Genomic DNA, 144,179 nt, shown 5'->3' on the forward strand with positions numbered 1-144,179 from the left:
CTTGTTGAGGTAATGGGGGGTCGCCACTGGGATGGTGCCAGTGCGCAGGGCCCTCGCTCCAGGATAGGTTCAACTAATTGCATTGGGGGCAAGATGATGTGCATACATGGGAGTGGTGGTACTAGACCCCACCCCCCCTGCGGGAGGGGTGGAGATGTTATGCAATGTCACAAAGTAATTCCAACAACTTATGTATATTTGTAAATTGGTGTATAGTATTGAGTGGTGTGTGTGTTTATTAAATGTACTCTTACTTTTATAAAGCAAAGTACAGACTGGACAATCAATTATTGAGTGTTATTTTTGCGCACCTGCAAATGGCGATTACTAGCCCACACCACCTCCCTTGAGTAAGCCTCAGACTGCTCTGCAACGCTACCCTCTGAGAGTCAGGCGCTGCCCTAGGGTGTTTGGTTCCCAGTGAAGGACAAATGTGTCATGTTATTTGTGCAGGCCTCACAGATACTGCCTCGTTTTCCAACAAGGATTTATTGTGGGTTCCGAAGTCGAGGATGCTGTCCAGACACGCCTCACTTTCAGGTCTTCCCTTTTCTCTCAAACTTCTCTTGAACCTGATCCTGCAGTAAGACAAAAAGTGAAACACTATCCTATGCGAGAAGTTCCTCCAATATGGAGAGATGCGGTACCAGCGCAGGGTGCTAATCTAGCTGTCCCTGCTCATTTCCAGCGTATATGGGTACATGTCCCTTGGAAAAGATCTGAAGTCTTAGCACTTAAACAGTCTTTACCGGACCCTCGTAAGAATCCTGCAGGGTATTATAAAGAGCTGTCCCAGACTGTTGATGCGTGTATTATGAATTTAGCAGATATTGATTTGCTGATGGGAAATGTAGTCCCTCAAGCATTATGGGCTCGGATTCGTAGGGAAGACCACGATCAAGCTTTAGGTGGTACTTGGGCTGCCATAACTGCTGCAGATACAGCACAAGTAGGTGGTGCCAAACCCGATGATTTGATTACAGACTTACCTGGTAGAATAGTAGCTTTAATGAAAACGATGATGCCAGCCCTACGAGTTAATTGGGATAAGTTAGCTGCATGTAAACAGAAGAAAGATGAGAGTGTCTCCGATTTCTTTATTCGTTTTGAGGAGACGTTCATCGATCACAGTGGTCAAGATATGAGTACTGAGGGTGGACAGCGATTATTTGTGGATACATTTGTATTTAAATGACTTCCCGAATTATCGCATAAATGAAAAGATTCCGAGAGTTCGTGGGCTGTTTCTTCGTCTGCCCAGATATTATCTACTGCTCAGTACTACGAGAATAGGGATAAGGAGGAAAAGGATAAGGTGGAGAAAAAGACTAAAGAATTAAAAACGAAGGTACTCTTGCAACAAGCCTATCCCCCTCGTTCTGCTCAGCGTCAATTGCAACAGCCTCCACAGTTTCAGAGATTGTTACAGAAGCCTACGCCTTTTGTTCCACGACCTTTGTTGGGTCCTAATCAATGTGCCTATTGTAAAGAGGAAGGTCATTTCAAAAGTAGTTGTCCGGTTTTGTTGCAGCGTAATGGTGGACTGCCAGGGCCACGAGGCCGTGGTGGTTTTAAGTCAACGCCTAGAGGTAGAGGGCGAGGTGCGTTGTCTCAGGGACAGCGTTCCTTTCCTCCTCAGAATACTATGAATTATTTTGATCAACAAGATTCTCAGTCTGCACAATATTACAATGACGATTATTATACAGAAAGCGAAAATTCTGATTTTCACGCTAGCTAGGACAGCCATGGACAAAGCAAGGGAGTGGTATCAGTTCCAGTGGATCAGAATGGGCCTTATGTTAACGTTGTTGCATTGGGTGTTTCAGAGCCATTTCTTTTGGATACTGGTGCAATGAGAAGTTATATCATTCACTCCAAACTCCCTGGGGCACCTTTGTCTGGCTTAACGAATGTTGCTGTAGGATTCTCTGGCGCCCCAGTTCACAACCCGGTTTCTTGTCCTTTGCCCATCTCTATTGGTCCTTAGGTGGAGTGGTGTGGTTCACTGGTTAGAGGCGGCAGACCCGTAAGCAGAGGACGGCCCGGGACCAGGGTTCGATTCCCGACGCGGCAGGGTCGTGGACCAGGGTCAGCGGGCTCGATAATTCTCGCCTTGGTGCCTACTCCAGTCAGGGACCACACTCGGCAACTCTGGGCATTAGCTTGCCTCATCTTCACAACGGCCCCCCAGACCGCCGGGGATGCTTGGTCGCACCTTAGAGATACCCATTAGGGACCATCTCTCAGGGTGAGCCAGGACGGGTTCCCCAGCGGTCGAAGCGCGGAGATACTCCTCCGGGAGTTGATTCTAGCGCTATATAAACCCACAATTAAATTAAATTAAATTATGATTTGGAAGCCCCGCTCATTTTAACAACTGGTTGTGGTGAGAATTTGTTGGGTTTGGATTTATTGAAACGTCTACATGCAACATTGTATTGTTCCTCCTCTGGTGTACATCTTACTTTGGGTGATAAATTGGTCTCCCCTATGTATTTGTCTAAAGATCAACTACCACTTGAATTGCGTTCACTTCCTGCCACGCTTTGGGCCACGGGTCCGAATGATGTTGGTTTGCTTAAGATTCCACCTTACGTGATTACTGTCAAGCCTGATGTCAAATTGCCACGTATTCCTCAGTATAAGATTTCTAACGATGGCGAAAGAGCTCTGTTGGCTATTGTTTATGATTTGGTTCAGAAGGGTGTCGTTGAAGAAATGCGAGGAAATGTTTGCAACAGTCCTGTTCTGCCTGTTCTTAAACAAACTGATCCTTCTAAGCCTCCTGTATACCGTTTTGTGATTGGTCTTCGGGAGGTCAACAAAATTGTTGTCCCTCAGTTTCCTGTTGTCACGGATATTACTGCTTTGCTTACAATGATTCCTGCTTAGGCTGTTTGGTTCTCAGTTATTGATCTCAAAAATGCTTTCTTTAGCATTCCTATTGCTGAGGAAAGTAGGGATCTCTTTGGTTTCTCTCTCGGAGGCCGAAGTTTTCGATTTAAACGCGCACCTCAAGGCTATTGTGAAAGTCCTTCCATTTATAGCCAAGCTTTGAAGTCCCAGCTTGACGCTTTTTCTTTGCCTCCAGGGGCCACTCTTATTCAGTATGTAGATGATTTGTTAGTGGCTGCTGACTTAGAGGATGTTTGTAAAAACGCGACTATTTTGCTTTTGCGTCATTTGTCTGATTTACATCATAAGGTGTCACCTTCTAAGCTACAATATTGCCACCAAGAGGTTACCTATTTAGGTCATCTCTTGTCGAAGGAGGGAAGGCGATTGACCCCAGAACGTATTCATGCAATTTCACGAATGTCTGTACCATCCACACAAAAGGAGGTGGTGCCTTTTTGGGCATCACCTCTTATTGCAGACAGTGGATTCCGAATTTTTCTTTGTTGGCTAAACCTCTGTTGGCACTTACTCTGCAAGATACACCCCAACCTCTTCCTTGGACTGACGAATGTCAGAAAAGTTTTTCTGATTTACGTACTGCTTTGTGTTCTGCTCCTGTATTAGGCACTCCAGATTATAGTAAACCTTTCACACTCTATGTCCATGAAAGAGAAGGTTGTGCATTGTCAGTTTTAACGCAACAATTTGGAGACAAACAAAGGCCATGTGCCTATTTTTCGGCTACATTAGATCCAGTAGCCAAGGCATTATCTAGTTGTCTCAGAGCAACAGCAGCAGCGGCGATCTCCATTCGTCAATCTGCTAGACTGGTTTTGGATCACACTCTTGTTGTTATGGTACCACATGCAGTGGATACTCTCTTGAATAGAACGAAAACGCAACATCTCACGAGTGCTCGCTTGTCTGGGTATGAGTTGACGCTTTTGGCTAGTCACATACATATCAAGCGATGTAATGTTTTAAATCCAGCAAGATTGTTACCCATTCCAGATGAGAAAGATACACAAGAACAGCATGATTGTTTTCTTCGTACAGAGGAGGAAACTAAAGGCAGAATAGACTTAAAAGATACACCACTCGTGGACCCGGATGGGATCCTATGGGTAGACGGGTCATGTTTTAAGCTTCCTAATGGCGATACGACTGCAGCCTATGCTGTTACCACTGTGCATACAATAGTAGAAACTGCACGCATTACACAGAATTCAGCACAAGCAGCTGAGTTGATTGCACTGACAAGAGCGTGTGTGTTAGCAAAAGGAAAGAGATTGACTGTTTACACTGATAGCCAATACGCTTTTGGCGTGGCTCATAGTTTCGGTCGTTTGTGGAAGGAAAGAGAATTCTTTACTTCCCACGGCACTAAAATACAGCATGGTCAGTTGGTAACTGACCTTCTTGAATCCCTTGTCTTGCCTATCCAGATAGCGATTGTGAAGTGTAGTGCGCATAAATGAATCACTGATGATGTGGGTCGTGGGAATGCTTTTGCAGACGAGGTAGCGAAAGAAACAGCGAAAGATGTTAAGAATCGTATGTACGTTGCAGGCCCTGCAAGATGGGTCAGAGAAGTAGGTATGTGTGAGGACACAGTGGAAAGTGTGAAAATGATTCAAGAAGAAGCAACTGAGAAAGAATTGAGTAAGTGGAGAGAAAGTGCGGGAATGTTGGACTCGACCGGGTGTTGGACGGAATTGTCAGAACACCAACGTTGGCTGTTACCAGATGCCTATGTACTGCCTGTAGTTACTATGGCGCATGGTCCAGCTCATATCAGTGCGAAAGGAATATGTAAGCTTCTGGCTCCAGTATGGCAGAATGAAGGTATTCCTAAATGTGCGGAAAATGTGGTAAAGCATTGTATGGTTTGTTTGATGCACAATCACCACCCCCCTTTTCCAAAATCGGTTTATCCACACTATGTGTGGGAGGGTATGCTCAGACGTGAGTCCCTTGCTCATTGCACCATCAGGATTCAAGCAAGCCGGGCCGAAGAAGGCTGTGATGCCAGAAACCGGTCCCCGGAAGCTTGTTTCCCTGGTAAATAAATAATTAATTACCGGTTCTATTTTTGACTGGATACAATATAAACAGATAGCTCAATAAATAAGAGTCAAGATTCGAGGTAGCTGGAGTTTTGCAGGTTTTAATATAGCATAAAGGACAGGAACAGGACAACCTGCACGGGAATAGGATGGCAGCTGCCGGGGGCAGGATCGGGACAACAGCTAACTTTAATAACAGTGCATAACATATATATACTAAAACAATTGCATTACATTCAGTACAGTAGGCGTAGCAGTGGGCGGGGTTCGTAGCAGTCGCGAAAGATAAGGCATAAGTGGGTGTAACAAGAGGCGTATACATAGACATGTGATGTAAACGTAACAGAAGTGTCATAAAAGGGGCGGAAACATGGAGGGGGCTACCTGAGCAGCTGGGACCTCTAACCAAGTGGTGCGCGCAAGCTGGCAATGACGTGTTACCAGGAGGACTGGGGGCTATGACTTCTGCGCTAGAAGAGGAGACTAAAGTCTGCGGAGTCAGAATGACATGTACCTAAAGCCTATCTAGTATCTGGTGTTTAGAGAACATGTTGATAGAATCCAAAAGTTATCAGGGTAAAGGCTAACAGACATTAAGACTGGTGCATGCATAATTCTACATGTAGTGCTTGTGTGAGGAATATTCTATGAATATTAATACAGTATTTCTCTTACATGGAGACATAAAGGCTAGACCATGACGGAAACTATTGATGCGATTCAGTAGCTTAGGAATGCAGAGAAGGAGGGCTGGACTGATAACTAGAATCATAACATACTCTTGGCAGACTGGGAGGCAGAGCCAGGCTGAGCCGGGCACTGCGTGGCATGAAGTAAGTGAAGGGTCAGGGATACAGGTGGGGGCTGTATCGCTCCTCGGAGAGGGTTCAGAAGACAGGAGCTGAATCTGAGTCCGGGCCCTTTTGAGGCCTAGAAACGGGGATAATTCAATGAATTAACGTGCACACTGTGAAACGTGGCAACGTAGGTTTACATAGGCCTAATATTCGTTGTTTTCACGAAGACTGTAAACTGGCATACTAGAGATGGACACAACTGTAATTGCGTCTTTAATCGATAAGGGGGGAATATATGCATATCGATCATGCACATATAACATAAGATGGGGAACACGTAGGGACACAGAACATGGCAAAATTTACTTTTCCACAAGTATAAGAATTGGCTTGGTAGTTTGGTTTGCCCTGTTCCCATCATGCACTGGGACAGGAACAGACTAATTTGCATATAGCCAGGTTCTGAGCTGGGATGGTGCACTGAGCTAAAAACCGGTGATGGATTAAAACCATGATCTCTTGACTTGGTAAGAGTATTCTGCATCATTCAGAAACTCTGTCCATCACCACCCCCCTTTTCCAAAATCGGTTTATCCACACTATGTGTGGGAGGGTATGCTCAGATGTGAGTCCCTTGCTCATTGCACCATCAGGATTCAAGCAAGCCGGGCCGAAGAAGGCTGTGATGCCAGAAACCGGTCCCCGGAAGCTTGTTTCCTTCCCAGTATAAGAATTGGCTTGGTAGTTTGGTTTGCCCTGTTCCCATCATGCACTGGGACAGGAACAGACTAATTTGCATATAGCCAGGTTCTGAGCTGGGATGGTGCATTGAGCTAAAAAACGGTGATGGATTAAAACCATGATCTCTTGACTTGGTAAGAGTATTCTGCATCATTCAGAAACTCTGTCCATCACCACCCCCCTTTTCCAAAATTGTTTGATGCACAATCCAGGAAAGGGAACCCCAACTCCGGCAGGTCATTTTGCTCCCCCCACGTATCCTTTTGAGGTTTTGCAAATAGATTACATTCATATGGAACGTACCAATAACCTCAAGTATGTTCTGGTGGTGGTCTGTGCCTTTTCCAGATGGATAGAGGCCTACCCCTAAAGGATAATACTGCTTTGTCCACTGCTAAAATCCTCTTGAAGGAATTCTTCCCGAGGTTTGGTTTGCCACGCATTGTCTGAAGTGACAATGGAAGTGAATTTGTGGGTCAAATTATGCAGAAGGTGTGTGCGGGTCTTGGTATTAAGCAGAAATTCCATGCGGCAAACCACCCTCAGTCAGCGGGTTTGGTAGAATGCTATAATGGCACTCTCAAGCTCAAATTAGCGAAGATTCAGGTCAGCACGGGCCTCGCTTGGCCTGACGCCTTGCCTTTGGCACTTCTCTCTACGAGAACAACAGTACATTCTCGTTTAGGACTTAGTCCTTATGAGGTCGTTTTTGGACGCCCAGCTAATGTTTGGGGAGTCCCCCGACCTAAAAAGTATTCCGATATTCTACACCCATTGTTGGTTGATTACTTGCATGACCTCACCACTAAATTACATGTTATTCATCAACAAGTCGAAAACGCTTTGCCGGAGGCTTCCTCAGATCCAGGCCATTCCATTCAACCTGGTGATTCCGTCTGCCTAAAAAACTTCCAGAGGAAAAAGAATTTGGAACCTCGTTGGGGGCCGCCACGACAAGTGCTTTTGACGACACGTACAGCTGTAAAGGTCGTCGGGAAGAAAAACTGGGTTCACGGCGTGCACTGTAAGTGGGTACCATTACCTTTACCTTACGACCAGTGGGTCCGAGAAGGTGTTGGTGATAGTGAATGCGAGAAAGTACCCAGATTTGTACCTTTCAGTAGTGCACGCCTCTACTGGACAAGTTCTGAGAAAAAAGACGACGACGTGTTGCAAGAAGCTGTACCAACACCTTTGCGATTAAACACGACGAACCCAGAGACTTTGTTTCGAGACCAAACAATACCTGGCAAGACACGGTACAACCTAAGACCTAGGTTGCCGAAAAACAATTGAACTTTGTTTTCTTTTTCTTTGATTATTCTTTTTGAAAGACATTTCCTTTCACTATCCATCAAGTTGCAGGGTCACGGTATGAGTCTTAGGCTGTGACCTGAATAGTGACTAGGTCAACAGGACTTGCAGTGTCATAGGACGGCTAATAATCACAGCTAAGTGATCCAGGAAGATTACCATGAGCAACGCCTTTACAGAAATGGATACTAAAGTGGAAGGGAATGATGTTAAGATTGTAAAAAGAAATAAGTATAAGAAACTATTGTTTAGTCGATGTGGCGTAGAATTATGTATTCTAGCATGTTTATGTAGTTTATTAGCTTGTGTGGGATGGGTTATCCACACTATACAGCAAGCACCTGTTCCTACTTCTGTTTCTTTGCCTTCTCTTACTACTGTTTCTCCGCATAAATTCTATACACTCCCAGATCAAGAGCGAATTAGGAGAACAGAATACTTCAGCAATTCGTCCATCCAGTTGTTACATCAACATCAACTGGTAGTCAACACTACTGACTGTTGGGTTTGTGGGCTTATGCCCCATAACGCTGAAAAAGGGATGCCATATTTAGTCCTCCCGTTTTCATATGAAGGTTCCGCTTGGGCTTATTTAGCTATGTTTTCCACTGCATATCAGAATCAACTTCGACATCCTCCTGGTGATATATATACTGGTGGATCAGATTATAGTCATAGTCCTTTGAGAAAGGGAATAGTGACTATGGCTAAAATTGCCGACATTGGTAAGATTCCCGTTGATGAGAAACGAGCATACGATGGTTGGAATGTAACTCGTTACATCACTAGCCTCACTGATAAGGCTAGACAAAGAAGATCTCTACCAAATTGGACCATACCTCATAAAGGTAACTTATGTTTGCAAATAAATGTTCGGAACAATAAAAATAAACAGGAAAAGAGTGTTTGTGCCCATACATCAATCAATCAATCAATAATTTTTGTATAGTGCGCTACTCACCCAGTAGGGTCTCAAAGCGCTGGGGGGAGGGGTCCGTTACTGCTCGAAAAGCCATGTCTTGAGTTGTTTCCTGAAGGAGTGGTGGTCCTGGGTCAGCCGTATGTGGATGGGGAGGGAGTTCCATGTCTTGGCCGCCAGGTAGGAGAAGGATCTTCCTCCAGCGGTGGCTCTGCGGATGCGTGGTACGGCGGCGAGGGCGAGGCTGGCCGATCATAGCTGGCGGGTGGGTGTGTAGAAAGTGAGGCGCTGTTGAGGTACTTCGGGCCCATGTCGTGGAGAGCCTTGTGTGCGTGGGTGAGGAGTCTGAACGTGATCCTCTTGTTGACGGGGAGCCAGTGCAGGTCTCTCAGGTGGGTCGAGATGTGGCTGTGGCGAGGGACGTCTATTCACCCTTGATTTCTTCACCACTGGTACCATCTCAAGGTACATATTTTGTCTGTCATGACAGAGCCTATACATGGCTTCCCGCCTATTTTTCAGGAACATGCTATGTGGCTTTCCTTCTTCCCCCTACATACACTGCTCCTTCAGGTCATCACAGAAAAAGATACGGCAGAGGGGTTAATGATTCTGGAGACACAGCTGGACAAGAGGGAGGAGACTTTATCAAAGGGTTTCTTCCTTTTTGGGGTCCAATGGTCAATAGCAGAAACATCAGACAGCTAGTCCGTGTTGTTGAGGCTACGATAAATGTGACTTCCGGAGCCTTGAGTAACTTGACGGCTGAACTTCAGGCGGACCGTCTTATGACTTTGCAAAACCGAATGGTTTTAGACAGTGTTCTTGCAGATAGAGGAGGAGTCTGTAAATTGATTGGGTCTAGTTGCTGCATTTACATTCCTGATAATTCCCCTACAGTATACCAAGCCATTTCTAACTTACACATGATTTCCGAGTCTATTCATCAGGACACAGGAGATTGGTCTTGATGGGATGGTTTTGGGGACTACTGTCCACATGTGGATGGAAAGTGTTAACTTTCCTTGGAATGATTCTAGCCATAATTTTTTCTTGCTGTCTCTGTTGACAGTGTGGCCCCGCCATCTGTGGTCTTTGTGCCACCTTGTGTGTCTCAAGCCCTGTGTCACAGAAAACAGAGAACATTAAAATGATGTTGCAGCAACAGCTAAATGACCTCATGACCATTGACTTGACTCAGACTAATTTGAGTTCTTTGTGTTTTGCCTGAGAAATGGCAAAAGGAGGGCTGAGGTTCTGTGATTTTCGACTTCGCTTCGTAGTTAGCCGCCATTTTGTGACAGCCGCCATTTTGTGTTGCCTTTACTCAGACAGCACGGCGAACATAGTGTTTTTGCCTTTCCAGCTGCTATGCGTTTCTCCTGTTAAAAAGTAACCCTTTGTTTTTGTTTATGAAACCGATGTCAGGGTCTGGCCGAGTTGGTTAATCCATGTCTAGACTGATTGATCCTTGTCTTAGTCGACTGTTTGGGTCCCACCATTCTTCCTTTACTTTATCTTATTTAACTGGCCTTCACTATTCTCTCCTTGTATTCTCCTGTTACACAACTATCCTTTGAAGCACGCAAATACGTCTTGCCACCTGCAAATTGAATTACATGCACTAGCATTGATTAACTTGAGGGGAGGGGAGAGCACGGGTCTGAAAGAAGGGCGTATTCAACATACTCGATAGCTTGTTTTCAAACTTTTCCTATTTGTCAGTTTCGTATGTTTTGGGAGTAGACATTGTAAATATGTGTCCTATATAAGATTGTGCGCCACGGAATGAAGTGGCAGTCTCCTAAGAATCTACATCTGTACTTCTTGGATAACTGTGATTAGCTGCAGCTAATAAACCCGATTTTCAACGCCTAACAGAGTGTCTCGTGTCTCTGTCTGACAAGGCAGGTGAACCCAGAGATTATAGGCGTGCCCTGCGCCGCTCGGCCCATAAGGCCCGGTTCTCCAATAGTCTATTTGTACGAGTTGTCTAAAGATCTCCGTTCTCTTCACCAACAGATACATGCCACGTTGCAGCCTGTTCCAGAGGGGCCCCGGCATTGCAAACAGCCCGGCGATTATGTTTTAATTAAGAACTTTCAATGAAAAAGCTGCTTGGAGCCGAGGTGGAAGGTGCCTGTCATCGTTCTTCTCGTCACTCGCACGACTGTCAAGGTAGATGGCAGAAAGCACTGGATCCATACATCTCATGTGAAGCGGGTGCCTCTTCCGCTCCCGTATGACCACTGGGTCAACAAAGGCATACCTGACCAGTAATGTGAGACGGTGCCATGCTTCATTCCCTTCTCTGACGCCCGGTTGAGATGGGCCAAGATGGACGAGGAGAGTGGCGCAGCCCTGTTTGAGGCGATTCCCCTGGAGATAAGGGCTGCCTCGGATACCTCTGTTTCCAATACAACCGACAATGAGTGTCTATGTCCATCAGATCCGGAGTTTCTGCCCCTTTTTGTTGATAAAACAGTGCCTGGAGTGACCAAATATAACTTGAGGCCCCAGAAAAAAGACGGTGCACCAGCTGATTAGCCCAGGAGTTAGGGAAGACTTGAGTTTAGGGTGCAGGTGCTGTGACTAAGGTGTCTGTATTAACCTAGGGTGAACTACACTGGTGCACTGCCCTAGGCACTGGACAGGATAGTTGAGGGTATTTGCCCAGGAGGGAGGTTGCCATATCCTGAAAGAAGAAGGATTTGTTTTTTCTGCAAGGGTTGCGATCGTGCAGCTCCTCAATGGGAGTGTTTCATAGCATTGTCGTTGATGAACGATAGGAGCCTGACAGTGAGGCTCTAAAAGGACGCTGGGGGAATTGCGCCCCCTGGTACTGTTGTTGCAATAGTGGCTCTAGCCCATGAATTTTTCTCTCCCTTGTGACACCTATAAGTTGCCCTTGAAGCTTTCTAAAATGGATCCCGATGGTCATCCTATCCCAGATGAGGAGCAGCCCTTTGCGGCTCCGCGCCCCACTCCACATGGCCATGTTTGGTCCTCTTGATCCCCCAAAACTAAAATAGTGTTTGTGGTAATAATTTAGCTTTGTCTCAAATTTGTATTTGGGGTGCTGTCTTTCCGAGAGGAGAAGTGAGAAATATCCTGTGCATGCTTGGATAAGTGCTACGCCAGCCCCTCCCGAGCATATTGCTGGTACCTTAGCGCCTCACAAAGAAGAACACCGGAAGTCTTATAGGGACAATGTTTTTATTCAGGCATTTCATCAAACGCATGATGTTTATAATGCCATGAAATGTTGGGTGTGTGGTTTGTTACCTTCTGTCACACATCAACGTGAGAACTTGCTGCCTATGCCCGTGTCATATGTTAATAGCTGTGAGGGATGGTTTACCTTACTTAGTTTGATCCGCTCATTCTCTCAACCTGACCCCTTGGAACACAGGGCATCTGTTCCCGTTCTCGGACAATAAATGTATATTCTCAACATAGGTCCCCGCCTGGTGTTTCCCCTGGAGATGGGCAGTTTGACCGAGTGTTCTTGAGTTCTTGCCTCAGAGCAGCAGATAGAGGTAGAAAGGCAAACAGAACTAGGATGGATAGAGATAGGTTTTCGCAGTTCAATTATTACCAATAATTCCAAGCCTGCAATGCCACTGAAGATAAGCCCATACCCCTGGCAGTGGTAGACGTACCAGCTGTTTTTTGTGTTCAAGGGGGGGGAGACATAGAGGTGGGGAACAGTGAATGCAACACCACTTCTATATTGAGAATGCCCAAAAGTCTGCCATTGATCCCACTGTAGGAGTGTAGGATCTGCTTACTATGGTTACCCCCACTTTTTGCTGATGTTTCACTGTTTTTCGACTTTAGTCTGGCTGGGGCCCTGCTAACCAAGACCCCAGCCAAGCTGCTTCCTCTCTAAATTGATTGCATGTACTTTAGGTACATACCAGATTGGTTACTGGGTTACCCTTGTGCGTCCCTAGTATATGGTACCTTAGGTACTAAGGGCAGAGGTACCCCAGAGGCCTACCAGGGGCTGAACCATGTATAATGCCACGCCTGGGAAGCCTTCTAAAATGTCACCACAGGTCTGCTACTGCAGCCTGGGTAAGGTGGTGCATGCACCCCTTACTGAGATATAGGTTACCTATATCTACCTTATATCACTGACACATATAAACCTATAAGTCACTCCTATGGCAGGTCTTATCAATCCTGAAGGCAGAGTGCTTGGGTTTGTGTGAGAGGGTGCATGCATGCATGAGCAGGACCCCTCTGCAGCTTTCAGAATCTATTCTCTGTAGTTGTTATGTGATGCAGCCTGACCATATACTCTTAAGTGCTTTATAACCCAGCGGTTAATGCTAGTTTTGGAATGGCTGCATGGAAACAGGTTGTGTTTTGCGTCAAACACTTTGGAATCCTCCCCCCCTTGCCAGTTCTGGCAGCGGGGGTAGAATTCCACCCTTCTAGAGGGAGAAGGCATGTACACACTTACCTAACCGGTTATAGTTTAAAAGAGCCTCAGCATCACTAAATGGATGATGCAGCCACAGACACGGGTCTGACCTCCTGCTGCTGGATGAAACTCTGGCAGGGGAGGCCTGGGCAATAGGTTTCCTGTCACAGAGAGGTGTGACCACCTTCCAAACATGCTTTATTGTATTGGGGCTGGGTGGGTGCATTCATAGAATGCTTTTCAGACACTGCTGGGGGCACACTTGGTGTCCCTGTGCATATCCCAGTTCAAACCGGTTGCAGGGGCACTCAGCCTCTGCTCTGGCGTAAAACTGGACAAAGGGAAAGGGGTGTAGCCACCCCCTCCCTGGATCCACCCATAGGTGGGTCCCTAGAGTAAGTCCAACCCCCTATCTTAGTATAAGTATAGGAACCCAGTCCTTAGGACTTCAGATTACACCTGAATTAAACTCTGCAACATATATCCTGGAACTTCGACATTCTACATCGACTAGAAGATGGAAGAATATCCCTTGGGGTCAAGGAGTGACTCCCCTGTTCAAACAGGCACCAAAGAAGCATCTTGCTGGTCTGCATTTCCAAGGTTACCACCAGATCCCAACAGATTTGCAACTCCAGACATGGACTTCCAGAATTCTCAAAGGTCGAGAGAAGATCCCAGCAAAGCTGAGACCTGCTGCCCTCACAAGTGACTTAGGACCGGAACTCCTGGACACCGTGAAAATTTGTAAATGCATCAACTTCCCGAGCTTTCCCGAAGTTGTGCATTGAGCTACTTGTAGACCAAGCTCCAAGCACTATCTGCACTGAAGATTCTGGGCCTACACTCCACGAGTGTTCCGTGGGCCTGCTTCTAGCATATCCACTCGAGGCTCCTTCACGATCCATGGTCCGTCAACTGGTGGGTCCCCACGAAGGTAACTCTTCTATTTATTGGGCTGTTCTGGTTGCTCCAGACATGCCCTGACTTTCCTCCAAAGGGTGAGTCCCTCAGACCTTGCTCGTCTGCACCGAAGCCAATATTTGTTTCCTGCATGGGTTGCTGTTGCCAAGGCTTGTTGGATCCAGTCCAGAAACCAACACCGCAGCAGTCGACATCCTTTGTGGGACAGCTTGAATCCAGCTCCTGGTTGTCCTTGATGTCTCCTAGTCCTCGTGGCTGTAGAGTCAAGCTTCACCTTCTTCACCTGAAATCACCCGACATCTGTTGGCATCTTCTCATCGCCTTCCTGGTCACTGGAAAGTGACCCGGACCCTGTACCCTCTGATTTCAGGTTCTTCAGATCTCCGATCCACCCGGACACTTTCCACTTGGTCGCCTGCAGCACTTTTCAGCAGCTCGCCTTTGAAATCGATGACAAAACCAGACACGAAAAGACACCTATGCACCTGGCTTCCCTGGGTGAGGTAAGTCGAGTACTCTGGTTCTCCCGTGGGTGTTGACTCTAGAACTTCCGAGTTCTAAAGGGATTTGCTCCAAGTCCTCTTCTAAGTGTCCTTAATCTGTAATTTTCCAACCATGACTTTCCCCATTGAAGTTAATGGTGATTTGCGGCTGTGTTTAGACACTGCACGCGTCCCCCGTGGGTCCCCTCTGCACTACCTTGGGTGGTTCCTGGTGGACCCAGCAGTTCTAAAGGCTCTAGGCCTTGTATCTATGTCAGTCGTGGTTCTTATACCACTTTCTTAGTATATGGTTTGGTACGCCCCTAAGGCGCAACATACATTGTGCTAATTTACTGTGTGCTAAATAAGTTTACTGAATGTACTTTTGCCTCTAGTCTCATAAAGAGACTAGAGGGATGTGTTTAGAATAAATACATATATGTTATATATATATACCTGGTGTGGTTCTCCTTTTATTTGGTCATTCATGAGATTATAGACTGGCAAAACAAGCTGTTTTACATTTCTTCAAGACGTAGCCTGAAGGCTGCTCTCCACAGTTACCACTAGGATAGCTTTCTATATAGGTTGTCTTTAAACCTACCATCAATAAAGGTCGTTTGGACTGGTGCAATGTGTCCACTAGAATAGTGGACAGCATATGTCAGGCCAACTTCTCACACCCACCAACTTATGTTTATTTCATTTGTGGTGCACATAGTTATGCGTGGCTCCCTGAGGGATGGTCCGGGCGATGCTACCTTTCTTACCTCCATCCCCCAGTTTATATAGCTCCTCTCAACTACCACAAAACTCACAGCTTGTAGCGTAGGGGTGTCCCAGCCCCCCGAGTTAAGAGGTGTGTCCATCTAGATGATATTGATCAGACAGATACCTCCCTGAAGCAGTTTACTGACATAATGAAGGGCATTCTACCATTCTGGGGTCCCATGTTCAATAGTCGTAATATTTGGCATCTAGCCAGAGTAGCTGAGGGAGTCACCAATACTACTGCGGGTATACTGACCAATATCAAAGTCGAGCCCCAGGCTACGAGACTCATTACTCTTCAGAATCGTATGGTTTTAGACGTCATTCTGGTCAATTGGGGGTTAAGCCTGCCACGTTATCAGCAGCAGCTGCTGCGTTTACATCCCTGATAGCACCCCCACTGTCTACTCCGCAATACAGAAATTACACAGACGTGCCTCAGACATTCACCAACATAATGGTTCCTGGTCCATCACAGGATGGCTCTGGGGTCTATTGAGATCATGGGGTTGGAAGATGTTACTTGTCTTAATAGCTAGTGCAGGTGTCATCTTTACCTGTTGTTTATGTAGTCATTGCCTTCCAGTGTGCTGTACTTACTGTGTGACTAAGCTTACCCCTACTCCTAGATCCTCAGGATGATAATAAAGTCTCCACTATGATGATGCAGGGTATCCAGGATCTAATGCTCATAGATGAGGGCATCTCTGAGTATTAGATGGGTTTACACAATAGTGTGTGTTGCTTCGTTCCATCGTTACATGTTTGTCATATCTGTACCTGTGCATTTCCTCTTCCCTTAGAATTGCAAGGACCATACAGGATAGCCAAATAAAGCATTTAGCCACTTCTGCTAAAAGAAGGGTCTGTTAGGTTTGAAATCCCCATTCCTGCAATGCACTTCTTTCATACTATGTTAAGTTAGGAGAGCGTGGCTAAATAGAAGACATTTGTGTTCCCGTTGAGTTATCCCCGTAATGTGCAGGCTTCATTTAGCAAGTGTGACTCCATTTTGCATTTTGTAATTCCTATTAGGCTGCTTAGACTGCTTAGACTGGGCCCGAGTTAGCCCTCCCTCCTTTCTCATATTGCTTGCCTCTGCAGAACACTGCATTTCGTGATAATTTTTCTCTGCTGCTCAAGGCTGTTTTCTAACCTGCTAATGAAGAGGTCATTTTGCCCTGGCAATGCTTATCTGAATGTGTAGTTTCTGTTCCCACGTTAGGAGATGCTGAGACCCAGCGCCGTGGCCTGGAGGCCTTGATAACGCGTACCCAACTGGCAGGTGTTAGTCCATCCTACTGTGCCTCTTTGTTCATGTTCAGCTTAGGCAGTAGTTGTCCATTAGGGGCGTGGTTTAGTGCTTCACAAGAGGAATGATTATCCACTGTAGACTGTTGGGGGGTCAGTCCCTCAGCAGACATCTTAGTGTGCAGCTCTGATTGTACTCCTCTGAAGAGTATTGTCAACAAACATGTAAGTTTGCATTCTCTACTGTCTGACCGACTCTTCATTCTTGGAAGGTGTTGTAGGTGGTTGTGAGTAGCCCTAGTGGCCCCCCACCACATCAGTTTGACGCTACTAGAACTAGGGATCCCTCGGGAGTGCTCACATTCGAGAAACAGCAGAGCAACTGGTAGGTCGCACTCTGTCCACAGCGATCTGGAACCGTGAGTACTTCCATAATTCCATGTCCTTCCTCTCTAACTATTTTAAGAGTACCTCATGTTCTGTGTAGTTATTTCTTGCCCTTTTCCCTCCAGGCGGGACAACGCTTTGCGCAACTCTGCTTTTGCTCATTGGAGCATTGCCCCTTGTATCTAGCGGTAAGATACCATGGAGTACTCTTTTCTGTTGAAACACCCTGCATAGGGCATGAGAGTTTCAGCTACTTGCCAATATTTCCCATACTCATCACACCGGTGTGAATGTATGTCTGACTTTACGGCTAGTATCACACCTTGCCATGGTCGCCACCCTCACAGTGGCATATATGTGTGAATGAGCCTCATAGCAGCAAGCATGCTTGATATCAATGTGCCTCATAGAGCTTTTGGATCTTACCTTGTCCCACATGAGATCTACACTCCATATTATGTAGCCTTTGTATTTCATAACCTATAAGTGCCCGACCACCAACAGCGATCACTCAGGGCCTGAGTCACAGAATGAACTTAAGACTAAATCCTAAACTTACTACTATTTGGTATTCACAGAATGCACTTACTACTTTCGGGATTCACAGAATGAACTTACTACTTTTGGTATTCACAGAATAGATTTAAGACTACTAACTTTACGTCCGCACTCGGGGTGGAAATTCCGGCCCGGAGGCGGTGTTTCCGACCCGGAGGCAACGCTTCCGGCTTGGGGCGGAGCTTCCGGCCCAGAGGCGGGGCTTGTGGCCCAGAGGTGGAGACTTCAGCCATGGCTAAATCCTCACCTCTGAGCTGGAAGCTCCGCCTCCAAGCAGCAAGCTCCACCTTCGGGCCGGAAGCTCTGCCCCCAAGCCGGAAGCTCCGCCTCTGGGCCAGAATTCCCGGCCCGAGTGCGGACGTAAAGTTAGTAGTCTTAAATCTATTCTGTGAATACCGTAAGTAGTAAGTTCATTCTGTGAATCCCGAAAGTAGTAAGTTCACTCTGTGAATCCCGAAAGTAGTAAGTTCATTCTGTGAATACCAAATAGGAGTAAGTTTAGGATTTAGTCTTAAGTTCCTTCTGTGAATCGGGCCCTCACTCTTTCCGTTTAACCTCTGAATGTGACCCTGACGCACTGTTAGACCAGTGAGGCACTGGACTCAAGCATGCGAACACTTGGCATGCGCACCACATCAGGCACAGATACTGTGATTACCTAATGTATGTGTCGCTGTTGTGCCTCTCATTCCTTTTCCTGCCCACCCCTCTTTTTTTCCCCTCTAGGTCGGTACATTTGTTGATCGCAAGAACGTATAATCTATATCATTTTGTGTGGGACAGCACGGCACTAGATAAGACATGTGCTTTTTGACTGTCTCCCTAGGAGCAGTTAAGTTAATTTTTTTCATGGTCTTGATGAATTGCCTTGCTCTTTCTCGACTTTATTGGTAAGAAACATGTTGACCACTATCTATATCTTGAGCTAACGTGGATCATTACACCCACCTTAGGCTACACTTGTTTTTAACATAACCCAGGGTTTAACAAATTAAACTTAATGTTCAATTCCCTAGGAGTTATTTTTATCCTTAGCACTCTACTCACACAATGCTCCCTCCCCATCACACTCACACTTCACAAACGACAGCTCAAAAGTGCTCCGGCAAAGAGCCCCGTGCGAGGCCCGCTGGGCATTGCAGCACCTGCCCGGCAAGGAGCTGCCCGATGATGAAGCATGACACCCCTCGGGGGTGTGAGGGCCCATTGGGCATTGCAGCGCCGGCCCAACGTGGAGATGCCCCATGATGAAGCATGACACCCCCTGAGGCGTGTGAGGGCTCTCGCTTCTGAAGGGTCACATCCCTTGGACTCGATCCCTCTGGAATTTACTGACCTACCTTCAATAGGAGCTGCACACCTTCTTGTTTCCTAGTCCTTTTTGGGGGCGTGTGTGCTGGAACTTTAGTCAGCCCTCTGTCCCTTCTTGTGGTTTTGACAACTTTGGTACTACCCATGCCTTTTACTGCCAGTGGTGACATGGGTGAACAGGGAGATGCATATTTTAGCCAAGATAATGCTGCCCTCCAATGGCGCACGCTGCCAGCTACTGTCAGTGACACTGGCAGGTGAACAAAGAACTGCATATCTGAGCCAGGGCCAATTCTGCCCTCTTCTGGCAGTTTTGGTGGATTACACAACCATCTACTGCCAATGACACAGGAAGAGAAAGAGGGCTGTATCTCATAGCCAAGGCAGTGCTGCCTTGCAGTGCTGGCAGTCTTGGTGCTGGATGCTATCAACCACTAGCAGTGACACTGGGACATCAACAGAGAGATGCAGGTCAAAGCCAGAGCTATGCTGCCCTCGAGTGACACAGCTCTGGTACTGCATGCTGCCAGCTACTGCCAGCGACCGAAGGGCATCAAGAGAGATCTGCAAATCAAAGCCAGTGGCACGGCTAGGTTTTTATTTATTGATTTTATTTTATGTGTTTTTATATAGTGCGGACTTTACCTGAAGGTGTCAGAGCGCTTCACAATAGGAACAGTAGTGATACATGAGGAGAAAATTACAAGTGAGCATGTTACAAAAGCAAACATTACATTACTGAGGCAATAGTGACAATTGTACATGTATCAAGAGCAAAGAAAATACAATAGGTAGCAAACGATACATTTCAAGAGGAAAAAAGTGACATGTGTGCATGTTACAAAAGCGTACAAAGTACAAGTAGAGGTATAAAACTGCAATAAATGGCAGATACTCAAAACAAAAGAACAAACGTTGTGTTACATGAGGCAATGGTGGCAATTGTGCATGTATCAGAAGCAAACAAAATACAAGAGGTAGCAAATGATATATTGCATGAGGAAAAGTTGCGTGTGCATGTTACAAAAGAGTACACAATACAAGTAAAAGTATAATACTGCAATAAATGGCAGACACTCAAAGCACAAGAACACACTGAGAAGGCACTTCTATAGTCATGGAGAACAAAATTTCCTATAATGGAAGGACTTCCTTCAGATAATAGAGAGGTTGCTGCATGCTGCTAGCTACTGCCAGTGACACTGGGACACCAACAGAGAGCTGCAGGTCATAGCTAGTGCAACGCCGCTCTGCACTGGTATATCTCCAGTACTGGATGGTGCCAGCCACTGCCCATGACAGAAGGGCATCGACAGAGCTGTATCTCATAGCCAGGGCAATACTGCCAGACATACTGGGACATCAACTGAGCTGCATGTTACAACCAGAGCAATGCTGCCCTCCACTGGTACAGCTCTGGTACTGCATGCTGCAAATGACTGCCTGAGAAACTGGTACATTAATAATAGAAAGGGGCTTTCCATGGGTAAGTCAATGCTGCCCTCCTCCGGCAGAGCATCGGTGCTGCTCACCGACAGCCACTGCCTCTAACATTAGGATAACAACAGAGAGGATCACCTCACAGCTCAGGCAAGGCTGCTTCCCCCTGGCATAGCTCTGGCCCTGCATGCTGCCAGCTGCTGCCGGGGACAGTGTGTATCAACAGAGCTGCATCGCATAGCCATGGCAATGTTGCCCTCCACTGCACAGCTTTTGTCCTGAACACTGGCAGCAACAATGTGACTTCAACAGACTCCTATCCATCATAACCAGGACAATGCCGCCCTCCAGAGGCACAGCTCTGGTACTGCCTGCTACTACTGCCAGTGACATTGGGACATCAATCAACAGAGCTCCATCCAATAGACAAGGTTCCACACCACATACACCACTTCCTGCATGCCAGTTCACTTGATGTCACATCCTGTGATGTCACTGGGGATTAAAGCAAGCATGATGTCACTTCTGCTACCCCTGACATTTTGGTGATGCAACATCCATGTTGCCCTGAAAGCAAAAGTTTTGTCAGGTGGACAGCATGTCTTTTTGCTTCTCTTCTACACATTTGCTTCTTTATTTGGTTTTCCAAAACCAAACTCCAAAAGCAGGAGTCAAAAACAAACAACATATATTTTATGTACAAGGAGATTGCTCCCTATGCTCCTGTGTCATTGTTTAATTTTCCTACATGGGGTTACTATGACTCACATGAGGGTACCTGGCAAGGAAATCTAGTACTGATCGCACTGCTCCATATAGGGTGTAGTGACCTTAGCTCTTGCCTGATGGCTCTGTGGGGGGCACTGGATAGGCAGCCAGGTCAAGGGTTTCTATCAACAGTTCAGCTGAGGGTTCACTACAGTAATCTGATGCTTCAAGCTCTATGAACATGAGGTTGATGTGGCAACTTACTAGACAATTTATAGTGTTTCAACTGCTCCGCCTGAATCTAAATGACCCTCAAGTGTCTTTTCTAACTTAGCACTGAGTTAATTCTGTGATGTTCACTGTGTCTTGGTGTGTCTGAGCCTCTAACCTTGCCTCTTCCTACTGTAATCCGAGATGTCCCAGCTCCTTCAAGGATTAACTTGTTTATCTTATCGGATGAAAGTCCTGCTGAGACCTGGTGATTTCTCCACACCTTCTAGTAACTACTGACTGCACCAGGACACTGGAAATGGGCTTCACATAACAGCAGCACCCCATTGGTTGAAACTAGCTGTCCCGGACACAGAATCATTTGAAGAATCTTTCTAGCTATTGTTCTTTGGATCCTGTCACAGCTCAAAGGTGAAACTAACCATAACATTAAATCCCAGTTTCTCAATTGTTACTAGGCAGTTGTGTGGGGCTATTCACAAAGGTAACTTATCCATATGAGTAAGTTACACATGTACGTTTACGCTTTGTGAATCGGGCCTTTAGTCCAGAGCAGGTGTCTTCAACTCGTCGATCGCAAGCTGCCAGCAGCCCCCAGACACCTTCAGAGTAACTTAAAGCCTTAAGTTCATTTTTTTTATAAGCAGTGTCACATTTTTCTTTTAAAGTTAAGGGAAGGCTATGTTTATTTTACAATATTATCTTCAGGCTGCAGATAGCTGGGCCTGACAATGAACAGGGCTGGAGTGAGATTTATGACTCAGGACAGAAGTGAACAACTGAACCATTGAGGTATTTAACCCTTAAACAAATCCTTGTCAACTCAATATTGGAGTGTGAGATCAAAATAATGTTTCTGAATGCTTTCAAATGGTAGAAAAATAAAATGAAAAATTACCTTTATGATTAAGTCAACTTTTCATTTACATTTTTTCCCATTTCAAAGTGTCCCATTTACAAACAGCCGGCATCTTGCTCCCAGGAGCCAGCAGATACTACCATATTTATAACTGAAAAATGCAGTCTTATTTTTATAAATGGGAGACATTTAAAATGAAGAAAAATATTTCATTATAAATCAATGTTTTCTCCACTTTTAATTAAGCCAATTACATCTTAATGTTTTATAAAGCATGCTTCCCTACTTTGAACTTTCACCAGCTCTGCTCTTGTGGATCCTGGGAACTGAGACTAGAGCGCGTTGGGCAGAACGGAGTGGTCTGTCGTGTGCGTGGAATGTGAGGAGGTGGTTCAGGTATGCTGGTCCTTTGTCGGGCAGAGCTTTGTAGGCATGCATGAGGAGCTTGTAGGTGAATCTTGTTGACTGGGAGCCAGTGGAGTTGTCGGAGGTGTTACGTGATGTGGCAGTGGCGGCGGATGATGAGAAACAGTCTGGTTTTGGCATTTTGGAGGTTCTGTAGTTTCTTGAGCTGTTTCTGGGTGATGCCGGCATAGAGTGCGTTGCCGTAGTCGAGTCTGCTGGTGATGAGTGTGTGAGTAACCGTCTTTCTGGATTCTTTGGGGATCCATCTGAATGTCTTTCAAAGCAGGTGGAGTGTGATGAAGCAGGCTGAGGAAACTGTATTGATTTTGCAGTTCATAGTGAGTAAAGAGTCCAGTATGATGCTGAGGTTGTGAGCATGGTCCATCGGGGTGGGCGGGGTGCCAGAGCAGCTAGCCGCCAAGAGTTGTCCGAGGCTGAAGGGAAGGGTCCCAGGATGAATACTTCAGTCTTATTCAAGTTGAGCTTGAAGCAGCTGTAATTCGTCTAGGTGGCAACGGCTTCTTATAGCACCGAATCTGCCCTGGTGGAAATCTCGGAGGCCATCCGGGAGTGTCTGGATGCTGGCAGGAGGGCAGCATTGATTCTGCTTGACCTGTCGGCGGCGTTCAACATGGTTCCACACTCACTGTTGCTCACCCGACTTGCCGAGATTGGCATCTCTGGCACTGCTTGGGGATGACTTAAGTCCTTTCTGGAGGGGCGGATACAACAGGTCTGGCTCCCACCGATCTCTTCATCCTCTCAGATAGTGGCCACAGTGTCCCACAGGGGTCTTCCCTCAGCCTCCTTCTTTTTAACATCAACGTTACCCCATTGGTCCAATTAGTTGAGGACTTGGGGGCAAAAATTATTGCTTACGCTGACGACACCCAGCTCCTATTTACGTGGGGCAAAAACGAGGATTCCATCTCCTCCACAAAAAATTCTTTGACCTCGGTATTTAATTGGCTAGCCGCTGCTCAACTTAAGTGAAACGAAGAGATGTCTGAAATACTCCTCTATGGCGAATCCTCCCTAACTTCAGAGAAATGCTCTGGCCATCTGAGTTTGCCATGCCATCCTCAACAGGGAATCCCGCTACGAACCTGGGGGTTTTGTTTGAGGAGAACCTTTTGTTTTCCACTCAGATCAAGAATCCTGCCAGTAATTGCTTTGGGCTACTTAAAACACCCAGAAAATGTCTTCCTCTTCTTCTGAGAGCTGCTAAAGAAACGGTCACCTGTGCCATTATCTTATCCCGGTTAGACTATGCTAACGCCCTGTATGTTGGCATCCCTGGCTATCTGCTTAATAAGTCACAGCTGGTCCAAAATGCTGCAGCCAGGCTTCTTATCAACATCCCTACTAGAAGCAGCGTGAGACAACATTTGCGCTCACTACACTGGCTTCCTGTGGCAGAACGGGTCAAATGTAAATCCCTAGTCATTGCTCATCGCACCCTTCATGGCTTAGGCCAAACCTACCTACAAAAGCGGTTCTCCTTTTATGCTCCTACAAGGCAACTGCGCTCCACATCTCAACTCCTAGCCCAGGTTCCCCGCTTCAAACTACAAAGGTTGGGTGGCTGCTCCCTTACCCTGAAAGCTGCTCTGGCCTGGAATGCATTGCTATTTGCTTTAGGCAACACTCAGTACCCCACTGCTTTCAAGAAAAATCTGAAAACATTCCTCTTTGTTTAGCTCAACTCATCCTACCCCTCACGGCTCATGCCAGGACACTCCTCGTAGTATCTGTGCGTGTTTTAAAATAAAATAACATAACATTCTGCTGTGAAAGTTGGTTCTGGTGGTTGTGGGTTCATTGGTGAGGGAGAGGATCAGCTGGGTGACATCAACCTAGAAGCCAATGTTGAGTCCGAGGCTCCTGACAATGGCTGTGTGAGGGGCTATGAAAACATTGAAGAGGGTAAGTGTAATAATCCAGGAAACAGGTAGAAATTCAAGTAGGTTTATTCAGCAGCACAGCATCATGTAGTCAGCTACAGGTCCAAGAACAACTGACATTGAGATGCAGAATGCATCATTAGGAAAGTTCTGAGAACCAGAACACTATGCAGAAAGCCTCATGCACTTAAAGGGGAAGTAATGAAAGATTAGGTAACAGTGTAGGATGTAACACATCTCCCCTTTAAAAGAAAACAAGATATAAAACATATGTACAAAATCATAAAATTAAAACATATGTACAAATTATGAAAACAAGCAAGACAATATTTTATACATAGTCCTGTAAAGATATAGGTATTTTACGAATGCGGGAATTCTCCTTGATTCTAGAGGCAATGGTGTCAGGAGGAAGCTTATGACATAAACTTGGTGTGGAATCATAACAATTTTGAGAATTGAGATGAGTATTCACATCATGGGTATTTACATTAAATTGGACAGGGCACTTTGCAACTTTGCTTACATTCCAGACTTTTCCATCTTGTGTGATAACAGAGTTATTAAAAACATTTTTGATCTGGATAGGTCTGCCATATTTGCTCATGCCTTTATTGACAAAAGAAGGTTTCATAATCTTGACCCAATCACCAACAGCCAAACCATGCTCTCTTACTTTCCACTTTTTGTTATACCATTCAGCTGTTTTCTTTTGTTTACAAGAAACTCTGTCCGCCAGACTCTTAACATCCACTGTATTTTCACTAAAATCCTTACATTTCTCTTTGAACCACCAAGGACAGATGACAGATGCTGGATCCCTTCCCTTTAATAGTTTGAAAGGACTAACCTCAGTAGTAGTGTGGGGAGTTATTCGGTAGTTCCAAAGTTTCTCTCTAAGAGCATTCAACCAGTTACCTTTTTCTTTGATGGAATCAACAATAAAGTTTTTTTAACACCCGATTAAAACGCTCAACCTGACCATTTTCGTGCGGTTCATAAAGAGAAGTTCTGACATGTTTGATATTACAGGATTGTAAAAATGATTGCATCTCTGATGAGACTAATTGAACTCCGTTGTCTGACACTAAAATAGAAGGACAACCCTCTCTGGAAAACACTTCCTGGAAAAACATAATAATGACCTCAGAAGTAATCTTGGATACAAATTTCACCTCTGGCCATTTGGAATGGTAATCTATAATTACCAGAGCAAAACGAGAAGACTCAGGTAAAATATTGAAAGGACCAGAGATGTCAAAAGCAATTTTTTTCCACGGAAATTCAGGCCACGTTACTGATTTAAGAGGAGGAACAAAGACTTTCAACATTTTATCTTTGTCACAACACTCACTGCATTCTCTAACCACTCGATCCACAAATCTGTCCAAACCCGGCCACCAAAAGTTCAATCTAATAAGTCGCTTCATTGCAGAAATACCTGGATGGGTCTTATGTGCTAATCTGAGTATCAGATCCTGAACTCCAACAGGTGGGACACACTTGTCACCTTTAAAAATTAAATTCCCTTCACAAAACAATTCATCAGCAACATTAAAAAATGGTATAATATCTTCTCTGATATTAGCTTTGTTGGGCCAACCTTCTAATAAATATTTCCTTAAGGTGTTTAGTCTATCATCTTTCTCCTGACACTTGAGCCAAAATTGTTCAGTAATATCTTGATACTGAGTATCAATAAAATCTTGCAAACCAGACAGAAAATCAACATCCTTACACTCAGAGATACCATCAACTACACTAAGACATGGAAGGCGTGATAGACAATCAGCTGTGACATTTTTCTTTCCTGGTATATATTCTACTGTGAAACTATACTCCTGTAGTCTTGATGTTAACCGTGCAATTCTCGCTGTAGAGTTCCATCCTCCTCCTACTGAAAGAATATGAATAAGGGGCTTGTGGTCAGTTCTTAATATGAACTTGCTTCCCCAAATATATATCCTATAGTGTTCAATTGCCCACACACATGACAGTAGCTCTCGTTCGATAACTGCATACCTGCGTTCTGTTTCACTCAAGGTCCTGGAAGAGAAAGCAACATTCCACTCTGACACACCATCAGTCTGAGACAATACACACCCTAAACCATATAAACTCGCATCTGTAGTGATAATACACTCTTTGCCCATCCTAAAAGGTCCCAAAGTTGGTGAATTTACAATATCTTTTTTTATCTCAATAAAGGCTTTTTCTTGTTCTGAGGTCCAAACAAACTCATTTTTCTGTCTTAACAATTTCCTTAAAGGCTCCATTTTAGTAGCAAAGTTAGCAACAAACTTGCTGTAGTATTCGCACATTCCCGAAAAAGATAGAAGTTGTTCCTTAGTACCAGGAGCCGGGGCATTGAGAATGGCCTCAACATTAGATTTCTTTGGAATCAAACCTTTTCCTGAAAGAGTATGCCCCAGATACTCTATTGATTTTTTAAATAGATTGCATTTATGTGCTTTAAGGGTAAGACCATGGCTTTGTAATCTGGAACAAACTTCGTCAAGATGTGCAGAATGTTCAACAGTATTTTTCGAAAAAATTAAAATGTCATCTTGAAAGCACTTGACGAAAGAATCAAGATCCCTGAATATTTGAAACATTACACGTTGGAAAACAGAAGCAGCCGAAGCCAATCCAAATGGCATTCTCCTGTATTGAAATAGACCCATGGGTGTAATAAAGGCAGTGAATTTTTTGGATTCTTCTGTCAACTCTATTTGATGGTACGCTGACCTAAGATCTAAGGTAGAGAAAATCTGCGCACCATCAAATAGAGACACCAGTTCATTTATATTTGGGAGTGAATGGCAGTCTATAACAATATTGGAATTGAGAGCTCTCAAATCAATACAGACTCTCAACTTTTGATCCGATTTGCGTACAAGAACTATGGGTGAAACCCATTCTGAAGATTCTATGGGTTCTATGATGTTATCTTTTAATAGGTCATCTAACATATCTTTCAACTCAGACCTGATATTTAAAGGTACGCCTCTTAATTTCTGCTTAACTGGAATAGCTCCATCTTTTAGCACTATTTTGTGTGCAAACCCTTTCAACTTCCCCAGTTGATCACAAAACACTTTATTAAATTTACTGCTCCACAATGAAGTGACATCCTCTCCTCCATCACTAATAGTGTTAATCATCTCTTGGTCGCTACAAAGCTCAATAGGATCTTTAGCTCGTGGATTCAACTTGATGCCAAGCTCCCATTGATCTTGCCAGGCTAAAACATTTACACCCTTGATAGCAATGTATAGTTTGATGTGAGCTAACCTACCCCTGAAGGCTAGAGGGACATATACAAATCCTTCAATAGAAATATTGCCTCCATTAAAACTTTCTGCTAAAATATCAGATGGTTGTAGCTTGGAAAAATCACATACATTCTGTAACATTTCATCAAAATACTGCTTAGTAATGATGGTCCATGGGGATCCAGAATCCACCATTAATTCAACTTCAATTCCACAAATGTTAAACATACATTTAGGTGATTTCTTACTAATTGAAACTACAATACCACTTTGGATGATAGATACAACATATCCTTTATCGAGTTCTTGTGTTGTGGTTTCAGGAGTATTAACAGAAGAAATTTTGGCAGAAGTAGGAAAATTAGAAAAAGGACGTGGAAACCCCGCTCGCCTTTGTGTATTGAAATGTTTTTCTCTACAGACATTTGCAAAGTGTCCCATTTTCCCACATATACTACAGGTTCTATTAAGGGCAGGACAACCTTGGAAAGAGGCAATGTGAGATCTGTTTCCACATCTGAAACAAGAAACTGAATTGCTATTAAAATCAGGTTTTCTGAAATTACTATTTGGTGTATTCTTAGTACCCATATGTGTAGCAGAATAATTTCTTCTTTCATTTTTGGACTTAACAAGGCATACTTCTTCCTCAACATTGGTTTTACTAGAACTGGTACTCTGTTTCTCTACAATGTTCATCCATTTTTCAGACATCTCTGTGGACTTAGCAATGGCAATACTCTCCTCCAGGGTAGGATCACCTAAACACCATAACTTATCTTGGACTTTTTTGTTTTTGACATGAACTATAATTTGGTCCCTTATCATTTCATCGGCCATTGTACCGAAATTGCAGCGTAAAGTTAACGCTCTCAAGGCAGTGAGAAAATCATCAAACGATTCATTTTGTTCCTGTGCTCTGGTATAAAATTTGAAACGATTAAGGGCAATATTAGCAGTAGGTTTAAATCTTTTCTCTAGTCTGGCAAGTGCTTCATAGTAAACTTTAAGATTATCACCACTTCCAGCAGGTTGTATAATAAGAGGCAAAGTTCTAAAAATTTCTTGCCCTTCTGAGCCCAGACAGTGTAGTAAAATACTCTTTTTCCTCTCTGCCCCCATTCGTTCTCCATCAATAGCCTTCATATAATTGAAAAACTCTTCTTTCCATCTTGCCCAAGGTAAAGGAGGATCACCTTTGACTTGTAAAAACTTAGCTGGGGGGTCAAATTGCATATTAAATAACTCAATTACAATAAAATATGCTAAATTAAAGCTGTGAAATGTACTAAATATTATATGTGAAGTAGTATTATGAGCGCCTTATATTATATCATGGGTAACAATCTGTGAATAGAAACAATTATAATAATGTAATAACAATTGTCATTGTACTACTGGAAGATGAAATTCCTGGATGTAATGTCAAGAAATTGTACCTTTGTGAATAGAGCGAACAAAACGGTTCCACAAGTCAGAAATTGAATGTTTAAGAAGCGCTGAGCTTTAAATATATCAAGCGCTGTGTATAAATGAAGAAACGCTGAAGTAAACAGCTTCTCCGCAGTGAAGAAAACGGAGAAATCGGCTTCCGTGTGAATTTAGCGTTGCTAGGAAACGAAGAATAAACAAAATGGCTGCACGTTGTACGCAGCGTCCGTGCGTATGACGTTGCATGCGCTGCGTGTGACGGTGATTGAGTCTCCAGATGGAGCGCAGCACGTCAGTGACGATCTGGTTACTGGGCGATGCAGAATTTGTCACAACAAGGCACAGACGTCACGAAGCTCCGTTTGCTTGGTAACGGTATCCGAGCAATGAGTTGGAACTTCAGCGTGAAGTATGTTCCGCGGCTGGGCAGCAGGCTGGAATCTTCAGCGAGGTTTGTGCGTTGGTCAGAGTTGAAAGATGCACAAGTTCAATTAGGTGCAGTTCATGTAAAACACAACGTAGATTCTCCCAGAAGGTGGGAAAATGAAGGTATATATCCAATAAAATGTATAAAACGAATGTGAAGAATATTAAATGAATATTTCTTCAGGAAAGGCAAAAATTCCCCCAAAAAATTATGAAGAGGTCAAAATTGAAATGAAATAGGGTTCACTCCGCTCCTGTGCTGTAGATGGCTGGAGTCCTCGTCGCCAAATTTTGTAATAATCCAGGAAACAGGTAGAAATTCAAATAGGTTTATTCAGCAGCACAGCATCATGTAGTCAGCTACAGGTCCAAGAACAACTGACATTGAGATGCAGAATGCATCATTAGGAAAGTTCTGAGAACCAGAACACTATGCAGAAAGGCTCATGCACTTAAAGGGGAAGTAATGAAAGATTAGGTAACAGTGTAGGATGTAACAGTAAGGCTAAGGGAGTAGCCCTGGGGCATATGCAGCTGATCTCTGTAGGTTCTCAGAGGAATGGGGTTAGTCGAACTCGCTGAATCCAGCCGGTGAAGAAGGAGTGGAACCAGTGCAGTGCCTTGTCGAGGATGCCAGCATCGTGGAGTCTCGTGATTAGGGTGTAGTGGCAGACAGTGTCGAAGGCAGCTGATAGGCTAAGAAGGATGAGGGCTGCGGTCTCACCCCAGGCTAGGAGGGAGCAGATGTTCTTGGTGGCAGCGATGAGTGTGGTCTCCGTGCTGTGGTTCCCTTCTTTGACTGCATTTGAACAGTTTTGCAGAACATTTTCGGCACTTTTAATTTTTCTCATTAAAAAAAGGGTTCTAAGTTTGTATTATACATGTAATGGTGCCACATATGATGAAAGGTATTTCAATGCCACAAGTGCATACAACATAGGCGCTCAGTCACCCATACACATTTATCCCATTCATACGCACACATGTTGAATTAAATTGAATTGAATGTCATATTTGTAGAGCGCGACTTTCACTCCCTTAGGAGCATCTTGGTGTTTTGCGGGTAAGAGCAGGATTTCTGGACACCGGGGAGTTGAAAGGATGCTGACCTTATCGAATGTGCATGGCACATTGAGTCAGTGGGTGAAACTATCAACGTTATGAGATTTTTCTTGAACAGGGATTCAGAGTTGATAAATCTCATCACTTTAGGGAGTTGATTCCAAGCCTTTGTTCCTAAAACTGCAAAGGATTTCCCGCCTTTAGTCTTGCACCTAAAAGTAGAAGGTTTAAGAAGGTGAGCTGAGGAGGATCTCAGGGTGCGGGAGGAGGTATTGGGAGTAAATCTAGAAGGCAGATATTTGGGACCTATTAATCTGTATGTTCTGAAGGTGAGCAGGAGGATTTTAAATCTTATGAATGGGGATCCAATGGAGTGTTCTGAGGGCAGCTGAGGTGGAGGAGTGACGTGGTAGTTTCAGCTCAAGCCTAGTGGCTGCATGTTGTTCTACCTGCAGTTTTTGAAGAGTTTGTTTGGCTGTGTCTGCACACAGACTGTTACAATAGTCCAGTCTAAGTAATTAGTGCAAATGTCGTTTTAGTTGCAAATGGGAGATAATCAAAAACATCTTTTTGTGATGCTATCAAGTTGAAGCTTGTGCTTGCCACTGCAAGAGCTTGTGTCTTAAAGGATGGAGCAGCAGCAAATTTTACCCCTAGATTTTTCACTACCGTAACACTGTTTGTCCGAGGGGGGTCCAGAATCGAAGGCATTAGTCTTACCTAAGAGCATGATCTCAGTTTTTTCTGTGTTGCATTTGAAGGGTTGGATTGCATCCATTGAATTACCTCAGTTAGACTGTGATTGAAGTTTAACTCTAGATGCATTGTCCACTTCCAGGATAAGCTGTGTGTCATCTGCATATGATGGAGTTTTGACACCAAAAGAAGAAATCAGCTCAATGAGGGGGGCCATATATATGTTGAACAATGCTGGGCTAAGAGAGGAGCTCGGTGGGACCCCTGATGTGATGTTTTTTTGTGATGATAGGAAGAGTCCTGAACCTCCCACGGTCTGAGAGAAAAGATTTTAGCCAGGATTAGGGTGAAATGAGTAATGCCACACTTTTGATGTGTTGTAGAAGAAGATCATGTAAAATAGTGTACAATGTGGCTAAGATATTTAATAAAATCAATGCCACATTTTTACCTGTGTTTTGTGTTAATTTGTTAATTTAAGAGTATCCGCCACTTCCAGTCGGAATGACTCTGTAGAATGTTTGGGACAGAAACCTGACTGTCTAGGGTGGAGAATGTTGGTTTCTTCGAGAAATGCCATCATCTGGCTTTTTACCAGTTTTTCAGTGATTTTGACTAGTGATGGTAGTAGACAGATAGAGTGTAAATTTGAAAGGGTTGCTGAATCTAGGAGAAGTCTTTTTTGTAGTGGTTTAACCACCACGGCTTTCCAGTTGGTTGGAACTACTGCGGTGGTCAGAGAGGTATCTATAATTTAATTGATAAATGGATTCACTATATCCACAATTTTATGAAGGAGGGCAAGAATCAAATGGAGAGCCTGATTTACAGGAAAGAATTGCCTGTTGTAATTGTTCTAAGGTGAAACAACCATAACAACGCGGTATTATATCGTGTTACCTTTCCAACGAGGTCATTACAATGACCGCTTTGTTACATCGCAGTACCATTACAATGCAAGTCGTTACAATGACTTGCTGTAGATGGTGCTTTAAACTAAGGAATAGAATATTTTACTATTCCAACACCTTCCCTACTGTTGCACACACTGGAGTTGGAATTGTAAATTATACTATTCCTAAATCCAGCTCGCCATCTAGAGCAAGTCGTTGTAACAACCGTGTTGTAATCACATGCATTGTAAATGTATGCGATGTAATGGTATATATTCTGTTCTAGGCTAATTCTCTGAAAGACTTGCAATAAGAGTTCCGTCTGTGGGGGTCTACCTCTGGTTCCTGGACTAAACTCTCATTGAATGTTATGAATATTTTCTTCAATGAACTCAGAGATTTGATTACAGAGGATTTGTGAAGTGTAAATCTCTGTGGCTTATGCTGTTGGTTGTAAGAATGATTTAGCGATTGAGAATATGAAGTTTTGGTTGCTTTGGGCTTCCCTAATCTGCAATGTGAAATACACTTTCTTAGCTATCTTAATTTGTGCATGATAGATGTTTTGAGCGTGTTTAAACTGAACTAAGTCTTCTTTCTTATAAGCTCTTCTCCACCTACGCTCATGCTGTTTGCAGCAAAAGTGCTGGTCTGTTAAGGTCTGGGTGTACCATGGAACCTTTAACAGATTGGTCCATTTACGTATAGATTGATAGGGCGGAGATCACGGGGTGGAGCGACCTGATTATCTGAGTGGGGAAGGGGAGTGGGGTGAACATGTAATCAGACCACCTCTGCTGGATGGGGGGTCCAACTGTGAAATTTAAAAGGTTGGAGATGATACCATCCAGAGTGTGTCACCGATTGGTGGATACGGATGCTGTTTAAAGTCTCTGTGAAGTTGATTACTTCTGGGTTGTTACTACAATCAAGGTGGAGGTTGAATTCTCCTAGAATGGAGAAATTCATGTAGCAAAGGGCTGGGGGGAAACTACTTCTCATAAAGTTGTTAGAAACTTGGAACAAGGGCCTAGGGCAAGATAAATCAGTATTCCTGCCATAGATATTGAGAGACTAAGCTTGAAACAAAAGCAGAGACTTTCTGCGCCTTTCAGGATCAGATTCAAAGGTGTGGCATTGGTAGGAGTCCCGAAAAATGATTGCCAATCCACAACCACATCCTTCAGTAGCTCACAATGATTTTCACTGATCAGAAGTAGCTCTCACTGCAGAAAGGGATGGACACCTCTGGTCTGGTAGGTGACCAGGTCTTGCTCAGGCACTTACAACACTTCCGTACTTACCTCTATATAGAGATTAGTGTTAGAAAAAGCTTTTTTTATCACAGCTGCATTTTCTACAGTCGTGAAACTTCGTCCTTGGTGAAGTTGGGTGAAGTTTCCTGATTTCTTGTGTTTTGCTGAGTTGCAGGTAAAGACTTCATAGGTTGCCTCTTTGATGACCTCTGCCCTGGGATTACCCATTAACAGAGCATCCCCCAGCAGGATAGTATCGTTAGCGGCAGGCTGCAGTCCTCCCGCAGAGTCTAGGTTAGATGTGCAATAGGGGGGGCTGGCTGAGGTCTGCATGGTTGGGGCGCACATGGCAACTGTGTACCTGGGACTTTGCTTAGAGGAGGAGGGCGCTCAGAGTACAGGATGCAACGCCGCAGGGGCATTTAACTGTTTGGCAAAATATCACTAGAGCACTTCTCTTCTTTCTTTTAAGTGTGCCAAGTTTTGTAAAGTAGAAAAGATTGCTGAGATCCTAATAATAGTCTAAGGAACTGATTAACTAAGACTTTGTGCTGCGGCAAAGTCCCGCAAAGCACCACAAAGTCTTGGAAGGATCTTTAGTTTCCAGTGGAAAAGGTATTTTTGTGCTGGAAAGGTTCCATGTTATCCTTACTGTGAGAAGTTGGCCTGGTATATGCTGACCACTAGTTATAGTGGAAGTTGTAAAGGGGTTACCCTAAAAACTCCTAGACCTTGGGCCTTGTGTAAGTACAAAAAGAAGTGGTCTGAGTTATCAATCAATTGTGCACAGAAGTATTACTTCATACCAATGGACACCACATATAATTTAAGTACAGTAAATTTTAGTTTTAGATGCAATATTCTTAATCAAAATGCATTTATTCGCAGCTAAAGTTGACTCTTAGTAGCTTACAAACAAGGAATTCATCATATTATGATCGGAGTTCATTCATTGTAATTGCAAATTCTTTACATTAAAAAGTGCTCTCGGAGTGAAAGAGGGAAGGGAAGTGTAAAGGTATGTGAGGGACTGGGTAAAGGTGGTGTGACATTGTTAACATCACAGTAAAATCAGATACGCCTTTACAATCAAGGTAGTATTAATGTTCCCCAAAACACATCACACATAGGTAAGGGCCATTCTTTGCATTGAATCCTATGGTGTGTCAGGTTGGCGTAGTCTACGTTTCGACCCCTTGTGTGCCGAAGGGTTAGGACAGCCTCATGTTGGGGTCTTCATCAGGACAATGGTAGAGAGCCTATGAATCAATGTAGAAACTAATATTAGTCTGCGTGGTGGGGTGGCTATAATTGTATTGGAAAATGTAGGAGTTACCTACATGAAACTAACGGTCAATGGATGTCCCGTCTTGGTGTGGGCTCGAGGGCGCTCCTATCGATTCTGAAATAGACAAAATTGGACAAAATCCTCAAAGGGCAGTTCTGGCTAGTTAGCCATCAACCTATGGTTTATAGGGGAGGGACACTTACTTGGGCATGAGTCCTCATGCGGCAGACTAATATTATGATAGATGTGCAATCTGTCTGTGGCAGGGACAGAGAGTCCAACGCTCATTTTGCTAATAATCACCACGACGTGGGGGGTGAAAGGGAGGTCTATGCGGTGAAGGGACCCGCGATTTTTAAATAAAACTGTTACTTTGATTTTATAATACTGTGTTATCATAACGTTTGGAGAGCACTTTTAATTGATTTCCACTGTGTACTTTGGTTCCACTGACCTTCTTCCTCAATCTTTCTCCTGCCCCGGTCCGCCGCGTCCATTGTGGGCGTTTGTGCGGAGGGCGAGGAATCTACACTTCCTGACGACGCTGCGCTCGGGTTAGCGCTCTAGGTTATTCTCCCCTGTCCCCTATAACATGACGTCTGGGTCGCGACCACGCAGCGGATAATAGTTTGTAGTTTCTGTTCTCAGCACTGGCAATTGTGTTGTTTGATTATTGATGTTTGGCTCAGCCTTGCTGAGTAAAGAGTCAAGACCCTTAGTGTTGTCTTACTTGTCTCTGCTGAGGCAGCGCAGCTTTTCATGATGTGGGGAAAGCCTAAGTGATATGTGAGCACACAACGCCCTTGTCTCTGCTGAGGCAGCGCAGCTGTTCATGATGTGGGGAAAGCCTAAGTGATATGTGAGCACACAACGCCCTTGTCTCTGCTGAGGCAGCGCAGCTGTTCATGATGTGGGGAAAGCCTAAGTGATATGTGAGCACACAACGCCCTTGTCTCTGCTGAGGCAGCGCAGCTGTTCATGATGTGGGGAAAGCCTAAGTGATATGTGAGCACACAACGCCCTTGTCTCTGCTGAGGCAGCGCAGCTGTTCATGATGTGGGGAAAGCCTAAGTGATATGTGAGCACACAGCGCCCTTGTCTCTGCTGAGGCAGCGCAGCTGTTCATGATGTGGGGAAAGCCTAAGTGATATGTGAGCACACAGCGCCCTTGTCTCTGCTGAGGCAGCGCAGCTGTTCATGATGTGGGGAAAGCCTAAGTGATATGTGAGCACACAGCGCCCTTGTCTCTGCTGAGGCAGCGCAGCTGTTCATGATGTGGGGAAAGCCTAAGTGATATGTGAGCACACAACGCCCTTGTCTTTGCTGAGGCAGCGCAGCTGTTCATGATGTGGGGAAAGCCTAAGTGATATGTGAGCACACAACGCCCTTGTCTCTGCTGAGGCAGCGCAGCTGTTCATGATGTGGGGAAAGCCTAAGTGATATGTGAGCACACAACGCCCTTGTCTCTGCTGAGGCAGCGCAGCTGTTCATGATGTGGGGAAAGCCTAAGTGATATGTGAGCACACAACGCCCTTGTCTCTGCTGAGGCAGCGCAGCTGTTCATGATGTGGGGAAAGCCTAAGTGATATGTGAGCACACAACGCCCTTGTCTCTGCTGAGGCAGCGCAGCTGTTCATGATGTGGGGAAAGCCTACGTGATATGTGAGCACACAACGCCCTTGTCTCTGCTGAGGCAGCGCAGCTGTTCGTGATGTGGGGAAAGCCTAAGTGATATGTGAGCACACAACGCCCTTGTCTCTGCTGAGGCAGCGCAGCTGTTCATGATGTGGGGAAAGCCTAAGTGATATGTGAGCACACAACGCCCTTGTCTCTGCTGAGGCAGCGCAGCTGTTCATGATGTGGGGACAGCCTAAGTGATATGTGAGCACACAACGCCCTTGTCTCTGCTGAGGCAGCGCAGCTGTTCATGATGTGGGGAAAGCCTAAGTGATATGTGAGCACACAACGCCCTTGTCTCTGCTGAGGCAGCGCAGCTGTTCATGATGTGGGGAAAGCCTACGTGATATGTGAGCACACAACGCCCTTGTCTCTGCTGAGGCAGCGCAGCTGTTCATGATGTGGGGAAAGCCTAAGTGATATGTGAGCACACAACGCCCTTGTCTCTGCTGAGGCAGCGCAGCTGTTCATGATGTGGGGAAAGCCTAAGTGATATGTGAGCACACAACGCCCTTGTCTCTGCTGAGGCAGCACAGCTGTTCATGATGTGGGGACAGCCTAAGTGATATGTGAGCACACAACGCCCTTGTCTCTGCTGAGGCAGCGCAGCTGTTCATGATGTGGGGAAAGCCTAAGTGATATGTGAGCACACAACGCCCTTGTCTCTGCTGAGGCAGCGCAGCTGTTCATGATGTGGGGAAAGCCTAAGTGATATGTGAGCACACAACGCCCTTGTCTCTGCTGAGGCAGCGCAGCTGTTCATGATGTGGGGAAAGCCTAAGTGATATGTGAGCACACAACGCCCTTGTCTCTGCTGAGGCAGCGCAGCTGTTCATGATGTGGGGAAAGCCTAAGTGATATGTGAGCACACAACGCCCTTGTCTCTGCTGAGGCAGCGCAGCTGTTCATGATGTGGGGAAAGCCTAAGTGATATGTGAGCACACAACGCCCTTGTCTCTGCTGAGGCAGCGCAGCTGTTCATGATGTGGGGAAAGCCTAAGTGATATGTGAGCACACAACGCCCTTGTCTCTGCTGAGGCAGCGCAGCTGTTCATGATGTGGGGACAGCCTAAGTGATATGTGAGCACACAACGCCCTTGTCGCTGCTGAGGCAGCGCAGCTGTTCATGATGTGGGGAAAGCCTAAGTGATATGTGAGCACACAATGCTCTATTTAGTCAGACCAATCATAAATAAAACGAGACGGCACCGACAACGGGAGTGCGGGTGGGGGTGAGAGGGCGAGAAGGCATGAACAAAGGGAGTGCAAGCGCGGTAGGGGAGGAGAAGGCACAGAGGGGGCATTAAAGAAGGCAGTAGGAAAACCTCCTTAAAGAAAATAGTGTTCAAAGTCTAAATATAATGTACTGTGTAACACTTAAAGTAAAGGGGCCAATCACCTTGGGAGGTTACAAATGAAGAGGAGGCAGTGCTAAGGAGGGACTAATGAGCGGATTGACGAATCAGAAGCCAGTGTTTAGGACAAATAATGACACAAGTCAATGGCAAACATGGGCGGAGAGTGGCAAGGCTTCTATTTGCTACTCGTCCACAATAAGTCTCGCAGAGTTGTGCATGCCTGCTGGCTCAGGCTCGACCTTACAATGGCAATCAATACAATGTCAAAATATTGTATTAATTACATTTATTATTTTGAATGATTTGGCATCTTTTTTATGTTTTAAATAACCTATACATATTTTAGTTATTTTTTTTTAAATAATGCTACTGTGTTTATTATTAAATCTTTAAATAATACACCACACTTAACTTTAAATATACAATATTTTAACAAATGTGTTTTTCACTAATATGTTTCAAATGATTATTATGCATGATATATTTTTTTATATATTGACTCATTATTTTATTAGACATAACCAAAGAATAGTAATACCTTTATCCACAGCTACAACTAGAGATGTGATGTCAATGACTTATATCCGAAGGCTCAGAGGGTCCCAGGTCGTGGAGTCCCCAATGGTCCTAGACCAAATAAGTATGGATCTAAAGCTGGTTTTATGAACACGATAGCCCTGCAGATGTGTTTTTCAAGTAAATATTACCTTAATTCCTGGTTCCTTGCACCAATCATGAAAATAAATCTCTTAAAGAGCATAAGTGGTTCAACAGAGAATGTAGACGTTGTCGTAGAGCTCTCGGACGGGCACTAAGAGCGAAGGATGTGGGAGAAATTCTCCTGACCAGGAAGAGATGCAAAAGGGCTCAGTTTGAGACTAAGAAGGCTTCGGGAGAAGCTAGATGGCAGGACCTTAAACAGGCCCACTCTTAAGGACTCCACTTGGTTTTGGACACTTGTTATAGGAGGGAGGGACATATCTGTGGATCCCATGTACATTATTATAGTCCCACAATCATGGCTAAATCATTTTCTCTAGTCTTTATTCTGGTTCTGTCTCATTGAATGAATTGATTTTGCTCAGGGAGACAGAGGTAATTGGAGATCATACCAATATATAACAAGGGGGATAGATCCGTCGCTGCGAAGCGCAAGCCGATCAGTTTGATCGAGGTATGGACTGAGGAAAAGGCCATGATTTTCCCCTTTCAGGCTGGTTTCTGGAAGAAGCTGTCTACAATTGATCAAATCTTCTGTTTGCTTTTACTTTATTGGAGGATTGTGACAGTCAGCGGAGGAACACTATATGTTGCTTTTGTCGATCTTGATTCTGCCTTCGATCTGGTCCTGCGTAATCGGTTACAGCAGGTCCTGAGCAGCTTAGGTCTTCCTGACAAACTTTTGCTATTCCTGATTTCTCTCCCTGAGAAAGACACAGCTCCTCCTCTTCGCAGATGACACCTTATTGATTTTGAAAACTCTGAGTGGCTTGCAACAAGCACTAGATCGTTTTTTGAAATTTTGCTCATACAGAGGTTTGGAAATCAATTGGTAAAGAAAAGGATAATGTTCTTCAATAAGCATAAATAAACATAAATCTTCAGAGGAAACATGAGTTAGGGGGCAAGTCACAGGCTAGTGTAGAGATTTTTAGTTATTTGGGAGAAACTATCTCCTCAAACCTTTCATGGAAACCTCAGATTGATTTACTTACTCTTAAGCACAGGAAAATAACAGGAGCTATAGAGTATAATAGTTCTCTAACGAAACCCATTGTCACACTTTGAGAATCTATGATGCCAAAGCCATCAGTGCCTGCTTTTATGGCTCAGAGGTGCGAGAGTATCTCAGATCTTTCTGCCCTGAGTAGAACAGATAATTATGACGTTACAAAGCACACTTTTACAACGCATACCATTACAACGCATTTTTTACACCGCAACATCCATTAAAACGCACACCATTACAACGCATGCCATTACAACGAATACTTTAAAACTACTTTAAAACTACCTTTACAACGCATTCCACTACAACGCATAGTACATTTACAACGCATACCATTACAACGCATTACACTACTTTGCATATAAGGTAAGTGTTGGATAGTGTAGGGGTTAAAATTACTATTCTAACTCCACGGGGTGCAACAGTAGGGTAAGTGTTGGATAGTGTAGGGGTTAAAATTACTATTCTAACTCCAGGGGGTTCAACAGTAGGGTAAGTGTTGGATGGTAAGTTATGCGTTGTAATGGTATGCGTTGTAATGACTGCGTTGTAATGGTATGCGTTGTAGTGGTGTGCGTTGTAGTGTCATGCGCTGTAATGACTGCGTTGTAAATGCATGCGTTGTAATTGATTTTGCGTTGTAAAAGTTTCATTGTAATGGTAGTGCGTTGTAAAAATTGCGTTGTAAACATTACATACCAATTACTTTCTGTGGAATTTATCCATTTACCACAAAGTACCCCCTTAAACCTTTGATGATGGACCTGGGACAATGAACATTGGCAGATGAAGTCAAATTGTGGCCCTTGTTATTTTGGAGGAGGCTGTGGATTCAGCCTGAGTTGGTACAATATGGTGAAGCACTAAGGGACGCGAGGTCTGCGGACACATTCTGTAAAATCCCATAGATGAGACAGGTCCACACGTTGCTTGCAGCCATTGGTCTTGGCGACTACTGGCTTAATCCACTTCGAAGCCCGTCCTCAACAGCTAGGCTGCTGAAGAACCTTATTGTCAATGGGTAGATAAAAAAGTAGTTAGATCGAGTAATTTTCGCTCGCTGATTGGAAGCCCTCAGGATTATAAATCCACATTTCATCTGGAATCGTACTCTACCTTTAGACAGGAAAATATAGTTCCAGTTCAGGACAGGTACATTGCCTCTAAAGACTTTTACTGCTAGATGGGCCCCTGACACAGATGATGTGTGTTCAGTGTGTAATGCTGCTTCTGAATCTGTTGCCATGTTTTCTTTGCCTGCTATGGATACAACAACATTCACCATACATGGATTAAAGCCATATGCAGGCTGAGGAGCACTCCCAGGAGTCAATGTGCCCTCAGGATGCTCAGGTTGGACCCAAATCAGGTATTTTTATGTCCTGTTGCCAAGTTTCCGGGTAGAATGTGGGTTATCCATACATAGGCAATATCAAGCATTGTGTGATCCTATTGTGTCGTAAATGTCGTATACTTGTAAAGCGCACAGCTGCCCCAGCAAAGGGGCGTCCCGGCGCTGTATACCGCTGGGGAACCCGTCCTGGCTTTCCCTGTGGGATGGTCCCTACTGGGAATCCGCAAGGTGGAGCCAGGCATCACCCGGCGTTGATGGGGCCGTTGTGGAGATGAGGCAAGCTAATGCCCAGAGTTGCCGAGTGGGTCCCCAGGTTAGAGTAGGCACCGAGACGAGAATTGTCGAGTCCGCTGACCCTGGTCCAGGACCCTGCCGCGTCAGGAATTGAACCCTGGTCCTGGGCCGACTTCTGCTCCCGGGTCTGCCACCTCTAACCAGTGAGCCACACCACTCCACTTGACCCCTTTGAAGTGTTTAAGCGGTTATTAAAACAATTGTCCATATCAATTTCCTGTGAACATTTGTGTGATGATTCTTTCTGTACCTGTATATATATCTTTTGGATTTTATAAGAATGTGTTCCTATTCACTCCATTGCCCTGTTCTTTGCACGTAAATAGGGGATGCACCTGCCTGAACAATTTTTTAACAAACCCTTTCATTTGGTTTTAACGATGGCACTCTGTAATGTATTGGTTGTCTTTTTTTTATTGTTTTATCATGTTTTATATAGGTTGCATTTTATGAATAATTCTGTATTCGCCTTACACTTTTATGACATGTATTGCTGAATAAAGCAGTAATTAATTGATTGATTGGAGTAATACCTGTGTATTATTAAACACCCCTCTTTTTTAACTTATGCTTGAAAATTAAAAGGCATCTAAAAGCAACTTGCTCATTAACTTGTAGGGGTTATCCACCAAACCGCCTATATATTATGTTTAAAATGAATCTTTATTACAGATGTTTTGAGGGGTAAACCCTCTAACCCAGATTACTTTAAAAAAAAACATTCCTCAATGTCTTACATTTTTTTCAACAAATTAAAACTTTTTTCTTTTGTTTTTGAAAAGTAAACTCCCCAAGGCCCCTAATTTTTCAAAAAATATGAATATAATATTTTGGGGTTGAATTCCTAATGCCCCATTCTTTATTAAATAAAAATGTGCTTTCAAACCCCTAATCAGAATTGAGCCCATGCTTGGCAATACTTACCATGCTTGGTGAAGGCATGCTTGAAAACACATGTATTGTAATGACATGCTTGGTAAGGGCATGCTTGTAAACGCATGTATTGTAATGACATGCTTGGTAAGAGCATGCTTGTAAACGCATGTATTGTTATGACATGCTTGGTAAGAGCATGCTTGTAAACGCATGTATTGTAATGACATGTTTGGTAAGGGCATGCTTGTAAACGCATGTATTGTAATGACATGCTTGGTAAGGGCATGCTTGTAAACGCATGTATTGTAATGACATGCTTGGTAAGAGCATGCTTGTAAACGCATGTATTGTAATGACATGCTTGGTAAGAGCATGCTTGTAAACGCATGTATTGTAATGACATGCTTGGTAAAGGCATGTTTGGTTAACGCATGTATTGTAATGACATGCTTGGTAAGAGCATGCTTGTAAACGCATGTATTGTAATGACATGCTTGGTAAGAGCATGCTTGTAAACGCATGTATTGTAATGACATGCTTGGTAAGAGCATGCTTGTAAATGCATGTATTGTAATGACATGCTTTGTAAAGACATGCTTGGTAAACGCATGTATTGTAATGACATGTTTGGTAAGGGCATGCTTGTAAACGCATGTATTGTAATGACATGTTTGGTAAGGGCATGCTTGTAAACGCATGTATTGTAATGACATGCTTGGTAAGAGCATGCTTGTAAACGCATGTATTGTAATGACATGCTTGGTAAGAGCATGCTTGTAAATGCATGTATTGTAATGACATGCTTTGTAAAGACATGCTTGGTAAACGCATGTATTGTAATGACATGTTTGGTAAGGGCATGCTTGTAAACGCATGTATTGTAATGACATGCTTGGTAAGGGCATGCTTGTAAACGCATGTATTGTAATGACATACTTGGTAAGAGCATGCTTGTAAACGCATGTATTGTAATGACATGCTTGGTAAGAGCATGCTTGTAAACGCATGTATTGTAATGACATACTTGGTAAGAGCATGCTTGTAAACGCATGTATTGTAATGACATGCTTGGTAAGAGCATGCTTGTAGGCGGAAAGCCGGGACTTATTGTGTGGAAGCTTCATTTTTAAAACTGTGCATTTTTTTCTGTCACTTTGTGAAATATTGTCATTTTAGCGCCGATTTGGTTTTAATTATTTTTTAAACCTACTAGCTGTTGGTCGCTTGACACAGCGTGTCTCCCCCTCTGCTGCAGACTCCGACCCGCCCACTTTATCGTGAGTCCTGCCTTGACTTTGCCTTTTCCAGCCGAGTAAACGCTGGTTAAGGTCCCGCCATCTTGGGTGAGGAGGAAGGTGAGGGGAAGCAGATTAGTGCTAAGCCCCTCCCCACCTCACGACCGGACCTGTACAAAAGCCCCACAGCGCATGCCCCCCCCAATGAGTAATATTGTGAGAGGTGCGTGTTTGCTGATGTCCTGAGGCGGAAAGCCGGGACTTATTGTGTAGAAGCTTCATTTTTAAAACTGTGCATTTTTTTTTGTCACTTTGTGAAATATTGTAATTTTAGCGCCGATTTGGTTTTAATTATTTTTTAAACCTACTAGCTGTTGGTCGCTTGACACAGCGTGTCTCCCCCTCTGCTGCAGACTCCGGCCCGCCCACTCTATCGTGAGTCCTGCCTTGACTTTGCCTTTTCCAGCCGAGTAAACGCTGGTTAAGGCCCCGCCATCTTGGGTGAGGAGGAAGGTGAGGGGAAGCAGATTAGTGCTAAGCCCCTCCCCATCTCACGACCGGACCTGTACAAAATGGAGCACTCATACCGGAGGCGCAACTCCATGACCTATGTCCCGATTATGCCAAAGCCTGCCTCCATAGTCTGAATGTGGAAGACTCCATGAGCTGTAAGGTATGTCACTATAACTGGCGGAGCAGACCTCCTACCAGGGCTGAACACACTAAACTTAGGTGTGGCCTACTTAACACCAGGTCCATGAGGAAACACTCTCTGGACATATATGATCTGCTATCTGACATGAAACTCGACCTACTGTTTCTTACGGAAACGTGGCTCGACTCTAACTCTGAGCCGGATATAGTCGCCTCTCTTCCTGCCGACTACACTCTGGCTCATTTGGACAGACCCATAGGTAGAGGCGGGGGGATAGGGATAATATCCAAACTGTCATTCAGTTGTCATATCGAACCTCTTGCTGTTGCCGACGGTGAGGCAGGAGCATTCTCAATTAAGGTTAATACGGGGAATACGATGAATGGCCTCCTGATTTACCGTCCCCCTGGCCCCTCTACCCATTTTATCACCAGCCTGACTGAAGTTATTACCGAGACGGCCCTGCGTAGGGACAAGTTTTTACTGTTGGGAGACCTTAATATACACTTGGATAATCTAGCAGATAAAAATATCACTGATTTCTATCAGCAACTTCACTCCCTTCAACTATCCATTGGATCTAAAGCCCCTACCCATCTTAAGGGTCATTTGTTGGATCCTATTTTTTCCAACTGGGCAGGGGTAGAAGTCCAGTCCCCAGTCCCGGTCCCCTGGTCCGACCACTTTTTAGTACCTTTTACAATAACAATTCCTGCCGGTAATGCCCAAAAGTTCTCCAACATGAAGTATCTGAGTCGCAAATGGACGGCGTTCTCTAAGGCAGGGTTTGATTCCGCCCTCACTAGTGGTGGCAGACCTGGAGGGAAGGATGCTGTTATAGCATCCGATAGACTGGATGAGCGCATTATTAATGCCTTGGACAGCATAGCCCCCCTCTGCCATAAGAAACCCTGGAGTAGACCTCACAAATCCGCCCCCTGGTTTAATGCGGAACTTCGCCTATTGAAAACTGATTGCAAGCAATTAGAAAGGCAATGGAGGATAGCTTATCTTGATCAAGCCAAACTGAGTTATATAAGCAAACGCAGGGAATATCATAATCTGATCATGCGGGCCAAAACCAACTATTTCTCAGACAGGATTGGAGATGCCTACAACTCCACTAAGGAATTATTTAAAATTTATAAAGAAATTTCCCTATGTAGCTCATCCGTTGATCCCTCCCTGGTTTCGGTGGAATCCTGTAACCGAATTGCCACCTACTTTTCGGATAAAGTGGCCACGATCTATTCTGCCTTCACAGGGGGAAAGGAGAAGGCAATAGAGTTCTGTGAAAATCCATCTTTAGCTAAGGGCGCAAACAGTCTTGGCAACTTTATCACTCCTCCATCTAATGAGCTTCAGCAGATCTGTCGCTCGATCAAGTCAGGCTCCCCCCGTGATCCGGCCTCTCCTAAACTTCTTGGAGGAAGTTTGGAAATTCTTGAGCCCTACATTAGAGATGTTCTGGATCTTTCTTTTTCGACTGGCACAGTACCCAAAAAGTGGAAACAAGCGATTGTGCTCCCACTCCAAAAGAAACCTAACCTTAGCTGGGAGCGGTTAGACAATCACCGGCCCATCTCCCTTCTTCCATACTTGGCCAAGGTGGCAGAAAAGGTGGCCAATCGCCAACCTATGACTTTTGTGGAGGAAGCCAACCTTCTTCATCCCACCCAGTTTGGTTTTCGTGCACGTCACTCTACGGAGTCTGCGATGCTCCTGGCCACCGAAACCATTAGGCAAGGGGTAGATGAGGGACATACTATGGCTCTTGTCTTACTCGACCTAAGTGCCGCATTCGACACTGTAGCACATTCCACCTTGCTACAGTGTCTCAACAGTGGTGGAGTGAAGGGGATGGCACTCAGCTGGATGCAGTCCTTTCTGACTGAGAGGGGTTTTCAGGTTAGACAGGGAGAACACTACTCTCATGTGTTCAATCTCGATCAAGGGGTCCCTCAGGGCTCAGCCCTCAGCCCCACCCTGTTTAACCTTTACGCCTCCCCTGTAGCCACCATTGTTGAAAGATACGGCATCCAACTGGTATCTTACGCCGACGACACACAACTGGTCATCTCTCTATCGCGGGCACCCGAAATTGCGGCACTCAACTTCAGTGCTTGCATGCAGGAGCTCGCCTCCTGGATGTCTAACAACTGCCTGAAGTTGAACGGCTCCAAAACGGAAGTGCTTGTGATGGGGGGGGGGCCCTTCTGTGTGGACCTCGGCATGGTGGCCGGACTGCCTCGGTCCTATTCCCGTACCAGGTCAACAGGCTAAAAACCTTGAGGTTCTAATTGATTCTGACCTGTCTTTTACCCCTCAAGTAAACAGGGTGGTTGGAATGTGTTTCGGGATACTTAAAAGCCTACGCAAAGTTCTTGATATGCTTCCAGTTGGTGCCAGACAAACGCTTGTGCATGCCTTGGTCACATCGAGACTTGATTATGCCAACCTACTTTACCTGGGTATCACGGCCAAAAATCTCAATCGTCTCCAGGTATTGCAAAATGCCACAGCCCGCCTGGTGCTGAGGCTTCCCAGGAGAGCACCCTCCAAAGCTGCGCTAAGGTCCCTTCACTGGCTTCCAATCCGTGAAAGGATTACTTTTAAAGCTCTATGCATGTGCCACCGCATCTTTGGAGGTAGAGCACCCAGCCCTTTGAACAGCCTCATCACCCCTTACAGACCAGAGCGGATGCTCAGATCCTCTGGCACGGGTCTGGCTGTTGTCCCCAAAATACATAAAGCTCGAATGGGGGGCAGATCATTCAGGCTCCTTGCAGCCAAGAATTGGAATATGCTACCCTCCGAATTACGGCTTGAACCCTCTGACACCAAATTCCGTAGAGCCCTCAAAACCCATCTCTTCCACCTAGCATTGCTGTAAACTCATTTCTTCTCACTTGTTTACTCTCAGCGCGGGGACACGCCGGTGCGCGTAACCATGCGCTTTATAAATCTCCTAAATAAATAAATTGTAAACACATGTATTGTATTGACATGCTTGGTAAAGACATGCTTGGTAAACGCATGTATTGTAATGACATGCCTGGTAAAGGCATGCTTGTAAACACATGTATTGTAATGACATGCTTGGTAAAGGCATGTTTGGTTAACGCATGTATTGTAATGACATGCATGGTAAAGACATGCTTGGTAAACGCATGTATTGTAATGACATGCTTGGTAAGGGCATGCTTGTAAACGCATGTATTGTAATGACATGCTTGGTAAGAGCATGCTTGTAAACGCATGTATTGTAATGACATGCTTGGTAAAGGCATGTTTGGTTAACGCATGTATTGTAATGACATGCTTGGTAAATGCATGTATTGTAATGACATGCTTGTAAACACATGTATTGTATTGACATGCTTGGTAAAGGCATGTTTGGTTAACGCATGTATTGTAATGACATGCATGGTAAAGGCATGTATTGTAGTGACATGCTTGGTAAAGGCATGCTTGTAAACGCATGTATTGTAATGACTTGCTTGGTAAAGGCATGTATTGTAATGATATGCTTGTAAACGCATGTATTGTAATGACATGCTTGGTAAATGCATGTATTGTAGTGACTTGCTTGGTAAAGGCATGCTTGTAAACACATGTATTGTAATGACATGCTTGGTAAATGCATGTATTGTAATGACATGCTTGTAAACGCATGTATTGTAATGACATGCTTGGTAAAGACATGCTTGGTAAACGCATGTATTGTAATGACATGCCTGGTAAAGACATGCTTGTAAACACATGTATTGTAATGACATGCTTGGTAAAGGCATGTTTGGTTAACGCATGTATTGTAATGACATGCATGGTAAAGACATGCTTGGTAAACGCATGTATTGTTATGACATGCTTGGTAAGGGCATGCTTGTAAACGCATGTATTGTAATGACATGCTTGGTAAGAGCATGCTTGTAAACGCATGTATTGTAATGACATGCTTGGTAAGGGCATGCTTGTAAACGCATGTATTATAATGACATGCTTGGTAAAGGCATATTTGGTTAACGCATGTATTGTAATGACAGGGATGGTAAAGGCATGTATTGTAATGACATGCTTGGTAAAGGCATGTATTGTAGTGACATGCTTGGTAAAGGCATGCTTGTAAACGCATGTATTGTAATGACATGCTTGGTAAGAGCATGCTTGTAAACGCATGTATTGTAATGACATGCTTGTTAAAGGCATGTATTGTAATGACATGCTTGGTAAGGGCATGCTTGTAAACGCATGTATTGTAATGAAATGCTTGTTAAAGGCATGTATTGTAATGACATGCTTGGTAAGGGCATGCTTGTAAACGCATGTATTGTAATGACATGCTTGGTAAGAGCATGCTTGTAAACGCATGTATTGTAATGACATGCTTGGTAAGAGCATGCTTGTAAACGCATGTATTGTAATGACATGCTTGGTAAAGGCATGTTTGGTTAACGCATGTATTGTAATGACATGCATGGTAAAGGCATGTATTGTAATGACATGCTTGGTAAAGGCATGTATTGTAGTGACATGCTTGGTAAAGTCATGCTAGTAAACGCATGTATTGTAATGACATGCTTGGTAAACGCATGTATTGTAATGACATGCTTGGTAAAGGCATGTATTGTAATGACATGCTTGGTAAGGGCATGCTTGTAAACGCATGTATTGTAATGACATGCTTGGTAAGAGCATGCTTGTAAACGCATGTATTGTAATGACATGCTTGGTAAGAGCATGCTTGTAAACGCATGTATTGTAATGACATGCTTGGTAAAGGCATGTTTGGTTAACGCATGTATTGTAATGACATGCATGGTAAAGGCATGTATTGTAATGACATGCTTGGTAAAGGCATGTATTGTAGTGACATGCTTGGTAAAGGCATGCTAGTAAACGCATGTATTGTAATGACATGCTTGGTAAAGGCATGTATTGTAATGACATGCTTGGTAAAGGCATGTATTGTAATGACATGCTTGGTAAGGGCATGCTTGTAAATGCATGTATTGTAATGACATGCTTGGTAAGAGCATGCTTGTAAACGCATGTATTGTAATGACATGCTTGGTAAGAGCATGCTTGTAAACGCATGTATTGTAATGACATGCTTGGTAAAGGCATGTTTGGTTAACGCATGTATTGTAATGACATGCATGGTAAAGGCATGTATTGTAATGACATGCTTGGTAAAGGCATGTATTGTAGTGACATGCTTGGTAAAGGCATGCTTGTAAACGCATGTATTGTAATGACATGCTTGGTAAAGGCATGTATTGTAATGACATGCTTGGTAAAGGCATGTATTGTAATGACATGCTTGGTAAAGGCATGTATTGTAATGACATGCTTGGTAAACGCATGTATTGTAATGACATGCTTGGTAAAGGCATGTATTGTAATGACATGCTTGGTAAACGCATGTATTGTAATGACATGCTTGGTAAACGCATGTATTGTAATGACATGCTTGGTAAAGGCATGTATTGTAATGACATGCTTGGTAAAGACATGCTTGGTAAACGCATGTATTGTAATGACATGCCTGGTAAGGGCATGCTTGTAAACACATGTATTGTATTGACATGCATGGTAAAGGCATGCTTGTAAACGCATGTATTGTAATGACATGCTTGGTAAATGCATGTATTGTAATGACATGCTTGTAAACACATGTATTGTATTGACACGCTTGGTAAAGGCATGTTTGGTTAACGCATGTATTGTAATGACATGCATGGTAAAGGCATGTATTGTAGTGACATGCTTGGTAAAGGCATGCTTGTAAAGGCATGTATTGTAATGACATGCTTGGTAAATGCATGTATTGTAATGACATGCTTGTAAACGCATGTATTGTAATGACATGCTTGGTAAAGGCATGCAGAAAATAAGTTTATGAGAGACATAGTTTCGCTTCCCCCCCTCGACCCCTTTGAACCCACTATTCTCTAACATGGGTAAAAGATCGATTTCTGAAATAGTCCAACTTCGCCCCTTGCTATTTTGGGTGCGCCTCAGAAGGACCCCTGAACTAGCAAATTATGCTCTAGTGTTGGATGAGTTAATTAGTTCAAACGTATCCAACAAAATAAAGTGGCTTAACAATGTAAAGAAGTTGGTGGAGTCTATAGGCTTGGCTGAGTCTTGGGCCTCACAATCCCCCCCACCCAAACAAATGGTTAAAAAATTATATTGGGATTGGGTAGAGGCCAAGGACCTAAAGAATTCTAACTGGGGTCCCCTGACAAATAACTTTCTTGACCATAAGCCTTTTAGAAAGTTAGAACCATTTTTGGACTTCATTCAGACTCCCCGTGACAGAACCTTGTTCCTGAAATTAAGATACAGCACCCTCCCCCTTAAAAAATTTAAGGAAGAGTGGAAGGTCAGGAGGGAGCACGACTCAAAATGCCCAGGTTGTTCGTGCCCAGAAGAATCTCTTGCCCATTTTCTGTTTGCATGTAACGCTTATAAGCAGGCCAGAGCAAAATGGTTGAAACCTGTGTGCAGGGAGCTTGGGGTCAGGGACCATAGATCAGCTTTGCGCATTATTCTGACCAACACTTCCTGCATGTACATTGTTTGTGGGGTCGCTAAATATTTGGCAAGCGCTTGGATTGTTCGGTCAAAGCTCTTATCTAATGCCTGTTTAGACCCACCATAAGAAGGATTTTTTCTTCTTTTTAATAACTTCCCTCTTCTATCTCTTAAACTGTTTTTAGTGGAGACATCTTAAATGAAATTGTAATACCTGATAAATTGTTTTATGTATTTTTTTATGTCTGTACTTTTATGAAATATTTTTCGAATAAAGTATTACAACAATAAGCACCAGTTACATTACACAAGGACACGTTCATGTTTTTTAGGCAGAGGGAGATTAAGTGATTACCCCAGAATCAAAGGATGTTGAGACAGTGCTGAGGCTCAAACCTGATTCTCCAGTTCCAAAGTCAGTAGCTCTGAACATTATGCTACATCCTCTCCCAACAAGAGCTGTGAGGCTGAAGTGGAGAAGGGTTCCATGTGAACAGTGGCTGGACATGGGTCTGAGGGTCCTTAGAGATGGGCAAGTGCTGTTTGTAAGGAACGGGTGATAACCTCAGTTGCTGTCAGCCAATCAAACGTGAGCTGGGTTCAGATCCCCGGAGTGGCTAAGATGGGTGCTCTTGCTGCATCTAGTGCAGTAATGCAAACGATCCTGGAGAAGCCTGCGGGAGCCTCTGTAGAGTTTTCTTTTCTTTGTTGAAATGCAGGGCACCCTGGAGTGGGTACACCCCGAGATATGGGACATACACATATCCGCAACCGCTCTCCAAGGCGAACAGCCTCTCCCAGCTTGGAACAATGTAGGTAAGGGAAGTCAGCTAGTCAGATCCATACCTTTGCGATAAGAAGTGGCTCTGAGACCTGGGTAGTTCAGGCTGGAGCACGAAGCGTGGCTGGGCGTGGCCTGGAAAAGGCATTGCCCTATGGGGCTGCGACAACTCTGCACGGAAGCCAGACCCTTCCTGTGGATCACCCCAGCTACATTGTCACCTCTCCACATGCCCCTTGCTGGGGCGATGGGCCAAAGATCTGCTTCACCCAGCGTCTAGCAGTTGACTTTGAACTGATGCCTGGTGCCCAGCAGCCGACTTGGAACTAGTGCAAAGGCACAAAGCGGGTATTGACGCATTGTGATTTCTGCCCAGTGCTCTGAAAGTTAAAGTGAAGAAATTCAATGAAGTGCGGGTAAACGGCACGATTAACTATGACTCTCTTAACCTCTGGTGAGTCTATGTGATCTTTTTCTCCCGATGGTCATGCTGGTAGCTATCTCTACAGCCTTATCTCTTTGAGAAGTCTATAGGGATCCGCCAAAAAAGTATCTATCATGGTCATGACATTCATAATGAGAAATGGTGAATATAATGATCCCAAATCCAGAATAAGCCCTGTGTAGGAAAGTAGGATCTGCTTCTATAGTTACCCCCACTTTTTGCTGATGTGATGCTGTTTTCTGACTAGTCTGACTGGGATCCTGCTAATCAGGACCTCAGTCTCTTTGATTTCTCCCCATAATTAATATGGTAAGTACTTAGGTACATCCCAAATTGGATACTGGGGTACCCTTATCAGTCCATAGTGTATGATACTAAGGTACCCAGGGCATAGGTACCTCAGAGGTCCCCCATAGGCTGAAGCATGTACTTTGCCACCTATGGAAGATCATTCAAACTGTGACTACAGGCCTGCCATTGCAGCATGTGCAAGCTGGTGCTAGCAGAACTTACAACAGAAATAGGTTTCCCTATATCTGAGGCCACTGCACTTAAAACCTGTGTCACCCTTACAGCAGGCCTTTTCAATCCTGAAGGCAGGGTGCTCAGTTCTTAGTGTGAGGTTGCCCCTGCATGAGCAGGACACCCCTACAGCCTACTGAGTCCCTTCTCCAGGGTTGTAAGTGAGACAGCCATAAAACATATAGAGGGGCACTGCGCCATTACACGATGACCATCTCAAAACTTGCTGCAATGAACCCTATCATGTTTGGTATCAAACATGTTGGAATCATACCCCCACACAGTTACATACCTCCACGCCATAAACGGTGTGTAAGGTATGATTCCAAGCACGTAAAGGCCCACCGTTGGGTCCTTCGTGCTCCCAGTACCAGTCTTCTAGACCCGGACAGCACAACATGGCTGCTGCTGACCAGAGACACGATTCTACCCTCCTGTTGATGAGCCAAGCTCGAGCAGGGGAAGTCAGAACAATAGGCATCCTGTCAGAGGGAGGTGTGACCACCTTCCAGACAGGGGTTAGTGTACTAGGGCTGGGTGGGAGCGCTTGCCAGCACCACATAGTCTGCGTGCAGGGCACATTTGATGCCCTCCATGCATAGCCGTTGGCTCCCGCTCTGGCATGAAACTGGACAAAGGACAGAGGAGTATCGGGACGTGGTACCATTACAACGCGGTTGTTACAACGACCATGTTGTTACCACGCGTTCAATTACATTGCAAGTTGTATCAACGACTTGCTGTAGGGGGCGCGCTGGTGTTGGATTTACAATCCAACACTTTCCCTGCTGTTGCGCAAACTGGAGCAGGAATAGTAAATAATACTATTCCTAAGTCCAGCGCACCCTCTACAGCAAGTCGTTGTAACGACTTGGGATGTACTGGTTCGTGTTGTTACAATGAGGTTGTTGTAACGACCGCGCTGTAATGGCAATGGCATGAGATGTGGTCACATGCAATGTGAAGATATGTATTCAAGTGTATCCTAGCCTGGTCCAGCAACTCCTTAGGAAGGGACCCCTGAATCATCCCAACCCTTTCCTTAGGGTATTTAAGGGCTTACCTGAGGGTGGGTCCCTAGATTAGTCGTGGAATATGATTCAATTCAGACACCACATCAACTTCGACTGTCCGGGCACTCTGGACCTCGCCTAACTTCTTTCTCTCTGGGCATCAAGACTGCAAGTGGGAAGACTCCTGCTGCTCCTGATCTCTTCGTTCTGTTTGTCTGCTGCAACATCCGTGACTTTGCTCCATACAGGAAACCTTCAAAGGCTTGTGGGCATCCAAGACACCTGAAGGAATCTCCCTTGAAGTGAAGAAGTCACTTCCCTGCATCTGCAGGCACCGCAACTAAACTGACCAGTCTGCTGATCCTGGGCTCCCACGGACTCCAAAAGGCTCAGCAATAGAGTTGGTGGTTCTTCACATCCCTCAAGGCCTGCCCTGCCCTCTCATCAAGTTTGAGGTCAGTATCCCTCGTTGGTGCCGCAGGAATTGAACGCCTGTGTACTGCGTTCCTTCCATCAAGATCGCCGGGCTCTAAGTAGCTCCAACCTCAAGCATCTCCAGTGACCAAGATCTTTGTCCTCACCACATCCGTGGCACTGTGGGCCTGCATCTTTGGTAAGCTGCTTGCGATCCTCTGTGACTCCAGTGCCTGTGGCCCTTTGGTCCTGTCGAGGGTCACTTTTTAATTCTTTTGAGCTTCACTGAATGTACGGGGCTTGCCCTGACCCTCTGCTTGTGGCACTTGCCAGGGCTTGTTTGTGTTCAGTCGGACACCGACCCATCAACTCTCGACATCCAATGTGGGACAGATCATGTGTGACTCCTGGTCTTCCACAGCATCACCTGGTCCACCCAACTGCAGTTCCAAGGTCACCATCAACTCTTTTACAGCACCCGATATCGATGGGCATTCATCTTCCGTGCCTCCTGGTCACTCACGAGTGGCATAGACTCTGTCCCCTCTGCTTGCAGGTTCTTCATATCTTGAATCCACCTTTGGGTTCCACCGGACACTTTCACCTTCCCCAGCAGCGGCATGTTCCTGGAGTCCTCTATTGTGGTCTACGGCGGTTTACTACGCCTCTTCACACCTATGCACCAGGCTTCCCTGGAGCGGTATACTGGTTCCTAAGGTATCCACGGGTGGGGTGGCTCATGAACCTTCTGTCTTCCAAGGGGTTTCTTCAGTGTCCACTGAGAAGGGTCCTTCTTTAAAATTGCAACCGCGACTTACCCATTGACTTGCATTGATCCCGCAGTAGTGTTCCTACTCTGCACACGGCCTCCGTGGGGCTCCTGTTTACTTACCTTGGGTGGGTCCTTGGGTCCCCGGCACATCTACGTCTTCTGGGTATAGTCTTGACTCGAGTTGTGATTCACATACCACTATTTAAGTATATGGTTTGGTCTCCCCCCGGGTGACCACTATGTATTTTGTGCTACCTACCTGTTTCTATCGTAAAGTATTGTGTGCATTGTGTGTATCTACAGCCAGGAGATACCTGTATGTGCTACTGAGTGCCTTATATTAAATACATATTTTTATAAATACACTGTGTGGGACTTTTTCACTTAATCATCACCTATAAGATTATGGTATGGTAAAACAAGCTGCTCTACACTCCTCCTGGACTAAGCCTGAAGGCTGCTCTCCCCAGCTACCACTTAGAGAGCTTTCTAAGGTTGTCTGAGACATCTTAAATCACCATAAGGATTGTTTGGATTGGTGCATGGTGCCCACTTACATAAGTGTGCACCATATACCAAGCCAGCTTCTCATATCCTGCATTACAAAAACCCTATAAGATGATGAAGCAGCTGCTGTCACAAATTATTTACAGCCTGATTCATCATTCTCCCGTTTTGCGAGCCCCTAATAGCGATTCATAACAAATCGCTATTAAGGACTTGCAAAACGGGATTCATGTAGAAATTGCATAAAGAAATGCGATTCCCACACATTCCTTATTTGCGATTAGCAAATTGCTAATCGCAAATATGGAATAACTCCCCATTCATTCCTATGGGCCAAAAGGCCCATAGGAATGAATGGGGAGTATTCCTTATTTGCGATTAGCAATTTGGGTGCCAGGGGTGTCCAACGGACACCCTGTAGCACCCCTTAAATGCAAATTGAAACAGGTGTTGCGCACACACATGTTCAAAGGACATGTGTTTGTGCAACATGCAACTTAGAAAAATGCTTTTAAAAGCATTTTTCTAAGTTTTCGCTATTTACCACGAGGTTTGACCTCGCGGTAAATAGCGGGCCGAAATTGCGAATTCGCAATTTTTAAATGGATGATGAATTGCATTTAAGGAATCTCAAATAGAGATTCCTTAAATGTAAGTCCTCGCAAAATAGTGAAATCGCTATTACCGATTTTTGCATTTGGGATGATGAATCCCAAATGCAAAAATAGCGCTCGCAAAGGGCCAGATTGTCAGAATCTGGCCCTTTGCGAGCCGATTTCGGCTTGATGAATCAGGCTGTTACTTCCTTATTGATTTTGCGAACTTTTCACCAAGTTCTAAAATCCCCATGGATAGCATTGAATTGAATCATACTTTGTTGCCACGTTCACTCTCTGTACTAAGCGAAAATGAGGAAATTATCGACCTCTGTGAAAGCGTCAAAATTGTAGCTTCACTAATGAAACGCATAGCAAACATAACAGGACTTGAGAAACTGACAGACGTTCATGAGGTCACTGACAAACCCAATGACAAGGAAAGGGACTTCACCAAGAAAGTCACATATTGGGACTATCTCAACGAAAAATAGAATTGCAATCTCTGCAGAGACATAATGAGAACCTTCAAAGAACTTAAAAGACAACCCCAACAAGCACAAGAGATGCTTCCTAAAAACATATGACTCAAAATGTGACATAGAAACTAAACTACTTCGAATGCAAATGTAGGAAAATGAAATACAGCTACAATTCCTCTGTACCTTTTGTGATTTGAGATCCGCAAAAAAACAGTGGAGTGTCGCAGCATGCAAGACTTGTGCACCCAAAAGCACAAAATGATGCTGAACCTTCGGCTGTAGCAAGCAGCAAACTTTCAAAACGGTGGTAAAAAGATGGAATATTGTTGATAATTGAATTGTAAAAATTATATGAAAACAAAAGGAAAATTAATGTATTCTAATCAATCAAAAAACGTTATTAGATTAAGAAACATAGGGGCATATGTATCAAGCCCTTTCCCCATTTGAAAACGGGCCGATTCTCAGAATCGGCCCGTTTGCAAACTGGAAAAGGCCTTTTGGGATGTATCATCCCAAAATGGCATTGCAAATTAGAGAATCGTAAAGTTTGGGATTCTCTATTTTGCAAATGTATTTAAGGACTATTCCTTAAATGAAATGTATGAAGCACAGAAAAAGTGCAATTTGGCCTTAAGGAATCGCAAATTACCACCAACTTCAAGTTGGTGGTAATTTGCGATTTCTTTGAAAAATTCACTTTTTTGCATTTTTCAAAGTGCCAATGTGGCGCACATACATGCCCATGTGCGCCACATGTGAACACATTCATATTTCAGGGGTGCAACAGGGTGTCCTTTTGACACCCTGGCACCCTTGAAATTGCATTCTCATTTTGCCATTCTCTAATTGCGAATCGCAAATTGAGAACGTCTTCCCACTCATTCCTATGGGCCTCTTAGCCCATGTTATGTTATTTTATTTGTACTTGTAAAGCGCACTGATACCCTAGGGTGTCCTGGCGCTGAGTACTGGTGACCTGGGGAGCATCAGCTGTTTAGTGGGAGAAGAACCAAGTTTTTATTACCTTACGAAAAGAGAAAAGGTTAGGCGCATTTCTGAGATGGAATGGAAGTTCATTCCATGCTTTGTAGGCACAGTGGAGAAAGCTTCAGCCTCCCCAGTTAGTTTTCTTAAAGGTAAAGGTTTGGACCGCAGGATTCTGCTTGGAAAATAGGAATGAATGGGAAGGTATTCCTTAATTGCGATTCGCAATTTGCTAATCGCAATTAAGCTATGCCAAGAAATTGCAAAATATTTGTGAATTTTTTATTACATCCTGTTTTGCGATTCTCAAATAGCGATTCTCTAACAATCACTATTTGAGAATCGCAATAACAGCATTTGATACATATGCCCCAATTTCTCAAAATGACAATTAATTTAAAAACATAAACTGAATTAAAACATAAAAAATACATGCTATTGTGACAACAAACTATAATGTTTAAAATAGAACCAATAGCAAAGTCCACATTTGTAAAGCGCACAATCACCAGTTAGGGTCTCTAGGCGCTGGGGGCCGTCGGGAAGATTGAGCAAGCTATTGCCCAGAGTCACATGGTGCTGGGCTAACCTGCCGCCGGAGCCGGGGATCGAACCGTGATCCCCAGATTCCGGAGTCAGTCGCCCTGGCCGCAGCGGTTGCAAAGTCCTCTGCATCTGTGGGAAAAGAAGGACTGGTCTATATCACCTGAAATTATGGGCTTTCAAATAGGCACGAGATATAGCGAGGTACGCTCACATAATATATACAAAACAAGCATTTGCAATGCAATAGGTCTCGCATTTACGCGAGTTTAAGCTACTGCCGATGTAAATAACATGTGTATCAAAGGAAGGGAGTTTAGAGAAGGTGATCAATCGATCAACGGACACGGTTAACCACCCATGGAGGTGGGTGGAAGGTCCAGTTGCAGCTTGTGTCCGTGTTTTGCACTAAGGAGACAAGAGAGGTCGCTGTACTGTTCCTATGGAGAGTGAGGGAAGTGTTTAGCTGGCATGACCACAGATGTTAGAGTAACATCCTGGGGCATCCATTTCGTTGGATTTAATGGCCTCACACACCCCGAAGGATGTCATGCTTCATCATCGGCAGTTGCTCCTCGTCGGGGAGGCGGTGCAATCCCCGACGGGCTCACCTCAAAGAGGGGCTCTTTGGCGGAGATCTTTTTCCAACTGCCTTATGGTGAGGTGGGGGTGTGTGGACCGAGCTAGGTGTGGTGATGTGCGGGGTATTAAAATGTAGCAAGGGGTACCGGAATTCAATTTATTCTGGGGGTCCCCTGGCTGCAGTTAAAAAAGGAGGGTTAGGCTCACTAAGAGTCAACAAGTTAGGTCAGGTGACCCTAGATGAGGCTAAAGGTGATGAGGGTCGACATGTTTCACGCTTTGGGTCTAGTCACCCGCGATTCATCAGGACCGTATAAATGTGCAGTGTCAAACATGCTAGTGTCATGTATGTCTTATGTTACCTCTGTGGGTACTCCTATGCCTGGACATAAGGGAGCGAAAAAACAGGAAAAACATTAAATGCTGCTGTGCATGTCAGTAATTCCAGTCAATGCCAGAGTGTTTAAATAGTAAAGCATGCTTTTAGAGTTGAGAAAGCATGCCTAGCAACAGGGTGCCAAGTGAGAAGCACACACAACTGTTGAGCCTGTGAGGAGGTTGGTGGTGAAAAGTGGGCTAAAAGCAACCTGTTTTTTCTCTCCCTTATGTCCAGGCATAGGAGTACCCACAGAGGTAACATAAGACATACATGACACTAGCATGTTTGACACTGCACATTTATACGGTCCTGATGAATCGCGGGTGACTAGACCCAAAGCGTGAAACATGTCGACCCTCATCACCTTTAGCCTCATCTAGGGTCACCTGACCTAACTTGTTGACTCTTAGTGAGCCTAACCCTCCTTTTTTAACTGCAGCCAGGGGACCCCCAGAATAAATTGAATTCCGGTACCCCTTGCTACATTTTAATACCCCGCACATCACCACACCTAGCTCGGTCCACACACCCCCACCTCACCATAAGGCAGTTGGAAAAAGATCTCCGCCAAAAAGCCCCTCTTTGAGGTGAGCCCGTCGGGGATTGCACCGCCTCCCCGACGAGGAGCAACTGCCGATGATGAAGCATGACATCCTTCGGGGTGTGTGAGGCCATTAAATCCAACGAAATGGATGCCCCAGGATGTTACTCTAACATCTGTGGTCATGCCAGCTAAACACTTCCCTCACTCTCCATAGGAACAGTACAGCGACCTCTCTTGTCTCCTTGATGTAAATAACATGCCTTTTATTTATGTTTGAAAAACAAAAACAAAAATAAAAAGCATTGTCATACAATGGCAACAGCTCAAACTCACGTAATTGCGAGACCTATTGCATTGCAAATGCTTGTTTTAAGCAGGTTGCAAGTTTTGTATTTCACATTAGAAATACGTGAACTTTGTGTAAAAGAAGACTTACTCCATTTCTTCATGAAACATAAGATTGGGGAAAGTAACAAAAAGTCCACCGTCACAGCAAACTATACAATATTGCTGACGTGCATCAGAAATAGAGTTATATTAAAAATGTGGCAATGATGTAAAGGTAACTTAGTGAATAAAATGCTCACTCTGACATCTGTGAAAGTACTCAAAGTCATAAGTTGTAATCTCAGGCTGTCGACAACACCATCTATCCTTCTGAGGTCAGTAAAATAACTAGCTATCAATTAAGTAACTATACCACCTGATGTGGGCAGTGATTAGAGGTGGCAGAATTGTAGTACTCAGCGCTGTACAAAAGCATTTTATTGTCAGACGAGGAACCTAATTAAAACGTGCATGTGTATGTGTGGAAGGTGATTGCTCACTGCCAAACTGTGATATAATGTTGGCCGTGGAGCAATGTTTGTAATTTCAGGCATATTTTGTTTGCCATAGCATACATTAGGGGTAGATGTGATGCACAGAGAATCATTCCATGTGCAGCAGCAGTACGTGTGATTTGAGGAAAATGGCAAACTGATATGTAGACACGATACGAGCATTTATTAAAATTGAAAAGCTGGTATTACCCAAAAGTTTCAGAGCGCTTTACAAAAGAAGCTCCAAAAGCGGGCACGGACTGGTGGGGGAAGGAGGGAGATGAACGGGTGGGAGTGTAGACTTTATTTAATGAAAAAAGAAGCTCCAAAAGCGGGCACGGACTGGTGGGGGAAGGAGGGAGATGAACGGGTGGGAGTGTAGACTTTATTTAATGCGATTTTATATAGCGCAAACATTACACAAAAGTTTCAAAGAGCTCGTTACAAAAGAAGATGCTAATTAAATACAAGAGCGGCCGGGAAGCGGCCAGGAAACACAAGTACGGCCGGCCACATAATTAGGGGAGGAGAAGCCGCACAGCACACGCTGGGAGAAGCCCTTTGATGTGCTGTGCGGCCGCGATGCGCGCTCTGTGCTGGGGGAGGGCCATTAGGAACAGGAACAGATGGCCATGAAAGTGTATGGGCCAAATGCGCGTGCCTGTACGTGCACTCGAAGAAAACGCCATGGACAAAAGTGGTGGTTTGACTATCCGATGGAGTACATGAATTCTCCCCCATTTCCCATTGCTTCGCAATGGAAAAGGACGAGACCTAAAAATGCTAAATGTAGTAAGGCTTGGGAAGAAACACCATCGCAGGGACAAATATTTGAACACTCACTCCACGCCCGATACTGTCCCAAGGGTCAGCCAAGCAGGACGGCCACAGCAACACCCATGCACGCCACTTTAACGCAGATACCTGCGTGAAAGGGTACCATATTTACAAAGCAGCGCTAGGCCACAAAAATCACCCAGGGTTTTTGAAGCAGTCTTATCTTCTAAAATAATCAGACCAGACTTTGTGTCGAGGAATAACACCTCCTTGAGGCAGGAACGAAAAAGGAGAGGTGTTTTCTCTCTCCGTACCTTTCACCCATGGCACGTGTGGTGCACGGTGCAGCACGCGGCCTATGTGTGAAATGTTTCTACGGAGAGGATTTTCTATTTTCGTAAACTTACCCCCAACTTGCATTTATAAAGCAGGCACTGAAAGTGAAGGGTATCTTTGTGGTGAAATAACACGTTCCTTCCTACTCAGTTTTATCTACCTTGTAAGAATGTATGGCTGAGTGGGCCCGCCTGGATTTGGACCTCTGACCAGGAGGTGACTCACAGATCCCTGCAGTGGACGCATTAGTCCACCGAGCTCCCAGCATGCCATGCAGGGCGCCGGGTCTGTCCTGGGTGCTGCGCTGGCAGCCAGGCCCCCATGGGTGCCCACTCTGCGTTGGTGCACTTGGCCTGGGGGTGCCAGGGCTGGCAGGGCGCCACGTGCTGACGCGGTGGTTTATTTCTTGCAGGGCATCAGTGTAAACTGACCTGCGTGGAGGGGGGAGGGGGAGGCTGACCCTAAGCATCTGTGCCGCATTTAACGTTGGCAAACTTGGCATCGGGTTTCTGATTCGAGGCGCAGGCGGGCAGGGCAGGTCGGGGCCTGGCCTGGGTTCCCGTGCCCCCCTGAACATACAGGACCGGCTGTGACCCCAGAGGCTTGGCCTGTGCCGGGAGGGCTCTGCGAGGGCCCCCCCCTACCCCCCCTGCAGACAAGCAGCACCCTCCCCGGCTGGCAGCCTGACGGGCCCCTGGGGCCTTTATTCACAGAGGGGCCACAGACCGAGCCAGGCAGGGAGCAGACGGCGCACACCACAAGGTAAGGAAGGGGCAGGAGTGAAACTGCAAATATCCGCTTTTTATGTGGAGGGCAAGTTACCACGGACCCCCTCCGAGTGCCCAGGATATGGGGTATACTGGCACTGAGCGTGGGGGTGATGCGATACCCAGGGTCACACAGCGCCGCACCAGAGCTGAGCAGCGAGAGTCCTGCGGGCAGAAATATTGCCCACCGTGGCCCAGGGGTGGGCACTAGGCTCGATATGAAAGCAATTAATAAATGATGAGAGAACGCAATATCACGTCAAACATTCCCTGTCCGTAAGAGGCCTTCCACCGCTGGAATACACAGCTGCTATTTACTTAATGTTTATACATTGTGTTGTTTATGTCGCTAGGCGCGTGCAGTGCGGCTTCACAGCACGTGCCCGGCAAACAGCACAATCAACAACAGACCGGTGTGAAGTGTGCACAAGACAAACGGGCTTCCATGTGCCGGGTTTGAAGTGGTGAATAGTGCGGCCAGGGCACAAGTCCTATAAAAAGAACGGGGGGACTGACCAAGTAAGACAATATGCAAATTACCTCCTGACGTCACGACGTAGTGCTATATAAGAAGTAAAATAGTGCTGTTTAAATTATTTGTGTAAATACTGGGACAGGCCAACCCATCTGACAGTCTTACAGCGTCTGCATTTATATAGAGGGACTGAACAAAGGCAAAAACATACCTCTCTTAAGTACCTGTGAAGAGAAGGCAAGCTGTGTGCCTTTGTTTCAGTCTGTGGCATTTACATTTAAATGTAGGGTTCCTGGCGGCCCCCAGTCAGCATACACAAACAAAAGGAGGCCGGATGACCCCCTAAGTGCGGCCCAGCTGGAGGTGAAAAAAGGCTCCCTCACTGCCTGCACGCTGCTGCTGGGACTGTAGAGCAGGCAACGTGCAGGCGCAGCTGAACGGCAACGTGCAGGCGCAGCTGAACGGCAACGTGCAGGCGCTGCTGAACGGCAACGTGCAGGCGCTGCTGAACGGCAACGTGCAGCGCTGCTGAACGGCAACGTGCAGGCGCAGCTGAACGGCAACGTGCAGGCGCAGCTGAACGGCAACGTGCAGGCGCTGCTGAACGGCAACGTGCAGGCGCAGCTGAACGGCAACGTGCAGGCGCTGCTGAACGTGTCCTGGTGTCTGAAAACTACACAGGGACACGTTCACCATATTTCTGTGGGGCTCAACTTCTTGGCAGGGGGGACGGCGCCGACCCTGTGAAAAGAGTGGGGGGATGCCGTGTACCTGGGTGTTCCCCCGACTCGAGCCCTGAGTGCAGCACTTGACAATATTTCACAAACCTTACCATTGAAAGCAAACTAATGCATAGCCCCCGAAAGCACCAGCCCCACAGACATACATCCGCCCCTCCCTATAGATGGAGCGCCCTCCCTCCTGTAAAGCTGCCCATACCATGCAGACATGATGGAAGAGACGTTGCAGCGTTTGTGTAGCTTTGTTCAAGATGACAGTGGTACTCACAGGAGTGTGTCTCCCCTCAGTGAAGTACAGAGCACCGATGGACGTTATTCGCATCTCACACTTCGTTGAGGCGAACACAACGCAAGCAACAACTTCATGAGAACGCAAGCATTATCCAGGGCATGCCACTCTAGAATTGAACTGCGTACATACTCTAAATCATAATCCTATAAACACAAAAGACATCCTACAAAATTGTAACATAAGGTGTTCCAAAGGCAAGCCCGTCTGCGCCTGTCTGCGCCTGTCTGCGCCCGTCTGCGCCTGTCTGCACCCGTCTGCGCCTGTCTGCGCCCGTCGGCGCCTGTCTGCGCCCGTCTGCGCCTGTCTGCACCGGTCTGCGCCTGTCCGTGCCCGTCTGCACCTGTCTGCACCCATCTGCGCCTTTCTGTGCCCGTCTGAGTCTGTCTGCACCCATCTGCGCCTGTCCGTGCCTGTCTGTGCCTGTCCGTGCCCGTCTCCGCCTGTCTGCACCTGTCAGCGCCCAAAAGGGCCCAGGGGTCCTGTTCCTTTTCTGCCAGACAATGCTAGTCCCTACAGATACACAAGGTAAGCGCTTCTCGAGTTAAGTAAAACCATAAGATTTAATGAAGCACCCTGTGTTAAAGGGTCCCCAAACTGTACCCTGGGCCCCTCTTCATGCCTTAACTGCAAGTGGGGTAGCCGAGTAATGGAAGATTGGCAAGACAGGGAGGCGGTGAACCTGACCTGGATATCGTTGAAACGTGTCTACTTCAATGCTAGATCCCTCCCAAGCACGCTCTGGAGACCTGGGATATCCTGACAGAAAAAAAAGCCTGATTTAGTCTTTATAACAGCAGGGGCGGCTCTAGGCTCATGGCGGCCCTGTGCAGGGAGCGTAGGTAGGGGGCCCCGGAAGAGGAGGCCCCGGAAGAGGCGCGGAGGCCAGTGAAGAGGGGGGGGTCAGGGTGTTTGGAAGTGGAACAGAGCCGGAGGCCGTCAAATCCCTGCCACTGTAAGTTCTAAGTGTGACGTTGGAAATTCTATGAAAAATCAAATTGCATTACTTACCTTTATCCAGGAAATGTCCCAGGGTGGTATCTAGGTATACCACACTGAGTAAAAAAAAGTAATCTGAAAAGTAACTTACAAAGTAATTTCTATTGTAACTGTAAAGTAATTACAATTTTAACTGAAAAGTAATTTCAACTATCGACTTACCTGTAACTAACCAATTTAATTCAACTGCATTTCAACTGCATTCAACTACATTATTCTTGCAAAGTACTATTACACTTACCTGTGCCAGGGCTTGTTTGGTTCTAAAAAATAAAATACAACTAAATAATAGTTCTATTCAAATTGGTCCGAGTTCAGTCTTTAAGAGTGTGACATCATTTCTTGTCTGAATGTGTACAATAAATTCTTAACACTACTCTCTGATAAAGCCTTACTACTCACTCACGCTACCACAAATAGAGTGTAAGGTAGTATGTACTTTTACCTCTGCCTACATTTGTGGATCCACTGGACTCTGTGCACACTATACATTATGTTGGTGTAGTATATACAAAGCCAGCTTCCTACACTGGGATCCTGTTAATCAGGACCCCAGTCACTGTGCTTTCTTCCTAAATTGACTATGTATTGCGACTTATATAGCGCACGTATCACCCGAAGGTATCAAGGCGCTTGCTTAGGGAACCCGTCCTGGTATTCCCCTGTGAGATACCCCGGCAGGGTATCCACAAGGTGAAAGCCAGGCATCCCGCCGCGAGGGGCCATAGTGGAGATTAAGCAAGCTACTGCCCAGAGTCGCAGAGTGTGACCCCGTGAGTCGAGTAGGCACCGGAGCAAGAATTGTCGAGTCCGTGGAATTTTTGAGCCCGACACCCGCCGAGGCGGGGAATCGAACCCTGGTCCACAGCCGATCTCAGCTTCTGGGTCTGCCGCCTCTAACCACTGAGCCATGCTTCTCCATGGTACCTTTACAATTGGCTACAGGTGTGTACTCATGCAAGTCCCTAGTATATGGTCTCAAGGTACCCAGGGCATAGGTACAACAGGGTCTCCCATGGGCTGCAGCACATATTGTGCCACCCATGAGAGACCACTTAAACTGTGACTACAGGCCTGCCACTGCAGCCTGTGTAAGCTAGTGCTAGCACCCCTCACAACAAATATGTTTCCTTATATCTGAGGTCACTTCACTTAAAACCTATAAGTTACCCGTATGGCAGGCTATTTTGGCCTGAGTACAGGGTGCTTGGTTATAAGTGTGAGGGTGCCTCTGCATGAGCAGGACACCCCTCCAAACTCCAGTCGAATCTCCAGGCTTTGTAAGTGCTGTCGGTCATTTTAATACATATGGTGGTCATTATGAGATGTCGAACTATATAGTGGCTGCACCGAACCCGGTCATGTTTGATATCAAACATGTTGGAATCAGACCCCAATACCGATTCCAGTGTTGGAAGTATGATCCCATGTACTAGGGGGCTCCCTTGTGGTACCCCCCTGTACTCTTGATAACAGCTTTTCAGGGCCGGACAGCAACCTAGTGCTGCTGCCGACCACAAACACAATTTTGTCCTCCGACTGCTGAGCCAAGCCCGAGCAGGGGAAGGTGGGGCAATAGGTTTCCTCCACAGGGAGGTGTGACCACTTCCCAGACAGGACTTAGTGGGTTGGGCTGGGGTGGGGGCACTTGCCATCGCCTCTATACTGCTTTAAAGGGCACATTTGGTGCCCTCCTTGCATACTCCAGTTTGAACCAGTTCAGGGTGCCCTTGGCTCCCACAATAGCGATAAACTGGACAAAGGACATGGGAGTATGCTCCCCACTGTCCAGCCCAACCTATGGGGTGTACCCCTGCATCATCCTTACCACCCTCCTAGGGTATGTAAGGGCTTACCTATGGTTGGCTCTTCAGATTCGTCATAGGACAAGACTGAACCCACTTCACTCTTCCACTGTCTTGACACTTGGACTTCGCTGGATTTCGCCTGGAACCAAGACTGTATCAAGGAAGGGAAACAGCCTGAACAACGAATCCTTAACAACGAGTGTATTAAACAACGAATCCTTAACCACGACCTTTACAAGAACCACAAACTCATTAACAACTACTGTACACTAACAACGACCACCTGAACCACAAATTATATTTTTAATAATTTAGGAATGTGTAATATTAATTTGTACATTTCAGGATTTTAATTACAAAGTAGAAATATTGGTTTGTTTTAATTTGGTGTGTAAGGCCAGTAGATGGCAGTGTTGGTTTGTTTTAAAGTGATGTGCTTAAGAACAGTGCAAGATGCGATGTATCTCTGTTTGTAAAAGTTGAAATAGTTACAAGCTGTGGTTGTGCTTTTTTTTTCACTATAATTTAAGTGAATTATTTAAAAAAAAATCTGTTGTGCAATCAATTAAAAAAAAATATTTCTTTTCTAAGAGACCATTTTGTGGAATGGCTGTTGGAGTTTATAAAAAACAATTAAAAAAACTAGTTGATCAAAACAAAACATGTTTTCAGTTGCTAAAAAAAATAAATTAATCCACCAAAGTTTAATTAGGAGTTTACAACTATTTCTAAATTAACTATTATTAAATAGCGTAAAATGGATCTGAAGTTTAAAGTCTTAAAAAAGTTAAAAAACGCTCCTGACCTAACATAACTGGGTATAATTTCCTTGGCCACATGACTAATAATCGTTATTGCTCTCTATGAGGGAGACGTTTGTAGTATGCTTGGAATCGCTGTCTGACCATTAGAAAAATCACTTGGAGGGGGAAAGCATACTCGAACAGCACATGTAAAAAAAGATAAGATTAAACATTTAAAGAATATTAAGATAATGATCATGAATCAATGATCCATGAATCAAACATGTGATTTTTAAAACGTAGTGGTACATTCAGATAATATGAAAAAAGAATAATATTCGTGGTTTAGGAATTCGTTGTACATAAAGTAGTGGTTTGGCATTGGTAGTGCTTTAGCCTTCGTGGTTCAGGCATTCGTTGTTTAATTGGTAGTTGTTTAGTCATACAACCATCAAGGAAGGCTCATGCTGCTCCTGGTCTCGCTGTTCTTCAAGTATTCTTCGTCATCTGTGTCTGTGCTCCATCCAGGTTCTTGTACAGACCTGTGGGCATCAAGGACACCCGAAGTAATCTCCTGTGGAGTGAAGGCGTCACTCCCCTGCATCTGCGGGCACCGCAACAAAGCTGACTGGTCAGCTATTCCTGGCGTCCCATGGACTTCGCAAGGCTCGGCAATGCAGGTGGTGGTTCTGCAACTCCCTTGAGGCCTGACCTGTCCTATCTGTAATTTTGAGGCCAATATCTCCTGGTGGAACCGCTGGGACCAAACCCCTGTGCCCAGCATCGGCTTGTCATTGCCAAGGCTTGTTGGCAATGCGCTCCAAAGATCTTCAAGCTACAAGAAGCTCCAGACTCCAGCATCTCTTCCTGTCAAGTACAGCATCCTCACCAAATTGTCTGCACCGGAGGCCTTCCTTCTTGTTGAGCTGCTCGAGGCCCTCTTGCGACTACGGTGCCTTCGGCCGGTGGGTCCTCTTGAGGGTCTTCTTCTGCTCCAGTGGGCTCCCCTGCTTGCTTAGGGCTGCTCTGACTCTCGTGCTTGTGGTGAGTCTCTTGGACCTTGTTGGTCCCAATGTGCTCCTTCTTCGTTTTCCACACCAGTTGCAACGTCGCAGGCTTATTGGTGCTACTGCAGGACACCGACCCCCTGATTCCTGACTTCTGAAGTGGGACAGTTTGCGCACGGCTGCTGGTCTCCCTCAGTATCCTCTGGTCTTCGCAGCCGCAGCGACAAGGTCACCATCAACACTTCTGAACCGTCAGACATCGGTGGGCATTGCTCTTCCGTGCCTCCTGGTCACCTCCGAGTGGCATAGACTCTGTCCCCTCTGCTTACAGCTTCTTCACTTCATCAGGAATCCACCTTTGGATTCCACCGGACTCCATCACAGTCTTCTCCAGCGACATCTTTCCCGAAGTCCTCCATTGTGGTTCAAAGCGGGTTCTGACGTCACTTCGCACCTATGCATCCGGCTTCCCAGGTGTAGGTTTTCTGGTTCCTGGGGTATCTACTGGTGGGGTGACTCTCCAACCTTCTGTCTTCTAGGCATGTCTGCAGACTCCACAGGAAAGGGTCCTCATTCTTAAAAACTGCAACTGTGACTTCCCAGTTGACTTTTATTGGGTTTCCAGCCTGCACAACGCCTTCATGGGGTTCCTGGTTACTTACCTTGGGTGGGTCCTTCTGGCCCTAGCTGCTCTGAGTTTCCTGTTCCAAGTCCCGACTTCGGACGTAGTTTGCATTCTACTTTCTTAGTATATGGTTTGATCTTCCCCTGGAGACCACTGTAGTTTGTGCTTGCTTACCTATTTCTAATTAAAGTATTACTGTGCATAAGTGTTTATATCTTTGTGTTGGAGATATACCAATGTGTTAGCGAGAGTTGTGTAATAAATAGACCCATTTTATGTATACACTGTGTAGTTATTTTTCATTTAACCTACACTACATGATTAGAACTAGTAAAACAAGCTGCTTAACCCTCCTTCAAGATAAGCCTGAAGGCTGCTCTCCACAGCTACCACTTTGAAAGCTTTCAAAGGTTATCAAACACCCCTAAAATCACCATCAGGGTGCCTGGATTAGTGCAAGGTGCCTCACTTAAATAAGTGTGCACCATATACTAAGCCAGCCTCATGCACCCCACCGTTACTAACATTGGGTTCATTCCTGTTTGTTCTCGGCGCTGGACCACTCATTGCAGCCTAGCACCAACACAGGCACCCTTGCGTCATGGTGCAAGGGTGCCTGCGTTGAAGGCAGAAGTATTGTAGTACAGGAATGGACACCTTCCTGCACAAAAACAATCATTAGAGGCGTTTCTTCTATCGAAAGAGGAAAAAACTAAGTGAAATAAAGATATTTCTTCTCATTGCACCTCTGTCAGAAAGACGTCACATTTTGAAACGTCCCAGGTCTACCTGTCTTGTTAAATTTGAGAATGCACCAAAATCCATGGGTGGATGTGCAGGAACACCCGTCCTGGGGCAGAGTACCACTAGGCAGCGACCTCTGCTGCCTCGCCTTACACCAGATTTACCAAGCCACGCCGGGCTACGCCAGGAGGCCTCGTGCGGCATGGTAAATCTGACATAAAGATTGTGTTGCCCTTGAATCACATTGTGTGATGCACGCGCAACGCAATCCTACGATAAACCTGGGACCGTGCAGCCATTGACCACTAATGAGGTCCCCCCTGCTGCTGCACGTGTCCCCAGCCCTCCTCGCGGCCTCACCCACGTCACTGGGTCCACCCATGACATCTCCATGCTGCCCCTGCCTGCAGAGGCCTGGCCAGCACAGACAGCGATAATGCACAGCAACCTATAGAAACTGAGATATACAACAGGCCAGCCTACAAGGTGGGCAAGAGGGTTCACTTAACCGACACTCACTGCTGACACCTGCAGCAATCTGGAATGTCGCAGATTGAATCTGAGCATGGCAGGCTCAGGCTTCCATCCTTCTGAGTTCGATAAGTTGAAAACCATGAAAGTGCATAAAAATAACATCTATTACTGGAAGCAAGTAGAAATGTCAAAAGCATAGTATGAAGGGCAACGAAGTTTGGAAAATCAGTTACCATTATATTGAGTGATAGTAACATCATTTGCTAGATAAAAAACAATCATTATTATTATTATATGTTCTCATCATCCTCTTTTACCCTAATAAATATAAAGACAACATTGGTCCTTCAAACAGTAATCTTGTAAGGGAGCATTATTGCAGCCCTGAATAAAAGGGTCCCCTGGAATGCGTATCCTCTCTCAGTGTTTCTCTGTAGCGTGGTCTCTGCATGCAAACAGTGAACATTCCATCGGCAACCACGGGCCTGGAACGTCTGGCTGAGCTCAGAGTCCCTTCTCTGGGCCCTCTGAGTGCATGCTTGGCCCCACTGTAGCCCCATAGAGGCCCCGTGGAATGAGTCCATCCCCACTCACAGTGTTTCTCTGCAGCGTGGTCCCTGTATGCAAACAGTGAACATTCCATCCGCAACCACAGGCCTGGAATGTCTGGCTGAGCTCACAGTCCCTTCTCTGGGCCCTCTGCGTGCATGCTTGGCCCCACTGTAGCCCCATAGAGGCCCCGTGGAATGAGTCCATTGCCACTCACAGTGTTTCTCTGCAGCGTGGTCCCTGCATGCAAACAGTGAACATTCCATGCGCAACCACAGGACTGGAACGTCTGGCTGAGCTCACAGTCCCTTCTCTGGGCCCTCTGCGTGCATGCTTGGCCCCACTGTAGCCCCATAGAGGCCCCGTGGAATGAGTCCATTGCCACTGTCAGTGTTTCTCTGTAGCGTGGTCCCTGCATGCAAACAGTGAACATTCCATCCGCAACCACAGGCCTGGAATGTCTGGCTGAGCTCAGAGTCCCTTCTCTGGGCCCTCTGCGTGCATGCTTGGCCCCATTGTAGGCTTTGGAGGCCCAGTGGAATGAGTCCATTGCCACTCACATTGTTTCTCTGTATTGTGGTCCCTGCATGCAAACAGTGAACATTCCATCCACAACCACAGGCCTGGAATGTCTGGCTGAGCTCAGAGTCCCTTCTCTGGGCCCTCTGCGTGCATGCTTGGCCCCACTGTAGCCCCATAGAGGCCCCGTGGAATGAGTCCATTGCCACTCATAGTGTTTCTCTGTAGCGTGGTCCCTGCATGCAAACAGTGAACATTCCATCCACAACCACAGGCCTGGAATGTCTGGCTGAGCTCAGAGTCCCTTGTCGGGGCCCTCTGTGTGCATGCTTGGCCCCATTGTAGGCCTTAGAGGGCCCTTGGAATGAGTCAATCCCCACTCACAGCGTTTCTCTGCACCTGGGCCTTTGTTTGCACACAGTGGACTTTCTGCCTAGGATAACAGGCCTGGAATGTTTAACTGAGGTCACTATGTCTCAAGTGGGCAACTTCTCTACCTCTGCGTTACCCCAATGGATCTCTGAATAGAAGGACCCCTTAGATAGAGTTCCCTCTCACAGTGTTTTACTATAGCTGGGCCCTTGTGTGCATACAGTGAACAATACACCTAGAAAACCAGGCCTGGAAGGTCTAGCTGGGCTCACTGTGTCTCCCTTGGCCAATCTCTGCCACTGGGACCTGCATACCAGGCCCCTTAGATGCAGTCTCCTCGCCGTGTTTCTCTGTAGCCCTGCCCCTGTGTGCTTACAGTGAATGTTCCACATGGGACACTAGGCCTGGAATGTTGAACTCAGCTCACAATGTCTCCAGTGGGTTATTTGTGTCAACATTCTAATTAAAACAATCAAGAGGGTTGAGACATAGGATCTGGACTGACGGGGTCTTCATAAGACTAAGTTCAATGCCAATAAATGAAACCTCCAAAAGACAAGAATTCAAGTCAAAACAATACAGGTTTATTCAAAATCAAATTCATTCAGAAAGCAAAAATTTGCTAGGTAAATCAAATGGAATCAGCAATTAAAAGTCAATCATATAATTGAAAATCAAAATGCAGAAGAAGATTAACATGATCTCTAAAGCAAATAATCACTCAGAATCAAAATAGAGTTCAGTAAAAGGATTGACATATGGGTTTCCTCAAATGCATTGGGGCGGGCCAACTCTTAATCAAATCGCAGACTGACATAATAATAATAATAATAATCCTGTATTTGTAAAGTGCACAGCTATCCCCAGGTTTCCCAGCACTGGGGGCCATCGGGAAAATGAAGCAAGCGATTGCTCAGAGTCACATGGCGCTGGGCAGACCCTTGCCGGGGATCGAACCTTGATCCCCAGCATCCGGCGTCAGTCGCCCTGGCCGCTGCGCCACACCTCTTCCATAATGTTTCCACGGTTAGGAAATCAAGCAAGTATAATTAAAGTAAGTAAACACACTAGCACAGAGTCTGCTCAGTTTAAGAGACAGAGAAAGTCAAATTATAAATCAATAGACAGACTAACAGAGAGCCTGCTCTCTAGGCAAGTGCAAAAACATCTGCCCACATATTAAAAATATCATTTTTATAGGGTTTTAGACAGAAAAATCACACACTCGGGCAGATTTATCATTGTTTTGCATCACCCTTGAACCACGCAAGGTGATGCAGAGCGACGCGATACCTAGAATCGGATTTACCAAGCCACCGAAGGTCACCCCGCGTGGCCCTGCGTGACTTGGTAAACCCGGTGTAAGGCGCGGCAGTGCACGCCTCTGCCTTACGTCGCACTGCGTAGTGGAGGCGTACATGGGTGGGGCTTGGGTGTTCCCACGTATCCAGCCACGCATTCTAACTCATCCCCAGATTTCCAACGCTTGTAGACCTGGGAATGCATCAGAATTGTACGACTTCCCACCAGAGGCACGAAGAGGAGCTCTATCTGGATTTCTCCTTGTTGCATCCTCAGCAAACATAGAAAGAGGACAGTGCCTCTAAGGATTGTTTTTGTGCAGGAAGGTGTCCAAAACAGCTGAATAAAGCAGGCCTGCCTGTAATATTGCTACACAAAAGTAATCCTGCCTTCAACACAGGCACCTTGCACCACAGTGCCAAGATGCCTGCGATGGAGGCAGGCTGCACTGGGTGCGGCAGAGCAAGGGAAGGACAGGAATGTACCACGTCTCTCCCTTTCACACATTGCAGTTCAGCGCAGCACGGTGTCTTGCTGCATTGCTGTAGACCTGTCAGCCTTAAAGTAGTCTCCCCCAAACGTTTTGCCTCCGTTTTCCATGTTTGCTGATCTCGTTTCGGCTCCCTCAGGACTCTGCACATTTTATCAGTACTGATCGGTGCAAATGTGCTTTTGCTCACGTCTCAAAACATGGCAACATTGACTCATGCCCAACTGGATTATTTAATGTTTTTATAAGTGCCTAGTAAAGTGATCTACATATTCCCATGGCCTGTAAATTAAATGCTACAGGTGGGCCTGCCCCACTGATTGTGCCACCCACTGAAGTAGCACTTTCAACAGGTCTCAGGCCTGCCATTTCAATGTTGCAAAAAAACCTTTTGCCAGGCCCAAACCTTCCTTTTTAATACATATAAGTCCTCCCTATAGGGTAGGCCATGGACAGCCCAGAGGGTAGGGTGTAATGTAGTGTCTGTGCCCTGTCGTCTCAGGGTCAATTGACTGGGTGTAGCTGACACTTGGGCTTTGTATATTCCTCCGAGACAGCCACATGTAATAGAAAACTTAGATGTGCCTAGCTGGGCCATCAACGTCAGGATGGGAGGGTGAAACTGGGCCCATCCCTACTTGCACTTGAATAGGCTGTGTCCTACCTACACACAAAGGGCTCCCTACCTCCTGCCGTTAGTCAGGGGCCAGGACAGGGAATGCAGAATGCCTGGGAACTTCAAGGGGAATTACTAGACGTTTTTCTCACTTTCCAGAGGAAGGGCATCAGGTATAAATATTGCATCTCAGACACCAACTAATTAGTACACATCTGGACCTGTGGATACTCTGCCAGAAAGACTGCTGCTGAAAGACTGCCACTCTGGTGGACTGCTTCCCTGCTGGACTGCTGCCTTCCTGGACTCCTGCCCTGCTGGGCTGCCCTGCTGCTGGCTGCAATCTTGCCTGGATGAAAAGGACTGGACCTGCATCTGTTGAACCCAGGACCCCAGAGCGACTCCAAGGGCTAGTTGTCTTGCCTACTCTCTAGCACCTCAGGGAGGGAAGGCTCCAACAACCTTGAACCCAGCACCTGGATCATCTGTGAGTCTACCCTGCCAAGTGAAGCCAATGCTGGACCCTTGGGAGTGGGCCTGCGGTGCTCTGCCAGCCTCCGTGGGTCCAGCGGAACCGATGCTTCTCCTTGCGGTGCAACCACGAGCAGAAACGACGCATCACCCCTGCTGCGCGGATTGAACCAGTTGCACAGACCCTCATCACCTCCGCAGCCTCTTCGAACCGCAGCTAGGTGGCACATCCTCGCTGCAGGCCCTCGCATCCCTCGTCGACGGCAGCCTCAATGGCATCGCCAGACTCCACATTGCAGCCCTGCAGCTCCTCGGAATCGATGCATCACTCGACTGCGCAACGCATCCGCGACGCCAGACTTCGCATCACAAGCTCTCGTCAACGGGATCCTCAACAATAGCGAAGGACCTCTCCTGGCAGCTTTGCCGCACCTCGGAATCGACCCATCGCTTCGGCTGCGCTGCACACTTCAGCCAGGACCCCAGGCCTGTGCACTGAGCCCACAATACCTCCTCTGGCCACTCTGTGAAGGGATGAAAGAAGTAGCCGAGTGGATGACGACCAGCCGCCTGAAACTGAACTCAGACAAGACGGAAGTCCTCATCCTGGGCTCCTCGCCCTCCGCCTGGGACGACTCCTGGTGGCCCCCCGCCCTGGGCACCGCACCCAAACCGACAGACCACGCACGCAACCTGGGCTTCATACTGGACTCCTCCCTCTCCATGACCAGACAAGTCAACGCCGTCTCCTCGTCATGCTTCAACATCCTACGCATGCTACGGAAGATCTTCCGGTGGATCCCCACCGAGACCAGGAAGACGGTCACCCAGGCCCTCGTCCGTCACCAGCCGACTGGACTACGGCAACGCCCTCTACGCCGGAACCACCGCCAAGCTCCAGAAGAGACTCCAGCGGATCCAGAACACCTCAGCCAGACTCATCCTCGACATCCCACGACACAGCCACATCTCCGGACATCTGAGAGACCTGCATTGGCTCCCCGTCAACAAAAGAATCACCTTCCGCCTCCTCACCCACGCACACAAAGCCCTACACGACCAAGGCCCGAGCTACCTCTACAACCGCATCAACTTCTACGCTCCCAAACGCCATCTCCGATCAGCCAGACACGCCCTCGCCGCCGTCCCCCGCATCCGAAGAACGACAACAGGAGGAAGGTCCTTCTCCTACCTGGCCGCCAAGACCTGGAACTCCCTCCCGACCGACCTGCGCCTGATCCAAGACCACCTCTCCTTCAGGAAGAAGCTCAAGACCTGGCTGTTCGAGCAGTAGCGGACCCCCCCTCCCCAGCGCCTTGAGACCCTCCGGGTGAGTAGTGCGCTCTATAAATGTCTTTGATTGATTGATTGATTGTGTGCACCCTTGGCCACACTGTGATCCTGGGCACAGGGCCCCTCTAGGTCCGAGACCTGTGTCTCAGTGCTGATGTGGGCCCCTGTGTTCACTCACTGCACACCGCATCATGGACCCCAGGCCTGGAGTGTGCACTGAGCTCTCAATCCCTCACCTGCCTAATCTGTGTGCACGTTTGGACACACTGTGATCCTGGGCACAGGACACCCCTAGGTTCATGTCCTGTGTCTCAGTGCTGCTCGCCGCCCCTGTGTGTACTCACTGCGCACCTCACCATGGACCCCAGGCCTGGAATGTGCACTGAGCTCAAATACCTCCTCTGGCCACTCTGTGTGCACCCTTGGCCACACTGCAGCCCAGTGAACAGGGGCCCCCAGGGCCAACTCCTGTGTCTCATTGCTGCTCGGGGCCCCTGAGTGCACTTACCGCACTCCTCACCTAGGACACCAGGCCTGGAATGTGCACTGAGCTCAAATACCTCCTCTGGCCACTCTGTGTGCACCCTTGGCCACACTGCAGCCCAGTGAACAGGGGCCCCCAGGGCCAACTCCTGTGTCTCATTGCTGCTCGGGGCCCCTGAGTGCACTTACCGCACTCCTCACCTAGGACACCAGGCCTGGAATATGCACTGAGCTCACAATACCTCCTCTAGCAACTCTGTGTGCACCCTTGGCCACACTGTGATCCTGTGCACAGGGCCCCTCTAGGTCCGAGTTCTGTGTCTCGGTGCTGATGTGGGCGCCTGTGTTCACTCACTGCACACCGCACCATGGGCCCCAGGCCTGGAATGTGCACTCACCTCTCAGTCCCTCCCCTGCCTAATCTGTGTGCACCCTTGGCCACACTGTGATCCTGGACACGCTGGCCCCTGGTCCTGTGTCTGAGCGCCGCTCTAGGCCCCTCTGGGCCCCTGCGTGCTCTCCCTGCGCCATGGCCACCAGGCCTGGAACGCGGCTGAGCTCACAATCCCGGCTCCTCCGGTTCTGGAGCGTCGGTCCGAGGCCCCCGGGGGGAGCAGCGCCGCAGCCGGGACCATCGAGGCAGGAGCCGGTAAGAGGCGGAGGGGAGTGGGAGGGCGGGAGGGGAGCAAGGGGGGTGAATGCGCTCCTTGTAGGTTTGAGATAGATTTGAACTATGTCCAGGGTGCCGGAGAGGGGTGAACCCCGAAGTGCTTAAATATGGGACCCGCGTCTGCAGCGCGGACCTGGGGTGTGCGGGGCGCTGCTGGGGCCGAGCCAGCACACACACAGCTGTGTGTTTACAAATGTACATTTCATTACAGTTATGAGCACGTTGTGATACTCCACCACAAAATTACATATCGCTTCACGCCTGTTCACATCTCCAGTCTCTGGACGCTGTGGAGCGATGTGCCCAGGATCACTCGTTTTTTTTACGGTTAACTTAAAGCTGGAAACACAATTTAGAATAAGCGCCTTTTTGAGAACACAAGTAAACATGACTGCAAATAATGCAGAGCCACATTTGTTTTTTTCGCCCCAAAATACTTTATTGATTTCCACGAGGTCAGACAGAAAGCCTGTAACAGGGTCAGCATAAGATATCAAGGCAGAGTTTCACATATGTAGTCTTACATTGAGGGTAAAGCGCCTTTATGGGTAACATGAGCCTCACTCAAGTGATCAATAACAGAAGAAGAAAGGACAGGCAGAGGAAGGGGAAAGGAAAGAAAAAGAAAGAAGAGAGGGAAAGGTGGAGCAAGGGCTAGACGAGCTGTATCCATCGCTTCGAGCATGTTCTATGCATATGTTGGCACAGGAGCAATCCGTTATTGGCAGCCCTGTCATAGTACAGTAGCCTGGATCAGGTAACAATGGTTATTACACTTAAATACAAAAGAAAGTGATTGCTAAACAAAATGAAACAAAGGGGAAGAAAGTTAATAGTAATGCATCTGACGTTGTGACAGAGCTCCACCAGCTGATGCCTGCTTTTGGGAAAGAATGGAGACCCTTTTTGAGAAACCCCCTATGAATCTAGTAAATGGTGGACTAACTAGTGGTAATACTGCCCCGTCGCCTAGCACCAGCTTTAACCCAGTGCGTCCTCCAATCCCTGTAAAAGAAACTCCCCTTATTGCCCACATTGAACAAATTGTGAAGTCCCTGTTATTGCCGGTACTCGCGAGGGTAAAAGTCTTGTCAGAAAGATTGGATCGCTTCGAACAAGGGACCCTCGATAACTTTTTTTCCATAAAGGCTCTAATTAAATTACATTAAAAAAATAGACATGACACAACTGAACAGGGGGGCGTGGTTTGGGCGCCGACTGTGATGGCGGCGTGAGCCCGGAGCTCCGTCCAGGATCCCGTAATTATCCTGGTAAACCCTGCTACGGAGCTGCCGAAACGTCTGGAGCTTCCGCCCTCCGCACCGGACTCACAGGGGCGTACGTTGTGGGACCGGCGAATGTCCTGCGGCAGTGGGGAGAGCCAGCGCGGAGCTCCTGTGGGATCGAGCCCCAGCACCTAAGATGGCGGCGGCAGCGGCCCGGGCTGGCGAGACGGAGGTCAGAGGCGCTGCCCGGCAGCGGTGAGCGGGGAGCGGCTGCCGCATGTACCCAGCGGGACAGCGACCTGATTGCACGGGAAGGGCCGGCGTTACCCGCGCGGAAGTGAGCGCTCGGCTGCTCGACGGCTGGTGGGCTGGTGGCCCTTCCCCCACCGCTGCGCTTGGCGGATCCGAGGAGCGGGCTGCCCTGCGACGACGGGGCCATCACTGGCACACACTGTGGGGCGGAGGAGGCTGCCACCCCGGAGGATACTGGGTGTCAGCGTTGTGCAGCGGGCCCCGGCCCTGAAGTGGATCGGCTGCTCGGTGGGGGATCCCACGACACACCCTGCCATTAGTAGAGCCTGAGAGGGCAGCGGGGGAGAGGAGTGAAGGACATCGGAGTGCATAGAGGGGGGCGGCGCTGCCCGGGAATCACGCCGTCACCCGCGTTCGGGGTACGCTGCCAAGGGGGACGTCAGAGGCCATAGCATCGCGCAGCTGGAGGTTCCTGCAGGGCCTGAAGCGGGAGACTGCATTGGGGGACCCGCGGAGGAGGTGGGACTGCGGGCTCATTCTTCCGCCTTTGGACCTCCGGCGTCGGCTTGCTACGGGGCACCGAGTGGCGGAGAGTCGTCCACATGCACGTGGGCGTGATAAGGTCCGAACCCGTACTATCCCATCGCTGGGGCCTGCCGTCTACACAGGGGTGAGTTGATCCCAGGGAAGCACGTGGACATTGCTCACTTTCATAACTGGTGTGCTCTCCCTCACGCCGGGCGACCCACAGTTGAGAGGGGTGCGCCCGTACCCGGCGCAAGTGCAACGCTGGCATAGAGGGATAGCCCTGCCGGTGGATTTGGGACTGCGGCTGAACAGTTCACCCCCGAGTGCTGTGGCGCACATTCGTGTGTTATTCCAGATGGCGGATGTAGGTGGCGACATGGCGGCGGGACGGATTCAGAGTTTGACGGCTGGGCCGGACATGGCTAGCGCTCCCCAGGAATGCCCGGATGCATCAGTGCAGGAACGCAGACTGAATGCTCGCCTGGATGGTATATTGGAGGCGATTACAGCGACCAAAGAGTCATTGCACCAGGACATTGGGCAGGTGGCTACGGGGTTGGGCCTCCTGAGGGCGGATCACGCCAAACTCTCCGATAGGGTGAAAGACAATGACCTGCTTCTCCAGGAGCTCAAACCTGCTGTGGTCACTGCGGAATATAAACTGTCCGATATCCTGACCCGACTGGCGACACTGGAGAGACAAGCGGAGGATTCCGAAAGTCGCAACCGCCGGAACAACGTAAGGGTGGTGGGCCTGCCGGAAAAAATCGAAGGGGACGATGCAGTGACATATATGGAGAACTGGTTCAGATCCACTGTTGATCCTGAAGGCTTATCCCCGTTCTTTTCAATAGAAAGGGCGCATAGGGTCCCGTCTCGTCCGCCCATGCAGGGTCGACCCCCCCAGGCCGATGGTGGCCAGGCTTCTGCATTTCAAGGACCGTGACCTGTTGATACAAAGGGCGAGATCGGCGGAACCCTTCCAGGTGGACAATAGCCAAGTCACAATCTTCCCGGATTACACCCAGGAAGTTCAGAGGAGTAGAGCAACGTTCCTTGCGGTCAAGAAAGAGCTCAGAGAGGAGGGTATTCAATACTCGCTACTCTTCCCGGCCCGGCTGCGAGTGATCCTGGACGGAACGACCCACTTTTTCCAAACCCCTGATGAGGCCTGGTCGTGGCTAGAATCGTACAGGGCGGGGACTGACCGTCAGCACAAGGGTGAGAAGGAGAAGAAGAGACCGGTCCAGATCCGAAAATCTCAGCGGATCCGCAAACGCGACAGGCTCAAACAGGCGATGAGAAACGACCTGTTGGCGGCAGAACGGAGGGGAGCGCTCGCTGCCACGGCGACTATCACGGGTTCGCTGCGAGGGGAGTTGGAGGTGGACTCGGAATCGGAAAGCGGAGGGTGCAAGTCGGGTGGAGAACTTTCGGAAGCTGATAGCTCTGCAGGACCGACGGTCACGCCACAAACGGCAGATGGACTGTTTAATGAATAATATGGGGGTATGATGACGGTTCTTCACTGGTGTCCACTTGTCATGCTGGTCAGCGCTTAGCAGGTACTCTGTTGTAATTTTTCCATGGGATCGTGGGCTTGGGGTGAGGGGTGGCCCGCCGTGGGTTGGCGTCAAGGTAGCCCCCTATCGCCCTTAAGGCCCCCTGTGGTGGCTGCCACAGGTTAGAAGAATGTGTGTGATGTTATGGGTTTGGATGGGGGCTAAAGCAGTGCTGTTAGGTCCTGTCCTGGGGAGTGGGGTTGGGGAAGTTTGTTGGGGTGTTTGGAGGGGGGGGTTTGGCTGCAACGATGTGGTGGGTTGGTTAAAATGGGTGGGGTGGAGGAGAGACGGCAGTGATGGGGTCATTACCTGATGTAAAGTGCCTCACTTGGAATGTCCGGGGTCTCAGAACGATGTCAAAGAGGTACAAGGTGCATGCCTATCTGGTGAGAAGAGGGGTGCAAATTGCCATGTTGCAGGAAACTCACTTGACCAAATTAGAATGTGATGCATTGCAGAAAAGATGGCGTGGCCAAGTGTTTGGAACCTCTTATTCGGCGTTTTCGAGGGGGGTGCTGATATGGGTCAGAGCGGGGATCCCATTCCAGGTCACGGATCAGATGGTGGACCCTGGAGGTCGCTTTGTAGCGGTGGGGGGGCGGCTGTATGGTTCTGAGGTGGTAATATGTAGTGTTTATGCCCCTAATGTTGATCAGGCCCGATATTTTGATGTTCTCTCGGGCTCCCTGGCCCACTTCTTGGTGGGCCCCGTTATCCTAGGGGGAGACTTTAATTCAATCACGGATGTAATGTGGGATAGGTCACATCCGCTGTTGGCTGACTCCTCGGTGCGTAAGCTGTCGGAACGTAGGAGGGATTGGCAGGAACGATGGGGTCTGCTGGATGTGTGGAGGACGCAACATCCTACTGTTAGGGATTATTCCTTCCATTCGACCCTGCACGATCTAAACGTCAGAATAGATTCCATACTGTGTAGCGCCCCCATAGCAGCCATGGTGACTCACACTGAATACCTTGCTAGGACCATTTCAGACCATAATCCCTTGCTGATGGCGGTCAGATGGCAGAAGGCGAGGTCTGAGATCCCGACCTGGAGGCTGCGGCCGGACACTCTAGAGGACTTGGTGTTTGGGGACAGGGTTAGACAGGAGGTAACGCTTTATTTCGATGAGAATGAGGGCTCGACCGCCACGAGATCGTTGGAGTGGGACGCAATGAAGGTGGTGGTGCGAGATGTGTTCATGGGTAGCTTCTCGAATGTACGAAAGACCGTCCTGGCGGATTTGGAAAAAGCGGAATGTGTGTTGAGAGAGACTGAACGGAGTAGACCTGAACGTCCGGATTTGCAGGGACGACTGCTGGAAGCGAAAGAAGTGGTGGCGAGGGAAACGGAGAGACTGAGATGTTATGATTATAAGTTATACCTCACAAAAGTCCATGCGGAGAGGGATAAGGTGGGCACTTTGCTGGCGAGGCTTGCTGACCCGGCACCGAAGAGTGGCCCGATTATGTGCATCAGAACCGACACAGGGGAGGTGGTCCATTCTCAAACGGCCATTTTGAAGGGTTTTCAGTCATATTATACGGGCCTTTATGATACTCAGTTGGAGGTGAGTCCTTCGATCATAAGTGATTATCTACGCACAGCACAGCTCCCGGTACTAGACGAGGGGCCAGCAAAGGATTTGGGCAGCCCGATCTCTTTACTGGAGATCCGGGGAGCTATTAAGCGGATGGCCAGGAACAAGACGCCGGGGGTGGATGGCCTGCCGATTGAGTTTTATGCGAAGTACGTGGATGTACTGGCGCCCAGATTGCTGGCAGTGTACTCGGAGGCAATGACGATGGGGCACCTTTCCGTTTCCATGAGGGAGGCGCTGGTGGTCCCGCTTCTGAAACCGGGTAGGGATGCGCTAGAGGTGACGTCATACAGGCCCCTCTCTATGCTGACGGTGGACTACAAAATCTTGAGCCGCATTTTGGCCACTAGACTGCTCCCTCACATGACCATGTTAGTGCACGACGACCAAGCGGGTATCATCCCTACTAGGAACACGGCCATTAACACACGCAGACTGATCCGTATACTGCAGGGTGCCTTGGGCTCGGACGGCGCGTCGGCGGTTTTGTCGGTGGATATTGAGAAGGCTTTTGACAGCCTTGAGTGGTGTTACCTAGATGGTGTGCTGGAGAGATTCGGACTCGGTGAGGGGTTCGTGCGCTGGACGAAAGTTCTCTATTCATCGGCCACAGCTAGAGTGCGAGTGGGGTCACTCATATCGTCCGCTTATCCAGTACGCAGAGGGACTAGGCAGGGTTGCTCGCTCTCTCCCCTTCTGTTCGCTCTCGTGATGGAACCGCTAGCGGCACGGGCCTGGGCAGGGGACTCCTTTATGGGAGTCCGCTGCGGCGAGAGTACTCATTACATTTCATTGTATGCCGACGACCTGTTGCTGTATTTGGAGGACACGGGGATGGCTTTAAGTGGGGCCATGGAGCTGCTCTCCTCCTTTGGCACATTGTCGGGACTTAAAGTTAACTGGGATAAGACCTGTGTTTTCCCGCTGCGAGCGGATGTTCAGCGCCCCCCTCTCGCAGTGAACGTGCTATGGGCGGACAGGTGCTTCACGTACCTGGGAGTCCGGATCTATCATGATGCGGCGAGCCTACTGGAGGGTAATATAGGGCGGTGTGTCAGGGGATTACGCGGCTGCATGTCCTTCTGGGCATCTCTCCCTTTGTCGGTGCAGGGACGAGTGGCATTGTTAAAAATGGTGGCACTCCCTCGACTGCTGTATTATTTCAGAACCCTGCCTATTTGGATTCCGCAGCGGATCTTTCGGGACCTGCGGTCGATGATTATTGAGTTCCTCTGGGGGCACGGCAGGCGCAGGGTGGCATTGCACACCATGACTAGACCCAAACTTGAGGGGGGGATGGCAGTGCCGGATTTTGAACTATATTACCTGGCAGCCCAGCTCCAGATTCTGACACAGAATGTGGCCAGAGAGTTTAGAGGTCCTGATCGGTTCCGAGGGATGGGTATCCAGAGACACGTCCTCTCCTATATTGTTATGCAACAGAGATTGGCATTAGGGGGGCTCACCTTAGAAGAAAAAACCCTCCGGCTATGCTGGAATAGGAGCCTGAGGCGGGCAAAGGCAGTGCGACCGTATGCCCCGGAGATCCCTATAGGGATGCTGACGGCGCTGCCGCATGGGGGTGACTGGTCTCCGCTGGCGGAATGGGAAGAGTTGGGACTGCATGTTGTGGGTGATCTGTTTGTGGAGGGAGTGATGGCCCCGTTTGCGGTGCTTCAGGAGCAATTTGGCCTCCCGGACGGGGATTATCTCTTGCATGCGGCGATCTCTGCCGCAATGCAGAAATACTGGAAGGTGGGACTGATGGAGCCGGTTATGACCAAGGCCTGTCAGTACGTGATGATGGCCGCGGGTACAATCAAGGCGGTGACTTGTCTCCAATCGAGGATGCTTGACGACGGGCTGGAACCGCTCACAGTACTGAAAACCAAATGGGAGGACAGTATAGGCAAGTCTATCCCGGATGCAGAGTGGGGCCGCATTCTGACACGGACATGGAAGGGCAGCAGCAATGCTAGGTTCCAACAAATCCATTTCTTCCTTTTGCACAGAGCATATCTGACCCCGGGGAAGCTCCGCCGGCACTTTCAAGTGCAAGACGCGGCATGCCCGAGGTGCTTAGCACTGGAGGTTGAACTGGACCACATGCTGTGGGGTTGCCCGAAGCTGGGTACGTATTGGACCGAGGTGGGCGCCCTTCTGAACGCGGTAACGGATAGGGAAGTGGAATTTGACATGGCGGCGTGCCTGTTACTATGGTTTCCCCACACAGCGAAAACGAAAGTCACAAGCAAGTTCATTGATTTGGTGCTTATGTTGGCACAGAGGGAGATCACGTGGCGCTGGAAATCCAAGGAAGGCCCGGGGGTGGGGAGATGGACGAATGAGTTGCTGAAGTGGTCAAGATGCGAGAGTGTACTGAGGATGCGGCAGGCCACCAAATTGGGGAATGAGAAGGGCATAGAAGCAGCTAGGGCTTGGGAGACGATTGTGCAAGCCTTGTGTGATTATCTGATGAACGATATAAAGGAGAGACTTTCGGAGACTGAGTTCCAGGAGACTAGAAGCACGAACATTTAATCGTTATTAATGACGTACCACTCTGTCCAACACACATCATCACCACCCACATCAGCAGCAGTTAGGGGGAGGGGGGGAATAGAGGAGTTCGTAGACTGCCCCGTTAGAGTTGGAATGCAGGTGACGGAGAGTAAGAACCGGGTGGGTTGTCACGCTGATGTACAGGCGGGATCATGCTCTGTAGACCCAGTGAGCTTGAGTGTTGTTCATATGGTAGGAACGAGCCCTCCAGGGGGTTTCTAGGGGGGGGGGGGAGTTGTTGTTGAGGGGACATAAAATGTGGAAACAGGATTATATTGTTGACCGGATATCCCTATGTAACATACTAGGAGACCTTGCTGCACATTGAACTTGCGCCGCCCAGCCTCCGGGATGTGGGCTGATGGGCTGTGTACAACTCAGGAAGCATGTGGTACCTTGTATGGGGACGGGCTGATGGTCGATTTTCCCGATGTTTTGTCTGTATTTCTGCAATAAAAACATACTTTAAAAAAAAAAAAAAAAACGACACAACTGAACAGAAGCGAACTCCATCGGTAGACCCCACATTAAAGGACAAACATGTTTCCCTAAATCAAAAAGGTACCTCTGGGCCCCAAAGTGGAACTAACTCCCTAGCGACAACCATTGCAACTGACAATGGCAGAAAACTAATAAGCCAATCACTGACTAAAGTGGATAGGGGAGTTTCTGATAGTGCATCCATATCGAGCCAAAAAGGTGAACACACTCGTAGTAATGTAGCGGGGAAGGGAAAAGATCGATGTAACCCACCCCAAAAGCAAGACCCGGTTGGCAGCCCGGTTACCAGTTCAATTCACATCAATTTGCCTCCTGCCTGCATGCCCTATGTAGTGGTCCTAACAGGAGTTCCACGGCTAACGCCGGGTAGATCAGAATCATACGCCGAACTCAAAAATAAAACTACATTCTGGCTAAACAACAACAGACCCCTTCCAAGGCAACTCGATGGCCAGGTCCTCTTTGTTAGACGAGTTGACTGGGTGGGCAGCAGGACTAAGGATATCCCAGGCGATTGTATCCTTGTAAACTTCAGGGATATGTGAGTCGTAAGGTCCATTTGTAATCAACAGAACATGCATGATGGTAGTGGGATTGGCACTTATGATCTGGGATACTTTCACCCACAGCCTGCATATTGGCAGCAAAGACAGAGCAATGGGAACCAACTTGGGGGTAGATCTATGGGTGATCCCCACATCTATTTAGCTTCTGTCTTGGCAGAGGTGCAGACTATCACGGAATTGATGGTGGGTATTGACATGGAGATTATTCACTCACTAACCCCTTGCCTGTCTCCGATGACAATAAAAGACCCCATAGGCACTGGACCCCAACTAACTTTCACGGGACCTCTTCCATCACATCTAATCCCATCATTCTTGATGAAACTGAATTGGGGAAAAGGCCAGGGCTAGCACCCGCAATTGCCGAGAATAGCAATTGCTGGAGAATTTAGGTGGAGGTACCAGCTAACGAGCCCAAGTCTGGGAACGGATCCATAGGTACACGCATGATCCCAGCAGCTCAATCTATTGTTCAGAGCAATGCCTCTCTGGTGCACATTCCCTTCCCGCCCGCCCGGCGACTGAGACTGTAGGAGAGCAACCGAATCTACTTAGTGCATCACTAAATTGCTCCCAGGAGCAAGCAGTGGCCGACACAATGATAAAAATTATTAGCTGGAACATAGCAGGTATTTCCAGGAAGTTAGATGTCCCAGACTGGAATACTCCCATGGAGTCACACATGATCTGCATCTTCCAGGAGACCTGAAGCCAGGAACCAAACCATAGGGTCGGCTACACTACTTATTTTTTGCCTGTGGTATCTACAACATCTGGGAGGGGTCGTCCTTCAGGTGGGCTCCTAATTTGGGTGAGCATTTCCCTGGGTTGTAGTATTACACAAAGGCAATGCATCTCACCAGGCATTCTGAGGATCTCACTGAGAGGCCCCCGTCGGGGGAGAACTCTCGATATATTTAACATATATGCCAGGGGCACACAAGGTGGCTCCGTATCCCCTACAATAACAATGCTAGAAAGTGAACTCAGAGACTGCCACGATGGTATGCAAGTCCTGGTCGCAGGGGACTTTAATTGTACATTTGAGCCCCTTGCGACAGAGGACAGTTTGGCTCTTATTGAAGATGATACTAGGAGGGGTATACCCACACTAGCAATTGAGCCAATAAAAATATGGACACAAAGGGCCATCCAGCTGACTGCACTGACTATGGAGTTTGGTCTAAGAGCGGCTAATGGTAGAACTATCTCAGATATCTCCGGGGCTCATACGTATAACAGGGTCAACCATTCATCGAGGATCGATTACATTCTCCTTGATCTAAGGCTTTGGCAATTTGTGCAGGACATGGTGATATTACCCACCGTAGACAGTGATCATAACCTGCTTTCTTTGAGTCTCAAGTATTTGTGGCCAAGCGAAAACGGCCCTGCTGTATCAAGTCCAGTAAAGTCCACTTCAAGCGTTCTTCCATCTAATTGTGGAAGGCGCCTTAAGTGGCGCAAAGTTGTCCTGGACGAAGAGAAAGTCCAGACTATAGGAACATTACTGGTAGCCTCACAAAGCGAGATGGATATGACCCCCATAGATCACTGTGACCCCTCAAGGGTAACGGTAGCATTTCAGGATACCATTAAGTTGGTGGGAAATCTATTCCTGGTACAAACACGAGGGGGGACCAAGAGAGGGCCTCAGAGGCCCAAGGGTAAACAAGGGTGGTACACACCCAAATGTAGAAAAAAGAAGACTGCCCTAATCAAGGCTGTTAAGGTCGAAGTCGCAACCTTTGATCCAACATGTTTGGAAAGAGTACAAGCTGGTGATAATAAATGCTAAAAAGGAGTGGGAGGACCAGTACTGGCAAACACTAAAAGAGGCCAGCGCTGGGAGAGCTAGGAATAGTCCTGATAGCGATCTTATTACGTGTAACATTACCGGCCAGGCATGGTTTGATCACTTCTCGAAATTGTATACGTGCCAGCAAGGAGCTGTTAGCGATTCTGCTCCGTATAATCTCCATATATCCCTAGGTGATAGCACCACAGATCCGTTTACAATTAAGGAAGTTGAATATGCGATCAGTCGTATTGTGCCCCAAAAGGCAGCTGGCCCGGATGGTATCCCTGGGGACCTGCTCCGCTTCGATCTGCCCAAATGGGGTAAGCTTATCCATACTCTACTTATAGCTATAATTAAAGGTGCTGCTATCCCTGATTCCTGGAAGGGGGCTGAGGTCGTCCCTATTTTTAAAAAGGGGCATAGGGACGACCCTTCCAACTACCGTCCTATAAGCCTAATGGATTCCACTCAGAAGGTCGTTGGAAAGGTGGTACTAGAGAGAATCCTACAATGGGCCCAAGAAAATAAGATCCTCTCTGACTATCAAACAGGATTCAGGGCTGGCACTGGAACAATGGAGCAGGCCTTTAGACTATTGCTAATTTATTGGAAAGTGGTTGTTATAGGCAAAGGCAGTCTTTACCTCACGTTTATTGATCTAAAGACTGCCTTGACCTGTTGCCACGGGACCGCCTTTGGGGAGTGTTTTCCGAGATGGGGATTCCCCCTAATATTTTGTCAATCTTAGTGAGGCTTCACGAAGGAAATTTTGCACAAGTTAGGTGGGGCACTGAGGGCCAGAAAACCAACCGAATTCCAGTGGATAGAGGGGTCCGCCAGGGATGCGTTCTTGCTCCCACTCTTTTTTCGCTATATGTGAATGGAGTGGTTGAGCACTTGCTGGAAAAACCATCTGATGCGCCATCCCTGGCAGGCGAGCGGATGCCCACCCTCTTATTCGCTGACGATACGCTTTTAATATCTAAGACCCCAGTGGGCCTCCAAAGCCTCCTTGATAATTTCCAGGCCTTCTGTACCCAACGTGGGCTTGAAATAAATACAGACAAGACAAAGTACTTGGTGTTGAACCCCCCGAAAAAACAAGGGCGTCCCCCAGCACTAAACCACGTATCCTTGGAAAGGGTCACTGTATTTGATTACTTAGGTATACGCATTTCTGACACTATTCAGTGGACCCCACATCTTTGTAAAATGCTGCTAAGCCACAAGAGGGTTACGGGGGCGCCCCTTAAGGAGCAGCGCTCCTCCTCAATCAGACCGATGGCCCCTGTCATCGATATTTACATAGCAAAGGGAGTCAGCTCTGCCCTTTATGGGGCAGAGATGTGGGATATCTCCAATATAGACCAACTGGTAAGGTCCGAAAATAAGTTCTTAAGGGACCTTATGTCACTCCCGCAGAGCACCCCAATGACGCCCTTGCTACTTGATTTAGGATGCCACTCTATTAATGATCTGGCAAAGGTCCGGCCGTTGCTCTTATGGGCCCGGCTGTGGCGAGTGCCGGAGCTGGCAAAGTATGCGAAAGGGTTATCAGAAGTAATGTCGATGGCGGGATGGCATAAAATAAAATGGCTGAAAGATGTAAAATTTCTACTTTGTGAACTGGGCTTAAATAAAGCCTGGGTTAGTAGGTCCTCTCCCCCGAAGGCAACTCTAAAGACCCTCTATTGGAGATGGGTCGTATCTAGAACCAGTACTGACACCACCCTTGGCAGATTAACGGAAGAGTTCCTAAGGTTTAAGGATATGGCATTTCGAGAACCCTATCTTGATATTGTTTGGAAATCTGTTGATAGGGCTTTGTATTTTAGAATTAGGGTTGGGGCTCTCCCAGTGCGCGCTTTAACTGCTCGCTGGAAAGCCCCGTCCCAAACAACACCATTTTGCTCTATCTGTGAAACTAGAACAGAATCTATTGCTCACATCCTGTTTGCCTGCCCGGCATATGCGTCGCCGAGGAAAAGCTGGCTTAAACCAATATGCCGGCTTTTGGGTACCAGGCACCATAACGAGGCACTTCGTATTTTGATGTCTGACACACGGTCACTGTATGTCTGTGGTCTTTCGAATTTTTGTAAGATGTCTTACTCATGTCCTTCCAGTTGGCAAGAACCATTTTCACCGCAGAAGTTAGTAACAGGTCCAGTAGATCTTTGTCAGAGTCAGAGCCGCATTTGTGAAGGGGCAGCTTCCCTTCAGGTGAACCGGTGAGGCTCTCAGAGGGTTATAATGTGCAGTTCAGCTCTGAGGACGCTGGAGGGCGCTGGAGCACCAGCCCTCGCTCCTTCAACCTCCTTGCGGCACCTTCCTAGGCCTGGGTGCACATAGACATGCTCTGAGTACCTGCTGTTGAGAGCACCTTGCTGTCACCTCCACCTACAAATGCTATCATCAGGGGTCAAAGGTGGACGGGGAAGGCGACTGCTCTTAGCACTTAGAGGACCTGAAAGAACAGAGCTTTCGAGAGCCTGCAGCATTTTACTTCTTTTGGCCCAATTAGCCATTTATTTGACCATTTCTCAAATACCCTTTGGTAAATACCACTTACCAAAGATAGTTGGCAGAGCACTTTGTGGACTGGTTGTGAAGTTTTCTGACACACTCCTCACTTTCTTTTTTGTTTAGTTCACGTAGAAGATTGTTTTTTGATTGTTGGTATCTTCTTTTCAACCTTAATTCTTGACATTTTGCTTCGCTAAAGCTTGATGGTTTTTCAAATCCACTGTGTGTAGAAGAGCTGGCAGGGACGAAGGAGAGTCTGTGGTGGTCCGCCTCCTTGTAGAATGTACTACACTACATCATATCCCAGAATAGTTTGCTCCTTTGCATCATGGTACAATTTGCACTCCTCTCAGCGTTGACTGTAATGTTGAGACTACATTCAATACTGATGGGAGCACACATTGTGCACTGCATGTACCCTGATGCAAAGGAGCAAACTTTTCTGGGATATGATGTAGTGTCCGGCCACACCCTTTTCTATGCCCAATCTGATGTTCATGACCTCCTCTGCCATTTATCACACGTTCCAAATGTTCTCTTTTGTAAAAATTGCATTTTGGCCCTTTGATTACACTTCATCCAGCCTGAGCCTGAGAGTACGGCTCGAGCCAGAGAGTACAGCCTGAGCCGGAGAGCACGGTCCAGGTGAGGAGAGTACGGCCCGGGTGCAGAGATCCGGCACGACTGGGGACATAAAGATACGACTCATAAATGAGCTCTGTGAGTACCAAAAGTCGTAAAGTTAGACTTTTGTATCAGATTCCCTTTGTGAATCAGCCTCCAAGATTCTTTATATATGTTTTGAGAAGCAAGACTTCAAATCCGAAATATACTTTATACAGTTTCATTATATGAATATATATTTTGTAAACTGGTGGTGATCAAATAAATGCAGTGCGTTTCAAAGTATGTAGTTGTTAGAAATGGGATTTCCGGTTGGCTAAGGCTTGCGCCAAAGCCAGGCAGAAACCATCACTCTAGTCAAGGCAAGGAAGTTACCCGCCATGATAACCCCTGCTCACCCTCTAGGTAACGTGACACGAGCAGTAAGGCTTATCCCGGAGGCAATGTAAGTTAAGTATTTGCGCACGCACCCACCAGCAACAACATCCCAGGCCCCCCACAAAAGGAACTCCACACAAGGTTATATATAAAAATAGCCTTTGTATTATGCCAAACACATTAGATAATAGACACACAATTTACACTGTGCCACTGGCACGTGCGGAATTTACAGGGGATTATATACATGGGATAGGGCCACAGGGGCCACTGTCAGGAATAGCACTTGGTAGAACTAGCACTTTGTAGAGATAGCCCTTTGTAGGAGTAATTGTAGCACCAAATAACAAATGTAGCACACAACCAGTAACCACTGGTACAAGGTAGGTACACACTACGCAACCCTAACCACCTTAGGCATATATCACGCAGGGACACAACTTCACTAGTATAACTATACTAGGTAAATCAATCTCCTAAGCATAGGACACATTTAGAGGCATCACAAGCATAAAGGCATTTGCAGATTATGCATAAATCACAGTGGGTAAGTATCACATTTGCGCAAAAATCACATGAGGCAAAAACATGTACCCCTAGCAAGGGCACAACACATGAACCTGTCCCCAAGCCAACTTGGCCTCTCAGGGGCGGAAACGCCCTGTGTCCAGCAAAGTCAGGGCATGCTGCGCAGGCAGCAAACAGAAGGGTGCGCAAAGGTTCAGGCCTAAACGAAGCAGCTGCCCACTAAGTGCTGGGCAGCTGTGGAACTGATCCTGCCCGGTGGGGCCTCGTGGGCTCTAAACCGCAATGTGCCCTCGGAGCCTTCTAGGCTCTAGAAATAATTGGGGCTGAGATTGAAGGGGGAGCGGCCCGCTGCCTTCCGGGGCCGCTCCACTAGCAGAAGAAATGCCCCCGGGATCGTTGGAGCCTCGACAGGCTCTAAATAAACAAAATGTCCTCGCGCTGGAGTCCTGCCCTGGGGACTCGCAAGACAATGGCCCCCGTCGTTGGAGCGGCCCGCAACGGCGGGCCCGCTCAGAACCGGAGCCGGGTTGGGACCGGCTCCACTGTCACACTCGCGGAGCCCCCACCAGCCCTCCTTTACTCACCGGGCGGTTCTCGGGGGACTCCGGTCCTTTCTTCTTTGGGCAGCACGGGGCTCTCTTTCAGCACCGGAGCCCCGCCTGCACCTTCAGCCGCTCTATTTCTCCTCGCGGGACACTAGAGGCAGTACGGGGCTCTCCCTCGTGAGCCCCGGGAGATGACGCGACAATCCTCTTCCGGGTCACAGGAGCACGGGGTGGGCTCCCGTCCGCTTCCTGTTGTGACTTCTGCACTTCCGGGTCGCCGCAGACAGCGGCCCGGAGGTAATTCTTCTCGCGGCTCGGGCCGCGGCAGTTCAACACGGGGTGGGGACCGGTTAGGGGGCAAAAATAGATTACTAATGAGCGGGGTGGCACCCGCGAGAATGCACGAGTCCCTGGCGGGGTGGGCACCCGTCAGGGATCAAAAATAAAGGGCAAATGTGCGGGGTAGGCACCCGCCCGAAAATGAAGACAAGGGGGGATTCCCACGCCGGGGAATCCCTCGAAAAAGGGGACTGCCGCTCCGGGCTGCAGATGAAAAGCACAGCGCTCCTGGAAAGCAGAAACAAATCGCTTCCCAGGCACTTCAGCAACCAAAGCCACAAATCCAGGCAAAGTCCAGCAAAAGTCTTTGTAGGAAGTGGGGGGGGCAAAGGCTGGGCCCAGGGGCCAGCTCACAGGGCCCTCCAGGCAGGGAGGCAGTCCCCAGTGGCGGTCCTCCTGGCACCCAGCAGCAGCAGGCCCCCCTCAAGGTAGGATCAGGAAAGAGAACATTTTGTAAGGGGTCACAGCCCCTTTGTATGCACATAAATCCTTTGTCTAGGCTGCAGGGTTAAGGGAAAAACCAGCCGCAGCTGGTTTTTGAGCACTGTGTTGTGCTCAGCCCCTCTTCCCATTCACTGGACAGGCAAGGGTCATCAGTCACACCACAGGGGGTGGTGCCAGCATTGTGTGGGGAAAGCCCAGCCCTATTCAGGTCCCAGGTGCACTCCTCCCACCCATCTGGCTGTCAATCTCTCTATTCACCACCGGGGCAGACCCATCCTGACTCCTGGAGCCAGGCACACCAGCCAGCTTCAGCCAATCACAAGCCAGTCAGTCATTTCACCTTTATTACACAGACATGCCAATTTCTAGAAGTGGCACTTCCACACTAGACACATTAACGCAGCACACATCATCGCGCAACGTTTAATCACACGAGTCCGCACATACCAAACTCAACCCTGCACTCCCCACGCATCAGGAACTACCATGGACACTCACATTCCCCATGCATTTCTATGGGAGGGCAGGCCAATCTCACAACATGCACTCAGAGAGTGCACACACTTTACACTGGGACACAGTGAAAGTGCGCAGAAGCCAAAAACAACCAACACCAAGTCCCATATCAAAGCAAAAAGTTTAGGGGTGAACCTGCCAAAAGGGCCAAGTCCAACAATGGTGCTTTCCATATCTAGGCACTCAGCAGTCGATACCATCAAATAGTTACCCTTGTGATCGGCAGTGCGCACTACAAGTGTTCAGACACAATGGGGTTCAGTTGACCCCCAACACGGTAAACAAATCAGTTGACGGCTGCAGGTCACTGGAAGCCAATGGGTTCGGAACACTGCCAGCCCAGCGGTTGCAGTTGCTGGTATAGATTCATGGTAGCAGAGGAGTGCCAACTCAGTTTGACAAGAGGGCACTACAGGCGGTCAGGAACGGGGCTGATTCCAGTGCCAGTCGTGGTGCTTACAGGATCCCTCAAGTTGACGGAGGTGTGCAGGAGTCAGTTCCACTGGGCTGGTGAACCAACAAACCTTGGTTTCTGCAATGTTCGTTCTTCAGTGGTGAGTTGCATCAGCATGGTCTGTGCCGATCCTCAGCCAAAGTGTTTTTTTTGCTGGCAGACACTGGGGACTAGCACCTCTAGCCCAAAGGCCGGTTCTTGGCAATGTACAGAAGGCTGGAGGGCTCTGGTGTTGCTTGGATGCCTCACAGCTGTCAGGAAGAACAGCAAGTCGCAAAGGTTGAGTACTTAGCAGCAGCGGGGGTCTGTGCCAGTTTCTTCTGCGTGGGGTCCCAGTTCTTGAACCGCAGTGGTCTTCTTTCATCATCTTCTTGCCTCTTCTTGCTCCTTGCTCCTTACCCATGGAGTGCCTACACCCTCTTTATATGCACCCCACTTGGGGAGTGGGCATACCCTGACTTCTAATAGGGTACTATCCCCATCCTCAAGATGGCGAATAGTGAATAGTGTGATTTATCTCGCCTGCCCCAACTGAGGGGTGGTACATGGTAAAGGTAGACCCACCTCCTACTTTACCTAATTTTCCCACCTAAAGTAGGGCAGGACTGAGGGGGTCACCAGCTGCTTCTAACAGCAGAGGCTGGGGCAGGGTTCAAAGCCTGCAGGCCCTTTGAAGATCCCACTTCTGCCGAGGTAGATCCTAGGGGGGAAGAGGGGGAGTGACCACCTCCACCCAGAGCAGGCACTGCCCTGGATCCAGAGAGCTCTGACTCTCTACCCAGGGGTCCAGGAACCTGTCTGGTGATGGCAGGCTGGCTAAAACTAGACAGGGACAACACCCGTGATTGGTAAGATTTCAGGGGCCTTCTTCTATCTCCATGCACGGGTTACTGGGGGTACCGTTTAACCTGAGTTTACAGAAGAAACAGAAGTTGTCCCAATCATGGTACAGTTTTAGGAAAAGGTGATCTGGCACTGTGGACCTGGTTAGCAGGGATTCAGTGCACCTAAAGTTAGAAATTAAATCGGACATCAGGCAAAAAGTAGGGGCTAACCATGTCATAAGAGTCAACTCCCTATATGACCACTCCCAAACGAAAGAGCATGATACTACCCTTCCCCTAGTGAGTCTAACTGAAAGAACCTGGAAAGTCCATATGCATTGGCATGAAATGAAATTAGGATTTATAAAGCGCACTACTACCCGTAGGTGTCTAGGCGCTGACTTCCAGGGGGTGGACCAATGTAAGGAGAACATCAGACAACGGCCTGTGTGGAGCCGGCGGGTGATGATCCTGAGCTAGTTGTTAAAAAGCCAGGTTTTAAGGGCCTTGCAAAACGTAAGCAAGTTTTTTGTGGCATTGAATTCCAGAGCTTGGAAGTGGCTACTGCAAAACTCTTGCCTCCCCAGGCCGCTCGCCTGAATTTAGGTACCACCAGACTAGCCTGGGAGGAAGATCTTAAAGTTCTAGGGGGGATACATTGTTGAAAAAGTTGTTTGATCGATTCAGGACCCACAAGAGGAAGAGCCTTAAAGGATATCCATAGAGATTTGAACACCACCCGCTTTCTAACCAGGAGCCAGTGTAGTGTGGGGAGAGTGATATTTTGGTATTCCTACGAGCAGTCTGGCCGCTGCATTTTGGACTATTTGGAGCTTGGCTTTAGCTTTCTTATGGACAGTCAGAAAAAGCCCATTGCAGTAATCAATTTTAGATAAGACCAAAGCAGTGATCACTGCTTTCCGTAGGTCTTGAGGGATGAAATGGAAAACCTTCCACAGTGATTTAAAATTAAAGAAACAAGACAAGGTAATGGCATTAGCCTGTTCCACAAAGGAGAGTTTTTTATCAAATTGAACTCCCAGATTTTTCACCTTAGGCACAGGAGTTGTAAGCGCCCCCATTCCTTGAGGCCACCAGTTAGGGGACCAAAACGATGGTTGCTGAGGGAAAGAGGAGGATCTGTGACCGTTACATTCCACAAACTGCGATCTGTCAGTGAGAAAGGATCTGGGGAACTTGAGAGCGGTACCTCTGATTCCTATCTCGAACAGGCTTTTGATAAGAAGTTCATGACTGACAGCATCGAACGCTGCCGAAAGATCTAACAGAATTAGGGCAGTGTTCTCCCCTTTATCTAAGGTCGTTCTGATATATTCATCAGCTGTGATCAGAGCTGTCTCAGTGCTGTGTCGGCTTCTAAAGCCAAACTGGGAGGGATCCAGTACATTATGATCCTGGATGAATAGAGATCAAGGCACCGTTAAAGGAGTATTTATTTGATAGACCAATTTTGAAGACCAGGGCTTTGCAGCAGGGATGCGTTAGGGAGTCAAACCGAACCACAAATTTGTCTTTAATGAGAATAGCTAGGCCGCCACCTCCATTCCCTAAGAGATCTAGCCTAATTGACGAATAGCCAGGGGTTGTGGCGGAGTCCAAGTCAGGCCCAGAATCGGCCTCAGCCCAAGTCTTGGTAACAAAAGCGATATATTGGCACTGTCTAAAAAATCTGCCATATCCAAAACACGTTTTATGAGTGACCGAGCATTTAACAGAGTGTATTTTATTGTTTCTGTCATGTTTTTTGAGTACTCATCCCAGAAAGGCTTGGTATGTGTGACATAAGTTCCTTGAGTCTGAGGGAGCAGACCGGGCAATTTTTACATCCTAATACATCTTCATGGGACAATGTGGGGCCTGGACAGCACCGGGCTTTGAATCAAGAGTGAGTAGCTCTTCCCAACTGTACCTCAGGCCAGCACAAGGCAGGGGAGCAAAACCGGCAGGGGGACTGGCGCTGGGCAGGACAGGTGGGTGGACGGGCAGAGACGGGCAGAGACAGGCAGAGACGGGCTTGCCAGCGCCGTGCCCGCTTCCCATCCGCGCTAATGTTCCCATTAAGTTGTGTGGAAGGGTGAGCTGGTCTCAAGACTAGACCGCTGACCCTTCCAAGATGGCGGCTGTGTGTGTGCAGACAGAAGTGAGGCACACCTGGCACAGCTGATGGCTGCAAGTCCGCCCGGCAGAACAGGTAGGGTGGCGTGAGTTTTAAAATAATGTTTGTTTGCTTTTGTTTAAAAAATATGCCCCAGAAAAAGTGCCCAGTTAAGGTGAATGACTCCTGCACTCTGGAACACCCAGCAGTGCAGGAGATAAACAACACAGTGAAACAGACTGAAATAACAGTTTAAAAAGCCTTACTGGGCTGTCTTTAGGCTAGGTATCCCGCGGGAGTGTGTGGCAGTCCCAGGTCTGTGCACTCCCAGGTCTGTGTTCCACTTCAAATTCCATTCCCTGTAGGGATATGGACCACCTGAGCAGTTTGAGGTTCATGTGTTTTAGGTAGCCTGACGTGAAGTTGGTACCTCTGCCACACCACCTCCTTAGGGAAGCCCACCCTGGTGAAGACATCAATGAGGGCCCTTGCCACTGCCGGGGCAGTGGTAGTCCTAAGAGGAATAGACTCGAGCATGATCCACTACAACCAGAATATATTTGTTGCCTGACACTGTGGGAGGATCTAAGGAACCAAGGATGTTGATAACCTACCTTTTCAAAGGGGACCCCCAACCACTGGGAGTGGAATTAAGGGGGCCTCTAGGTGCCCACCTGTCTTACTACTGGCTTGACAGGTAGGGCAGGGGTTGCAGAACTCCTTTACTTTCTGGTGTATCCCTGGCCAGTAGAAGTGGCTGACAAGCCTACTCCACATTTTGTTCTGATCAAGGTGTCCACCTAGCGAAATATAGCGGGCCAACATGAAGAGGAATTCCCTAAACATCTGAGGCACTACTGCTCGCCGAGTGGCACTGGGTTTTGGGTGTCTGGCCTCAGTGTAATCCCGTCCTCACAATAGGTTTTGTGGGAACCCCTAATCACCACTTTCCTCTGCAGCAGCTTGCTGTCACAGGCTATCAAGAGTGGGACAGGTACTCTGTCCCTGGCACAGTTCCTCCCTTGAGGGGTCCCCATAGGTCCAAGAGCTCTCCCTGGTAAGGCTACAACTCCTGTGGCTCAGTTCCCTCTGGAGCTGACTCTTTCGTCTCCGTGAGGAGAGAGGTCAGGTGCCTATTCAGAAGCTGGTTCCCCTGTCTTCCTGCCTTTTCTTTTGGGGGGCTGGGTCACTCTTCCAGGATCCAGCACCTCTTTTTCACTCTGAGATCTGCTCTGGTTTTTACACACACCCAGTGTGTGACTCCAAAGATTCAGGCATGGATCCTTAGATCGGCCTCAGCCAGGGTGAGGTCTCCAAATCGTTACCAAGCAAACAATCAACTGGATATGTTGGAGAGACTGCTACCTTTTTCTTACCAGCAAACCCCCTCCTGAGTCAAAGGACACCATCACCATGGGATAATTTGTCATCACATTGTCAACGTTGGTGACAGGATAGGACCTTCCAGGTATGTACTGATCAGGGGACACTAGATTCTGGGTCACCATGGCTATGCCAGCACCAGTGTCTCTCAATCCTTCCACCCTAACTCCATTAACACCCGGATGCTGTCTGTATTTTTACATGTTAGTAGGTCAGACAGCTAAGGCCCCATCCCCTGCAAGAGTCTCCCCAGTGAGCTCTCCGACATGGTCATCCTCCTGAGATCCCATATGGAGATTGTCCACTGCATTTACTGCAGGAGGACTAAGGTTTTTTGTCTTTTTTTTACAGCCAGGGTATCCAGTTCGGTGCCCCCAAGGACCTTCATTCCTGACGCCAATCCTTTTTGGGATCTCAGTTCTTCCCCTGATACCTACCCTTTGGCTGTGAAGTCTCGGGCCCACCTTCCTGAACAGATTTTTGTGTGGCCTAAGCGAGCCTCCTAGATGGTGACTAGGTGTAGTGTGATGTTGCACCTACCTACCCTAGTGGAAACTAAACTTCCTAAGATTTGAGCATGGTTGTGCTAGACTCTTAACAATCAATCTATAATCTATACCGCCGAGGGTTACACGTTCTTCACCACCGGCACCCTTCTTTTCTTTCCCAGGCTAGGGGTCAACGCGTTTCGAACCACCGTGCAGTTTTGGGGTTCTCCTCAGGATACGGACTGGAGGTGGCCATAACTGTGTGTAGCATCACAGACCACTGTTGTACAGAGTTGCCGACCGAATGTAAGGCTTTCTTTGAAAATTGTAGAGATGCAGCAATGCGGGGAGGGGCGTCTGACGTCAGACGCCGAGTGAGAACGAACGGGGAGAGCAGCTGTATCAAACAAATAATGAATTAACTTTATCGAGAAGCACAAGCCTGAATAGCGGTTCCGGTGCCGAAGAGCAGCCGGCGCCCCTCCCCACATTGCTGCACCTCTAAAATTTTCAAAGAAATCCTTACATTTGGTCGGCAACTCCGTACAACAGTGGTCTGTGATGCTACACACAGTTATGGCCACCTCCAGTCCGTATCCTGAGGAGAACCCCTAAACTGCATGGTGGTTCGAAACGCATTGACCCCTAGCCTGGGAAAGAAAAGAAGGGTGCCTCTAGGGTTACAAAACAACTACCACATCTCTACCCCTAGTAGTGTGACCCCTGGCAGCAATCTAGTCCCTGGCTTAGTAAGACAGGCAGGCACTGTCAATGAACTGTATTGTCCGCCTGTCTATTTGCATTTAATTTGAAGGACTGGTGCCTTAGTAATGAAATAATTGGAGGCATTGTATAAATGTGTATTTGGTGTATATTGTAAAGCACAATATTAGTTTTGTGTATATATTCATGTTTTATTGTCTTTATATGTTTATTATTGTCTGATGACTGTCCCTTTGGTGACATATGAAAGTTAATGTATAAAGTTTTTTCAAAAAAAGAAAAAAAGACTAAAATAAAACAGTCGCACCACCAAGAACTTTTTGACTAGGTGTGATAAAAAACTTTTAAAAACTCAACCTGTCTAGCCAACTACTTTCACAAAGGCACACTCTTTCGTTGTTATGATTATACTTACCTTGGGAGACTGAGAGTGCTCCTTACATTACTTCCCTCCCTCTCTTGTTGTTTTCAGAACATGCAAAGTGCACATGACTTGTTGGCCAGCCCAGGAGGGCTGGCCAAACTGTCATGCACATGCAGTGAGTGCAAACCACTCGTCCACTGCCCGGCTCTAAAAGCAGAGCAGCCCCAACCATCTAAAAGGCTGCTACAACAGGGAAACATACAATGATAATAACCACAAGTCCTTTATTTTACTGCTGCCAAGCAATGGAGCGACGCGTTTCCACCTTAGCAGAGAAGCCGCCACTGCCTGTCTGCCAAAGTGCCTGAGGATCCCCAGCTGACTCTGTCAAAAGCCTTTCTCATATCGAGGTTCAGTCAGAGTGCTGACTCTCTCTTCCTCTTGACGTACTCTACCAGGTGTCTTATGCATCACACTTTGTTAGAGGGTTGACTGTGTATTTCAGCCATATTGGTTGTCTTAGTCCTTGAAACGACCTTCTTTGATTTCTCTTCGTGGTCCATGTTATTACGGTCAAATAATGACTGTCTTCGATTATCAACTTTCCAGAGCACTTAAAGGTGATTAGCCCTGGCAGTCAGACCTGGACCAAAAACTTGTGTTGCGTCAGAGCTTGCTAGGATGGATGGATAGGTTTTTATATAGCGCAATATCACCGTCAGGTCTCAAAGCGCTTTGCATTGGGAACACGTCCTGGTTTTTCCCTGTGAGATAGCCCCCACTGGGTTTTCCCAAGGTGAAAGCCAGGCATCCCGCCACGTGGGGGGGCCGTAGTGGAGATTAAGCAAGCTAATGCCCAGAGTTGCAGAGTGTGAACCTGTGATTCGAATAGGCACCGAAGCGAGAATTACCGAGTCCGTGGACATTTTGGGCTCAAGACCCTGCCACATCGGGAATTGAACCCTGGTCCCGGGTCTGATCTCAGCGTCCGGGTCTGCCTCCTCTAACCAGTGAGCCACACTTCTCCACTGCTAGAAATCGTCATTCTGCCTATATATGCAGTTCTCTTATCACCCGCTAGTTGGCTACTGGTACAGATGCTATTTACCCTGGAGAATGTTCAGCCTTACAGTAGTCATTGTCGGGTTCCCTGGGTGTCACATTATCCTATATTGTCTAGCTTCTCTCTGTCAGTGCTTTCCAAGCCGCGGGGCTGCTAGCCAACTCTTCCTCATCCTGACTCAGGGTCCCAGATTATACTAGTCTTCCATTATAATACTTTCTCCACCCACACACATCTCACCACCGCCAAGCTTGATCAGACTCCCCTTCCTGGGTGTTTGGTACATACAGGGATTACAGATGGTCTTCTAACTCTTGCACCACACTTTACAATCACAAAGGGCACAGTCCTGACAACTCACAACTGTGTATCCCAAAGATCCGTTGACCACCATGGAGCTTATTGTGGAAAGCGGGTTTGTAGACCACCCTCTTCCCTGACTGTAACAACCTCACATGTAGTTTAACGATATCCACCACGACCAGCTAAGTGCGTGTTTGTGTGGGGAGAGCATGTTTATGAGGTTTGTGTTTGTTTGTGTAGGGGGTGTGTGTGAGGTAGTGTGGTATGTGTGTTTGTGTGTGGTGTATTTGGTGTGTGTGTGTGTTTGTGTGGGGGGAGCATATGTATGTGGTTTGTGTGTGTTTGTGTGTGGGGGTGTATGGGTGTGTGTGTCTGGTGTGTGTGTGTGTGGTGTATTTGGTGTCTGTGTGTTTGTGTGGGGGGAGCATGTGTATGTGGTTTGTGTGTATTTGTGTGTGGGGGGTGTATGGGTGTGTGTGTGGTGTGTGTGTTTTTGTGTGTGAGTGTGTGCGTGGGTGTTTGTATTGTGTGTGAGGTGTGTGTGTTTGTGTGTCTGCGTGTGTGTGTGCGAGAGAGAGAGAGAACTGCAGTAAATACAATTCATTAACAAATTGCATGAGGTGTATTTATGTTCAATGTGAACCAATGAAAGTCTTCAAGCAGCCCTGCAGTGGGCAGAAGTAAATCTCCAACCATTTCTAGTGGACATGGGCCAGACAGAAATTGTGAATCCCCACAAATTCGCAAGTTGGTCGATACCCACCACCTTTCCATATCATCCGCATCCTTGAAAGCAAATTTACTCACACACAAAAATATTTTCTACTGGTGCATCTGTATGTGTAAGTTAATCAGTCTGAATGTAAGTTCTCGTTTTGAGAATTTCAAATATACCATTTGTGTTGATATCAGAAAATATGGCTGTGTGAATCTCACCACACGTAATTAACACACAAGGGGTGTTGTGATACTGACTGAAAGTTTATGTGGGGTGCAACTCAGAGATGGGAAACAACCTTTACAATGCAGTCATCACAACACAACATCCTTTACATTGCATGCCATTACAACGCAGCCATTACATCGCATGTCACTACAACGCATGCCATTACAACGCAATACAAGGTAAGTAATGGGAAATAGACGTTTTTACCTTTTACCCCTACACTATCCAACACTTACCCTACTGTTGCACTCACTGGAGTTAGAATAGTCATTTTTACCCCTACACTATCCAACACTTTCCCTACTGTTGCACTCACTGGAGTGGGAATAGTAATTTTTACCCCTACACTATCCAACACTTTCCCTACTGTTGCACTCTTTAGAGTGGGAATAGTAATTTTTACTCCTACGCTATCCAACACTTCCCCTACTATTTTACTCATTGGCGTGGGAATGGTAATTTTTACCCCTACGCTATCCAACACTTTCCCTACTGTTGCACTCTCTGGAGTGGGAATAGTAATTTTTACCCCTACGCTATCCAACACTTCCCCTACTGTTGCACTCATTGGAGTGGGAATAGTAATTTTTACCCCTACACTATCCAACACGTCCCCTACTGTTGCACTCACCTGAGTGGGAACAGTAATTTTTACCCCTACACTATCCCAACCCTACTGTTGCCCTAAAAGTAATGTGCGTTGTAATGTTATGCGTTGTAATGGGATGCGTTGTAATGGGATGCTTTGCAAATGTAGTTTCTAAAAATGCGTTGTGATGGCACACGATGTAAAACCATGCGTTGTAATTGATGTTGCGATGTAAAAACTGCGTTGTAAAGGCATGCGTTGTAAATGTTTGCGTTGTAACATCATACATTCCTCAGAGAGATGGTCCTCTTATGGGGCTGCCCCATGGCCAGTGTTTTATCATGTCCTGTCTGTTTGAATGATGACAAAAGTGCAAAATTCAGCAACATTCGTTATTTTCCTCTTTTGGAATATAAGCTTAAAACTCCACACACAAAAACAAATGACTTCTAAGCATTTTAGAGCGGTCTATTCTTAAGTGAGTAATAAAGCAAATAGATGCGTTGTAAAGAATACACAGGATATTACATAAAATCTTCCACCAATCGAGAATAGCAGAATATGGATAAATGCTTCTTATTTTTGCCCTAAAATTGTTTTAAGCTTACGGTTATGCTTGTTTACTACAAAAAATGTGAGATAATTTTCAGCTACATTTAAATCTGGAGTGGGCAGCGCCTCGTTCTCAAAGTTACCCAAGATGTGCCTGGCTTCAGGGGTGCCATGAGGTATGCAACCTTTACAACGAAACTTTTACAACGACCTACCATTACAACGCAACTTTTACAACGCATACCACTACAACGCATTGCGCTGGGGGGCGCTTTAGGATAGGGAATAGGTTAATTTACTATCCAATAACCTTCCCTACTATCCACGGGGACTGGAGTTGGAATAGTAAATTAAACTATTCACTATCCAGCACCCCAAAGCGCTATGCGTTGTAATGGTATGCGTGGTAAAAACCGCGTTGTAAAGGTAGGCGTTGTAAAAGTATGCGTTGTAACGTCATACATCCGTGCCATGAATGCCCTAACTGTGCCCTTCTCTTCTCTTGCAGTACAATGAGGAAACCATGGCTTGGTACCAGTCCCAAGTACTGACCACGTGGCAGGAGGCCTTGAACCACTCATGGGCGGCCGAGGATGGCACCGCCACCGCTACCAGGGAGCTCACGTCCCATCTCTACCAGAAACTTCTCAACAGCAAAGAAGTGGTCCCCGTGGCGCTGCCCGCCAAGGACCTGCTGGGGCCGCAGCTTCTGGACTTCGAACAGGAAGCCAGCAGCCCCTTGGAGCGGGCGCGGTACGTTACCGCCCTCCTTCGCAGCCAGCTCCACGTGGCCTCGCGTGTCTTCCAGACCGCGCCCTTCGTTGACTTCCTGCATCAGCGGCTCTTGTGCCTCCAGAGGATCTTTCATGCTGTGTCCAGCAAATTCCACAGACCACAGCGCGTGGACGCGGCCATGACGCGGGACGCCCTCGTGTGCTTGAGGTCTGACACCAGCCTGGTCCAAAGCACAGGAGGCCAGAGGGGGGCAGATGTCCTGATTGAGATGGCCGTTCAAGCTGGCCTGAGAATGGTCTTCTCCCTCTTGCGCGAGCACTGGCATCTAGCCGGACAGTCCCCGGATGGAGACCTCTGCAGCGAAGTGATGCTCACTGCCTCCTCTGTGCTGGCCTCCCTCCCCCCCCTGTCCCTGGCCAGCGAGAACCGTATCCACCCTCTGGGTCAGCAGAGCCTGGCGCAGGTCAGCGACTTCTTGAAGCAGATGAGCAGGCCTGGTGCCCGCAGCAGCCATGTTGGGCGCCGGATGGCCATGGAGCTGCTGCTGGCGCTGGCGGTGCAGCGGGGGTCCCTGAGGTTCCTACTCGAGTGGGTTGACGTGGCCCTCTCTGACCACCCTGGTGTGGAAGGGGCTCCCCGGTGTCCTCAGGAGCAGGAAGAAGTCATATCTCAGCTGCAGTTTTGCACAGCCATGCACCAGATGCGATTGTCCTCAGTAAGTTTTTGCCACAAATTACTTGAACCGAGGTACCTGACACATGGGGCCATATGTATCAAGATACCCATTTGCGATTCTCAAATAGCGATTTTTAAGAAATCGCTATTTGAGAATCACAAATGGGTATGTATGTATAAAATCGCAACTTTTTGGCGATTTCTTAAAATTCCTTAATTGCGACTAGCAAATTGAGAATCGCAATTAAGGAATACTTTCCCATTCATTTCTATGGGCAGGGAGGCCCATAGGAATGAATGGGAAATTATTCTCAATTTGCGATTCGCAATTTGCTAATCGCAAATTGAGAATAATCTCAAGGGTGCAGGGGTGTCCAAAGGATACCCTGTTGCACCCCTGAAATAAGCATGGGTGCACATGTGGCACACATACATGCCCCAAGGGCATGTATGTGCTTCACATTGCACTTTGAAAAATGCAGAAATTGACATTTTTCAAGAAATTCGCAAATTACCACCAACTTGAAGTTGGTGGTAATTTGCGATTCCTTAAGGGCATTTTGCTAATTTTTTTTGCTACATATATTGCATTTAAGGAATCGCAAGGTTTGCGATTCCTTAAATGCAATTGCAAAATAAGGAATCGCAAATTTTGCGATTCCTTATTTTGCACCAGATTTTGCTTAATACATTCCATTTTGCAAATTCGCACTCGCAAAGGCCAAAATTCAGTGAATTTCGGCCTTTGCGAATGCGAATGTGCTTGATACATATGGCCCATGGTCTCCTGTCCTCAAAAAGATCCTGTTCATTGCATAGTTTTCAGAGGCATGACCCATAAAATGCTGTCAGGTTGCATGTTTTAGTCCACTAAGGGCCAGATGTAAGTGGCCAAATAGCAAGCACTAACGCAATCACTACGTGGCAACGAGCAATTGAAACCTACTAGCAAAATAAGAAATCGCAAAATTGTGATTCCTTATTTTGCTCTTGCATTTAAGGAATCGCAAATTTCAAGTTGGTGGTAATTAGCGATTGTCTTTAAAAAATAACTTTTTTGCTTTTTTTTAAGTGCCACGTGGCACACATTCATGCCCTTAAGGCATGTATGTGCATCACATGTGCACACATGCACATTTCAGGCGTGCAACAGGGTGTCCTTTTGGAACCCTGGCACCTTTGAAATTGTGCCCGCAATTTGCGAGTGCCTCTTGGCGACTCTCAAATTGCGGGAGCAATTCCTATTCATTCCTATAGGCCTCTTGGTTCATAGGAATGAATGGGAAGGTATTCCTTAATTGCGAATCACAATTTGCGATTCACAATTAAGGAATAATAAGGAATCGTTTAAAATATTGCGATTCCTACCTACATGGCATTTTGCGATTCCTTAATAGTGATTCCCTAAAAATCGCTGTTACGGAATCGCAAACATGCATTTACCTACATCTGGCCTCAGTGTTGTATGGTGCATGAAATAGTACAGGGGCTTGCATCACTTAACTCCAAAGGCTGCCCTCTGCAGCTATTGAAATATAACCTGAAAATTCCGGATGTACGACATTACAACGCATGCTTTTACCACGCATGCCTTTACAACGCGGTTTTTACAACTCAAACCTTTACAACGCATAGCGCTTTGGGGTGCTGGATAGTGAATAGTTTAATTTACTATTCCAACTCCAGTCCCCGTGGACACTAGGGAAGGTGTTGGATAGTAAATTAAACTTATTCCCTATCCTAGAGCGCACCCCAGCGCAATGCGTTGTAATGGTTTGCGTTGTAAAAGTTGCGTCGTAAAGGCACTGCGTGGTAAAAGTTGCGTTGTACAGGATGTTTCCCGAAAATTCCAGCTTTTGGGAAACCTGAACTGAGAACTTTATCCTTTGTTAAAACCGGTTAATGTTAAACAGTCCTAATATTTCAAAACATTATTGTGCTAAAATGAACTGAGGCAAAATTCTATTACTTCAAAAGTTTGTAAAGAGCACATTATAACTTTTAAACCTATCCAAAAATAATACTAGCTTTCTGTTGTCCCAGCTGCATGGAGACATTTATTGATTCGGAAAAGCTTGATACAGTTTATTGTGTTCAACCATAGATCAATTCTCAGTAAAATGTGCACATGACTGAGGTACCATTGGCTTAACTCTCAGCAAATGTCCAAGAAGGTAAATTATTCTCATTGAACTATTGTTTAGAAAGCTTTGTGTTGCCTACAATTATCCCAAACATTAACCATCTTTCACAAAATCTTGGGCATGACCTCTAGTAACATTTCCGGGACTTTTGATGTCCAAGCCTGCCAATTATTCACATTAAATGATATATTTCAGGCTGGTTAATGTTGTTTGATGCGTCTAGAGGTGTCCAAACTTGATCCAGGCCCCTCTGAATGGATTATCCCAAAAGTACCCTATTGTTTCTTCACTTCCCTCGAGTACAGTGGCTTTTGTTTATTCACCCAGCAAACAATTCTCATAAAATACTTTTCTCACTGTGTTTTCAACAATTATGAAGACTGTAATATTGGAACTTCCTGAGACAAAACAAAACTCAACCATCCGAGTAGTTAAACACAACCAATGAAATCTTACACCTGAACATGTGAAAAAGTCAGATGTATTAATTAGGTTTGGCATATCCAATGATAAAGACAACTGCAAAAAGCATGACTCTGAAAACAAGTTTAGAACACAATTTCCACTACATGCTACATCATAGAAAGACAATTGTTATTGTCACAGAAAACTCCCGAGCCTACACAAACTTACTTTCAAGACCAGATTGTTAGCAGTTGCTAACAACAAGACAGAATAAACCTTTAATTTCACATCAGTGAAGAAATGGCTGTGCTATGACCTTCCTGTTTGAGATGCATAACACCAGGTCATGTGTGTTAGAAAGGGGGTTTCTGGTTGGCCAGTGTATGCACCTAAGCCAGGTAGAACCCACCACACTGGTCAGGGCAAGTAAGTTACACACCAAAGATAACCTATGCTCTCCCCCTGGTAGCTTGGCACAGCCGCGGCCGCTGCACGTAAGAGCGGTTAGGCCGGCTGGGGAGGATTTCGAGAGACGGCCACAAGGGAAAATGAATTATCTGTTTAGTTTTCACTTGTGGTCATCTCTCGAAATCCTCCCCCCCCCAGCCGGCCAACCGCTCTTACATGCAGCGGTCACGGCTGCTTGGCACACAGCAGTTAGGCCTATCCCCAGAGGCAACGTGTTAAGCATTTGCACAACACGCTCACACCAGCAACGCAATAAACACACCACAAAAAACGACTTCACACAGAATTAGAAAAAATCTCTATTAAATTGTGCATATAAAATAGACCGATACAACATGAATCAATAATTACTTTGCCAACTAGGCAATTTACAAACATCATAATAGGTGCAATAAGAGAATGCCATATGTTTTAGACATGATGAAACAACATTATTGTGCGTACTATGCCAGTACTGAAATAGCGTCCCTGTACTTATACTCCAAATGTCTTTGATGTAGAAGTGACTTCAAAAGAAACCTTAGAAGTGCACAAACACCCCCTTTAGATCCCAGTCCTGGCTCCAGACATCAGTAGAGGGTAAATAAGCCCTTTGTGTGGGGCCAGGACACAGCCTATACACATGTAAGTGTGCCCCACCTCCCTCTCTACCAGCCCAGGAAGACCATCAGGTTGCAGATGCCTCTCCTGTCACATGCAGCCCTTCCTGTTTGATGGCTGTCTGGAAAGTATGCACAAAGTGTAGCTGCCACTTTGCCCTAGACATGGATTGGAGTCAGGCTGCAAAACGCTGGTCATAAACACAGAGAAATGCCACTTTCGAAATTTCTGAAATAGAAATAAATAAATACAACTACACCAGTAAGCAGGATTTATAACCTCTATTCTAAACAAACCAAACATGATAACACTACGCCTTTCCGATCAGGAATTACCACTTAAACGCAAGTAAGGAAAATCCCAAGCCTCTGAGAGAAGTAGGCCTCACTGTAGTGAGAACAAAAATAGGCTATTTGTCACTATCAGGACACACCACACAATAAAGGCACATGCCCTACCTTCTTGTTACACAGCACCCTGCCAATAGGGCTACCTAGGGCCTACATTAGGGGTGACCTATATGTATAAAAAGAGGAGTTTAAGGCTTGGGAAATAGTTTTAAATGACAAGTCTATGTGACAATAAATTGAGCATGCAGGCCACGCAGTGGCAGGCCTTAGACAGGTTTGAAAGCATTCGTGGTGCAATTAGCGCTCCAGGCACACCAGTAGCATTTAATTTAGCATTTTAGGGTACATGGTATACCACTTTACAAGGAACTTGCAAGTGAATTAAATATGCCAAACACGTGTAAGCAAATCATGCCAAGTTTTAGGTGAGAGAGCACATATTCTTTAGCACTGATTAGCAGTGGTAAAGTGTCCAGAGCCCTTCAGCCAGCAAAAAGGTCAGAAAAATAGCAAGAAAGACAAAAGGTTTGGGGATAACCCTGCATAAAGAGCCATTTCCAACAATGTGGGACACTCCATTTTACAAACATATATTATAAACAATAATCCAACCACTATGTCATCACTCTTAAATAGGACATACAATACTGCTTTGGATTTCCATTGCCCTGAAGAAGCCTCTCTAAAATAGTTTGCAGGAGCTGAAACAATCCAATACCTTCATATAAACCCATGCCCAACTGTCCATTGTGCACATATAATATGTTCTTTTTTTAGTATATTTTATAATACGACGTGCAATTTAACTTTAGGATGCTGGGTCCCTACCTCTGTTGTCAATGTCGTAACAATATGTTAAAATTCAAACTTAAAATAGTTTGCATAACAATTTTAATATATTTGTATTTGTGTTTAATATAAACATTGAACATCACTTTCACTAGACTTATATTAAATTATAGTGCATGTTTGAACCTGTAGGTACATTCATTTGGGGCATCACTAACAGAATGCTTAAGATCAAAGTGAACCTAGGAACAAAAATTGTCTCTCTGTATTGAATTCATTTTTTTCCTTAAGTACGTTGTCCAATGGGATTGCAGTGTTGAATTTGCTAGGTCTGTTGGACTGATGTGTCCAGTTGAAGCCTCATGAAAAATGTTTTGAATCCTGGTGGGTTCATCCATCCCCATTAGATTCCAGTTTGAACCCAGCCATATGCAAATCAGTCTTGACCCTACGCCCAATGGGAACAGTCCAGCCTGAACTGCCAGGCCAGGTTGGAGAGCACGGGACCCTCGTCTGGGCATACAAGTCCCACTCAGGGCGACAAATGCAAAAAGAACAATTGTTGGACAGAATGCACAAGAAGGTCATACATTCCCCCAGTACAGAGATCTGGGACTAAATCCATCGTTTTTTGTTCCCCATGCCATTCCTGTTTGGACCCAGCCATATGCTAATCAGTCTTGACCCTGCATCCAACGGGAACAGTCCAGCCCGAACTGCCAGGCCAGGTCCTCCCTGGACTGGAAACAAGCATCCTAGGACCGGTTTCCGGGTTTCAGCCCTCATCAGCCAGGATAGCTTGATTCCAGTGGCATGGAGAGCACGAGACTCACGTCTGAGCATTCCCGTCCTACTCGGGGGGGTGACAAATGCAAAAACAACAGTTGATGGACAGAATGCAGAATAATGTCATATATTCACCCCAGTACAGAGATATGGGTCTAAATCCATCGTTTTTTTGCTCACCATGCCATTTCAGTTTGAACCCAGCCATAAGCAAATCAGTCTTGACCCTGGCCCCATGGGAACAGTCCAGCCCGAACTGCGGAGAGCGGTGCAGTGATAGTGAATTGAGGGGCGTGCAGGGATGGTATGGGGACTATGCTTTTGACATAATGTTTTGGGCATTTTTTTGGGGTTTGTTGTTTTATAATATATGTCTGTATTTTGATATCGCGCAGAGCGCCGCTGATGACATGACTCACGGAGACATCCCAATGGCTGACTGCGAAGAAGTCTTCACCCCGGTGCAAGGTGCGCTCCGGCTCATGGAGGAGGTGAGTGGACACAGGTCAACGCTCTCAGGATAACACCCTCATGTGGAAGGTTTGTTAGTTCTTATGGATAGGAAAATTCAAACAATTCTGACACAGATGGGTGCTGACTGTATCTACCAGAGCCTGCTTGAGTGTGTTGTTGTACTGCTGTGAAGGGTCACTTCCTGATGTGACATCACTTCCTGTGATGTTCTCAGTATCTGACACAGATGGGTTCTGACTATATCCACCATTCCCTGTCCCTGTAGTGTGTTCTGGAAGACGTTACAGCCATCGAATAATTACTGGCCAGGATCAGAGCCCTCGTGTGTAATCATGTCACTCACTAGACACTCTCACTCCCTGAGGGGTCAGTGGGTGAAAAGTGGGAAATGTGTCCTGTGTATTCCTAAGGGATGGGTGACAAACCTGAGGACTTCCCCACTACGGTCTGAAGGCCAAGGCTGACCATGGACGGCTGAGCTCTATTAAGGAGTGAGGTATCGAAGGAGGAAGCCATCAAGTGAGTGAGAGATCTGAGCACCGGTCAGTCACCCGCCAAAGACACCTTTGAGCAGAATTCCAAAGCACACCACCTGCAGGTCCCTTCCTGCTGCATGCAGGGTTTAAAAGCACTGAGCCAAAGGTCAAGAGGTTGAGGACATTACTGGTTCCAGTGTCCAGGAGAGACCAATAAACAGTTGGGGAAATTAGGCTACGATCTGGTATCAATACTGACTAGCAAAGGCGATGGTGACACCATTAAGAAAGCTAAACCTGTAAGGTCCATCGCCTGCCATATCTGCCAGGACGCCCATCGCGACACAACCAGAAGCTTCTGCTGCTGAGTAAGTAGCAGGGTTGGTTCATTGTATTGTTTGAGACCCTCGCTGCGTGGATCTTCTGCGGAGTGGTCATTCCTTCCCTCTCAAGGCTGGCTCTTGTAAGTGCCTTTGTTTGTCTTAGCAATGGATCCCTGACAGCAACAATACCTCAGGACCACCTAATCGGAGGTGCAGAGACCACCGTCGGTGAACGTCAGACGGTGTAAACACTCATGGAGGACCATTGCTGTCAGGCACCAGAAGAGTCTGTGATGGAATCATGAAGAACCCACGTGGGTGCTCTGAGATATTGTGCTACAAAGTCAACTGGCCCTAACGAGAGGTTCTGCCAGTGACCAGCACAGCCATGCCAAGCCCAATGGGAAGCCATGCCTTTGCTAGGGTGTGCCACAAAGTCCTATTGACGGACATATATAAATCACTATAAACTGTGCACTCATTAAACCTCACGGTGTTTGTGTACGCAATGGGCGGATATCACCGGAAGTACCCTTCTAATGTTTGGACAACGTGTATGCAGACATTGGAAAAGGAGTCTGACAGAGAAGTGTACACACATCTGGACAGTCAAGGGATGAAACAGCCTGTTAGCAAGCTATCACAGGCCTAGGGAACATCCTTAGAAACAATTTTACAACCCTGATAGAGAACTCCTTCCTGAACCTGAAGTAAGGGGCCTGTGTGTCTGGGGAGGAAAAGGTCATTCAAACCGGCAGTGACGCAAGGCACAGTTTATATATCGTGTCTCGAAGACTACCAAGGGCCCTGTTTGAGTGAACTTTGATTAAATTACGTAAATGTCCGGCAAATCCCCTTAATTATTTTTTATTTTATTTTTATTTTTATTTATTTAAAATTTATAATGCGCAACAGCTACCCGCAGTGGGTTTCCCGGCGTAAGGGATAGACTGAAGAAGAAAAGCCAACCACTCAAACAGCACCATGAGTCAACTAAAGCGGTATGCGAATCATTGGAAAAGTGTGGTTTTCAATTTTTTCCTAAAACAGAGAAAATTAGTTTCTGACTTCAGGGTAATGGGTAACGCGTTCCAGTATTTGGGGCCTAGATGGGAAAAGGCCCGACCCCCCATCCTTGCGAGCTTGACAACGAAGTCGCAGTTGGCAGAAGATCTTAAAGTGCGACTAGGCTTGTAGGGTTGGACCAGACTCTGCAAGTATTTTGGGGCGGAGCCCTGCTTGATTTTGAAGAGATAACATAAGGCTTTGAATATGATACGACTGGAGATCCTAAGCCAGTGTAGATCGCGAAGAGCCTGTGAGGCCGATAATCTCCTCGGGATGTTACAGAGAAGTCGAGCCGACGAATTTTGAACAACCTGAAGTTTGTTAATGGTAGCAGCGTCGGCACCGAGATAGAGGACATTACCATAGTCCAGGCGAGATGTTACTAACGCCTGGACTACGGTTCTTCTGGTGGTATGAAGCAGCATCCATAGAATTTTCTGGAGCCATCGCAAGGTAGCAAAGCAGATGGCGGCCACCTTAGTGGCCTGCTGTCTCATAGAGAGTTTGTCGTCTATGAGAAATCCGAGGTTGCGAACCACAGAAGTTGGCTGGGGAAGGGGTCCCATGTCACTGGGCCAATGTTGGGGGCCCCACAGATCTTTATGCTTCTCTAAAATGAGAATCTCGGTTTTGTCACCGTTTAGTTTGAGGAGATGCCTCTGCATCCACTCAGCTATATGTGACAATCCAGTTTTCAGAATCGATACGCTGTTGCGCTCACTGCTGGAAAGGGAGAAGACAATTTGGGTGTCATCGGCGTATGAAAAAATAGTCAGCCCAGCGTCCTCCGCGATGGTAGCCAGGGGTCTCACATAGATGTTAAACAACAAGGGGCTGAGTATGGACCCCTGCGGAACGCCGTGCACCAGTGGAAATGTGGCAGATGTGGCTTTAGTGGAAAAGACTTGGAAAGTGTGCTCACTTAGGAAGGAGGCAATCCAAGCCAATGCCGGACCGTCCACTCCCAGGGATCGAAGAGAATTCAAAAGGATGGAATGGGACATGGTATCGAATGCCGCGCTCAGATCCAGAAGGATGAGTGCAGATGTTTCCCCGCGGTCGATACCGTGCCGTAAATTCTCAGTCACCCCGAGTAGAGCGGTCTCTGTGGAATAATGCGCACGAAAGCCAGACTGGGAAGGGTGTAAAAATCCCAAACTTTCCACAAGATGGTTCAACTGAGTGTTAACATGCCTTTCCAGCACTTTTGAGAGAGCAGGCAACAAGGATATGGGTCTGAAATTGGCGAGATTAGACACATCGGCTCCTGCTTTTTTTGGAGAGGAACAACCATTGCGTGCTTCCAAACCTGTGGCACATGAGACTCTATTAGTGATGCATTTAGGAGTCTCATGAGAACCCGCCGAGGTTCAAGATCCAATAATTTGAGAATTTTCGCAGGTACAGGGTCGCAGGGTGAGCCCGATCTTACGCTGCTTAGGCAGGAGAAGAACAATGTATCATCGGACAATTGCCAGTTTGTGACCTTCACCTTTGGGAGTGGCTGTTCGATCCCGACAACCTGTCCCGGTTGGTGTACATTTGCAGTCAGGGGAGCATTCAAGGAGTCGTATATGCGCTCAACTTTAGCAATGAAGAATTTAGCGATGGAGTTACATTGAGTTTCCTCAAGAGCTAGGGGTGTCGGGATAGTGTCCGCTCCTGTCAATTTTTTAACAACAGAAAAAAGTGTACGTGGGCAATTCTGAGCTTGCGTCACTGTACTCACAGTATGGGCAGCTCTCGCAATTTTACATTGTAAATGGTATTCCTTTAGAGCCTCTTTATAGACAATCTTCCATGAGGCCGAGTAAGAGTGCCTCCATTTTCTTTCTAGGGCCTTGCATTTGGATCGCAAGGTCTTCAGGCCAACGGAAAACCAAGGAGCCGGAAGACGGTGGGACCTAAAATGTTTCGGAGTGAGCGGATGGAGAGTGGTAACGGCATTGGTAAGCCAGTGGGAGACCGCGGTATTCAATTCCAAGACTGAAACCTCACTGTCCTCAGGGCGGGTGTTCGAAAGGTGCAGGTTCAACTTAGTAATATCAAGTTTACCCCACCGATGTATTAATTCACCCTTAACGCAGTCACTGTTTGCCAGGTTCTTAGTATATGGTAAAGAAAAGTAAACTGCGAAATGGTCGGACCACTCCAATGGACGGGCACTCCAAGAACAGTTCAAAGGAAGATTGGAGAGAATGGGTCCAATTGATGTCCAGCAGAATGAGTGGATCCAGAATTAAGCAGCGAGAGGTTAAGCGCCTCCAGATCAGATAGGAAACGCTTGCTGGTAGAACATAGTGGATCTTCTAGTTGCAGGTTGAGATCACCAAGAATGGAGAAATTTGCCGCCCTAAGAAGTAGGGCGGCTATAGTCTCTGTAAATGAAGATATCCAGGTGAGAGCGTTGCCAGGGGGCCGATAGACCAAGAGGCCCGATAAAGTAAATTGGGGGTTAATTACTAGCTTAAAAAACCCGGTTTCGCTTCCGGACAGGTGAAAGGCTTCAAGCTTACAAGTATAGGTAGACTTGAATATTATAGCAATACCCCCGCCTTTTCCAGATTCTCTGTCCAATCTCACCATTACATAGTTACTAGGAACAGCAATGGCGATATCAGGCCCAGAGCTGTCCTGAAGCCATGTTTCAGTAAGAAACAACGCGACGGGTTGCTCTCCGACCAGAAAGTCGTAGATGTGATGTTTGTGTTTCGGGAGGGACCTGCAATTAATACTCCAGAACTGGAGTGGAGAGCAGTTAAGAGGTGTTTTAATTCTCCTCTGTCTACCACGAGTACGAACCCGCCGCGTTGCCTTACAGTTAATTAGAAAACACAATTGTGTTATCCCCAATAGATATGCCAGGGTCTGCTGACAGGAAAGCAACGACCCTGGCTACTCGTGAAGACACCCCGGAGTATGACCCCGGCTACTCGTGAAGACGCCCCGGAGTATGAGCCTGGCTACTCGTGAAGACGCCCCGGAGTATGACCCTGTCTACTTGTGAAGACGCCCCGGAGTATGACCCTGGCTACTCGTGAAGATGCCCCGGAGTATGAGCCTGGCTACTCGTGAAGACGCCCCGGAGTATGACCCCGGCTACTCATGAAGACGCCCCGGAGTATGAGCCTGGCTACTCGTGAAGACGCCCCGGAGTATGACCCCGGCTACTCGTGAAGACGCCCCGGAGTATGAGCCTGGCTACTCGTGAAGACGCCCCGGAGTATGACCCCGGCTACTCGTGAAGACGATCCGGAGTATGACCCCGGCTACTCGTGAAGACGCCCCGGAGTATGAGCCTGGCTACTCGTGAAGACGCCCCGGAGTATGACCCTGTCTACTTGTGAAGACGCCCCGGAGTATGACCCTGGCTACTCGTGAAGATGCCCGGAGTATGAGCCTGGCTACTCGTGAAGACGCCCCGGAGTATGACCCCGGCTACTCATGAAGACTCCCCGGAGTATGAGCCTGGCTACTCGTGAAGACGCCCCGGAGTATGACCATGGCTACTCGTGAAGACGCCCCGGAGTATGACCCCGGCTACTCGTGAAGACGCCCCGGAGTATGAGCCTGGCTACTCGTGAAGACGCCCCGGAGTATGACCCTGTCTACTTGTGAAGACGCCCCGGAGTATGACCCTGGCTACTCGTGAAGACGCCCCGGAGTATGAGCCTGGCTACTCGTGAAGACGCCCCGGAGTATGACCCTGTCTACTTGTGAAGACGCCCCGGAGTATGACCCTGGCTACTCGTGAAGACGCCCCGGAGTATGACCCTGGCTACTTGTGAAGACGCCCCGGAGTATGAGCCTGGCTACTCGTGAAGATGCCCCGGAGTATGACCCTGGCTACTCGTGAAGACGCCCCGGAGTATGACCCCGGCTACTCGTGAAGACACCCCGGAGTATGACCCTGTCTACTTGTAAAGACGCCCCGGAGTATGACCCTGGCTACTCGTGAAGACGCCCAGGAGTATGACCCTGTCTACTTGTGAAGACGCCCCGGAGTATGACCCTGGCTACTCGTGAAGACGCCCCGGAGTATGAGCCTGGCTACTCGTGAAGACGCCCCGGAGTATGACCCTGGCTACTCGTGAAGACGCCCCGGAGTATGACCCCGGCTACTCGTGAAGACACCCCGGAGTATGACCCTGTCTACTTGTAAAGACGCCCCGGAGTATGACCCTGGCTACTCGTGAAGACGCCCAGGAGAATGACCCTGTCTACTTGTGAAGACGCCCCGGAGTATGACCCTGGCTACTCGTGAAGACGCCCCGGAGTATGACCCTGGCTACTCGTGAAGACGCCCCGGAGTATGACCCCGGCTACTCGTGAAGACACCCCGGAGTATGACCCTGTCTACTTGTAAAGACGCCCCGGAGTATGACCCTGGCTACTCGTGAAGACGCCCAGGAGTATGACCCTGTCTACTTGTGAAGACGCCCCGGAGTATGACCCTGGCTACTCGTGAAGACGCCCCGGAGTATGACCCCGGCTACTCGTGAAGACGCCCCGGAGTATGAGCCTGGCTACTCGTGAAGACGCCCCGGAGTATGACCATGGCTACTCGTGAAGATGCCCCGGAGTATGACCCTGTCTACTCGTGAAGACACCCCGGAGTATGACCCCGGCTACTCGTGAAGACGCCCCGGAGTATGACCCTGGCTACTCGTGAAGACACCACGGAGTATGACCCTGGCTACTCGTGAAGACACCCCGGAGTATGACCCCGGCTACTCGTGAAGACGCCCCGGAGTATGACCCTGGCTACTCGTGAAGACGCCCCGGAGTATGAGCCTGGCTACTCGTGAAGACGCCCCGGAGTATGACCCCGGCTACTCGTGAAGACGCCCCGGAGTATGACCCTGGCTACTCGTGAAGACGCCCCGGAGTATGACCCTGGCTACTCGTGAAGACGCCCCGGAGTATGACCCTGGCTACTCGTGAAGACGCCCCGGAGTATGACCCTGGCTTGGCGCAGCGCCTCTGTCCTCCGTGTGGGCGCTATACTCCCTCCAGCACAACCAGCGCTTGCTCCTCACACACTCTCCCATAGCCCTTGCTCCACCCCCATCAGGGCTGGGACTCGCTGTATGGGGGGTTTATCGCTGCTACTCTTGAAGTTTCAGTCTTGGAGCTTGATTTTGAATGGATCACATAAAATCTGCAACAAAAGGACGCAACAAAAATGTGAATGGATTGTCAATACATTGGAAGTGACGGAGCTGGACGTCATTCTTACAGGTTCCAGTATTCATGTATTTATCTGACTTGTGACAGGGACCCACAACCGCGCAGTCAAGCACAGACACAAGAGCCACAAATGTCCTTGCAGCTCCACAGTCTTGTGACTTGAAGGTGTCTTGCACTGAACCGAGGGGAACGCAGTTGTATCACCCTCAGTTGTTATGAGCCCCAATGTACCTCCATCTAGGCCTAGGTAGCTACACAACCTTTTACCTATATTTGTGCTACCTTGCTCTGCATAACGGTTCTAGCACTTACCTTTTACCCAGTTATGTGCTGAATAAATGTCAATCATTTCTCTCTGAAACCAGCCTCATTCATTATGCATGAGGATTCCTAGTATCATATCTAAATCCCCTGTCCAGGACGTGCACAGCAGGATTAATACATTCTTTATAAAAACTCTGTGCAAAAGTCAACGCTAACGTCATCCTTGGATGACAGGTCCACTATACAAAATGGCAAGCAATTGCATACCTAGGTAGAACCCCTGAGGGTACCATTTGGGTATAAAAGAACCACAACTTCAGTGGGCAACCAGAGGAGAAGCTTCCATGTTGACACAAGACGCTGAGGTCCCTGCATGCAGAACCTCCAGCACGCACTGGTCTGACATCCCTTGCGAGGTGTCTAACTCGAGACCAAGACGGGGTCCTTTCTTCTCTCCCATCAGGTAATGGGGTCTGCTCTATCCTAGGGTGATTCTTGGCTGTACACCTACATGCATGCTAGGTACACTTAGGTGCACTTGGATCGGCTCCGCATAGTAGGAGTACGCTTGATTACTGCAATCTATCTATATGCCTGCATATACTTACTGTTTTAGCACCATGGTTGAAATCTACCTTTTATTTACTCTGTTGGTGCTTGTAATCTTATACCTCTGTTTCTGCATAATGATTGCAGCAGCAAACATGTTTTATACTAGAATGATGCTGGTTCAATAAATGCTTATTGAAAATGTCCCCGTAGTTTATTCTGTGTATCTCTCTGACACTACATGAGCATGAGTGACTGAGCGAAAAGTACTCTGCTGTTTCCACGATCCCTAAAGGATCAAGGGTTGTGTTAGAAGGCGACCTCAGGGGAGGGCAGGAAGTGTACCTGACCACCCTGGTACCCACCTCCCAAGTACAAAGACGAGCACTGGCAGGAGACTTCTCAGGGGGAGAGTCTCGAATCTAGGATCGTGCACACTACGCGAGCACCACACGACAAAGAGACACAACACCGTAGCTTCTTAAGAACATTTTTTTATCTCGTGATTCAAGGGATCTTTATGATCGGCAAAGGCAGGTAGTTACAAATAGGGCAAGGGCTCAAAGAGTCTCGGTCAGGGTAGGGGTAGCAGGACAGTCTTACGGGATCAGAGTCAATATCGGTGCGTATCCGGCGCACAGCTCTCAATCCTCGAGCCGGGGGATACGATGCGATCTTTGGGGTCCAGCTGGACCAGGAGAGTCAGGGAGCCACGAGTCACTCAGCAGGGCTCCAGCAAGATGCCGGAGGTCTTACGATCTTCAGGGGAGCCGCGAGTCACTCAGCAGGGCTCAAGCACGATGTCGGAGGTCTACGATCTTCAGGGGAGCCGCGAGTCACTCAGCAGGGCTCAAGCACGATGTCGGAGGTCTTACGATCTTCAGGGGAGCCGCGAGTCACTCAGCGGGGCTCAGGTGTTCCAAAGTTGCAAGGGAGCCGCGAGTCACTCAGCAGGGCTCATGTGGTTCTAGCAGAAGTTCTTCTCTACCAAGCGAGCCGCGGCCACGTCCGCAGGGCTCTCGTCATTCCAGAATCGAATCTCTCGATAGTCCCGGAGCATCCCCAGTTATAGGACTGCTCCTCTTTGATCTCCGGAGTTCTGGTATGCAGGGGTCTTAACACCTGGGGGGCCGCTCGTTGGGGTTTCCTGCCACGCGGCCCTTTGATCCATTCCTGTCAGGTTCGGGAGGAGTCCCAGACACACAGCAGGCGTGGGGCCAGCCCTCAGGGTGGCCGGAGGGGTGATCGAAACCCATCTCTCGAGGGGAGGTCGGAGGTGTGAGAGGAACTGCTCCTCCCTCTCTCACTCAAGGGGAGCGCGCTGTCCTCCAGCCAGGGTGGCGCCTCTCGGCCTAGGCCGCGCTGGATCGGGCGGCCATCTTAGGGGCCGGGAAGTGGGCACACAGGGCCTACGGACCGGGAAGATGGAGGCACGGACGGGGAAGTCCGGGGACGTGTGTGTGTAACGTGGAGGGAAGGGTCAGCTAGGCCGGGGACTCAGGGGTCTGTGATGGTGTAAAGCTCGGAAGGGTGTTGCTACGGGTCAGGGAGGACCACGCCACGAGGCCGGGTCTAACATGCGTCCCCCCCAGCTGAAAGTCGGGGAGAACTACCCATCCTCTTGGGGGTTCTCTTCGCTGAGGCGGAAAAACCTGGAGAGGCCGTCAGCGTTGGCGTGGTTGGTACCAGGGCGATGCTCTACAGTCAAATCCATCCCCTGGAGGGAGATCGACCATCGCAGCAGTTTGGGGTTCTCGCCCCTCTACTGCATCAACCACCGCAATGGTCGATGATCTGTCTGGACTCGGAAATGGGTTCCGAACAAGTAGGGCCGTAACTTCTTTAGGGCCCAGACTACTGCGAACGCTTCTCGTTTGATGGTGCTCCACCTCTGCTCTCTGGGGAGTAGCCTCCGGCTAATGAAGGCTACTGGCTGGTCTAGACCTTTCTCATTCACTTAAGCAGAAGGACCAAAGCAGCAGACCAGGTCATGCACAACAATTCATTAGTTTCACAATTAATGGTGGTGCAAACACTTCTAACACCCGCTGCCGTAGGGTGCGTAATTTACAAGAATATTGAAACAAAGAAAGAAGGTGCACTCTAAAAAAAAAGTCAATATCCGAAGTCGCTCTTTTTTGTATTAATTCTTCTTTATTTTAGATTCCGTTCAAACATCAAAGGCACAGCCAACGCGTTTCGTTCCACTCTTTGCCTTTTGGAACTTCGTCAGGGCTGTAATAATTGTAAACATATATATACACATGAATATTCAATTGGCAAGGCCAACAAAAAAAAGATACTTTTTTAGGATACAAACAACAAAATTCTTATACAAAAAAGGAAAAAAGATAATAATTATACAAAAGTGTTATACGAACAACAAACCCAAGGAGATACAAACTCATTCAGTTGGGATAGTACGGCCCCAATGCCGAGTTCCGAAGCATCAGTCTATACCACAAACTCTTTTGAGTAGTCAGGGGCTCGTAGCACGGGGGCAGTGCACATGGCTTTCTTGAGGGCGTCGAACGCCCCTTGGCAGGCGGGGGTCCACTGCACCTTCTTGGGCTGCTTTTTGGACGTTAGTTCTGTGAGGGGGCCTACGAGGCTGCCGTAACTCCTGATGAACCTCCGGTAGTAGCCGGTGAGGCCCAGGAAGGCTCGGACCTCTGTTTGGGTGGTTGGTGGTTCCCAGGCTAAGATGGCGTCGAACTTAGGCTGCAAAGGGGCGACCTGCCCGCTTCCTACCTGGTGTCCCAGGTAGACCACTGATCCTTGCCCAATCTGGCATTTGCTAGCTTTCACTGTGAGGCCTGCCTGGCGCAGGGCCATCAGTACCCTCCGGAGGTGCCGGAGGTGCTCACTCCATTCCGAACTGAAAACCGCGATATCGTCCAGATATGCGGCACTGAACTCTTCCAGCCCGGCCAGGACTCTGTTTACCAGTCTCTGAAAAGTGGCCGGGGCGTTTTTCATCCCGAAGGGCATCACGCGGAAGCGATAGTGCCCATCCGGGGTGGAGAAGGTGGACCGCTCCTTGGCTCCCTCTGTGAGCGCAATTTGCCAGTATCCGCAGGTCAGGTCAAAGGTGCTGAGAAAATGAGCAGACCCGAGACGGTCAATGAGCTCATCGGCGCGGGGGATAGGGTGAGCGCGGCTCGGGTAATGGCCTTAAGCCCCGGTAGTCCACGCAGAACCTCAGTTCAGGGGCGACACCAGGGGCAGCGGATTTCGGGACCAGCACCACTGGGCTGTCCCAGGGGCTCTCTGAGTGTTTGACCACCCCCAAGGACAACATCTTCGAGACCTCGGCCTGGATGCAGGACCGGATTCGATCGGGTACTCGGTAGGCTCGGTGTCGCACCGGCTGGCTGTCTCCGGTGTCCACGTCGTGAACACACCAGTCGTTGACCTTGGGGATGAGGGAAAACAGGTCAGGGAACTGCCCCAAGAGCTGGCGGCAGTCTTCACGTTGCTGGCGAGTGAGGGAGGAAGAGAGGTTCACTCCTTCCACGGAGCCATCTTTCTCTTCGGTGCATAGGAGGCCAGGGAGAGGCTCCGTTTCCTCTTCCGCCCCGTCATCTGTGGCCAACAGTAGGCTCAGCTCCGTCCGCACGAAGTGAGGATTGAGGCGGTTCACGTGCAGGACCCGCAGGGGGTTCCGGGGGGACTGGACGTCCACCAAGTACGTGACTTGGCTTTTCCACTCGATCACCTTGAATGGCCCGTCCACTTATCTTGGAGGGCGCAAGGTTTTACTGGGGCCATGACCCATACCTGCTGGCCCGGCTGGAACTCGACCAGAGTGGCATTCTGGTCGTACCAGCGCTTCATTTCTTCCTGGCTTGCCTCCAGGTTGGCCTCGGCCAGCTCTCGGAACTTCCGAGTCTGGTTTCGGAGGGTCAGAATGTACCGGAACACCTCCTGAGGAGGGTCCCGGGGTGCCGTCTCCCAACCTTCTCTGACCAGGCTGAGGGGCCCCCGGACAGGGTGTCCGTACAGTAATTCAAACGGGCTGAACCCCAAGGATTTCTGGGGGACTTCCCGGTAGGCGAACAAGAGGCAGGGGAGCAGGACGTCCCACTTATGCCGGAGGGGCTCCTTGAGGCCCAGGATCATCTCCTTTAGAGTCCGGTTAAACCGCTCTACTAGGCCATTTCCTTGGGGGTGGTACGGAGTGGTGAACCGATAGGCCACTCCACATTGCTGCCAAAGGGACGTCATGTACCGGGAGATAAAGTTCGTCCCGCGGTCGCTCACGACCTCTCGGGGAAATCCTACACGGGAAAAGATTCCCATCAGTGCCCGGCCCACCACGGGGGCCGTGACGGTGCGTAGGGGGATGGCTTCAGGGTATCGAGTGGCATGGTCCACTAGGACGAGGATGAAGCGGTGACCTTAAGAGGTCTTGGGGTCCAGCGGCCCCACAATGTCAATTCCCACCCGCTCAAAGGGGGTACTGACGACGGGGAATGGTTGGAGGGGAGCCTTGCGCTTTCCTCCGCTTTTTCCACTAGCCTGGCACGTGGGACAGGACTTGCAGTGGGCCTCTACGTTCGCTTTCATTTTGGGCCAATAGAAGTGCGTGACCAGGCGGCTATATGTCTTGTCTTGGCCCAAGTGGCCTGCTAGGGGTACATCGTGGGCCAAGCCCAGGAGGAAGTCTCGGAAGCGTAGGGGTACCACCAGCACCCGGGCTGACCCTAGCTCCGCTGACTTCTGTTCGCTGTAAAGGAGGTCATTCCCCCAGTACAGCTAATGTGTTCCGGATTGGTCGCCCGCGGTCTGGGCTTCGGCCTGTTGCCGGGGTCCGACCAGGGAAGGACAGGTAGCTTGCTCCCAGCAGAACTCCTCTCGGGAGGGGCCCCCCTCGTGGCGCCACTGCACCATTTCGGGCAGATCACCCAGTTCGGTGATCCGTGCGGGGTGGGGGTGTATGGGTTCGTTGTCAGCGACATCTTCTCCTCGTGGGGAGAGGTCGGAGGCCTCGGCTGGATCGGCCCTGTTGCCATCCACAGGGGGGAGGCTGGCAGTTTCGTCCTCGACTTCCCCGTCCGGGGGCAGTCGGGCTGCCATAGATCGGGTGGTGGCGCACACCCACTCGGGAAGACCCATCATCCCGAGGTGGGTTCGGCGCTCGACCTGCTTCCATGGAGAACTTTCCAGGTCGTTCCCCAGGAGGCAGTCAACAGGCTGGGAGGTCCGTACGGCTACTTTTAATTTACCTGCTACTCCATCCCACTCGAATGGTATCAGGGCTACCTTACACAAGCTCTCAGTGTTATCTGCTGAAATTACAGGGCACAGGACATTGTGGAGGATCTGGTCTTCTCGCACTAAATGGCTAAGGACACCTGTGATGCTGGCTCCGGTGTCACGGAGGGCCTCCACTCGGTGGCCATTCACTGTTACTAACTGACGGTACTTCTTGGTGTTGGTAAGCAGGGCTTTCCCGGGGACCATCTCCCTATCTCCCAGGGATACTAGGGTCATGGCAGTAGGTTCCCATCCCTCGGTGTCCTCAAACTCCTCCCCTAGAGCTACATTCGCTACCTGCCTAGCCGGGGGAGTTGTAGTAGGGCTACGTGGGGCCAGGGTACACTGGGGATAACTGGCGTAGTGCCCGGGCTTTTGACATCTATAACATGTGATGGTCACTCGGTGCTGTCTACCTGGGGGACCGGCAGTAGCTGGTGGAGGTGCGGGGAAATTCGGCGGTGGGTTTCCCGGGGGGCTACGCTGGGGACCGGACTGGCCGTCCCTGGGTCCTCCTGGGTTTCCCCCCCCCCCTCTCTGGCAGGGTGGTCCTTGACTGGTGCGGGGGTAGTCTCCTACGGGGCCCCGGGAGACCCGGGTGTTCACCCAGTGATCCGCTTCGACGGCCAGCTTCCTCGGATCTGCGAGCTTGCTGTCGAGCAGATGCTGGCGTAGTTCCACAAAACAATTTGTGGACAAATGTTCCCACAGCATGAGATCAGTTAGTTCTTCCACAGTGGTCACTTTGCTGCCCTTGACCCATCCTTCAAATGCTCTGCTAAAAAAGTTTACGTATTCTACCCAGGTGGTGCCAGGAATCTTTTTGCAGTCCCGGAACCTCTGGCGGTACATTTCTGGGGTGAGGCCGTATCTCGTCAGGAGGGCCTCCTTCATGTGGCTGTAGGAAGTCTGCACGGAGGACGGTAGATCGAGCAGGGTGTCTCTCCCCTCGCTCAGGAATCGACCCCATAATCCGGACCCCCAATCTTTCTGTGGGACTCGGTGGGAGCTCATGGCAACTTCGTAGGCCTTGAACCATTGCTGGATGTCGTCATTTTTGTAATATTCTTTGACCACATCTTTGGGGATGTGGACCTTCGGCTCTGCCGGGGGTCCGATCTCTTGGTTCCCCAGGGGCTGGTTCTCTTCGCTCCTCGCCTTGAGCTCGAGCTCCTTCAAGCTTCGCTTGTGCTCCAGCTGAAGTCTCTTCCCTTCATGCTCCCGCTGGAGTTTCTTCTATTCTAATTCTCCTTGTACTTTCATTTGCTCGATCGCAAGTTTCTTTTCTGCCAATTTTATTTCGCCTTCTATCTTCAGTTTTGCCATCTCGAGTTCGTGGTGGCGACTTCTTTCCCGATCCGCGAGCGTTGCTGGGGATAGGCCCCCGTCTGGTACGATGCTTCATACCTGGCTGCTGCTGCTTTCTGTCTGGGGGAGTCCCGGTTCGTCTGGCTGCGCCGCCGTTCCTTCTGTGCGGGGGACTCCGGACTCCACCCAAGCTTTCAATGCTTTCTGCATGTCTTCCTTTGTTTTGAGGCTAGTGGTAGCGATTCCCAGTTCTTTGCAGAATTCCTTTAGTTCTTTGTGCGGGTACTCTTCCAGTTGTTCTACACGAAATGCAGCACTCGCGTCGACTTCAATGGTACTCATGGTGGTTTCTTCTGTCATTTTTGCTCGGTAGTGCGTTAGTCGTGTCCTGTACGATCTCTAGATTGCGGCTCGTATTCCGTCGCTTGCCACCAATGTTAGAAGGCGACCTCAGGGGAGGGCAGGAAGTGTACCTGACTACCCTGGTACCCACCTCCCAAGTACAAAGACGAGCACTGGCGGGAGACTTCTCAGGGGGAGAGTCTCGAATCTAGGATCGTACACACTACGCGAGCACCACACGACAAATAGACACCACACCGTAGCTTCTTAAGAACGTTTCTTTATCTCGTGATTCAAGGGATCTTTATGATCGGCAAAGGCAGGTAGTTACAAATAGCGCAAGGGCTCAAAGAGTCTCGGTCAGGGTAGGGGTAGCGGGACAGTCTTACGGGATCAGAGTCAATATCGGTGCGTATCCGGCGCACAGCTCTCAATCCTCGAGCCGGGGGATACGATGTGATCTTTGGGGTCCATCTGGACCAGGAGAGTCAGGGAGCCCGAGTCACTCAGCAGGGCTCCAGCAAGATGTCGGAGGTCTTACGATCTTCAGGGGAGCCGCGAGTCACTCAGCAGGGCTCAAGCACGATGTCGGAGGTCTACGATCTTCAGGGGAGCCGCGAGTCACTCAGCGGGGCTCAGGTGTTCCAAAGTTGCAAGGGAGCCGCGAGTCACTCAGCAGGGCTCATGTGGTTCTAGCAGAAGTTCTTCTCTGCCAAGCGAGCCGCGGCCACGTCCGCAGGGCTCTCGTCGTTCCAGAATCGAATCTCTCGATAGTCCCGGAGCATCCCCAGTTATAGGACTGCTCCTCTTTGATCTCCGGAGTTCTGGTATGCAGGGGTCTTAACACCTGGGGGGGCGCTCGTTGGGGTTTCCTGCCACGCGACCCTTTGATCCATTCCTGTCAGGTTCGGAAGGAGTCCCAGACACACAGCAGGCGTGGGGCCAGCCCTCAGGGTGGCCGGAGTGGTGATCGAAACCCATCTCTCGAGGGGAGGTCGGAGGTGTGAGAGGAACTGCTCCTCCCTCTCTCACTCAAGGGGAGCGCGCTGTCCTCCAGCCAGGGTGGCGCCTCTCGGCCTAGGCCGCGCTGGATCGGGCGGCCATCTTAGGGGCCGGGAAGTGGGCACACAGGGCCTACGGACTGGGAGATGGAGGCACGGACGGGGAAGTCCGGGGACGTGTGTGTGTATCGTGGAGGGAAGAGTCGGCTAGGCCGGGGACTCAGGGGTCTGTGGTGGTGTAAAGTTCGGAAGGGTGTTGCTACGGGTCAGGGAGGACCACGCCACGAGGCAGGGTCTAACAGGTTGTCATGTTCGATAGTTGCCAGAAACTATTTGCTCCTTGGTAAGGTTAGAGGGCTCATGGTGGCACTGTGAGCTAGCTTGTATAAAGGCTAAAATATCCTTTGAGGGTGTCTGAAATTAGTCTGGACACCAGTCCCTTAGTTTATGATGTCTAAACATGCAGATCCTATGTAGATTTGTAGGAATGATGATAACTTGGAGGCGCTGTGATGCCCAGCTTCCATATACATGGACCTATGCTCTCTAGCAGATATGTAGGCACCTCTGTGACTTGCAGGAAGTGGCAGAACTGCTGAAACTCAACTGTTCGATTGTCACAACTAAACTATACCACAGTGCAGTACCCACCAGCATCAGAGGCAGACAGGAGCACGGCCCGGGCCAAACTCCCCATAAGGCAGGAACATGAACTGTCGGAGTGCGGCTATCCCTGCAGCTTCAGCTGATAGTGGGAGCTTCTGGGCATGGCTTCCATGTGGTGGGTGGTGGCTGTAGTGAAATAGAAGCCTGGTGGTAAATAAAGTGTAGATACGGCCATTGGTGTTTGCAAACGTGATGGACACACCAGTGGCTGGAACACTGCTACACGAGAACCTGATGGTTTGGGGGAGCAGATACATTCAGGTGCACCCACTTTACATCTGAGCATGGGTTATTGAGAAACCTCACACTGTCTTGCATTGTTCCTACAAGAGTATATCCGGGAGAACGTTGAGGATTGTTACACTGTGTTGTCATAAGGTGTAATCTCTTCAGTTGCGTCAGGTTGTAGTGCAGTAAGTTGATGTTTGTTGTGTTAATGTGAGTTGTGTTGACTTTTGCTGTGTTTGTGATGTGTTCCTTTATTGATTTATTATGGAGCTCATGTACCATACGTTATGGCCTCCTGGTTCTAAGGTTTCTGTAGCAGCTCTTTGATCTTCTCCTGAGACAAAGGCCTGGATTGGGAAGCAGACTTTTGGGCGTATTTAAGGACTTGTCCTTTAGTGCAGCACAGCAAGTCCACCTGCTGTGTTGTGCTGCGCTGTGCTGCACTGCATGACAAGGAAAGGGCAGGAATGGACTGTATTTAAGGCAATACAGCGCATTCCTCTCTTTTCCCCTGCGCTGGTGCTCTTTTGGCCACCGAGCGCCAATGCAGACATCCTTGCCCCATGGTGTAAGGGTGCTTGTGTTTAAATGCACGATTGTTTTTGTGCAGAAAGCGGCACCTTCCTTCACAAAACACTATCCTCTGAGGCATGTTCCTCTTTCTATGTGTGTTTCAAAAAGGAAACAACGAGGAGAAATAAAGATATTTCTCCTCATTATGCCCCCCTGAGAAGGCGCGTCTTTTTGGCACATTCCCAGGTCGGCCAGTGATGGTAAATATGGCAATGTGGCAAAAACCATGAGAGTTGCCTGGTGACACCCACCGCAACGCCCATTAATCTTCTTCCCAGGGCCGAGTAAGGCAAAGCAGCTATTTGCACGGCGTTGCCTTCCTCCAGATGGATGGAGCCGCTCAGGGTCATGCAGAGTGGCTTTGCGTGGCTTCATAAATCACACGCAAGGTTTGCGTCGCTCTTGTATCACGTTGCGCGGTGCAAGAGCGACAGAAACTGGCTCATAAAGAGGCCCCCAATCAATCAGTAATCTTATAAAGCGCTACTACTCACTCGTAAGGGTTTCAAGGCGCTCAAGTTCTCAGGATGGTCTGTGTGTCCCCCTGGTCACCTGGGATGTGCCTGCTGGCTGATGTGCTCTCTCTCGGGGGGTGGGGGGGATGGTGCTTGTCGGCATTCGGGCCGCTGCATTCCTTCATCTTTACCATGTTATTGGCAAGGGCTGGGCCTTCGATACCCCTTCACCTCCAGAGATTCATGCTATGAGGGGCACCTCGCAGCACACCCCTGGTACCTGTGATGGAGCCGGGCACTCTGCCAGTGCTGTTGGCCACCTTGGCTGCGGATTGGCGAAGGATCCTTGCCAGCTAACAGAACCTCTGGCTTTGCCAGGTTAAGCGTCCGCCTAGTTTGATCCGCAGTTTCTTTAGTCGCAACGGCTCTTCTGGGATCATTCTCGGCCAATGGTTTGATTTCCAAGAGGGTTCATCTGTTGCCTGCTTGGAAGAGACTGAACGTGGATAGGATTGAACCAGCAGCCGCCGGCAGCAGGTCTGCGATGAAAGAGGCGGCGTGAGATGGACCCACAGGGAACTCCCAGTTCATGTGGGATTGGGCTTGGACATGTTTATGTCTTGGTCCAAAGTACGTCTTTATTCTCTCTGGTCTGATCCTGGGAACCCTGAAACTGCATCATGGATTTCCTAAATGCAAAGAACATTGGGCCACATGTATGAAGCCATTTTGCTCTTGCAAACTGTGCAAATTGCTAACTCTGACCATTTGTGAATGAAAAATAGCCTTTTAAGATGCATGAAAGTCTTTGTAGTCGCAATTTTAGGAAACTGCAAAAATCACGTTCACCTAAAATTGTGACTACAAATATGGAATCTCAATTTGTGATTCCCCAAGCACATGGGGAATCACTTGTGGAGGCTGTAACTGTGGGATGATGGGGCCAATGACTAGCGCGGGGACACACTGGTTAGTGTAACAAGGTGCTGTATAAGTTCAGGATTATTATTATTATGTACCAAGCATTTCCTAAATGCAAAGGGAGAATTTAGAAAATGCCATAACTATCGACTCCATGTCGATGGTAAGTACCCATGTGCAAATGTTGAAAAATGCCCAAAAACGCATTTTTCAAAGTGCCACGTGGCGCGCACATTCCCCAGGGGATGTGTGCGCTTTGCATGTGCACAGTTTTTTGGGGGGTGCTTCAACGGGGCCAGGTACCGTTGTTATTGCATTACCTAATTTGTGATTACCAATTAGGTCATCGCAAATTAGCTAATGCAAAACCATTCGCACCCACGGGCCCTTGAGCCCACTGGAACGAAGAGAGTTGTACTACCTAACTGCGAATCTTTAGGAATCACTGAAAGGTACTCGCAATTACTTACATACCATTTTGCATTCTTTACATAGCGATTATCTAAAATTCACTATTTATGGAATGCAACATTGATTTTGGATACGTGTGGCCCATTGTTTCCGCTTGACTGGGGTTGTGATCTGGCTAGAAGTGATAAGAAAACATGACAACGGAATAATGCAGAAGTTTTGGTGTTTTTTTCTAACTTGCATCCACTCTATGTTCTGACCACTCTGTTTCCTCACCTTCTGTCTGTCTGTCTCCAGATTTGCCGCCTGGCCTCCCAGAGCACGGGTCTCCACGGCTGTCCTGCCAGGGCCCCCAGCCGTGAGCTGGAAGTGGTGGCCGTGTTTGTGTGGGGCAGCAACAGCAGCCACCAGCTCTCCGACTCCTCCGCCGACAAGATCCTGCACCCCAAGCTGGCCCCGACCTTCTGCGACGCCGCGACGGTGAGTCTGGGTGGGACCGGGGGTCTGCACCGGGGGAGGGGGCCAAGGCCAGTGGGGGCCCCTGCAGGTGGCCATGGTGTGCCATGGTGGTCAGTGCCAGGGCAGAGGGCTCTCCCTCACAAGAGTGTGAGGGGACATCCACACTTCACAGCAGGTTCAGTGCCAGAGGGCTCTCCCTCACAAGAGTGTGAGGGGACACTCACACTGCACATCAGGTTCAGTTCAGTGCCAGAGGGCTCTCCCTCACAAGAGTGTGAGGGCACACTCACACTGCACAGCAGGTTCAGGGCCAGAGGGCTCTCCCTCACAAGAGTGTGAGGGGACACTCACACTTCACAGCAGGTTCAGAGGGCTCTCCCTCACAAGAGTGTGAGGGTACACTCACACTTCACAGCAGGTTCAGAGGGCTCTCCCTCACAAGAGTGTGAGGGCACACTCACACTTCACAGCAGGTTCAGTTCAGTGCCAGAGGGCTCTCCCTCACAAGAGTGTGAGGGCACACTCACACTGCACATCAGGTTCAGTTCAGTGCCAGAGGGCTCTCCCTCACAAGAGTGTGAGGGCACACTCACACTGCACAGCAGGTTCAGGGCCAGAGGGCTCTCCCTCACAAGAGTGTGAGGGGACACTCACACTTCACAGCAGGTTCAGAGGGCTCTCCCTCACAAGAGTGTGAGGGTACACTCACACTTCACAGCAGGTTCAGAGGGCTCTCCCTCACAAGAGTGTGAGGGGACACTCACACTGCACATCAGGTTCAGTTCTGGGGCAGAGGGCTCTTCCTCACAAGAGTGTGAGGGCACACTCACACTTCACAGCAGGTTCAGTGCCAGAGGACTCTCCCTCACAAGAGTGTGAGGGGACACTCACACTTCACAGCAGGTTCAGTGCCAGAGGACTCTCCCTCACAAGAGTGTGAGGGGACACTCACACTTCACAGCAGGTTCAGTGCCAGAGGACTCTCCCTCACAAGAGTGTGAGGGGACACTCACACTTCACAGCAGGTTCAGAGGGCTCTCCCTCACAAGAGTGTGAGGGCACACTCACACTTCACAGCAGGTTCAGTGCCAGAGGACTCTCCCTCACAAGAGTGTGAGGGGACACTCACACTTCACAGCAGGTTCAGTGCCAGAGGACTCTCCCTCACAAGAGTGTGAGGGGACACTCACACTTCACAGCAGGTTCAGAGGGCTCTCCCTCACAAGAGTGTGAGGGCACACTCACACTTCACAGCAGGTTCAGTGCCAGAGGACTCTCCCTCACAAGAGTGTGAGGGGACACTCACACTTCACAGCAGGTTGAGAGGGCTCTCCCTCACAAGAGTGTGAGGGCACACTCGCACTTCACAGCAGGTTCAGAGGGCTCTCCCTCACAAGAGTGTGAGGGCACACTCGCACTTCACAGCAGGTTCAGTGCCAGAGGACTCTCCCTCACAAGAGTGTGAGGGGACACTCACACTTCACAGCAGGTTCAGAGGGCTCTCCCTCACAAGAGTGTGAGGGCACACTCGCACTTCACAGCAGCTTCAGTGTTCTGGGGATGTCAAGCAGTTCACCAGCCTGGTCCACTCTGTCATTCTACCTTGGGGAGTCCGTGTACTCCACCCAGCCTACCCACCTACCTCCGGCATCCCGTTTACATCTTCAAGCACGAAAACTCCCCTCATGTATTCCCCCCCCCTGCTGCAGCAGGACAATGGGCTCCACCCAGCCCCTTCACAACAGATCCAGGGAGCAGACCAATTCCTGTTAAAGGGGCGCTGAATGATGTCATAATAGATTGCAACGCCCCGTTGACATCACCGCACAAATGCAGTCTCTTGAATGCCATTTGCTGCTGGTTGTTGGCGATGGGCCTTGAGGTCTGTTTTTTCCACTGGGGGTCCCTTTAAACAGATACAGGGAGCAGTCAACTCCTGTTTAAGGGGTCCTCTGCTGAATGACGTCACAGTAGGCTGGGCTGCCATCATCACACAGACATGTAGAGCCCCTGTTGCTGCTGATCGTTAGAGCTGGGCACACACCTGCTTTCTCCACTCTGTGGTCCCTTTAAACATGTGACACCTCAGACACAGGAAGTGTGCGCTCTTCCCAGCCCACCCCTCTCTTCTGTTCTACCAGACAGGGCACCGCACAGATACAGGGAATCCAGGGCCCAACCAGCCTGTATCTAGAAATCAGCAAATCATATCCAGAAAATACATTCTCATACCAATAACCATCAAACAATTGTCTTCGTGCTCCCTCGCTGCTTCCGGGTCATAGGGCATCTCTCCCACGATCCTCCAGTGCTCCTGTGAGTTTGGAGGGGGGGTGGGGGTGAAGGAAGGGAAGCCCTTACATGAAGCTTCAAGTCCATACCCGCAGCCTCACCCAAGGAAGTCATTGTGGTTTTGGAAGAAGATGAAAGATAGCTTGGGCTATAGAACAGGGTTCTCCTGGTGGATGAATTTCAGTCTGCTCTTGCACAATTTGGTTAATTTAAAAAACGAAGTGTATAGCCTTTCAGAAGATAGCTAAAAGCGTGAAACGGTCGCTGTGAAGATCTCTCTTTATTCAGTCTCCTTGACCCTCCCCTCCACCTCTTCCTTCCTTCCTCTCTCCCCTTATCCTCTCCCCATCACTCTCTCCCGCTCATCCTTTCACCATCACTCTCTCTCCCGCTCATACTTTCTCCATCACTCTATTTCCTCATCCTTTCCCCTTTTACTCTATTCCCTCATCCTTTCCCATCACTGTCTCCCGCTCATACTTTCTCCATCACTCTATTTCCTCATCCTTTCCCCTTTTACTCTATTCCCTCATCCTTTCAGTGATGGGAAAGGACAGTGGTCTCCCGCTCATCCTTTCACCATTACTCTCTCTTCCCTTATCCTTTCTCCATCAGTCTCTCTTCACCCACCCTTTCACCATCACTCTCTCTCCCGCTCACCCTTTCACCATCACTCTCTCTCCCACTCACCCTTTCACCATCACTCTCTCTCCCGCTCACCCTTTCACCATCACTCTCTCTCTTCCCTCATCTTTTCCCCATCACTCGCTCCCGCTCATCCTTTCACCATCACTCTCCTCCTTCAGATCGAGGCTGGCCAGTACTGCACCTTTGCTATCACCTCCACCGGGGCAATGAAGGCCTGCGGAAAAGGCAGCTATGGACGGCTGGGACTTGGCGACTCAACCAATCAGAGCAAGCTGCAGCGCCTCCCCCTGGACCCCATCTACACCATCCGCAAGCTGAGCTCGTCCAAGGGCTCGGACGGGCACACGCTGGCCCTCACCACCGACGGGGAGGTCTTCAGCTGGGGAGACGGCGACTACGGCAAGCTAGGGCACGGGAGCACGGCCACCTACAAGCAGCCCAAGATGGTGCAGGGCCCGCTGATGGGCAAGGTAGGAGGCGGGAGGGTACGGGGGCCTCAAGCAGGGGACAGGCCAGCCCTGGGTGAGCAGGCATCTCCCTACAGCAGAGCAACACCAAAGGGGATGATGGACGGAGTGTTGAACATTGCAAGCACCCCCCCCCCCCCAGTCAAAAGATCTGGGTTTGATCCATCACCGTTCTTTAGCCCACTCCGCCACCCCAGTTCAGACATGGCCATATGCAAATCAGTCTGACCCTGTGCCTCATGGGAACAGTCCAGCCCGAACTGCCAAGCCATGCCTTCCCTGGACCGGAAACAAGCTTCCGAGGACCGGTTTCTGGCATTCCAGCCGTCTTCAGCCAGGCTTGCTTGAATCCAGTGGCAAAGTGAGCAAAGGACTCACGTCTGGGCATACCCTGCCAACTTAGGGCAAACAAAGCAACACCAACTGGGTTCCTTGCTCACTATGCCACTGGAGTCAAGCTATCCTGGCTGATGACAGCTGTTGTTTCCGGTCCAGGGAAGGCATGGCTTGGCAGTTCGGGCTGGACTGTTCCCATGAGGCACAGGGTCAGACTGATTTGCATATGGCCATGTCTGAACTGGGGTGGCGGAGTGGGCTAAAGAACGGTGATGGATTCACCCCAGAACTGTGACTGGGGGTGAGTCTCTGAAATGTTTCAGCGCTCCGTCCACCTTCTCCTTGTGTTTGCTTTATCTTCCTACAGCAGGACATCCCAGCCCTGTGTAAGCAGGCATCTCAGTAGAGCAGGACATCCCAGCCCTGAGTAAGCAGGCATCTCTCTAGAGTAGCAGGACATCCCAGCCCTGCGTAAGCAGTCACCTCCCTAGGACAGGACATCCCAGCCCTGTGTAGCAGGCACCTCCCTAGGACAGGACATCCCAGCCCTGTGTAAGCAGGCATCTCCCTAGGACAGGACATCCCAGCCCTGTGTAAGCAGGCATCTCCCCATAACGGGACATCCCAGCCCTGTGTAAGCAGGCACCTCCCTAGGACAGGACATCCCAGCCCTGTGTAAGCAGGCATCTCCCTAGGACAGGACATCCCAGCCCTGTGTAAGCAGGCATCTCTCTGGAGTAGCAGGACATCCCAGCCCCGTGTAAGCAGGCATCTCCCTAGAGCAGGACATCCCAGCCCTGTGTAAGCAGGCATCTCCAGAGAGCAGGACATCCACAGCCCTGTGTAAGCAGGCATCTCCCTACAGCTGCAGGACATCCCAGCCCTGTGTAAGCAGGCATCTCCCTAGGACAGGACATCCCAGCCCTCTGTAAGCAGGCATCTCATCACAGCAGGAGGACACCCAGTCCTGCGTAAGCAGGCGTCTCCCTAGAGCAGGACATCCCAGACCTGTGATAGCAGGCATCTCCCTTGCGCAGGACATCCCAGCCATGTGTAAGCAGGCATCTCCCTAGAGCAGGACATCCACAGCCCTGTGTAAGCAGGCAACTCCCTACAGCTGCAGGACATCCCAGCCATGTGTAAGGCTTCTCCGGAGAGTAGGACACCCAGCCCTGTGCAAGCAGGCATCACCCTAGAGCAGGAGGACATTCCAGCCATGTGTAAGCAGGCTTCTCCAGAGAGCAGGACATCCACAGCCCTGTGTAAGCAGGCATCTTCCTACAGCTGCAGGACAGCCCAGCCCTGTGTAAGCAGGCATCTCTCTAGAGCTGCAGGACATTCCAGTGCTGTGCAAGCAGGCATCTCCCTTGTGCAGGACATCCCAGCCCTGTGTAAGCATGCGTCTCCAGAGAGCAGGACATCCCAGTGCTGTGCATGCAGGCATCTCCCTAGGACAGGACATCCCAGCCCTTTGTAAGCAGGCATCTCACCACAGCAGGAGGACACCCAGTCCTGCGTAAGCAGGCGTCTCCCTAGAGCAATACATCCCAGACCTGTGCTAGCAGGCATCTCCCTTGCGCAGGACATCCCAGCCATGTGTAAGCAGGCATCTCCCTAGAGCAGGACATCCCAGCCCTGTGCAAGCAGGCATCTCCATTGCGCAGGACATCCCAGCCATGTGTAAGCAGGCATCTCCCTAGAGCAGGACATCCCAGCCCTGTGTAAGCAGGCAACTCCCTACAGCTGCAGGACATCCCAGCCATGTGTAAGGCTTCTCCAGAGAGTAGGACACCCAGCCCTGTGCAAGCAGGCATCACCCTAGAGCAGGAGGACATCCCAGCCATGTGTAAGCAGGCTTCTCCAGAGAGCAGGACATCCACAGCCCTGTGTAAGCAGGCATCTCCCTACAGCTGCAGGACAGTCCAGCCCTGTGTAAGCAGGCATCTCTCTAGAGCTGCAGGACATCCCAGTGCTGTGCAAGCAGGCATCTCCCTTGTGCAGGACATCCCAGCCCTGTGTAAGCAGGCGTCTCCAGAGAGCAGGACATCCCAGTGCTGTGCAAGCAGGCATCTCCCTAGGACAGGACATCCCAGCCCTGTGTAAGCAGGCATCTCCCTACAGCTGCAGGACATCCCAGCCCTGTGTAAGCAGGCATCTCTCTAGAGCTGCAGGACATCCCAGTGCTGTGCAAGCAGGCATCTCCCTTGTGCAGGACATCCCAGCCCTGTGTAAGCAGGCACCTCCGTAGGACAGGACATCCCAGCCCTGTGTAAGCAGGCATCTCCCTAGGACAGGACATCCCAGCCCTGTGTAAGCAGTCATCTCCAGAGAGCAGGACACACCAGCCCTGTGTAAGCAGGCATCTCCAGAGAGCAGGACACACCAGCCCTGTGTAAGCAGGCATCTCCAGAGAGCAGGACACACCAGCCCTGTGTAAGCAGGCATCACCCTGGATGCAGCACACATGCCAAGAGGAAGTAAAGAGGAGAAATAGCACACACTTGCCTCAGGTAGACTCAACATTTCAGTGCAAACTCATGATTGTAACTGATACTAATGATAGAGCGCCTGGTTACCCATTGGGAGTGTCCCAGCGCTAGTCTTTATAAGTCTTTATAAGTGTGAGTTTGGGCAAACTTACATGGGTGGTTTCATGGGGACGCTAATGCTCCATCCATGTAACGCCTACCTGATGCAAGGTAACGCCTGCTTGATGCAAGGTAACGCCTGCCTGATGCAAGGTAACGCCTGCCTGATGCAAGGTAACGCCTGCCTGATGCAAGGTAACGCCTGCCTGATGCAAGGTAACGCCTGCCTGATGCAAGGTAACGCCTGCCTGATGCAAGGTAACGCCGGGCACGGCATATTCTTACAAAGCCACGCTTAGACAAGGACTTCGGGCTTTGTGTGGCTTTGAAAGTGGCTCGACCCTGAATAAATCTTAGCCTAAATGTCCAGACTAGACTTCGGCTCTTCGAAGGGACTCTTTGCAGCCACCTGCATTAGTGCCTCGTGTGTAACCCGTACCGAGGTGACAGTATCTCTACTCCCCTCCTCCAGGTGGTGGTGTGCGTGTCAGCTGGCTACCGTCATAGTGCTGCAGTCACCTCGGATGGAGCGCTCTACACCTGGGGGGAAGGAGACTTCGGACGCCTAGGTGAGCACCAGACCTGCTGTTGTGCCTGTTGAGAACTCTACATGTGGGGGAAGGAGACACTGGATGCTTAGGTGAGCACCAGACCTGCTGTTGTGCCTGTTGAGAACTCTACATGTGGGGGAAGGAGACACTGGATGCTTAGGTGAGCATGTTTGGGTGCATGTTGAGAACTCTACATGTGGGAGAAAGAACACTGGATGCTTGGGTGAGCATGTTTGGGTGCATGTTGAGAACTCTACATGTGGGAGAAAGAACACTGGATGCTTGGGTGAGCATGTTTGGGTGCATGTTGAGAACTCTACATGTGGGAGAAAGAACACTGGATGCTTGGGTGAGCATGTTTGGGTGCATGTTGAGAACTCTACATGTGGGAGAAAGAACACTGGATGCTCGGGTGAGCATGTTTGGGTGCATGTTGAGAACTCTACATGTGGGAGAAAGAACACTGGATGCTTAGGTGAGCATGTTTGGGTGCATGTTGAGAACTCTACATGTGGGGGAAGGAGACACTGGATGCTTAGGTGAGCATGTTTGGGTGCATGTTGAGAACTCTACATGTGGGGGAAGGAGACACTGGATGCTTAGGTGAGCATGTTTGGGTGCATGTTGAGAACTCTACATGTGGGAGAAAGAACACTGGATGCTTGGGTGAGCATGTTTGGGTGCATGTTGAGAACTCTACATGTGGGAGAAAGAACACTGGATGCTTGGGTGAGCATGTTTGGGTGCATGTTGAGAACTCTACATGTGGGAGAAAGAACACTGGATGCTTAGGTGAGCATGTTTGGGTGCATGTTGAGAACTCTACATGTGGGGGAAGGAGACACTGGATGCTTAGGTGAGCATGTTTGGGTGCATGTTGAGAACTCTACATGTGGGGGAAGGAGACACTGGATGCTTAGGTGAGCATGTTTGGGTGCATGTTGAGAACTCTACATGTGGGGGAAGGAGACACTGGATGCTTAGGTGAGCATGTTTGGGTGCATGTTGAGAACTCTACATGTGGGAGAAAGAACACTGGATGCTTGGGTGAGCATGTTTGGGTGCATGTTGAGAACTCTACATGTGGGAGAAAGAACACTGGATGCTTGGGTGAGCATGTTTGGGTGCATGTTGAGAACTCTACATGTGGGAGAAAGAACACTGGATGCTTGGGTGAGCATGTTTGGGTGCATGTTGAGAACTCTACATGTGGGGGAAGGAGACACTGGATGCTTAGGTGAGCATGTTTGGGTGCATGTTGAGAACTCTACATGTGGGGGAAGGAGACACTGGATGCTTAGGTGAGCATGTTTGGGTGCATGTTGAGAACTCTACATGTGGGGGAAGGAGACACTGGATGCTTAGGTGAGCATGTTTGGGTGCATGTTGAGAACTCTACATGTGGGAGAAAGAACACTGGATGCTTAGGTGAGCATGTTTGGGTGCATGTTGAGAACTCTACATGTGGGAGAAAGAACACTGGATGCTTGGGTGAGCATGTTTGGGTGCATGTTGAGAACTCTACATGTGGGAGAAAGAACACTGGATGCTTGGGTGAGCATGTTTGGGTGCATGTTGAGAACTCTACATGTGGGAGAAAGAACACTGGATGCTTGGGTGAGCATGTTTGGGTGCATGTTGAGAACTCTACATGTGGGAGAAAGAACACTGGATGCTTGGGTGAGCATGTTTGGGTGCATGTTGAGAACTCTACATGTGGAGGAAAGAACACTGGATGCTTGGGTGAGCATGTTTGGGTGCATGTTGAGAACTCTACATGTGGGGGAAAGAACACTGGATGCTTAGGTGAGCATGTTTGGGTGCATGTTGAGAACTCTACATGTGGGAGAAAGAACACTGGATGCTTGGGTGAGCATGTTTGGGTGCCTGTTGAGAACTCTACATGTGGGGGAAAGAACACTGGATGCTTAGGTGAGCATGTTTGGGTGCATGTTGAGAACTCTACATGTGGGAGAAAGAACACTGGATGCTTGGGTGAGCATGTTTGGGTGCATGTTGAGAACTCTACATGTGGGAGAAAGAACACTGGATGCTTGGGTGAGCATGTTTGGGTGCATGTTGAGAACTCTACATGTGGGGGAAAGAACACTGGATGCTTGGGTGAGCATGTTTGGGTGCATGTTGAGAACTCTACATGTGGGGGAAAGAACACTGGATGCTTAGGTGAGCATGTTTGGGTGCATGTTGAGAACTCTACATGTGGGAGAAAGAACACTGGATGCTTGGGTGAGCATGTTTGGGTGCATGTTGAGAACTCTACATGTGGGGGAAGGAGACACTGGATGCTTAGGTGAGCATGTTTGGGTGCATGTTGAGAACTCTACATGTGGGGGAAGGAGACACTGGATGCTTAGGTGAGCATGTTTGGGTGCATGTTGAGAACTCTACATGTGGGGGAAGGAGACACTGGATGCTTAGGTGAGCATGTTTGGGTGCATGTTGAGAACTCTACATGTGGGAGAAAGAACACTGGATGCTTGGGTGAGCATGTTTGGGTGCATGTTGAGAACTCTACATGTGGGAGAAAGAACACTGGATGCTTGGGTGAGCATGTTTGGGTGCATGTTGAGAACTCTACATGTGGGAGAAAGAACACTGGATGCTTAGGTGAGCATGTTTGGGTGCATGTTGAGAACTCTACATGTGGGGGAAGGAGACACTGGATGCTTAGGTGAGCATGTTTGGGTGCATGTTGAGAACTCTACATGTGGGGGAAGGAGACACTGGATACTTAGGTGAGCATGTTTGGGTGCATGTTGAGAACTCTACATGTGGGGGAAGGAGACACTGGATGCTTAGGTGAGCATGTTTGGGTGCATGTTGAGAACTCTACATGTGGGAGAAAGAACACTGGATGCTTGGGTGAGCATGTTTGGGTGCATGTTGAGAACTCTACATGTGGGAGAAAGAACACTGGATGCTTGGGTGAGCATGTTTGGGTGCATGTTGAGAACTCTACATGTGGGAGAAAGAACACTGGATGCTTGGGTGAGCATGTTTGGGTGCATGTTGAGAACTCTACATGTGGGGGAAGGAGACACTGGATGCTTAGGTGAGCATGTTTGGGTGCATGTTGAGAACTCTACATGTGGGGGAAGGAGACACTGGATGCTTAGGTGAGCATGTTTGGGTGCATGTTGAGAACTCTACATGTGGGGGAAGGAGACACTGGATGCTTAGGTGAGCATGTTTGGGTGCATGTTGAGAACTCTACATGTGGGAGAAAGAACACTGGATGCTTAGGTGAGCATGTTTGGGTGCATGTTGAGAACTCTACATGTGGGAGAAAGAACACTGGATGCTTGGGTGAGCATGTTTGGGTGCATGTTGAGAACTCTACATGTGGGAGAAAGAACACTGGATGCTTGGGTGAGCATGTTTGGGTGCATGTTGAGAACTCTACATGTGGGAGAAAGAACACTGGATGCTTGGGTGAGCATGTTTGGGTGCATGTTGAGAACTCTACATGTGGGAGAAAGAACACTGGATGCTTGGGTGAGCATGTTTGGGTGCATGTTGAGAACTCTACATGTGGAGGAAAGAACACTGGATGCTTGGGTGAGCATGTTTGGGTGCATGTTGAGAACTCTACATGTGGGGGAAAGAACACTGGATGCTTAGGTGAGCATGTTTGGGTGCATGTTGAGAACTCTACATGTGGGAGAAAGAACACTGGATGCTTGGGTGAGCATGTTTGGGTGCCTGTTGAGAACTCTACATGTGGGGGAAAGAACACTGGATGCTTAGGTGAGCATGTTTGGGTGCATGTTGAGAACTCTACATGTGGGAGAAAGAACACTGGATGCTTGGGTGAGCATGTTTGGGTGCATGTTGAGAACTCTACATGTGGGAGAAAGAACACTGGATGCTTGGGTGAGCATGTTTGGGTGCATGTTGAGAACTCTACATGTGGGGGAAAGAACACTGGATGCTTGGGTGAGCATGTTTGGGTGCATGTTGAGAACTCTACATGTGGGGGAAAGAACACTGGATGCTTAGGTGAGCATGTTTGGGTGCATGTTGAGAACTCTACATGTGGGAGAAAGAACACTGGATGCTTGGGTGAGCATGTTTGGGTGCCTGTTGAGAACTCTACATGTGGGGGAAAGAACACTGGATGCTTAGGTGAGCATGTTTGGGTGCATGTTGAGAACTCTACATGTGGGGGAAAGAACACTGGATGCTTGGGTGAGCATGTTTGGGTGCCTGTAGAGAACTCTACATGTGGGGGAAGGAGACACTGGTTGCTTAGGTGAGCATGTTTGGGTGCCTGTTGAGAACTCTACATGTGGGGGAAGGAGACACTGGTTGCTTAGGTGAGCATGTTTGGGTGCATGTTGAGAACTCTACATGTGGGAGAAAGAACACTGGATGCTTGGGTGAGCATGTTTGGGTGCATGTTGAGAACTCTACATGTGGGGGAAAGAACACTGGATGCTTAGGTGAGCATGTTTGGGTGCATGTTGAGAACTCTACATGTGGGAGAAAGAACACTGGATGCTTGGGTGAGCATGTTTGGGTGCATGTTGAGAACTCTACATGTGGGAGAAAGAACACTGGATGCTTGGGTGAGCATGTTTGGGTGCATGTTGAGAACTCTACATGTGGGGGAAAGAACACTGGATGCTTAGGTGAGCATGTTTGGGTGCATGTTGAGAACTCTACATGTGGGAGAAAGAACACTGGATGCGTGGGTAAGCATGTTTGGGTGCCTGTTGAGAACTCTACATGTGGGAGAAAGAACACTGGATGCTTGGGTGAGCATGTTTGGGTGCCTGTTGAGAACTCTACATGTGGGGGAAAGAACACTGGATGCTTGGGTGAGCATGTTTGGGTGCCTGTTGAGAACTCTACATGTGGGGGAAGGAGACACTGGTTGCTTAGGTGAGCATGTTTGGGTGCATGTTGAGAACTCTACATGTGGGAGAAAGAACACTGGATGCTTGGGTGAGCATGTTTGGGTGCATGTTGAGAACTCTACATGTGGGGGAAGGAGACACTGGTTGCTTAGGTGAGCATGTTTGGGTGCATGTTGAGAACTCTACATGTGGGGGAAAGAACACTGGATGCTTAGGTGAGCATGTTTGGGTGCATGCTGAGAACTCTACATGTGGGGGAAGGAGACACTGGATGCTTAGGTGAGCATGTTTGGGTGCATGTTGAGAACTCTACATGTGGGGGAAAGAACACTGGATGCTTAGGTGAGCATGTTTGGGTGCATGTTGAGAACTCTACATGTGGGAGAAAGAACACTGGATGCTTGGGTGAGCATGTTTGGGTGCATGTTGAGAACTCTACATGTGGGGGAAGGAGACACTGGTTGCTTAGGTGAGCATGTGTGGGTGCATGTTGAGAACTCTACATGTGGGGGAAAGAACACTGGATGCTTAGGTGAGCATGTTTGGGTGCATGCTGAGAACTCTACATGTGGGGGAAGGAGACACTGGATGCTTAGGTGAGCATGTTTGGGTGCATGTTGAGAACTCTACATGTGGGGGAAAGAACACTGGATGCTTAGGTGAGCATGTTTGGGTGCATGTTGAGAACTCTACATGTGGGGGAAAGAACACTGGATGCTTGGGTGAGCATGTTTGGGTGCATGTTGAGAACTCTACATGTGGGGGAAGGAGACACTGGTTGCTTAGGTGAGCATGTTTGGGTGCATGTTGAGAACTCTACATCTGTGGACGCCTAGTGGAGCATCAGATCTAATGGTGTACGCATTGAGAGCTCTACACCTGGGAAGAAGGAAGCTTCGGACGCCTAGGTGAGCACCAGACCTGCTGTTGTGCATGTTAAGAACTCTACATGTGGGGGAAGGAGACACTGGATGCTTAGGTGAGCATTAGGCGTGCTTGGGTGCATGTTGAGATCTCTCTGCCTGGGGGAAACGACTTTGGCCGTTTAGTTGAGCATCAGACCTGCCCTGTTTGGGTGCGTGTTGAGAGCTCCACATCTGTGGACGCCTAGTGGGGCATCAAACCTATTGTTGTAAACATTGAGAGCTCTATACCTGGGCGGGGGGGGAGGCATTGGATGCGTAGTTGAGCATCAGACCTGCTCTGTTTGGGTGCATGTTGAGAACTCTACATCTGTGGACGCCTAGTTGAGCGTCAGACCTATTGTCGTACGCATTAAGAGCTTTACACCTGTGGATGCCGTACACAGCACCAGACTTGTTGTACATGTTTAGAGCTTTACACCTGGAGGGATGGAGACTGTGGACACTTAGGTGAGCATTAGGCGTGCTTGGGTGCATGTTGAGAGCTCTCCGCCTGGGGGAAGGGACATTGCCGTTTAGGTGAGCAACAGACCTGACCTGTTTGAGTGCAAGTTGAGAGCTCTACATCTGTGGACGCCTAGAGGAACATCAAACCTATTGTTGTAAACATTGAGAGCTCTATACATGGGGGGCAGGCATTGGATGCGTAGTTGAGCATCAGACCTGCTCTGTTTGGGTGCATGTTGAGAACTCTACATCTGTGGACGCCTAGAGGAGTTTCAAACCTATTGTTGTAAACATTGAGAGCTCTATACATGGGGGGGGGAGGCATTGGATGCGTAGGTGAGCATCAGACCTGTTCTGTTTGGGTGCGTGTTGAGAACTCTACATCTGTGGACGCCTAGTTGAGCGTCAGACCTATTGTCGTATGCATTAAGAGCTTTACACCTCTGGATGCCTAAAACAGCACCAGACTTGTTGTTGTACATGTTGAGAGCTTTACACCGGGGGGATGGAGACTGTGAACATCTAGGTGAACATTAGGCGTGCTTGGGTGCATGTTGAGAGCTCTCTGACTGGGGGAAGCGACTTTGGCCGTTTAGGTGAGCATCAGACCTGCCCTATTTGGGTGCATGTTGAGAACTCTACACATGTGGATGCCTAGTTGAGGATCAGAGCTATTGTTGTGCACATTGAGAGCTCTACACCCGGGGGACGGAGACTTCAGACGCCTAGGTGAGCATCAGATCTGCTTCTGTGAATGTCGAGAACTCTACACCAGTGGATGCCTAGTTGCGCGTCAGACCTATTGTTGTGCCCATTGATACCTTTGCACCTGGGGGAAGGTAATTTTTGAGTTTTAGGTGGGCTTCAGATCTTTTTTTAATGCATGTGACGAGCTCTACATCTGGGGACAAGAAGACTTTTGATAGAGCGGTAATTACTTCTGATAATTTCTCAATGCAAAACCCTCATGCTACTTCTAATTTACTGCTGAAAAGGTGTTGGGCCCTTGACACCATGTATTACCTTCAGGAGATTTAAATAAACCTGAACAGTCAAAAATGCAATTATTATTTAAGCCAATGAAGAGAGTTGTTGAGTATTTTAAAGGGTTTTATTTTCTAGTCAAAAGTTAATTTCTCTATGACCCTTTATTCATTAGTAAAATATCAATCAGGTTACAGAATTTGGAAAACAGTAAAAATAGCATTAATACAAAACGCATTACATTCTGCATATAAGCATTACATGTAGGAAAGAAAATGTGGTGCAAAATGTCAGTCAAAACTGTTAATGAGTTTCTAAGAAAAAATAGTCTTGCAAGGCTAATCAATAATTAAATAGTTTGCAAAAATCTCCCATTAAGAGAAATAAATGCATAAGTCAAATAAATCTTTTCAGACCTAATTAATTAGTCAAAGCATTAACTTAAAGTTTACCA

The sequence above is a fragment of the Lissotriton helveticus genome, chromosome 2_1 (assembly GCF_964261635.1).
Source record: "Lissotriton helveticus chromosome 2_1, aLisHel1.1, whole genome shotgun sequence".
Classification (NCBI taxonomy): Eukaryota; Metazoa; Chordata; class Amphibia; order Caudata; family Salamandridae; genus Lissotriton; species Lissotriton helveticus.